Below are 144,179 nucleotides of genomic sequence, written 5' to 3'. Positions count from 1 at the left end.
AACCTGTGAAGATAGATTGTTGCCTAATTATAAACTTTTTCAACTACGGTATCTAAGATAGATATGTGTTACAGTTTCAGTGTAGCCTCCAGAATTCAATTTCATTATTTTATAGCTTGTGTACTTACTTGTGAAAAGAAATTCCTGACCCTCTAAGCCACGTGTTATTGCAGTTGTATGCTGAACAGGAAACTACCATTTTACACTATTTACAAAGCACATCACTTCATATCAACTATAATAATATTTACAAGACATAAAATTTCATATTGTTATCACAACAATTTACATCACTTTCACAGTGTTCACAAAAAACACCCGAGACAAAACACAGCACAAGCAGACCACCATTGTGTTTACCGCGGTTTTTACCAATTTAATGGCGGCGTAAACATGCGCAGACTGGTTTCAATTTTGGACAGCACACCAGCGCTCCGTGTGAGTCTAGTATACTATATAACGTCTTTGAAGGGGACCCCACTTGTGACACCAGGAAAACATAGACTACGTAAACATCCAGTGACTGATGCTGATGATTTTACGAAAGATGCAATTGCGAGATTTATTTATGACAAGTTACATAAAGGTAGGGAAGTTACAGGAATTATTGTGTTGATTTATGCAATGTAATTCTGATATTAGTCATATGTATAAAAATATGGCATAATTTTCATTTACTGTTACAGGGGAAGTACTAACAGCAGCAAAAGTTCTGGAACATATGAATGATGATTATGAAACATATTTATTTAGAGTATCCTTATCATCGGTGAAAAAAATTTTGAAAGAGATGAAATTTCTATGGAGCAAAGGGGATCCTTATACACATGTACGAGAAAGTGATGTTATTCGTTTTTAAGAGAATAAATAAGAAATGTGGAGCGCGAGAAACCTAAACCCGTAGTATTCTTGGATGAGACTTGGATTTTTATGAATGGTAAATTTCAATGTATTGTGAGACATTGAGTGATTGAATTTTTTACTAACAAATAGGTTAACACTTATGTGGAATATGAAATTGCAATTAATATAGGCTACTAGTAATGAATTCAGGTGGGAACAACATGTTTTGCAATTAATAGTTTCATATTATAACTAGAGGCTAGTTATAAAATTCTTGAACGGTTTTCCTGTCTTTAAAATTTTTGTGTCTCTTAGAGTGTCAATGTGAATTGCTTTTCTCTCTCTGTTTTTTTAAGTAGGATCACCCACTTATTCATGAAATAAACCAGGTGAAGTTTCCAGTGACATGAATGGTGTTATTCGTAGACCAACAAATGAGGGTGGAAGATTAGATGCCAGAACGAAAGGTGGATTTATACTCGGTAAGTTATATTGATTTATATTTTACATAAATTTGGCAAGAGTAATTTTTTAAATCAGGGTACAAAAATATAAAAATTGGTGACTAAATAAAAACGTGGGAAAGCCTTTCACCAAAGAGGATCTCATGTCATGTCAGGTTATGTTATGTTATGTTTTATTTTCTTTATTTAAATGCTGTGAATTCATGTGACGTAATTATATGCCCAGGTATAATTTTTATTGCAGGTGCTGATTTAATTTTTTCATGCAATTGAAAGAAAAGTCAGGACTACCATAGTGCTATGAATAGCCCTGTAGTTGAGAAGTGGGTGCAAACACAGTTGTTAACCTGAGAACATTAGGGCAATGCGTTATTGTCATGGATAGTGCTGCATATCATAGCAGACTTGTGAAAAATCAGCCAACAACAAAATGGAGGAAAGAACAGCTACTGGTGATTGCAACTGAATATAATAGATTTGTTGTACTAAATGATAAGAGTTGATGGTGTGAAATCACCTTTTGATATTACATTGCAATATTAATTTCCATACTTTACAGTCATTATTATTATTATTATTATTATTATTATTATTATTATTATTATCGTTATTATCATTAGTATCATTACTACTACTACTACTACTACTACTACTACTACTACTACTACTACTACTACTACTACTACTACTACTACTACTACTACTACTACTACTACTACTACTACTACTACTACTATTGCAACCGTTTCTCTTATTTCTCATAATTAGGCATACTTATAGATGCTACTTTTTTCTTTCAGGTGAAATTGAATCTACATAAGAATCCTAAAACAACAGAGCCTTGCCAATTACTGTTCTGAAGCGGCCTTGTCTTATGTGTTGTGTCTATATACTATTAATTCTTTCAGTTTTTTTTCCCCCTTTAATGTAATGAAGTTGTTGGTTGATTGATACCAAGTGTTCAGCAGTTGATGTCATTTGTTATCTTGCACTCCAATATTTAACCAGATGATTGAAAGCTGTGTAAAGTTAAACAGTCAAGACAGTGATCCATATCTTCATTGAGATTTCAGAAATGGCATGGGGAGATTCTGAAATATCAGTTCTTTGTAAATATTTGAGACAATCATGACCTGTGATAATATGAGTACTGCCACTGTAGATTTTCATAGAAGTTCAGTTATTAAATTAGGTGTATTATTTTTACTATGTATTGTACTATATTTTTGTTTCGCTTAATTGATGAATTATATATGCTGTAAATTGAATAGTAGACTGTAGGCCTATAGCTTAACTGATGAATTGTATGTGCTGTAAATTAAATAGTAGGCTGTATACCACAAGTGATGAATTGTTTATGCTTGTAATGTGAAGTAATTTGCATGATATTTATTATCAATTTCTGTATATTTCAACTGATTGAATTGTTTATACTTTTAAATTGAATTAACTTGTTTGCTATGTATTATATTTTATAGCTTAACTGATGAATAATTGTTTAGGTTTGTCAATTTAATAATCTGAGTGCCATGTACTTCATATTTTTAGTGGAGCCACCAATGTAGCTTAGTCGTAAACTCGTTGGCCTGCAAATTCAGAGCTGCACTCGAGGGTAGTTTGGATCCCCCATTTGGTCTGATTAGTTGGTTTCTTCTGAGGATTTTCCTCCATCGTGGAGTGGATGCCGGATGGCCTATTGCAATTTTTTCATTTGCTTTAGAATCATTCCGATTTTTGTTACCACATTGTCATGTTCTGATCTTGTTATTCTTTTAACAGTGTGGTAAGATGCAGGTATAGATAACCTTACAGTAATTTTGCTACCTTTCAGCTACCTCATTACCTCCCACTCCATAAAGTTCATGGATCCACTGAAGTACCAGTCGTCGATGTAATTCGACCATTTTGCTTAAAATATTAAAACACTGTAAAATATTGAGATTTCATGCTGTTACGTCCAATACTGCAGCAAGAATATCTGATTTTAAATCTGATAGTATGACAGCCTTCTCAGATTTATGAAGTCGATACTGGAGATTTTGTAAGCTTAAAAGTGTATCTAAATTTTCACTATCAAAATTAGTCAGTGTTTGAAGTTAGTTAGTTAGTTAGTTAGTTAGTTAGTTAGTTAGTTAGTTAGTTAGTGGCGTTTAAAAAGGGCGCGTCAGCTACTATGGCTATTTGCGCCCTTATCTAATATCTTTCACTAAACACAAACAATACAATAACCAGAATGTTTAAAAAACTAAAAAGCGTTGTCACGGTTAAAATGGGGCAAACAAGTGTTTGAATATAATTCCCTGTAAAAGGGAATATACTGGTATTGTACTACAACACCACTACATCTATGGCTTGGTAAACAGGATCCATCTATAAAAAAATACTGTATGTAGTCACTCACTGACCAGATCATTTATCGTTTCTAATGATTTTTAAAATGTCTGGAGAAGTATCACATTTCTTAACATCATCTGTTAAAGTTAACTTATATACTATTCATTTTGAAATAACTTGGGATTGTGTTTTATTAGTAAAGTTTCCCTTAATTGAGCAAGTTTGAGTTCTCCAAGTAGAGTCAAAAAGTCTGTTGGGATTTTGGCTCTGTTTATTAATATTTGTGGACTGTGATTTTTTGTTCTAGAGAACCATATTATCTGCAAATGATGAGATTATCATAAGATCTATTTCTTTAGTTAGACCATCGACATTAATATTGGAAAATGTATTCCTGAAAACAACAATGTGGGAAGCCCAGATGAATCTGTGTCTATTTACATATTTGTGACAATGAATCAAATAATCAAGTCACAGGCCCAGTGTAACACTTTATCATGGACACCCTAAGTTTGCAATTTCTTAAGTGATTTATATCTACAGAGCCATATGATCCTTGAAAATAAATTAAAATTGTTAAGGTGTTTTGTTTTCTGTTTAAAATATCTTTAATATCTTGACTAAAATTTAAAATCTGTCCATTTGTTGAATGCAATTCTCTAAAGTCAACTCAATAAGATGAAAGTTAGTTACTAGATTCCAGGAACCAATTCAATCTATGAAATCATCTCTTCCATAATTTTGGCTATCATACTAGTAAGTGGTATCTGTCGATAACTCGAAAAGATATTAGTTGAATAATTGCTTTTCAAAATTGATGTTATGATAGATTTTCTCCAGACAGATATTGTATTTCAGATGAGATTACAAGATAAAAGTAGTGAGTTTGCTTGTTTGCCAACATGTTTAAGAAAATCAGCATGTGTATTGTCTGGACTTGGAGATGTTTTGGGTCTTATGTTATTAAATTAATAGTAATATTCAGTTCTTGATTAAATATTGTTATATAAAGTAGATTGTAGATTTAATATTTCTTTCAGTTTTTCCTTAATAGTCTGACGTACACAGATAAAACTAACAACCACACCACCAACTAATCTAATAGAAATTAAAATATAATTAAATGTAGAAAAAGTAATTAAAATTATAAATACACGTAATAAACCATAACCCCCTAATTTCAACAATATACTATTTTATTCCCTTTTACAGCTTGTAGATAATTATTAATTATAGTTATTACTTATTAGCATAATATTTATTGAACTTATTGGCTATTTCACTTCGTTTGAAAGATGTTATTGTGTACAAAAAGCATTTTTTGATGATCGTTTCATGCTGTATGTTGTGTATAAATCTATGATTTCTGGCCATCTGTTCTGTGTAATCCATCTTTTGTATAGAATTAATAAAATACTCTTTTGGTAGTAATTGTTTTATTAATTGAGTATTTAATTTTCACCAGCTCACATTTCTTGAATCATTTGTTTTTTCTTATTTAAATTTAGGACACGAGAGCCAAAAAGAGACTTCACAGTTATGTATCATAAATTTTTTCAATGACAGACGTGGCGTTGCAGAAATAATAAGTGTAAGTGTAACATTATTAAGCAATTTACAAACAAATGAAATCTTTAAAAAGGTATCTAGAAGTGAAATTACTTATGGCTTTTAAGGACCAAAATTATTTTTGTAAGTTGATTTATTATTATTTCAGTTTTAGCCTAGTTGTATTATCCATTTCCTTACTAATTTCAAAAGATAATCAGAAGTTCATTCGAATTCTAACCAAAAGTCAATTGGTTATTAATTTATCTACCTTTAGGAAGTACAGTATATGTACGCTGGAATCTTTGAAGTGAAGTGAAAATAATTTAATTTGTCTTGGAACAGATTTGATTCTTGAATATTATATACTATACTTTGTTGTATATTTACGTATAGTAACCTATTAATGCTAATACTAATAATAATGTAAAGGAATAAAAGAATAGAACATAGCAATACATTTCTCATTATTATTGAAACTATTTAGAATAACCTTCCAACATTAAGGTAAAGTACGGTGAGTAAAGAAGTCATTCAGTACATAGGATCGTGATTTTACTACATGTGGTGATATCTGGTAACAGTTGGCAACACTGACAAGGCGGAAATATTTGCTGTTTGGGAACTGAACTTACGTGATCCTCACTATAATTGTCAAACATCTGTGTCACTGTATTTTATATTCACTCATGTATTTTAGTTAATATTTTATTTTCTAGTGTGTACAGTTTGGGGGGTGCAGGTATAAAATGTAACAGCTTCCGGTCTGTCACTGACGGACTCAGGGCAAGTAGAAGGGGAAAGAATGAAATGTTGTTTAGAAGAAGATGAGGAAAAGGGGAAGGAAAGAGGAACAAAAATCATACAAAGACTGCTAGGAGAACGAGGTTAACACAAGGTGGACAAGGGGAAGACAAAGATAACAAAGGGAAGACAGGGAGAATAAATGGAATAAAAGAGGAAAAAGGGATGCCAAGGAGAATATTGAGGAAACAAGGAGAAAAAAGGGGCAGACAAGGGCAACAAGTGGAAGGCAAATAGAAGAAGGGAAAGACAAAGAAAGCAAGAGGAAGGAAAGAATAAGGTGAACACAAGGAGGATGAGAGTAAAGGGATAGAGAAAAAGGTGAGGACAAGGAGATGAAAAGAATAACAAGAAGAATTAGAGGAACAGAAGGAGAAAAGGAAAATTGAAAGGTAAAAGCAGAATAAGTTGAAATACAGTGAGAAAAACGTAAACACAAAGAGAAGAAAAGGAAGGAAAGTAAAAGTTAAAGATATAGAAAATAAGTGTAATGCAAGATGAACAAGAGAAATATAAGGACAATATGGAGAAGAGAAAAGGACAAGGTTGAATACAAAGAGAACAAGAAGAATACAAATATAATAAAGGGAATACGAAGAATATAAGAAAAGGGCATAATGAAGAAAGGTAATAAAAAGAGAACACGATGAACACAAGAGGATCAAGGGCAAGACAAGGAGCAAATAAGGAGATCAAGGAGAGACAAGAAAGACAAGGAGAAAAAGGAGAATTCGTCTGGAACAGTGGGAAGAGTGTTAAATGAAACGGATGACAAAGCGAACAAGGTTAATACAAGGGGGAAGACGCGAACGCTGTAGAAGAAGGGGAATACAAGGAGAGCTATCGAAAGACAAGGAGAGTACAAGAAGAGGGAAGGGAATAGAAGGGGAACAATGGAAATGCAAGGGGAGGAATGAGATGACAAGGGGTTGCATATTTATGTGACCGTCAACTAAATAATTCCTTCCCCCATCTCTAGTGGTGACAAAGACATAGTTCTGCATCAGAGCCTTGACTTTCTGTAATATGAAGTTCGTGAGGAGACTTCTGATAATAGGTGTAGGAATTATGTTCTAAGAAACATAAAAATTACGCAAATATTTGAGGATATATAATTTATTCCATTCTGAATTAAATGCTTCCAGTTATTGGCAATAGTAATATTGTTGTAAATTATTAATTTTCTATGTCCACAAAGTGAAGACGAAACGGTATTATTATTATTATTATTATTATTATTATTATTATTATTATTATTATTATTATTATTGTATATCCAGCATGGGAAACCATATTTCACCCGAAGGTACATCAGGGTTTCAGTTTAAGACATTGTATCAATTTATATGTAGGCCCTATATACAAGCTAGTGAATTAAACTAAACCTAGCCTATGTAAGTATACGAGTTTAGAAAGAAAGAATACATAAAATAGCAAACATCATTACAGAGAATCGCTAAAATAGGAAAGCTTAAGTTCTATATACAAAGAAAGGTGACACGAAAGTTTGATATACATTGAATTAATATGCTGATTTTATATGTACACTGAACTCTTACGTTGAATTAGACCTACTGTCGGGGACTCAGGAGAAGACGAGAGCGGACTGAGGAGGAAGGGATGTGAACAGATAACGTACGACAACACGTCAATATTTGTACTGCAGTAAGCGGAAACATTAGGTCTCCTTCTGTTCAACTTAGCCTTAATTTCCATACGCATTGTTACTCATGTTTCCTGCACGAGTAATAACCTGGCTACTGGATGCTTATCTGAGAGATGTTTATAATAATCAACAGCGATAGTCAAGAAGGTCACATTTTTTCCGCTCGTTTTCTCCTGAGTAACGGACAGTACTGTATACACTAAAATTCAGTGTACACTATATCGATCCCTTTAAGTTTTATATACACAGATCTGATACACTAATATTCTATATACATGTACACTGACTTTATCTAGTAAGTTCTTTATATACACAGTTATTGTTTTTACTTGGTTACTTAACGACACTGTATCATCTACTAGGTTATTTAGCGTCGATGGAATTAGTGATAGCGAGATGATATTTGGCAAGATGAGGCCGAGGATTCGCCATAAATTACCTCACATTTGCCTTACGGTTGGGGAAAACCTAGGGTAAAACCCAACCAGGTAATCAGCTCAAGCGGGAATCGAACCCGCGGCCAAGCGTAACTGCGAATCGACAGGCAAGTGCCTTAGTCGACTGAGCTACGCCGGTGCCTACACAATTAATATACATTAGAAAATCTTTAAGTAACACTTTATATTATTATTATTATTATTATTATTATTATTATTATTATTATTATTATTATTATTATTATTATTATATTTAATGCATCGATTCCTGGAGCTTTATCGTTTTTACAAGATTTCAGTGATTCCATCAATTCTTCAAATTGCCATTTTTATTTCGTCATTGGTTTCTCCAAACCACAATTCTTTACCATTTACTTTCACGTATAGCGCTCTATGTTATCTTTTATATCTCTATTTAGCCGATTCATGATTTAAAATGCATTTATTATTATTATTATTATTATTATTATTATTATTATTATTATTATTATTATTATTATTATTATTATTATTATTTTAGAAATACAGAACTACGTCAATGATAAGTGAGAAATTCAATTGCGAATACTCGTCAGATAGAATCTATAGACTTGTTGTCAAAACGGTTCAAAAAGTTCTGTGTGCTAGCAAATTAAAATGGCAGTCGGTCAGTATGAATAAAAATACACGTCAGAGCGCTTAACACTCCGTCAATCAAACCGTGACTCCAAAACGAGCTATCAATTAGTCCACCTCTCCACCGACCCTGCTGACAAGCATTGCAAAAAACATAATACTTGACAGACACCCGTCAACGTCTTGAGCCTACATTTCATCCTGTACATATGCGCGTGTTGGTTTTGTGCAATTATTGTAATAATTATAAATACGAAGTAACTGAGAAATGACTGTATATGTAATTGTATTGAAATAAGTTTAAGTTCCAAACAAGTTCATATAGAGATTTTTATACGGAGAAAATATGAAAAGAACGGCACATAAAGTAGAAGAGAGAAGGAGAAAATAAAAGGAAAGGAACAAGAAACCAAAAGAGAGAAAAATGTGAAAGGAAGGAATAAAGTCTATATGTAACTGGTGAAGGACTACAAAGAGTTAATGAAATATCTGATAAAAACAAGTGTAATAATTATGTAGGATTACATAATGAAAAATAATGATAAGGAAATTGTCAAACAAAGAATGGTAAGAAGAAGCGGAGAAATAATAGTAAGAAAGAGGTGAGAGAAGTGAAGAAACGAAAGAAAGATATAATAATAATATATTTATTTATTCTCCTGGTGTTAAGGCCATCAGGCCTTCGCTTCCACGCCACTAGAAATATGTACAATATACGTACAAAATTTGAGGACAGTAGCGAAGGAACTAATAAATATCGTTCAATTACGCAAAAACAGAATGTTTAAAATTACAGTAACACGAAACAAAAAAGATAATGCAAAAACATTAACAATTTAACATTTGTGTACTATTACACGAAGCTGAAGATCTGTATTGATATACTAAATCTAAATAAATAAACGAGATTTACAGTGAATAGTAAAAATCAAAGAAAGGAATAAAAGGTAGAAAAGAAAGAGAAATGAAACCAACGAGAAAAATGACGATAAATGAAAATAAGAGAGGCATGGATAAGTAAAAATGGATAAGTTGACATTATTCGACACGTGTGGATTATGTTAAATATTTAAATGTAAAATTGTCAATTCGGCCTTCATCCGGCCACTGAGAGATTATCCATTTCTGTTTGGGTAATGTCAGAAAATTATAAGAATTTTTCGAATTAAATCTGTTCATTCAACATTCAACGGTCAGTCACTCTTCCTTTAGAAGTGACAACAAAATGTCGTGTGATCACAGTCATATGAAATATAAGTTTATGAAACTTTTGGTAGTCTCTTATCGAAGAAGCGAAATGATAATTCGGCCTATTTAACTGATGATAAATATTGCCAAATAATTGAGCAAGTTAAGATTGCTTAAGAAGAGATGAAGAAGTCGGCTCTCTCTTACCGACGTTGAAAGAAATATGATGTGCTTATGATTGGAGAAGGAGAGAAAAGGATTGCACCAGTAGTAGCAAGAGATAATACCATTACATCATTTAAGTACTATGTGGAAAATGAAAATCTGTTTGATGATTTACATGAAGTTCATTTAAGCATTGGCCACGGTGGAAAGCATAGAATGGTATCTGGAGTAAAAAAAAATACAGAAATATTACACAAGAATCTATTTTATTGTAGGAAACTCGGCTAATTCCGCAGTACGGGCATTCCGCAGTAGTGTATATATGATTTTACTGCGGCTTTGCAATAGCGTGAACGTAAATTTTGAGAGGCTGTCAACAGAAGGCATGTACTCTGCAGTGCTATAGAACAAAATCAAGGATATTGTTTGACACTTCTGTCGGCAATACAGTGAAACATCGAAAGTTGGCTGTTTTTCGTGTTTTGCTACACAGCTGTCAAGAAAGTATGTGTGTATTTATTCACACTGCAATGGGTATATACCCGGTAGCAGTGGTAACGAATTACACTCAATAATGGCAATAATAAACTTATTAATTAAAAATACAGTAAATAATACCAATAATTAATACAAATAATTAATACTAACAATAATAATAATAATAATAATAATAATAATAATAATAATAATAATAGGGAATATCCTAAACCTAAATTAAATGAAGCACGATCACTTAAAATAACATTTAAAATAAATCTAATTTGTATCTTAAATCTAAGTTCGAACTAAAACCCACGAGTATGATATGTTCATATCTGCATAAGTACCTTTCCACATTACACTCATTTCGCTGTCAACTCACTCACTGCACTGGAACTACGACACATTTCACTGATTCTATCCTGATTTCACTAACACTTCAAAAACATTTCATTGTTCAAATACTTTGCACTGCCACTATAAACTATAAAGCTTCCCTGAAAAGAACACGTTTCACTGACACAACACACTTCACTGACACAACACACTTCAGTGACACAATACACTTCAGTGACACAACATAATTCTTCACTGATACAACACTTCAATAACAAAATATCTTTTACATCCTTTACATACTGTGTATAATTACCGTCTATTAGTAAAGTCCTTAAGCTTATTTTTAAATACGTTTTTGGTTGTTGGTAAAGACTTTAGTAAGTCTGCAGGTAAAGCATTCCAGTCCCTGATAGTACGATTGAGAAAAGAAAACTTTCCAGTGTCCGTCCTCTGTCTTCTTTCCCTCAATTTATATGAGTGGTCGTTCCTTGAAGAGTAATTTGGCGGTTGCAACCTATTTTTTATTTCTCTCCAGGCAGGCTCACCTCTGTATGTTTTGAACAGTGCGCATAATCGAATTCGCGTTCTCCTGTCCTTGAGTATGTCCCATTTTAAGTAAGCATTGTTACATACAAATTGTTCCTTTTATGTTACTTTCATAATGTATTTCATAATAATTACGACTGCGGAATTAGCCAAGTCCTTTTGCGGATTTACCCGCACTGTTGCGGAATTACCCGAGTTGTCCTTTTTCAACTGTAATGTATGTACAACTAAGTATATTTGCATTTTAATAGGTCTCTTCATCTCATTTGGTAATGAAAGATTTCCTCCATGTCTACATACCTTGATAATATTTTTCAATAAACATTTTGATAAAAGTATGATAGATTTACTTATTAATATTGCGGGATTAGCCGAGTCTCCCCTACCTGAAGTTTTGTATATCCTGCTGAAAAAAAAGCTAGCATCTCACAGGAAAGGTTTGGTTATTAGGTCGATGGTGTTTTCTGCAATGAACAGTAGGTGTCAGGTTGATTTAATTGACATGCAATTACAGCCTGACGGAAACTTTCGTTTCATCATAAATTCGTAATATATCAAGATCACCTGGCCAAGTTCGTGCAGTTAAAGGTACTAACATCAAAGAGAGCAGAAGAAGTAGCCAAGCAGTTAATCGAAATATTTTGTATTTTTGAGGCTCCTGCCGTGCTATGATCAGACAGACAATGGCAGAGAATTTGCCAATAGAGTGATTTCCAACCTGAAATCCATGTAGAGCAATTTGGCATTTGTACATGGAAAACCTCGACATAGCCAAAGCCAGGGTAGTGTACAGACGGAAAACGAGGATATTCGGAACAATAATTATCTACATGATGCAAGCTGAAAACTGTAAATCTTGGTCAGAGGGTTTAAGATTCGTCTAGATGATGAAAAACAGGGCGTATGACGAAGGAATTCGAAGATCGCCATATGAAGCCATGTTTGGTTATAAGATAAAAGTGAGATTTTCATCTTTTGCTCTTCCTAATGAGGTCACAAAAAATTTGGAAAGGGAAGAAGAACTTGAAGATGTTTTTGGAAAGTGTGAAGACGGACGAACATATTATGCATGACTCTACTGAATCCATGTCGTGACATAATTTTGAAGCTGGATTGCCTCCTCAGGTTTCTGAAAAGAATTCACAAGAAGAAGAAACCATTCAAACGAATTGTTCATCATATAAAAGGAAGTTCCCTCGAATGGAATGCAATAACGAAGAAGATACAAACTCCATGTGCACATTGTGCATAAATAAAATAACCATACATAAAAATAGAACTTCAGCCAAAGGAAATCTAAGTATTTAAACTAAGATGATGAAGTTGAACTCAAACAAGTCTTTCCTTGCTGCAAATTTTGGTGATACTGTGCGAATCGCGATTCCAGACGTCGATCGTGGGCGCGTCGATGCTCGAAATGTTTTATTTATTGTTCTATCAATAGATGATAATAAATTCTTCAAACTTGGTAATCAATGTGGAACTCTGCCTCAGTTGTATACGAGAAGCCAATTTTCAGTTTCCCCTGAAAAACTTCTTTCACTAGATGATGTAGCTGAAGAAAAATCACTACGTGAGATAGTCGGTCTACAGTCCTTGTCTGGAGGTCAGGGTTTCAAGAAATACCACTGTAAAGATAAATGTGAATCAAAGAAATATAGATGCAAGGCGTAAGGTGTTCTGTGCAACTGCAAGTGCCACTCAAGTTTGAGCTGTAAAAATAAATAAACAAAAAGTTTGAATGAAATTTGAAACTCTTAACATTTAATTAATAATAATTGTAATTGCGTTATTTATATGACTTTTATTTAACATCAACTTTCATTATTTATGTAGGTGTAAACATTCAGGTGTAGTGTCCAACAATAAGTGTCACTGGAGTGTGAGTAGTAAAAATAAATAGATAATAATTGAAGGGTTCAGAGCCATAGCGGGCCAAGCGCCATTTATTAAAAACGGAGAAAGCAAGGGTTAAAGTTAAGTGAATACCATAATTTAATGAAAATTGACATATCATTTAGTTTTAATGTGTATACTTTATATTACTTGCTATATATTTCCATTGAATTATGATAATAACTTCATTTTAACCCTTGTTTTTTTACGATTTTTGTAATAGGCGCTTGGCCCACTAAAATTGTAAAGCAAGTTTAGAAAAACTTAATATTTCATACATTGTGTTTCTGTTGTTCACACATTTTTTCTTCATGCAAAAACTCATTATACAATTAAAATATTCAGTTCAGATTACGGAATATAGATGTAACTTCTCTAATTTAAAAATAACAAAATAAATCTTAACGTTGAGAACAACATTATCCAGTGCAAGTTGTCTAATAACAAGATTATCCGGGTAAAGTCAGCATTTAGTTTAAAAGAACATTTAATTCTGCCACTAGCCATGCTCTTTGAATAATATTAACATAATATGGATAAACTCGACATTACCCGTTTTCGGTCATTAGCTGTAACATATATATATAATTAAACTATTTCAGAAATGTATAAATTCTTTGGACAAATACAACATCATTTATTCTAGTCAATTCGGTTTTAGCAATAAACTTGGCACTGAAATTGTTATTGTAAGCGTTACAAATAAAATGTTAAAATAATGTGATAGACGAAAGAAATAAGTGGCTGGTTATAATTTCCGACTTAAAAAAAAGAGCCTTTAATACAGTTAACGATATTTTTTCAGAGAATTTAAACATATGAGGAATTAATGTTCACTTAAATTTGCATGAACCTTATCTGAATAATAATGTAACTGTGTTACTAAAATTAATGATAAATTTAATTTTATTGAGAAGATAAGAATATAGGTATCTTAGGGCAATGTTTCTGTACCCATTTTATTCCTGATTTATATAAATATTTTTTTGAACTGAGTTACAAAAATAAAATAAGGTTATAATATCCAATATTCGTAAGATATTGTAATTCTTTCCGGCGGAAAATCTTTGAAATAAGTACTGTATTAATACAAACAACGAAATACAAGCAATTGAAGTGTAGTTTGATTCAAAAGCTCTTTCTTCAAATACATAAAAAACAAGTGTCACTCTCTTATCACTTACGTCCATTGATCTTAAGGTATATGTACACCCACAAAACGCAAAAAATGATGAAAAATTAGAATGTTCAAAATATAACTATTTTCATAGAGAATTTTCTCCCCTTTAATTTGATATAAGAATTTTCTATTTATGCCTTATGGTTTTTCAGATAAGTCCCATTTTCCAAAATTCTGCGTCATTACCCACGGTCACTTCTACGAAGATCACCCCAAAAGTAATGCACAACATTTTTTTAAATTTATTTTTTATTCTAAACCTTTGCAATTTATGGAGATCATAGATACACCCTTCCCCCTTGTATCCAAATTTAATTTAAGTCGTTCCCGTGAGTGGCGCCAGAGAGAAGCTCAGACGTGTTGGTTCAGACTTTTATCGTGCAGGTATACAGGCCCTCATTCCAAGGTGACGTAAGGCAGTTGAAAGGTGCGGTTATTATGTGGAAAAGTGATGTATTGTTCCTGGAGGATGTATCTACATTCTATGAAAATAGCAAAGCTGTAGACTAAAAATGTAATTTTTAAATAAATATTGTGGATTACTTTTGGAGTGATCCTCGTAGCAGTCAATCCCCTTGTCCAGCATTGCTTATAAAATAAACTTCTTTCTACTCCAAAAATAGATGCATAGATATCAAGGCATGATCATTAGATTGAAAACACGTTTTTACATAATGAAGTAATTTATAATCTTTTACTGTTAGTCATAAAACTGTAAATTTGTGTGTCAGTGATGTACGTCATTTTAATAAGAGTCCAAAAGAAGAAATTAAAATTCTGAGGAGGATGAGCATAAACCCTGGGACAAGAACCAACGCAGGATTTGTTGCATCAATGGAAAATAAGGACAAAAATGCCAAAAAACATTCAACACCTGAAGTTAAAACAAGGAGGAGGTATTTGAGAGGCAGAAAGAAGTTGAAACAGGACCGATATGAAGCTGCTTAAGGAGTGACATATGATAATGCAGTCTTCTAGGCTCTGAAAGTTTGTGGTTCATTTCCTGTAAATAATAAATTTTAGAATATTTAATTCTTTTAAACATGATATCTCAGCCAAATATGGTGATACCAAGAAGATATTGGTGTCATTTTGAAGCTTGAAATGTCCGCTAGTGCCTGACAATGAGTAAAATAACATTAATGTATCTAATAATTATCTATGGATTTTTTACATTATATATGTAACATAAAATATTAGTATAAGTTACATATATGGTAATATTTAATTAATGTAAGTGAAAATAAAAACTAACTCTATGTCAAACACTAAAGAATAGTTTTAGCTATAAAACGGTGAACAAAATGTGGTTCTATCTTAAAAACTGCATGAGCTATCATGTTTCAAGTTGCATGTCAAAATTATAAACAAAATAATTTTTAAAAATAATTTAGACATAATTTCAAGGGATTTGTTCTCTTAATTCTCTTTATGGTACCATTCTCAAGTGTATAAAAATTTTACAGAGCAAAATTATGCAAAACAAAATTTTTTGTATGTTAAGGTGTACATATACCTTAAATCTCTTCAATCTTCCCTTAAAATTAAAATACTTAATTCTAACTCTTATTTTCAAATTTGTACATGTCCTATTTCATTTCAGTCCTTAGTAAGTTAAGTATAAAGGCCTTAAAAATCGATCAACGTTTACGGTGGACTAAACATATTATGTAGGCCCAGCTTATGAAGTGAATTACGTGAAGCAATATGTTTTGTTACACTTATGTCATATTTACCAGTTTATATTTGACGTGCAATTTTTTTAGCTTTATTTCATTCTAATTTTCACTATTGTGTATTAGGACGTGGAAGTGCTTGTAATTACGAGTATAATCTCACTCCACTAATATTTGTTCTGAAAATAATGATTAAAACTTGCCTCTGATTACACAACGCAATTTGCGTTTACTGATTTCAATGATTTTAAAATTAGACAAATTTAGTATAATGTTTTTAAACTTTATACAGGGTGATTCAATACGATTTACCGTCACTTACAGAGCATATTTCCGAAGATATTCTGAGCAAAAAAGTCATATAATCATTTGTCCTAATCCCAATATTTTCCAAAGTTACATTAATTTTAAGTTGTTAGTAAAATACCTTTTTTCTTTAGTTTTACGGGTAAACAAATATTGCAAATAGAGAGTGAACTATTCAGAAGTGTCATTTCTTTAATCTGGTAATGTTCTGAAGCTAAAAATGTGTTGTTAATTGCTATGTATAAATTTTATTTTTGAATTTTTAACTAGAAATAACATCATTCTTACGCACGTACCACAAAAATTGTTACAAATCATACGACTTTAGGAACTTGATTCCTCACAGTTTAATTATGCATCCTAATGTACAGTCTTAAATTTTAAATTTTAAAGTTGTATTACTTCTATGCGAATTCAAATTTAAATCTTACCCCCCCCCCCTGCTCTTTTCTATGTAAAATGTGTGAGGAATGCTCCTTGAGCACGAATTTTACTCTTTCATCAATTCTCTACAACCCAGGTACTTATTTATATTTGCACAAGTGTATCTGTTGGCCATAAATATATCTTTATCATTAAAATTACAATTAAAATGAGAAACAAGCAAAATCAGTTCAAACAAAATTAAATGAAGGACTGTTAAAGGAAACATAGGAAGTGATGTAAACTTAGGAAGTAATTAATTAATTAACTAACTAACATTTTTATCTCTTATTCTTCTTTATTATTCATTTTAACAGATGTGAATAAAATACAGTGACCGGAACAAAAATAGTTTTGGAAGTTTAGCTGTAAATAGGGTAAAGGTTGGTAATATTGCGATATGAGTAATATTGTGATAGTTCTTTTTCAGAATTTATTACAATTTTACTGAGCGAGAGAAGGACCGGTTTTGTCCAACAACTTGTCCACAAACATTCCCTTAATACTTTGACGCAAAAAACCGAACTCCCTCTCGCTTAGTAAAATTGTAATGAATTCTCAAAAAGAACTATCACAATATTAGCCTACTCATATCATAATATTACCAACCTTTACCCTACATACAGTTTCCATTTGTCTGTTTGCTTATGGAAACACATTCAAATGCTATATGCATTCTAATGTATTCGAATCCATACACCAGACGTAATATAAACAAAGCATAACTCTTGTACAATAAAACGTTGGTGGTGGCAATGCATCATGGGTAAGAACCCTGCAGTAATGCGACTGTTGGAATAGTACTCCAGGTAGCCATATTGTTAAAATAGATCATATTTGTATGGCAACTTTATCTCTGCACATCCAGGAGCTATGTGTTACAATATACTTGACACAAGGGCGGACAGATGGAGGTGAGAGGGAGGTCATAAAAGAGACGTATTTTCAAAGAGGTTTTCGTATAGAATGGCTCGCTGCAACTATAGATGAAGTAAACTTAACACTAAATTTAATATTTTAACTTCTTCGATGCACTCAATTTGTTAATTATTTGGAAAGAGAACCATTTGTTATCTTCGCGAGAAACTAACTATAAATTAAAAAATGAAATTATATTTATACCATAATTTATATTTAGGCCTACCTAATGTTGTTATTCTTGTTGCTTCTTGTACAGGGACATCATTTTATTTTACTTCAATTTTTATTGTGCCTGAGTTTTTTAATGTACTTCACTCCCATCTCTTCTACTAATGAAGTTCAACCGTCTTCCACACAGATCCAAGACCGCATATACAGTCATAGTAGCCTTACGGTCATAGTAAACAATACGTTCCAAAAATATGTTCGCGTTTTCCAGTTACGAAAGAGCTTTCAGTATTGAATCATTTTCGCACAGGTACTGTCATCCATTTGCCTACGTCGTATCCCGGTTTCCCCCACCAGCTTTTATTTGTCAACTAGTGGCTGGGCTGTCTTAGCTCTTTTCTGAGAACATTAATTTCTGTGAGGAATTGGACGTCTACATAATATTATACAACTGTTTAAAATAACTTAAATAACAGGACCTTGTTAAGTAATTGTCACGTGATTTCCTCCCTTTCTACGACCCTACGACATAACCACTTGGACGAACAGTAGATAGTATGTCTGAGTAATTTTATCTTTTCGGATCGGGCAGAAGTGAAGATTGAATTTATAGTACGTAAGGTACTCTTTTATAGAGTAGGTACAGAATTATTTCAACATGAGTTACTAGTACGAAGGACGAAACTGGTAATTGGGATTAGGTACAATAGTCTATAGTGCGATAATATGCACATTAGAACTAAAGCCTGTATCGAAATGAACGGCTACTATTTAAAAAAATGTGTTTAAATGTCCATATTTTGATTACTGTATTTTTCAATTTAACTTCATTCTCTATATTGTACGCTAATGTGCTGTAGACAGTATAATATACACTGCATAATGAATACGCTCATTTCGTGAGTAAAGACACTCATTGTCAATACTGTAGTGTATTTTGATTAAACAAAAACGTAATGAAGATGATCAAACTCAAAATAGCAATATTTCCTAGTTTACGTAAATGGATGAACTACATTTCTTCCCTCCTATACCTAGTAAAGTGATTTGTTTGTATAATATTACGCCAGTATCATCAAACTCCAGACGTGGAAGGGGGTAGCAAACGGCATTGATCCAGAGATATAGGCAAGTTAATATTAAAAATATCAGTAAAAATAAAATGATGTCCCTGTATATGTCACATGCGGCATGTCATAATGCAAACACAAGGGACTAATTACTGTCCAAAATAAACTTGTCAAATACAGAGTCTTTCATAAGTAACGGATCTATCGAAAAATCAACTGTTTTAGATAATTTTTTGAAATGATATTCATCCTCACGAGAAAGAAGACTTCCCGGTGCCTCCAAAGGAAGCTACTTATCCATGTGTAATGTGCAGGCTTCGGCCTAGGGACACAGAGTAACCAGTATGAGGTTTAGAGTACACGGAGTATAAATGACGTCATGACCGTGTGGAAGGATGACTGCAACAGCACAGTTTGGTCCGTAATGTGCATTACCGTTGTGTGTAAGCCTATTGCTGCTTGGCTGCGGTACGTGTAACAGGCTTCGACGTAGGGACACCTGATTGAAGGTTACAACTCACGTTAATACTTTAATGGTAGACATTTATTGTCTACACTAGGAATTTACTGTATATACTGCATCTGTACAGGGTGAAATATATTTTGTGACGGACTATTTACATGTTGAGATAAGATGTAACGGTGCGCTCTATCTCCCACTCCACTCGACAAACACAACACTAACGTCCGTGCTTTCTGAACGTCATATGTTTCTGTGCCCAGGACCGAAGCCTGGTAATGTGTATTTGATGCCAACTTAAAATGACCTGGAGCATGACCTTCAAGGATAATGGCACACGGCCATGCCTATACACATTGTTGTAATAGACTGGAATGATAAAATGCCACGCAGCCGCTTAACGTTATTCCAAAGAGAAAAATTGCTGCCTGGTTTGAATTTGGAAACACTGTCGCTCAAATTAAACGTTTATTCCGTAGACGAAGTGTCTCCAGGCAGGTCGTTCGGTTGCACTGGTCTAATCCGTTGACCTCCGCGATCACCTGATTTGACTCCCCTGGACTTCTTTTTCTGGGGATTCATCAAGGATCGTGTCTATGCGACTAATTACGCCTGACATGCTCACCAGAGTCCATGAAGAGTCGATATGTCGCTTACATTTACGTATTCAGCAAAACGGAAGATATTTTGAAAATTGTACACCATAATTTTTCAACAGTTGGAACTGTTTTTACATTTAGGCTATGAGTTTTAATGAAGATTTAAAACACTATCCATTCTTTCGTTTAATAGCTCTGATGGCGGGGGAGGGGGTATTTGTTTGTTTCTAAATCGAATGTACGGAACCGCGAAGGATTTTTTCTCGTGAAGATGAACATCATATCAAAAGATTATCCGAAATAGATAATTTTTGGATAGACTCGTTACTTATGAAAAAAGACCCTGTAGAATTATTATAGCGGACCTAGGAAAGGCTGATCATATCTGCAAATTAACATGTTAAAAGTTTGATATGAAATAAAATGAAAACAATTCGTAATTTTTACTTAATATATGTGTTCAACTGCGATTCCATTTGAACTTAATAAGATAACTGTCATTTCATTGTTTTGATATGACTTTATGACACCACAACATACACTATTGAAAAAAAAATGTTGTAATTATTATAATGTAATTTGTTATCGATTCACTTTATAACCTCAATATTTAAGAATGATAAAAGTCGTAGGGCCGTATTCATAGACATTCTTAGCGCGGGCTTTCGGTGGATGATCAGCGAACTAACGTTTTTCGTATTCATAAACCAGTGTTGGCTATATGATATGATATGAATCCTGTTCAGCACGCTCGTAGCGCGGGCTAGCGAAATGTCTATGAATAGCACCCTAAAGGTTTAAAATGTTATAAACTTCAGTGTTAAAATTAGTTAAAAATTTGAAATATGCTAACATACCTTACTATGTCATACGGGCGTTTCAGAGTCGTTTACTCTGTGTTATTGAATGAACTGTTGCATGTTATCTATGTCTTCCGGTCGGAAGTAACAGTTTATCCGCTGAAGATGGAGTAAACAACTCTGAAACACCCGTTTGGTGTAGTAATGTATTTTACCTTTTTATACTTATTTAAACCAATTTTAACGCTGCATTTTATAGAGTGTAATGATTTTAGACTTCTATTATATTTATAATTTAATACTTTATAAAATACTATAATAATTAAAGAGGATATTAGAGGACAATTACAAGTCGGAAAATTACATTTCTATATAATTCCTTATGTACCTATATTTTTATAATATACATATTCATATTTTATACATTTTCAAAGGAAACCTCTGTTATTCATAAAGAAATACGTACATGTTGAAAATGTTGTGAATTCCCTTTAACTAACACTATTACTAATGGTATTAGAAATAGCCAAATTTTCTCTGATGTCATTACATTTTCAGACATAGTACTTTGGATAGTACCATCTATTTTAAAATTTCTACGAATTATATTGCTATTTTCTCCCGATGAAAATATATTATCTTACTGTACATGAAAGGAATGCTTTAAAACAAATATTTTTATTCTCAATACACTTTGCACATTAATGAATAGACTTGTTGTGACGTAATTACACAGTACCGTGATGTCATTACGCTTCTGAACGAAACACTCAGGATTTCGTTACTATGGCACACAGCTGTTATAGCCCATATCAATTCATTATATTTTATACTGACAATGGAGGATTAATGACAATGATCGTGATGTTTATAATAATAATAATATAATAATAATAATAATAATAATAATAATAATAATAATTGTAATAATAAAGTTTTATGTTTCAATGTACATGCAGTGCGTTCAGAATTTACTCAGTTTCTGATATTGGCAGGATGCGAATTAACGGGGGGGGATGGGGGAATTTCCCCACTGTTGGAAAGTTATCCCCCTCTCATAAATTCATATTAACATCCCTGCCAGGGATAACTTCTATCCCCCCCCTCACATACGGGTGTTATGAACTTTATAAAGTACAAAGTAAGCAAAGAAAATAATATTTCTGTATTATCATCACCAGCAAGCTTGCAACAATCAATAATTTAGGAATTACACATCTTATCTTAAGTCTGTTTAGTGATATAATTATTATTATTATGATCAAGGTGCAAGACAAGCAACTCAGTGCAACCAAGCGTTGAGCCGTATCGAATGAGGATAATAATTTTATGTATGCCATTCTCTATTTATGATTCTATCCCCCCTCATTAGAAATCTTAATTCGCACCCTAGATATTGGTACACCAAACTGAAGTTAACCAGTAGTGAAAAGTAGAATTTGTAATATTTTTAATCTAATTCTAAGGCAAGATGTATTTTCTGGGGTCTCACGAAACAATTTATCTTTACTGTCACATTTTCATAATGTGGTAACATTGTTGTCACATTTTCAATCAATGATTTCTTACATATTTTCCAAGAACAAAGTCTTCATATTCCAAAGATCTTATCTTCGGTGTGTTCTGGAATGATGCAATTGAAATCGGAATCCAGAGAATGATTTGGTCGAATTCTCTGGATAGAATATTGTTTGCTTACATTATGTATCTGCGGAAGGGCTTTGAAAAATGTATGTACTTCATAGCAGCGCTATGATCTAAGTGTAATTTATGATGGACAGAGAAGATGCTTGGTGGTAGATTTTTGTGAGATGATCTCGTGTCACCTAACTGCATTCCGTCATTGCTCCGTTAATAATGATCATGCTGTGCTATAATCTTTTTGTTGTAAGAATAATCCTACAGTAAACAATAGCACGTGACTGAAGTGAGGCTTGATTGGCCGCATTTTGGCGCCAGAGATTCTCAGTAAGTGATCCCGCCCACTGTTGTACATTCTGTTTCATGTTAACATTTCCTGTTACTCGTCAAAGTAGACCTAACCTCACTACTATGCATTCATTTATTTAGGAAATTGTTACTTTATAATTAATTTATTGGATTCAACTCATTTAACTTTGTACATCTTGATTACACAATTTTTAACACTGTATCACTTTGGAAAACGTATTATATATCTTTCACGTGTTACATTTTATTTTACCTTGTTAACATGTTTCGATCTGCTATCGGCACACACATAATCACAAAAAATATAAGAATATAACACAAACACAAGAACACAAAAATACATCGCACTAACATACGAAAACAAAAACACACACAAGATTGCAACCTTATTCAATAAATTAAATTACAACATAGCATACAGAACAAATAATAATCTACAAACACATCTCAACACACATACAACACAAATAAACAAATAAAACCACACAGGCGTATACAAACTCAAATGTAACATCTGTAACAACTTCTACATAGGACAGACAGACAGATCATTTCAAACACGTTACAAAGAACACATCACTGCCATAACAAAACTACAAAACCCTTCATATATGCAGAACACATTCACAAATGCTAACTACAAATACAGAGACATCAACACAGACAAGGAAATTCTACACATCCAACCAAAAAGCCAGAAACTGAACACACTAGAACAATACCAATTATATAGACATACAAATTCTCAACATACAACTCAATTTCAGAACACACACACACTCTTTGACTCCACATTACACTACACAAACACACCTACACAGGAAACAAAACAAAAGGCGCCAAAACCAGCAACGACAAGTTCTGATGATGGCCGATAGCAGGCCGAAACCTTTTAACAAGGTAACATAAAATTTGACACGTGAAAAATATATAATACGTTTTCCAAAATTATTTAACTTATATATATTCAACAGTCTTTTCTTCTCTTCCCTTCCCTTTCGAGAGGGTTTCCACTCTTATGTTTAGTAACCACATACACTGAGAATACAGAAGCCGTACAATCATGTGCTTACAAGAACAAGCTCAAGTAGCGCCACCGTATTACAAGAACAGACAACTTTGGTATTACTCTTAAAATTCATCCGCTTACAACGTAAATAACAAAAAAAAAAAAAAGCTTTTCTTTTACAAGCGTTTTACATGAATAAAGTTGTATGTTTCGTCATATATAATAACTAGAATTCAATTTTTATTTTCAAATAATACAAGGTTATGATTTTCAAATACGGACTATATTTTCCTGCGTCGTGTGACTGTTTCGACTGGGAGCCAATTACGGGTATGACAGCCACGTGCTTGTCTTTACATTAGGTGTTGCCTAGCGGCTAAAAGTAGGCCTACTGCAGATTCGACACATTGCTCACAGATAGGGGTGCTTGGGTGAATAACGGAAGTCAAGTATCTACTCTCTGCTGAAAAAAAAAATCATTTGTGACTGGGGAGATTGAAATGATAATGACGTAGTCAGACTCTTATTGTACATTCGACATGAATCTCGTGCGATGCCTGTTAAGAAGTGATTCTTCTAATTCTCCTGTCTGAAGTTTATCTACATTAGCAGTTTTCATAACTAGGTTATTCTTCATTTGCATTCCTGTTGTACCACAGCTCTCTAAAATCTTCTATCCATTGTTCTTCTGTAATTGATGTAGGTATGTGTGCAGCTTCGTTTTCAGATTTATTTAAATGTTTAATTGTTCTACAAGCAGTCCATTGTCGTCCATGTAAATCATGTTCTAGGTTAGATACATATCGATTCCAGCTATCTTGATGGGCCTTTTTTAAACAATTTTCTTTGTTTCCTTTCTTTTATCATCATATATCATTTTTGTTTCTTCTGTTTTCTTCTATAAAACTGCAAATACTCCTTCTTCTTTTCCTCTATAACTGTTTTAATTTCGTTGTCCCTTATCCTTAGTCCTCTCTTCTCGTGGTTTTTCTTCCTGAATCGTAACATCTCATATTATGCTGTTTTCTTAAGAGTCCATTCTATTATATTCAACTCTTTTTCCATATTATTACAGTTTTCGTACGTTAACTTCTTCCTAGTAGGTGAACTTTAAATGTTTCTTCATTGTAAACATTTTTTGTTAATGATTTTATCCATCTTTCTAATAATTTTATTTTACATCTCATGAGAAAGTGGTCTGTTGCTACATCAAAACCTCTATATACCCTTGTATCTGTAACCCATGGCACTAATTTCTTACTTACCAAAAATAATCAATAATTTATGTTTGTTTTCTAGCTGCTCAGATGTACGTAGCAAATATCTTTCTTTCTAAAATAGCTATTGATAATTCTATATTAATTAAATACCGCAATTTGTCGGAGTAATATATAACACCTTGAGGCGCTACATCACCTAACCAACACAAAATCTCTCATATGACGGACCTCAAAAACCGTGTGGTCAGAAAAATCAAGTTCACCGGAACTAGTACTTGACAAGAGGAAAACATCCGGTCAAATGGAATGAAGATAAATTCCCACCAACGTCGTAAATGGAACAACGTACCTCTAGGTTAGAAAGCACCTGCTCTATTCACTGAGCCATAGCGCCGAACAAAATGTTTATCCAAATGTATAAATTCTATGGTTTAAATGGATGTAGGCTTATTAAATTGTATAATTCGTTTTTAATATAACTGGTGCTTGAAACTGATAGCATATTCAAACTTACCCTTGCTTTATAATGAAACTCCAAGAATATTACTTAGTATCCACTGGTATAGAGAAACAACCCTTCCTGACATTCTGTAGACATTCTCCCACGCGTTTAAAAGGATGCAACTTAACGGCCATCAGAATGGAGTAGCGCGTTAGAGAAAATAATCCCTTTTCAATTTTGCTGCCAATCCGGAGGTTCATAACTCCCTTTTAAATTGTGAGTGAACAGTAATGAATGTAGATATTGACAATGTTTTTCCCACTTCTTCGCCAACGCAAAATATTTTTCTTCTCTTCCATTTGTTCTCTTCTCTAATAAGAACGCGTTAATTTTGTTAATTTTATAAATAACATACAGTAGCTACAATATTTACACATTTGTTATTGCAAACACATAATAAATTTCATCCTACTGAAATAGTTGTCAGTGGTGCTAATTTAAAATTACATACTTTCTTGAGTTTTTTAAATACATATATTTTAAATTGATAGTAAAATGAAGAAAATTTCATCCAGAGAATTGGACTCCGGGAAGTTCCCAAAATTCTGGCTGCGTTTCCACGTTGGATGTCTATTCGCATTCGTTTTCGTAGATAATTGGTTCAGCGAGAGTCTCCAGTAACAGTCAGCAATGTCGGATACCAGATCTTTTGCTTCTTTACACCAGGAGCCTATTGCGTCAACAGCAAAGACGATGAAGACGTAATTCTCTAATAGATGTACGTATTTATGACGTTTACTGCTTACGGCAGATTCTACTGTAGAGCTTGCGATTTTAGAAGTTGACAGCAAGTGGGATGGAGCTAAGGTATCCATGCATGTCGTATCCCACATTAGCGATTTTTCTCTGTTCTACGGGACCAAGGTTATTCCATCAGATCGCTTTTCATCAGTGCGACTAATCCCAGTGGGTTTTAAAATTGCAGGAATACCAGAAGATGTTAATGCTCTCTTGTTTATATGGTTAATTGTTAAAAGTCTAAAAAAAAATCTCTTACTCTTGACACAACTCCGAGCGTGATGACCGTGTCGACATCTTCCCCACATAAACATTTATGTGGTTGGCAGAGTTTGCATTCAGGATGTAGAGATCTTATTTAAGTCCTAAATTTGTTATAAATCCGGAGTACGCCGGGGATCGAACCCGAGACCACAGAATTATAGGTTTAGCGCTGTAGCGATTAGACCGCCGTGGCGGATGTCATTGTAACTTTTTTTTTTAATGTATTCAATTGAAATATAATTACTTAGTAATTCTTTACTGTAAAAAAATCAAGTCTCGTTCTAACCCTTTTTGAACTGAATTTATGGGTGCACATGGTCATAGAGACACAATGGAGAAACAAAAAAAAAAAAAACAAAGAAATCCTCTTCCTAATAACAGCTGACCAAGGAACTGGCTGGTGCTGCACTCTATCGGTAAAGAACGCAACTACTTCTGAGGCTACCAAATGGAATCATTAGGCAAATCATACAAGTCAGAGATTACAGAAATGTTAATGATTCGAAATGGACTCATTCGAACGGAAAGAGTTAATAACATAGAGTGAATTAATTTTATTAAGTACACATGAATGTATTTTTGCCCTAAACTTTCATTCTGAAGAAGAAGGCCTATTTCCTTAGAGAAATAGTAGATAGTTATTAGTAATTATCTCAAAGAACCATTTTTCAAGATGCATCGACTATACCGCTTCATTTCTTGTTAAAATATATTATATACAATTGGAAGCATTCAAGTGTCCATTTTGAATAAAGAACAATTACATATTTTATGTAGTAAAATGAGGGTAATTCTTGTTGAATTCATTTTTGGATAGTGAGTATGAAAATCCGTCCATAAATTACGAGAAGTCTGTTTAACACAGAGACGCCATATTTTCATGAATTGCTTTCTCGTTCTCAGCGGGTGAAGCTAATATTATTACCTTTTTTCATTTTTTGCACAAAAAATAAAATGGATACCTATATAACTAATTCCATAATAATTAAAAACGCATGAGCATATAAGTATGTTTTATTTCCAGCAAACAAAAAATGAAATAAATGGCATTAGCTACACAAATGATAATCTGGGAAAATAAAGCTAGCTATGCATTCCATTGAAAGTATGAATGGAATAATAATGCAACATATACAATTAAAGAGAATATTATCAAGGAAATTAAAAATATCAAAAAGTAGTTCCGTGTCTTACGAATAGGGAATAGTCTGCTGAATAACATGTAATTAACTGGTCACTATTGAGAGAATTATAAATAGGGAAATATTGCAACGTGAATGCAGATTATCATTATTACTTACTTACTTACAAATGGCTTTTAAGGAACCCGAAGGTTCATTGCCGCCCTCACATAAGCCCGCCAGCGGTCCCTATCCTGTGCAAGATTAATCCAGTCTCTATCATCATACCCCACCTCCCTCAAATCCATTTTAATATTATCCTCCCATCTACGTCTCGGCCTCCCTAAAGATTATCATTATAGTTTATTAAATTAAATACATACCGTTTAATTGGTGATTTCATGAGGGTAGGAAAAAATATACAAAACAAAATAAAGAAGTTAAACAGTGACCCCCTTACTGACAGCAGTATTTAATACACCGTGTCGAGCTTAAAAGTCTAATAAAAGTAAGGGCTGTAATTAAAAATATGCACGAGAAACAAAAAAATAACTACATCGAGGTTTGATAGCTTATATTTTGAAATTTGTATAAAATGATTTCCCTGCCATGGACTCTTAACTATATTGAAAAGAAATCTTGATTCTATAATGCTACAGGTTGAGGAAAAAGGATCGCAAAGTAATGCACAAAATATTTTTGGCAATATATTTAAATATATAAACAAAACGAAATAATGCACAAGAAATCTACAGGTTTTACAGTGGAGCGTCTCCTTTAGGCACAGTGAAAACGTAGACAGAGTACAGGTAACGTGTTGTGGGAGGACAAGCCGTACCATAAACACGAGGGATGCACAAAGTTTTAATTACAATATTTATGGCGGAGCATTAATTGAAATTATATTTTCCAAAAACACACAAAACAAAAGAACACAAATTGTATAACGTTATCATATACACATTTTAACGAACAAGCAATTATTGTAACGTTGAAATAATTCAATATAACAAATCAAATTTTGCTACTTATATGATGTTGCTTTCAAGCAGCAATTTTTACGGTCATGAATTTCATTCTCTGTATGACTAACATAATATCATCGTCTTCTGTGGCCGAATTAACAGAACTACAGTATATTGGTCTGAAGTGACAACACTATTTCCTAAACATAATTATCCCTTCTCAAAGTTCAATTTATTCAGATAGAGTACCTGAAGGGATAATCCCTTCTCAAATGGAACTTCGAGAAGGGATAACTATGTACTTATCCATTGAAGCTAGTCACGTCTTCATCAGGCCGAACATCTACCCACATATTACCAGTAACATTAGCTGCTGGCAAGAAGTCAAAAGGATGATAGCAATGTCAACGGAAACTTTAAATAGAAAAAGGAGCATCTTCTGCGGAACTCTGGAAAAAGAACTAAGGAAGAGACTAGTGAAGTATTTTGTGCTGATTTTTGACGTTGTATGGGACATTACGACGAAGTAAAGAGAAACGACTAGAAGCATTAGAAATGTGAATATGGAGAAGAATGGAGCGTGTGAAATGGACATACCGAATGGGAAACGAAGCTGTGCTAGAAAGGGTAGATGAACAAAAATAATGCTGGAACTGTTAAGGAACGGAGAAAGGAATTGGTTACGTCACTAGCTAGGAAGAAACTGCTTACTGAAGGATGCGCTGGAAAGATGGTGAACGAGAGAAAAGAAGAATATATGAGATGATAGACAATATTAAGATATTGGATCTATGCGGATATAAAGGGAGAGGCGTAAAGTAGGAGACATTGGAGAGTGTTGGGTTTGCAGTGAAAGACCTTCATTGGGATAAAACATTATGAATGAATAAATTCACGTACGGAGAAATTTAAGTTTGTCAAATTTATGTAAAATTGCTATCCAATGGAAAAGACTGGAATGAAGGCAAGCTAATATCATCAAATGAATAATAGATAATGCAATACGTGAGATTTGGAATAACTTTAATTCAAGCACAAATATATATATTTTTTTACTTTATAACAATCATAAGATGTAAATGGCATTAGAAAATGAATATGGCTAATACATATATACTTGTATCTACATATTTTATACGTACAAATATGCATACATAATCGTATGTTTCTGAAGATTTGGAATAATGAGATGTGGTTGAAATTCTTTAAAGAAGATTTAAGTCCGATAGCTGAGAATAGGAAAGATTTGAGAAAGCTGGGTTTGCAGTGAAAGACCTGCCCCTGGGCAGAACACTAAATGAATGAATATATACAATGGGCAGTCAAATTGAAACGTGTACTTTGTATTTTCTATATTATTTTGTATATGTCATTACAGGGTCTGTGTATTACTATATATTAATATTATTGTGCTGAATTAACACACTTCAGTTTTATATAACTAGATGAACTGCGCCCGAGAACGAACTTCTGCTATTTCGGGCTGCAACGCCTAATGTAATATAAACCTTGTGTTAAATAAATAAATTTGAAATAAATTTTAAATATGAAATTTGAAATTTGAAATGAAAATGGGTCACCATGCGTAGGCCTATATCTCACGACGGGCAAGTTGGTACCACTGCAATTTGATTGCTGAACTGACAACTGATAGCCACTCGCAAAAGCGCAGTTACAACCTCTGCTTACACACTAGTCGTTTGTTTACTGTGCTGGAAGTGAGGTTAGAGATACGTGTGTTCGTCCAACATCTCTAATGGAGGCAAGTAAAGAAGAACAGCGAGGTGTAGTGCGATTTTTGACTGCTGAAGGAGTAGAAGCACAAGAAATCCATCGTCGTATGTCTGCTGTTTCCGGCGAAAAGAGCATGTCATGTTCGCGTGTACTGGAATGGCACAAGAGATTCAGAAAGGGACGCGTGTCACTGCAAGACAATGCTCGCCCAGGACAGGCTCATCGTGCTGTTATTGCTGAGGTTGATGGTCTTATACGAGAAAGTCGACGGATCACTGTGGAGGAACTTCGTCGTTTGGTGGGAATAAGTCACGGTTACGTACACGTCATTGCGACGAAACACCTGCATTACAAAAAAAAATCTGACCGCTATGGATTCCACATCAGTTAACGGAGGAACAAAAACAAAATGGCTGCTTCACTGAGTCACTTGCAACGATAACACGAGGAAGAGTGTGCATTTTTTTCCCCATATTGTCACTGTGGACGAATCGTGGTGTCACCATTTTGAACCGGAGAGCAAACGGCAGAACCAACAATGGAAACACATGGACTCTCTCCCACCGAAACAGTAAAAAAACAATACAAACCAGTTGCGGTATAGTCATGTTGACATTCTTCTACGATTCTAGGAGTCCTCTGCTTGTTGAAATTCTCGAGCATGGGACCACAATCAATGCACAGCGTTATGAGAAAACTTTACAGAAACTGAGTGGCGCCTTTAAGTCAAAACGCCCTGGAATGCTATCCAACGGCATAATCATTCTTCATGATAATGTACGCCCATATACTACCAACTCCGTGAGGAATAGGCCTACGATTCAGAGATTTGGTTGGGAAACGCTTCAACACCCCCCTCCCTACAGCCCAGATCTCTTCCCATGCCATTTTCACATTTTTGGGAGTTGAAGAAAGACATTCGTGGACTTCGTTTTGCATCGGACGAAGACGTGTGTGCCTGGGCAAAGAACTGGTTCGGTAGACAACCCACTAGCTTTTTTTCAAGATTGGGATTGATCGTCTTATCTCGCAGTGGGATAAATGTATAAACAATTTATTTATTTATTTATTTATTTATTTAACTACCTAGCTTGTGATTACAAATTAAAATTATAAAACAGAAATGTTTCTAGCCATTACCGTAAGAGCCAGGCTCATGTACGGTGTGGTCTTAGCCAATAATATAACATAAAATTTACAAAAACAGCTTACTAAAAACAGTAAGTAACTTAATTCAAACCGATAAATAACACACAAGAGCAAAAAAAAAAGGAGAAAGAGAAAAAGGGAGAAAAAACACATTTAATATAAATTGACAATCAGACAGAAGCCAGTGATATTCAATAAAAACATGAATATAGTCGACAGAAATAAAAGGTAAAAAATACACACATTGTTAATATTATATAAATTTCTTTTTTTAAAAGCTCCAATTTTAAAATATTTCAAATTTGGAAAAATTTAAAAGCTCCAATTTTAAAATATTTCAAATTTGGAAAATGGTTTGTAATTTTATTATAAAGTCTTGTGCCGAAACTAGCACCATGTTTAAGAGCTGCACTTGTATGACATTTAGGCTCAATTAATGGGAAAGTAGACTTTTGTGTTCGAGTACGATACTCATGTCGATTAGATTTATGTTATATTAGATTTCTGTGGTAGTAAGTTAGTAAACTATATTTATAAATTTCTTCAATAGTTAATACTTCAAAATCTGTATAAATTAAATTTGTTGGGTAATCCAAACTTTTGGTTAGACAAATTTTTATTAGTCTTGGAGATTACTTCTGAGGTAATATAAATGTTATTATACTTTTTGGCATCTGACCCGTTTCATTTGACTTCACCTCACACACACACACACACACACACACACACACACACACAGAGAGAGAGAGAGAGAGAGAGAGAGACGCACGAGGATTTATCACCACTTACGGCCCTTATTTCCGAAGGCATTCTGAGCAAAAAAAAGTCTTATGAACACGGGTCCTATTCTCAATATTTTCAGAGATAGATTAATTTGAAGGCGTTTGTAAACTACCTTTTTTATTTAGTTTTTAGGATAAAAAATACTACAAATAGAGAATGAACTATTCAGAAGTATCATTTCCTTAATTGGCTAGTGTTCTGTATATATAATAGTATTCCGGAGCCAAAAATGTGTAGTTAATTCCTTAGTTGCTTTGTACAGAATCTTTTGTCCAATTTTAAACTAAAAATTACATTATTCTTACGCACTTATCACAACAATTGCTACAAATCACATGACTTCTAGCTGCTTAAATCTTTACAGTCTAATTTTCCACCCTAATGTATAGTCGTAAAAAGTTTACAAGAATTACCTGATTTGTAACACATGCTGCGATAAGTACGAAGCAACTATAGAATTCACAACATATTTTTAGCTTCAGAATACTAACCAATTAAAGAAATGATACTTCTGAATAGTTAATTGTTTATTTGTAATATAATCCACACATGTGGAGTAACGGTTAGCGCGTCTGGCCGCGAAACCAGGTGGCCCGGGTTCGATTCCCGGTTGGGTCAAGTTACCTGGTTGAGGTTTTTTCCTCAACCCAATATAAGCAAATGCTGGGTAACTTTCGGTGTTCGATCCCGGACTCATTTCACCGGAATTATCACCTTAATCTCATTCAGACGCTAAATAACCGAAGATGTTGATAAAGCGTCGTAAAATAACCTACCGGTACTAAATTAAAAAATAAAGAAAAATTATCTGTAATATTCTTTTATCCTTGAAACTAATTAAAAAAAGGTATTTACGAACAATTTCAAATTATTGTACCTCTGAAAATATTGAAAATAGTACCCATGTTTATATAAATGTTACTTTTTGCTGAAGATATCTTCGAAAATATGCTCTCGTCGTGAACCACCTTGATGCATTTTTGTGGGAAATAGAGTATTCCGAAAAAAATTAGTACTAATACTGACGTTAATATTAGCTTAAATGTAGTATGTAGCTGATGTTTTCTGTTAATAGCATGTGACGTTTCAACAACGAATTAGAATAAGAAATGTTGTTGCAATCTAGTTCTACTAGAACACAGAGTAAATCTCTCCGATTCTTAGTTAAAGATGTGATTCGCTAAATACCACATTACCACGTGAAGACCCAGTCGTTATAGGCCGGAAGACGGAGTATCTTCCTCAGTAATTAGCCACTTGACCTTTCGGTGTGACATCACATCCCTTTAAGCGTGTCTGACATACATAGGTCACTCTAGCATTAAGGTGCGCGTGATGTGAGAGTGGCGTTGATACAAGGGGCAGCTATCCGCCACTGTGTTCGTTGCTAGGTTAGAGGGTTGAAGAGGGATGGGGATGCATGACGCCTAGCTCTGGGGACGGTAAATTATTGTACAGGGGTACACTGTGTTATTAATCATAGAACCCCCACCCCTGTACACACCACCAGCTCTCCTATCTCCTCCGGCCCATATGAAACACTCTAGTATAAAGTATTACCTGTTCTCTTCTAGAACTCCAATATTTTATGACTCGTAAACCATAAAGCATATGCCACAACAAGAGTTATTATATATGTATTAGGAATTCTAGTTTTTCTAAAAGGTAGTATAAGAAAAACACATTAATTTTTTAGATAACTCGATTACTGCGCCATGGTTGATAAATTATAGATTATAAAAGTATTGCCGAAATATCGTTACAATAAAGTTTTGATAACAATAGTAATAATGATAATAACAATAATAATAGAAGTAATAGCGATAAGAATAACAGAAGTAATAATAATAATAATAATAATAATAATAATAATAATAATAATAATTACGTGACGCTAAGAGCCCGTGGAAGTACAAGATCGACTCCAAACGGCTGCTGTCCTTGCATCCACCTACCTCAGCAGAGGAAACGATATAGAACTGAGGTATGGTGTGGTCAGCACGAAGATTCCATCAGCTTTTATAGCTGGTTTTCGAAACCCGATTTCGCTACTTATCGTAATTTCCCAAAATTCGTAACGCCACTGGTTGTGCACCGGTATCATACACTGGACGAAATTTTACGAGAAAACTCCTTCTCTTAAGGTCTCGATTATATCACGTAATAAATAAGAAAGTTAGTAATTTTTTTGTTCGTGAAACACACAATTGAACCTCCTCTGAATAAGGTTGTAACCAACAAATCTGTAATACACATTACAGGGAAAAGAAAATAATTTTAGGGGCATATTTTGTTAAGCCTATAGTTACTAGCAGAACAATTTGACTAATCAAGGATATAAGTTTATTCAGCTATTGGATTCTACGATTTACTGTTACAAATAAATGCTTAAAAAATTACTTTTTCCACTTAAGTCAAATATTTCATTAATTTGAAGTTACATCCTTTCTTCAGAGAGGTCTTCAAATATAAACACATACTAACCCTGAAGGAGTAAAACTCATGCTCAGGGAGATAATATTATCCCTTCGTTGAATTAAAAATATGTCCCCTGAATATACTTGTTATTCTTCCGTAATTGAAATAATAATATCCAAAACATAGGAATGGTTATAAAATGTACCTAATCAGTCTGAGATCAATAATTACAATTTAAAATAGTTTATTACATGCGCATGACGCATTTGAGGGCGGCAGCACTTCAGTCGCTTCTGATGCAACAAAATGGCTGGAGGTGCTAGCCTTCTGTTGCTGTGTCGCCAAGGCAAACCTTTGACTAGTGGCCAAAAAACAGTTATTTTAAATGTATTTCACAAGTTCAGTGAAAAATATCCAGAACTTCCGATAAAAGAGATAGTGAATTTAACGTCTGAGTTTACCGGTGTGTCGTGTACAAGCATTAATACTGATCGGAAAGAAAAAGCAAAATCTGGTAAGGTTGTAACGCCCGGTAAATTTTATTTATAACTCTTTAAAAGAGTACATGAACTTAAACGCACAATGAAAAAGATATGAATAACATTGGCAACAATCACTTCAAATTTAATCAACGGTCTGCCAACGGAAAAAAGGACAGTTTTTCAATAATAATATCACAATGCGATCACAGCACTTTTTTCAATATTATTCCCTCTCACCGTGTATATAATGTAGCCTACAGTATAATTGATGCTTAAGCTACTGATTGTTCTGCTAAAACTTACTAACTTATTATTAGTACTATTAATGGTAACCTATGTAGAGTATGTATTTGTACTTTAGCCTACTTCGTATATTACGCTAATATACTGCGTACCGTACTTATATCACATGCCATAATTATGTACTTCACACGTGCTCCCTGTCAATGTGACAGTAATTGTGGCGCGAATGGCGGAAGGATATAATTGGGGTTTGTTTATATTAGGATCACTTTAAGAGTGGATGGACTTTAGTGTTACTAACTTTCAGGGATGATAGGGAAGGGCACATGTATCAATTTGAGGTAAGGAACCCTGGTCCGGAAATGACTGAGTCGAAAGTTATAAGCAAAAACAGTTGTGTGGAAATGAAATAATTTTATTCCTCTGTACACCTGATTTATGTGTATTTATCTGTACATCTTACATATACTGTATTTATCTGACGTTATTTACGTTGTCTACCTACAATGTTCCGTTCAGTGCGCTGTTTGGGGTGGGAACAGGAAACTACACTAAAGCAATGCAGATAGCGTAATGTGTAACGGACATGGTCGGTCCTGATATGCACGGCTGTAGACAGCAGTTATGTGTACAAGTTGTAGTGTCCAGTCGATCAGTCCTAGTGAAATGGAGAAGTACACGAGAGCGGAATATGCTGACATGATTTTCGAATACGGATGAGCCAATGGGAACAGTAGACAAGCTCACAGATTGTATCGGGGCAAGTACCCACTTAGGAGACATCCGACCCATACCATTTTTCCACGACTGTTACAAAGGTTAAGGGAAGGAGGGCACGTGGTGCCAAATTACAATTTCATTTCCACAGAACTATTTTTGGTTATAACTTTCGACTCAGTCATTTCCGGACCAGGGTTACTTATCTCAAATTGATACATGTGCCTTTCCCCATCATCCCTGAAATTTAGTAACGCCTTCCCGGAAACACTTTGTATGTGTGTGTGTGTGTGTGTGTGTATACATAAATTGCGTGGATATTAAAGGGAGAAGCAATTAACAAAAGAGGCTGTATATATGTAATTTGCATTTATATATTACTTTGGTTTCGAAGCATTTTGGAAAGTGTGGAATTGTGTTTTGTTTTATCTTCCCAATTTACAAGTAAGTTATTACGAAATGAATAATAAACAAATGAATGAAATATAACACACATACAGAGCTTATCCTTTTTATACATTAATTTGCAGTCAGAAACTGCATTAAAATTTAATACTGATTGTTCTGTATTTTAATTACGTACTGCATCTGTAAATGTTAAACCGCAGGTAGGAGTTACAACACTGTGCTGTATTGCGCATAATCTTTGAGATGTCATTCATTTTAATACTCCAGTGAACAGAGACTAGAATGCTGAAACAATGATCGAGGAATGGTCTCTTGTATAGTATGCAGTAAAAAATTCCTCGGAACAGCTCTCCTTCACGCGACATTACACAAATAAATGGATGGCGGAGTTAGATCTGAAGAATTTATGGTCATTGTAAAGTTCTCTCATGATCCATATACTGATTAGTGAACACTTAATGTAGCTATTGCCTGATATATACTGTGTGCCATAATTTGAAAGAGCTCCATTAGATTTTAAGTTCTCCAAGTCTCTCAATAGGCTTACTTCTAGTTATATATTCGTTCCTTGGGAAGAGCTAATAACTATCTCCAACCATATTCGTGTTATGGATTCAATATATATAAGGGCCTGTTAATTTGTTTTGTAATAATTAGCATACGACAAATACTGAAATTCCTTCACGAAACTGACGTTTGCATGAAGTGTGTGGGAATTGCTAAGGTCTATTGTGAGGATTTTCTGTGTTGTTTACTCCAAACTCAGATAGAAGCCTTCGTCAGTTAACGTAATCGCTATTAATAATTCAACATGAGAGAAGATCAAATTATGGTCAAGTAGGCTATTATGATATAAAAAATCAAATTTTTGCTCTAATTTTTCAGTCAAAGCATATACAAATTTGAAAAAAAAAATTATGCTATGTGCTACGAGTACTTTAGATATGTATGAAGAATTTGGAGTTAAACTTATTTTATATTTCTAATAATGGATAAAATTAAAACAAAACCAGTGTATGATAATAGCTTTCTCTGTGGATCATTATGATCCACCTATAGGGGTATTCTGACACAGTGCTATAAATCTGGCCGTATTATACAGAGCAATGAAGTAAGGCTATTGTGATACACACAGATGCTTAATGTATCTCCTGTAAATGTTTGACTGAAAACAGCTAAAATTGACTAAGAGCTCTTTTTCCCATAAAATTTACACTATTTACTGAAACTTTAACACCATACAGCTAATTCCAGACAATTCCTGTGTATTCCAGTGTGTGTATAGAAATATATTGAGAAAATTATTATACAGTTTGTATTGCTAAAATACTCATCAAAAATTTTAAATAATAAATAATATATACAAGGTGTTTCCGAGGTGGTGTTACAAACTTTCAGGGATGATGGCGAAGGGCACATGTATCAATTTGAGATAAGGAACCATGGTCCAGAAATGACTGAGTCGAAAGTTGTAAGCAAAAATAGTTGTGTGGAAATGAAATTGTAATTTGGCACCACGTGCCCTCCTTCCCTTAACTTTTGGAACAGTCGTGGAAAAATGGTATGGACCGGATGTCTCCTACGTGGATACTTGCTCCGATACAATCTGTGAGCTTGTCTACTGTTCCCATTGGCTCATCCGTATTCGAAAATCAGGTCTGCTTATTCCGCTCTACAGACTGCTGTCTACAGACGTGCGTATCAGGACCGACCATGTCCGTTACACATTACTCTATCTGCATTGCTTTAGTGTAGTTTCCTGTTCCCATCCCTCAGACAGCGCACTGAATGGAATATTGTAAGTAGAGAACGTAAACAACGTCAGATGAATACAGTATGTGTAAGATGTACAGATAAATACACATAAATAAGATGTACAGAGGAATAAAATTATTTCATTTCAACAGAACTATTTTTGCTTGTAAGGTCCGACTCGGTCATTTCCGGACCAGGTGCCCTTCGCCATTATCCCTGAAAGTTTGTAACACCACCTCGGAAATACCCTGCATATTTCAAAGTTATGTTAAATGTAACAGCAAGAAGGATAACTGTTAAGTGAAAGAGTTAGGTAAATATGTAAGAATAAGTTTATGTGTGTAATTTTTAAACTGTTACAGTACTGTAGGTATCAACATGTCAATTCGAAAATCCTTCAAGAGCTGAGATTTTATGAAATATCTCTCAAGAGGTAATACATTTTTTAAGTTTGAATATTGATCAGTTTAGTCACCTTCTTTCAGAGTAAGCATAATAGTCCTTCTAGCATATCATAATAGCCTAAAAAATGTATTACATTAGCTCTAAAGAGAGTATCATACTCGTCTGAACCCTGAAAAGTGTATCATAACAGCTCTTTTTATTCACACACTAATTACTGCTAAATTGATCAACATTCAAAGCTTTTCTTTAGAGAAAAATGGTAGCTGACACTATTCTGAGTAAAAGAAATATTAAAAAATTTTTCTAATTTTATTCATTCAGAAGCAATGAGAACAGTAACCGATCATCACGTCAAAGTTTTTCAACATACAAAACTACCGTCTTGCAAATCAGCGGTGACGAAATTGGGTATCGTAATTACGTCGCGTAGTCAAAGACATTCATACTGGTAAGAGGAGTTTCCTGTACGTTGCTCTCTGTCTCGCTCGCGTACTGAAGGTAAGAAGTGTCGGTATCATGTCCTTCTACAAACCCTCTGTCTCTACGAGCAGGAACAGAAGGTTTCGTACAGAATGGGAATAGAAATTTATTCGCTGTTCTGTCAGAGAAAATGTAATACATTTTACTTCCTTTTTTAAATTTTTTTGATGATCATTATCAGTTATTTACTAATTATTGGTTTAATAATAATAATATTAATAATAATAATAACACTGTTAACTTTATCAGTAGCAGCAGTAGTAGTAGTAGTAGTAGTAGTAGTAGTAGTAGTAGTAGTAGTAGTAGTAGTAATAGTAATAATAATAGGCCTGATAATAATAATAATAATAATAATAATAATACTAATAATAATAATATAGAGAAACTGATTGAATATTACGTGCTAGTGTAGTAATGAAACGAGCTATTAAACTCCAAGAACTGAAATCAGCCTTCAATCATCGTCATGAAGAGAAAGATGACATAAATAAATGTAAGGAAGCCAGCTATCTAGTGGCGAAGGAAATAGCCCGTTTTCTTAAGCCTTTCAACGGAGGAGAGTTTTATAGAAGCGTAATGATCAAGGTGGCTGAAATAATTTGTCCAATGAAAGTTGTTAATTAATTTTGAAAAACTGCGCATTTCTCGACCAAATATCCAGAAGAGAATTCAGGAAATTTCTGATTGTGTTCATGAGGAATATTAAAAAAAAAAAAGCAAGAAAATTTATATATATATTTTTAATTGATTCTTGATGACAGTAATGACATTAATGATACAGCAAAGCTTGCGATTTTTATTCGCGGGGATGATGAAGAACTCAAGTTAGTGCACGAACCACCAATGGTTGAAGTTATCATGCCATGTACCTCTCCCCCGTCTCCTTACTTCTTAGACTGTCTCTCGCGTGTAATCACTGCCGTTCGAGCATTGGTGACCGCTGTTGTAAAGGCATTTATGTGGCTAATAATGATTTTGTTTAAGCTTTGCTCAATATTGCTTTTTAAAGAGCATGAAATGTACTTTTATAATCACAGTTTTAAACATTTTTAAACTTGGATTTTGGTTTATTTTAAAGTCTGTATCAGATTAGCCCGACTTTTTCTACTGTATCACATTAGCCCTGCTTGACGCTACATAAATCTCATTAGCACAATCTTTATGTTCGAGTTGTTGAATTGTATATTCATGATTCGAATACAGGTTGTCTTCACGCAAGTTTCGCCACGTCTGCGGAACAGACAGTACGAACGTTCAGCTGCGGATTTCATTGTGCAATTTTCAATACATCTTCTCACATGTTTAAAGCAATTGCTTTTTCCATTATACATAAACGAAACACTCGGCAAAGTGAAAATTTCGCATAGCAACCAATAAAATTTGGAAACATTTGACACGGTGCAATTTTTTGTTTGGTATACCGTCTTCTGTACACAATAACAGGTAAAATCTGCATTACAAAACCAGTAAACAGAAAGCATGTCTACATAATTGTTTTCCATATAAATATGAACGAAAATACGGCAATAGAATTGGACACAGCTGCACTGCACTATAAAATGAAACGTAACTTGATCTCGACTCCTGTGGATCACTGTCGGCTCAGTCAGTCATTGTGGTGCCGTAACTCACAAGTATGGCATGTGGAACCGCAAGATGGTCCATTTTGCCTCTCACTTTTGTTACAGAATTGCTGAATTATGAATACGTGGTTAATTCGAAATAGCTGGCCCAAAATTTTTTTTCTGCAGTACTATGCATACCTGTTTAGACATTATCTTTATTGTTTGTGCATGCATTCTAATGAACTGTATAACGACCATGTATCAACTACGAGTTTATTTAACATCGATATAATTGGTGATAGTGAAATGGTATTTCAGTAGCATGAGGCCGGGGAATTATGAAGGAAAAAGAACAACGAAGTAATCAGGCGAAGAGGTAATCGAACAAACACTCTTGGATCAAGAGATCAGCTTATTACCCCTGAGCAACGCCGGTTACCTATTTGCGCGTTTAGACGTGTTAGTGGGTATACGGACATGTTATAAATATTTATGTTCATTTTCTATGTAGACTATATGAGTGTTCGGTAATTTACTGTTACTGGATGTCAGATATATTGTAGTACTGTAATTATGTTCAGGAAATAGTGTTCTCACTTCAGACCAATATACTGTAGTTTTGTTAATTCGACCAAAGAAGACGCTGATATTATGTTAGTCATACAAAGACTGAAACTCACGACCGTAAAAAATGCTGCTTGAAAGCAACATCATATAACTAGCAAATTTTGATTTGTTATATAGTATTATTTCAATGTTACAGTTGCTTGTTTGTTAAAATGTGTATATGATAATGTTATGCAATTTGTGTTCTTTCGTTTTGTATGTTTTTGAAAAATATAATTTCAATTAATGCTCCGCCTTAAATGTTGTAACTAAAACCTCGTGCATCCCTCGAGTTTATCGTACGGCTCGTCCTTCCCCCACACGTCACCTGCACTTTGTTTACGTTTTCACTATGCCTAAACGAGACGCTCTATTGTAGTAATAATTATTAAATGTTATGTGTCAGAGGATGAACAATTGTTTGTATACATTTGAAGTCTGATTAGTGTAATAAGTAACTAGTCAGCGATGTATGCAGTCATTGGGGAAAGGAACTGACCACATTACCCATTATCTTCTGACTTAATTACCTCATGAGTGATGCCCTATTCGTGTCACTTATGCGGTTCAGACCTGTTTTCGGACAGGTGACTAAACAACAAACATTATTTCTTTATTTTAACATGATTGTTCTGTAAATCGACAAGTAAATATATAGGGTTGTTTCCAATCTCTGATAACGAATTTGAATGAGATCATGTGCGTCAGGAGTCACACGACAGCTGAACTGTGGCGCGAGGTGACAGACCAGTAGTGAATGATCTCATAGTCGAAATGCACGGCGACTCACAACAGAAATTCCCAAGAAAATCGAGCCTTTTTGGGGGGAGTACATAAAACCATTTCCGATGTCAAGTACAGTTAAGTTAAAAATAAAAGAATCCTGCAGTAAACGAGGTTTCGTTATTTCCAAGAAAGGCATCTTATATGTACTTAATAAGATTGGTAAAGCTCGAATGAAATTAATTTGTATGATCTCGTCGGATACGGCGACTTATGAAGGGGGTGGATTTGCTTGCTTTTTCCACTTTGGAATTAATTCCATCCGATGTTTTTGAGCATTGCTACTGTGATACACCGTGCACTTTGACTATGAAATCACTCACTACTGGTCTGTCACCTCTCGCCGCAATTCAGCTGTCGGTGTGATTCCTGATGCACATGACGTCATTCAAATTCGTTAGCAGAGATCGGAAACAACTCTGTAAAACAATGTACGTCCATTAATAACGTGCATACATAAGAGTAAGTGTAATTTATTTGTGTAAGTGTTCTATTTTCCGTGTCTAATTTCCAGATTATCCGCTCAGTGCATCCCTAATGCAATGTTTTTCATTATATCGGATCATGTTCCTTTTTCGTATTTCCTTCCTCTTTTCATAGAGGTTTCTGTTGCTGAAGATTTGGATAATGCTTTTCCTTTCATATTTTGATAAATATACAATCTAATTTATTTGTTTAATTCTATATTGCCTTTGTAATTCACATCTAATTTTGTTATATATTTCATTTCATTCCAGAATTGCATATAAGGTACATTTCTCTATAATAATGCATTTCTAAAGCCAATTTTTTTTTCGCAGACCATTCACGTTCGAGTTCCGGTGAGGCCTGGAAATTTTCTGGTGTTTTGCCATTTCCCCATGTCAGGCATGTACATAATTCCGTCAATATTAAATAATTTCTTCATTCCGTCATCATTTCACAGCATTCTCTGAACGCCGACTGGTGATGCTGTGAGGAGACAGACTAGGAATGAGTAGGGTTGCCTGCTTGAAATTTGGGTACGCAGCGAAACTTGGTGTATAGCGGGTGTGATTTGGGAATGCACCTCTTGACGGTTAGCGCCATAGATCTTGTAAGGTCGTAGTAATCCTTACCGAAATTCAGTTCAGTTCGATGCTATTGATTTGGTTTTTAAATCTCTACTTCAAAACAAAATGTTATTTCCATATTCTAAATCTGATCTGTTATAAGCGATATTTAATTCCAAGATAATGTTATTGATGCTACGTAAACAACACATATTTTCTGATTAAAACTTTAGCACAGTTGTCTAGTGAATAAAACTGTTATGCAAGGTAAAATCTTCAAATGGAAGTCCGCCGAGTTAACTCTGCAGCAGCGCGTCTGGCTCGAGACTAGCCGGCCCGGATTCGATTCCCGGCGAGGTTAGAAATTTTCAAGTAAAATTCTACTTCGGGACTAGGAGAGATGGCGGTGCACAACTTCTAATCATTAAATTGTGCACCAATATGCCTGGGCTACATCCCAAATCTCTCTGCAGTATATAAGAAGAGAAGGCATTTGTCACTGTTGATAGTGATTCGTCCTTCGGATGGGGACGTTAAGCCTGGCGGCCACCTTGGTGCTATTCGACAGGAGTAAGTTACGTTCCAGCACCCGGGGAAGCACGTTTGCGGTAATTTTCTAGAAACGGGAACTTTTTACGTCAAAATAGACCACCCGTTTGCAGCATGGATCTGCTAGTTTCAAGGGCATGTTTGCGGAAAGACTCAGCAACACGTGATGACTGAAGGGTGTGTAAAATCTTGTTACAACACATAGCCACATTTTCCTTCTCAATCACATGACGGAGACGTTCGTCGACAATAATATATCCATTACAACACTTCTTTGTACAACAAAACCTAATATTGCCATTTTTTTAAACAGTTCAGCTTGCCAAATTTATAATTTTCGGTATTAAAATTGAACATTTATTTCTTCGTTTGGTTTCAATAACTGTCAATTTTTACGTCCAAGTTGCTAGAGAAAACGTTCGTGAATAGATGTAGGTACTGAAACAGATAAATGAGCATTACGATATCAGTGGTGCCAACTTTAATTTATAAGCTTAGTTCAAAAGTATTAACATTCATTTTTATCTGTATTATAAGTGTTATTTTTTGCGTTAAGCAAACATTACGATATCGATGGTGCTTTTACTTTTTGGACATCCTTTCAGTTTATCAAGCTTAAACGATGTTTTTCGATATACCGCAATCGGGTCGTCAAAAACCAACGTAAACTGGCTGTGATTTAATCCTCCTGATTAGCCGTCCTGCCGCAAACATGCTCCTTCTCCCCTTCCTTCATCCTCACCCATTCTCTAAACTACTCTTACACATACACTCACACTAGTACACGACATAACTCTTCACAGATACACATCTTGTACAGCATTGCCCGCCGAAGTGGTGTACAAATTTAAAATTGGTTACAGTTCTGTCGTCTATCCGCAATGTGCGGAACCCGTATCATGCAAGTGAATTGAGTAGGCATTACACATACACACATTTTCAAATAGAATTTGCGCAAATATTCTCTTCGAAAACATACTAGCCTGCCATATTTTTATACAGTTGTTTTGTAATAATTACTCCAAGATAACATTTTTTATAATTCAAAGAAATAAAGAAAACTTTTAATTATCCTGATATGATATTTTCCTTTAAGAAAGAAACAGTAATTCGAACCTGACAAGAATTTACTTCGACAGTCTGCAATATTCTCTCAAGTAACTTAGAATATTTGGATAATCGTCGAGTAGTATCTTCCTCTTCAAATCCCACAATTCACATAATGTACACTCATTTACTTATACACAACTAATGCTCTCTGCATAGTCTGTATGCTTTTCATGATGTGTACACGGGAAATGTTCTTGATTATTATTCTATTTATTCTATTTAAATGAGAATAAAGGCAATGCCTCGCGTTGTAACACTGGAAAGACTGAAAAAAAACCAAGCATTGCTGTGTAAAGTTTGCATGTCTATTCAAAGCATAGATAGTAATAATAATAATAATAATAATAATAATAATAATAATAATAATAATAATAATAATAATAATAATTCTTTATTTATACTGGCAGAGTTAAGGCCATAGGTCCTTCTCTTACACTCTACCAGGTCACAAAGTATACAATCAGTGAAAAATTTAACAAAAAGTTAAAGAACAGAATACTAACATATTAAAAAAAAATAATGATAATAGATATATATAATAATGATAATAGATATGAACATAATAAAATTAATTGTTGCACTATTTTTGTAGATACAGACAAACAAACACAAGAAATTGCCACTCTTACTTCCGCAAGTGAATGTTTAATAATATCTTCGGAATATGTATGATAAGACTTTCTTGTGTTAAATGTGTTAAATGTTTAATAATATCATTGACTTTGAGCGAATATGCGACATTATAGAAGTCGGATTCAGGAACATAAAATTGTTCTTTGCTCTGTCCAGACAAAGGAAATATCGTGATTGTGATCGAGGATGACCAGAAATATCCGTATTAACGACCTTAAAATACCGCATCTATCTTTGAACACTAAAGAGAACAAATAAGGCTACCATAAGCTTTCTGTAATGGTCTGTGAATTTCCGAAAGTGAAATTCTCTCTCTTAAGAGAAATTCCATGATACTGCTTTGTTGAAAAGAGGCACAGTTGTCTGCCATTTCCCAGCTATTATTGTGGGGCTCTTATTGAGGCTAGTTCCTTTATATTAGCTTCAATAATGCTCAAATTGATGTCGTTAGGTGTCCTATTCAGCACAGTATATAATTATTTTTCATGGTTTTCGCAAATTCAATAGACGTGCATAACTTTCGACATGACCCTTGTGTCGTAACTGATTCTACAATATTAGAGTGAATATATACAAAATATTTTAGGAAACTATGTAAAATATTTTTAATATTTATCCTTGTTCTTCGATAAAATTCAAACGTCTCTATATTATATGTCTGAAAATGCAATAAACGTGTAAGGTGAGGGACATAATTTTTGAGCGGGCGGAAATGAGACCATAGTTTTAATTCCTTCTCAAAATAGATATGTAATATTTAAACAGAAAAGCGAGCTTTAACTTCGGTTTTGCTGGCTGATAATGATAAATATTTCTAGTAGAAAGTTTGGCGGTTTTTTCATTAAAACTTCTATTTGTGTTTTAAATAATCCGAGAACTCTTCGGTTTTTTGTCCAAAATTGTCTGAAACACGTTTATTGGATTTTATGTAATCAGCTCCTGAAATTGTGCGCAGAACTGTTCTCTGTGCACCACGTAGTCTTCTCAGTAGGGACCAATTGAGAGATGACCAAGTTGGATATGCATATAGGACGCTAACTCTAATTATTACTGTTACACAGAAAGTTTTCTTGAACTCCATCAGCGACTTGGTTAGAGGATACAAATGTTAAAAAAGAGCATATCCTTTGGTAGTAATTTTAGTTAAATGAAGATTAAAGGAAAGCTTGTAGTCCAAAAGTATTTCCGAATACTTTATTTTATTTATTTAGATTTACTTCTTAAATTTTCAGTGAAAGTCAATCTTGCAGTCAATTTTTAACGTAGATTGCATAGGAAAATTGAGAGGCATTAAATCTTATTTTCCAGTTTATTTAACAACTTGATAACTTGTTAAATTTATTAGCGCTCTAAGTTAGTGTATGCATTAGGTATGTCCATGTATCTAGAGAATATAACTGGTTTTTGTTGCGAGAAAAATAACAGCTTTTTATAGGAGCTCTTCTATTATTATTATTATTATTATTATTATTATTATTATTATTATTATTATTATTATTATTATTATTATTATTATTTACTTTTTAAGGATCCCGGATATTCACTGCCGCCCTCACATAAGCCCGCCATCGGTTTCTGTACTGAGCAAGATTGATCCATTCTCTACCATCACATCCCATCTCCCTCAAATCTATTTTTATATTACCTCCCCTTCTACGTCCCAACCTACCCAAAGGTCTTTGTATTATTATTATTATTATTATTATTATTATTATTATTATTATTATTATTCGCAAAACTGGACGCATTGCATTCTTCACCTAACATAATTAAGAGCATTAAATCCAGACGGTTGAGATGGGCACGGCATGTAGCACGTATGGGTGAATGCAGAAATGCATATAAAGTGTTAGTTGGTATACCTGAGGGAAAAAAATCTTTGGGGAGGCCGAGACGTACAAGTGCAGATATTAAAATGTATACGTAACATAACTGCACCTTCAGAAACACCTTATTTTTAATTAATATTTACAATTAATATTTGAGGAGAAAAATTCGCTCCGGCGCCGGGGATCGAACCCGGGTCCTTGGTTCTACGTACCAAGCGCTCTGACCACTGAGCTACGCCGAATTCAATCCACAGCACCGGATCGAACTCTCCTCCTTCGATGTTTCTCTTTGTTGCCTGACTCCAAGTTAGGCATATATGTTGACGTTTTATGTCCAAGTCAACTGTCCATATACAAGGGGCGCACTCAACCGTATACTATTATAACGTCTTTGCACTCAACTGAGTGACTGTTTTGCCGGGATTCCGCAGTTAAGTGCACAGTAATCTGTACAGAAATATGCACTGCTATCTATGGTACGTAGAACCAAGGACCCGGGTTCGATACCCGGGCCGGAGCGAATTTTTCTCCTCAAATATTAATTGTCAATATTACAGATATTATTCTGTAGGACATATTAATCAAATCTTTAATATTCCCTATTTTTTAATTTTTTGTTTTTCTAAGAAAAGAATGTGGTATTAATTTTTACTTTGAAGGTAATTTCTGTCAGAAAACAGCATATGCTAAGTAAAATAGTAGTCAATGTCACTATGTTGCTATATATAATTTTGTGTCCTTACACTGTGAAAAAATGCTGAACAGTCATCGGGGAGAATTGAATTAGTCATTTCAGAAACGGCGTGAGTTACAGAAAGTAAACATTTCAGAAACAGCAAAAAACTGTTTCTAAGATTTAATATGGATATTTGTCAAAAATAATATCAATTGATGTACTCGGTGACAATAGTTTGCGTAGAGTGGAATTTCAACTTTTACATCTTAGTTTCTTTAAAAAAAATATTTTTTTTTTTTTTACTCATGACTTTTCTGCATTAAATATTTTTTATCATACAAATAGGAAAATAGTCTAGTAAAGAGAGAAATACGTAATATTATTGTAACCTTAAGAGATTTTTGTGTGTGATAATGGCTTGTCGTTTTAGATCTGTAATTATGGTACGTAACGATAATATTGATACAATCTGGTAACCTCAGAACTAATACTAATGTTGAGATTTGAAAAGAGATTACAAATTATAACAAACAGAATTGAGGGCGGAGACATAATTTCACTTTCACCATTGATATATTTATTCACTGCAAATAGGGCATGACTTTTCTGCAAGGACTGATAATTTACAAGCCGTAAAACACTGGATACAAATTCTTGACTGAAGCCCTTCTTCTGCCGAAAGATGTATTTTCTTTAAAAACTATACGTTTCAATGAAGATATATTTCCCCACAAAAAGTTGACTCCTCCCCTTTCTGTAATGACCTCATCATTTGTAAATTATATCTTAATATTTGTTCCAGTAGAAATGGAACTGCTTGTTACTACTCGTCCAGTATAGTATTTTTCTCTACCTCACTGTCAGAATTTGTAATGGCTATTCCATTTATATGAAGTGATTCCATTTTCGACCAATGAAGTGCAATGAAATTTTGAATTCCAACCAATCATAGTCATACAACGCGATAATTTTTGAAGTTCGATTTATCACTATCAATTTATCGCAATGTCGTTCTTTTGTTTGTCAGTGTCGCCAACCATTTCCTTGTAAATCGATGAGCATGAATCCAGTGTACTAAATAATGTGCAAAATCCTGCTTCCACACCTACATCATCTTCTAAATCCATGTCCATTGCATCTAAATAAAATGAAACTCCTTCATAACGATTGTTAATTTAATTAATGTATTAATCAGGTTATTATTCTGTAATTATATTATAAAATATTTAAATTAAATTATGATTTGAGCAGATAATGAAAATATGTCCCGCGCCGTGGCGTCATGGTCTAAGGCATCCTACCTAGAACTCGCGTTACGGAATGCGCGCTGGTTCGAGTCCTCATGGGGGAAGAAATTTTCGCATGAAAATTCAGCCAGTGTCTGGGACCGGTGCCCACCCAGAATCGTGATGCACTTGGGGAGTTACGATAGGTAGCGAAATCCGGTTGCGGATGCCAGCTATAACGGCTGGGGGATCATCGTGCTAACCACACGATACCTCCATTCTGGTTGGATGATCGTCCACCTCTATTTCGCCATGTGGGCGTGAGGCCAGCAGCCGGCCGGTCGGTGTAGGCCCTCCGCGGGCTGTAGCGGCACGTTAAAAAAATGAAAATGTATTTCTGTTATAATGACAAGAGAAAAGCACAATACATGTAATTAAAATTGTTAAATCAGTATTTCGTTTTTCTCAATTGGCATTAATGAATAACATCCAATTTCTTTATTACAATACCTAATCGATGTTCATACATTTCAGCTTCACAATATCTGAATAGGTTAAGTATTCATAAATGTACAATTATCAACATTTTGTGTGCAAATTTTAGGGATATATTACTTACATTTTCATTTTATTCACGAAATAGTCCTAATAAATGTCACTCAAGGTCTGAGATTACTATAGACAAGTTTGGAAATTTGCTACTCTTCATTAGTTGCTCTGTTTGAATCACTCTTTTTGGTGAAATTTTGTGTTCTCTACGTTGATTGTCTCTCTCATGAAACGATATCTTCAATGGTCGAAATGTTATAGATACTCACAGAGTTTTATAAATCCTAGCTATGTGTGTGCTTTGGGCATATCATTTATTAATAGTGCAATCTGAGGTAAGATATTTCTGAATTACTTTTTAATGTTTCAAAGTTCTAAATTATCTATGTCAAAATATCATTCCTAAAGAAAATGCCTCTATACCGCCGAAGTAACCGCCACTGACTATAATACATAGAGAGCCAAACCAATCCAGTCCCCAACGTCATAACATGCCTGTCTGCAATCCATCCGCATATTGCTTTCCATCTACACCTCGATCCGCCCCCAGATCTTTCCCCGTAGACGTTAAAACGCACGGAACGCTCTAGAATGAATTGTTTTCTCTTCCTCGTGACACAAGTTCCTTGCAACGCGTGACTTTAACCTCAAATATAATTACAAGGATATTGCAAATTACGCTTTCAGTACTGTCTTGTTTCTTGATTCTTTCCGTTATTAATATATTTTGTTTCAATACCTACATAGAAATAGAATTGATAATATCTAGACCTTAATTTAAAATTTGAATTTTGGGCACATTATACGCATCAATATTGTGTTTTATTTACTACCGTAACAAAAAGTGAGGACTTTTATTAAACAATTTTGCATATGAAAAATAGATCTTTTCTGAACGCCGTAAAATCAGGTTACTTTATCGAATAAGTATGATACTACAGGGTGATTTGATTGGGTGTGGATGAAATAAAAATACTGTTAACAATTACTACTGAACTTTCTTTGTTGAAACTATGTATATACAGCATTTAAAAGTGGGAGATTTCTCAGAACTCTACAAGACCCCCATTGCGCGCTCTGCAGAACTCGTAACGATGATGCAATTCAGCACATGCCCGTTGTAACATCAGAGAGGTGATTTGTTGGAAAACTTGAGTAATTTTCATGCTCAGATCATCAGTGTTCTTGGTTTCTGTGAATAGACAATTTCTTTAATGAAATGCCACACGAAGAAATCAGGAGGGGTTAGATCTGGAGAGTGTGGGGGCCAAGAAATCACTACCACAACACATACGATTGAAATTACGAACCTCCCAAGCCCAGTGAAGGGGTAAACCATCTTGTTGGAATACAATGTTCATATTGTTGTCTTTCTCGAGTTTTGGCAACATAAACAACTGCAATAATATTCAAGTAAGAGCCATAGAGTTTGTCTTTTCTGCAAAGAAAAATGATCCATACACTTCATCGCGGCTTACTCCACAACATACATTAATTTTTGGACTTGACCGTTCAAGCTCGTAGGAGACATGTGGTGGATTTTCTCTTGCACAAATAATGCAATTGTGTTTGTTTCCTCCCCCGCTAATATGAAAAGTCGCTTCATCTGTAAATAACCATTTGTTCCCGCTGTTGATTTGTAGTAGCCATTTAAATCATTTACGATTTTCATTTCACATTATGCATTGTTTATTTTCATTCCTGCCATGTATTGAAACTCACATCTTTTAAGCATAATATTACCAACAAGAAATTTCTCATACTATCATAATGACTTTATAATAGTAAATTAATATTATCCATCCCCAAACGGATCAACCTGTAGTTATTTGTCCAATAACTAGCTTAAATTGTAATGAGATGTTTTTGACACGAAAGTTTAGCGTGAGTGTGATAATTTCTGATGAACACATAGTGCACTTCTAGCCACATGTAATACTGTATACGTTTTATCTCACACTATTAATAATAATCCGTAGTGCTACAGCCCATGAAGGGCCAAAGCTGACAAGACGGCTGCTGGCCTCACGGCCACATGCCGAAGCAGAGTTGGACGATCATCCAACCAGAATGGAGGTATCGTGTGGTTAGCATGATGATCCCCCAGGCTTATAGCTGGTTTGCGTAACCGGATTTCGCTACCTGTCGTAGCTCCCTAAGTGCATCACGATGCTGGGTGGGCACCGGTCCCATACACTAGCCGAAATTTCATGAGGACTCGAACCAGCGCGCATTCCTCAACGCGAGTCCTAGGAAGGATGCCTTAGACCACGAGGCGACGGCACGGGACCTTATACTATTAATGTATTGTTTTTACTTGGTTATTTAGCGTCGCTGTATCAATTACTAGGTTATTTAGTGTTGATGGGATTGGTTACAGCGATATGGTAATTGACGAGATGAGGGCGAGGATTCGTCATAGATTACCTGACATTCCTGTTACTGTTGGGGAAAATCTTTGAAAAAACCCAACCACGTAATCAGCCCAAGCGGGAATCGAACCCACGCCCGAGCGCAATTCCTGGTTGTATTAATTTAATTATTTCCCTTATTAGTTAGCAATAATCAAATTATTTAGAGCTGTAGTATGATGTAAAAATGAATTTGTTTCTAAGTTACGATTCGGTATAAATAAAATATTTGTTTCTAATCAACAGGATGAAATAATAATAATCTTTTTTGCCCGGCCAGATTCTAATTCTGATTGAATACAGTAGACTTACAGTATTTATTACATTAATATCGAGATCATAAGACAACATGAAAGTGAATAATGGAAGTAAAAGTAAATAAAGAAAGTTAGATAAGTAATTAATATTTGAGGAGAAAAATTCGCTTTGGCGCCGGGGATCGAACACGGGTCCTTGGTTCTCACATACCAAGCGCTCTGACCACTGAGCTACGCCGAATTCAGTTCACAGCACCGGATCGAATTCTCCTCCTTCAATATTTCCCTTTACTCCAAATTAGGTATATATGTTGACGTATATGTCCAATGTCAACTGCCATTATACTAGGGACGCACTCAGCTGAGTGACTTGTTTGGCCAGGATTCCGCAAATGGAAACATTCAAGGAGGAGAATTCGATCCGGTACTGTGAATTGAATTCGACATAGCTCAGTGGTCAGAGCCCTTGGTACGTAGAACCAAGGACCCGGGTTCGATCCCCGGCGCAGGAGCGAATTTTTCTTCTCAAATATTAATTGTCAAAATTACAGATACTATTCTGTAGGACAAATTAATAAATCCATAATGGATAAGTAATGTTAGTGAGACAGTAATATACATTGATAAAAATAGTAGTAATAATAATAATAATAATAATAATAATAATAATAATAATAATAATAATAATAATGGTAACAATTATGAGAATTTAAATAGTTATACTGTAATAATAACCACTGAACATTGAGAAACTTGAAACAACTATAATAATTGTTAACGAGAATTGTTTGAAAAGTATTTCCTTAGTCTATTTTTAAATAGGTTTGATGTCTGACAGTCTCTGACATTACTCGGTAGGGAATTCCAAAGTCGAGGAACTTCCACAGTGAAAGAAGATGAATATGAGGATGTTCGGTGGGAGGAAATGGATAATATTGAGGAGTGTTATGATCGTGTGTCTAGGTTATGGTGGGTGGATAAATTTTGAAGACAAGAAGCGAGAGGGACAGGAGTGGAGAAAAGCAATACATTGTACAGTTACCCTTAAAAAGAATGAGACGATTCTTGGTCGTCGGAAGTTAAAGTTCTACAGCGCGGTTCACTCGATATCACGTAACGATACGTAACATGACAAATAGTAAAGAATTGTTACAAGGACTACAACCAGAATAAGGATCACGAAGAATACTACCATTTAAGGGCAGGATTTCACAACATAGCTCGAGTCACAAAATATCATTGCTTCACTGTACCGAATGGCAAATGCCAGCTAAGGGTTCTACATTCTGGACTGCTGCTGTCACTGTCTTGTCTCGGTAGCTCATATAGTAGCGTGTCGGTTCAAATGTATAACCGAAACGTCTCGTGTTCGATCCCGGGTAAAACTTTTTATTGAGGTGTAATTAATTTTTTCAGAGATCCTCGACTGTCTAATTTGTAGAAAAATATGGAATAATTTATGCCAAATTTCTGGGTCTTACAAGTGGGCTGAACCTCGTCAAAATAAATAAATCTTACTTGGATGTTAAAAGTATTCTTCCTCAAACAAAAATCATAAGAAACAAAAAGAGACCTGTTAACATAAAATCTTGTCCACATGACATCAGCTTCTATTACAGCTCTAAGTCGATCCGGCATGGATATCACTAGATTGTGGAATAAGTTCTGATCCCCGGCGAGATCTTCCCAGGTGTCAACAACTTGATCCCACAATTCGTCTCGATTTCGAGGGCGTCGGTGGGCATAGGTGGCTATTCTTCTCTTTTTCAATTCCGCCCATAAATTTTCGATGACATTCAAATTAGATGACTTCGGAGACCAATTAATGATTTCGATCTCGGGTCTCCTTTGAAACCATCTTTGAATTCTTGCAGCATAGTGCACGAGATGATTATCCTGCTGGAACAGCAATGTTCCTTCGGGAAAACGTTCTCGGGCGGAGGGAAGGAATATATTTTCCAGAATATGCTTGTAAGTTCCCGCATTAAACCGGCCATCGATTCGTTCTATAACGCCAGGTCCATCGTAAGACATCCACCCCCAACACGATATGCTAAAGCGCCCCGATCTTTCACGTCGGTGCACGTAGCGCTGGTCATGTCGGAGACCATCCTCACGATAGACACGGACAGGACCTTCGTAATCATCGAGATGGTTGTTTCGTCGGAGAAAATTACATTTCTCCAATCGAAATCCACTCGATTGGTAGCGATTGGCAAGACGGTCGACAGCTTGTGCTTCCCCCAATATTTCCATTTGCGCAGCCCTCCGGCTCCTAATACCGCGGTTCCTCAACCTGCTGATCACAGTCTGTGAAGAGCCGGGAATGTTAGATGCTGCGCTTATTTCGTTAGCAGTCAGAAAGGGGTCCTGTCGAACTGTCTCGAATAACAGAGCATCCTCTTCCAATGAAGAAATCCGCGGACGCCCAGGAATAGGGCGATTTTTGACCTCTCCTAAATTTTGGTAACGATGAACCCACCTCGCGGCTGTACTTCCAGGAACACCGACCAAACGGCCAGCAGATCTAGCCCCATATCCAGCCTCAACTAGAACTATAACTCGCTGTCTCATGCCACGTCGGTTCGCCATTACGATGAGAAATGAGGGATGACGATAATACTTTAGTGTAGACAATGACTATTTAACGTGATATAGAATTATTGAAATAAGAGGGATCTTGCATAGTAAGAGTTAATAAATCAACCCTAAATTAAATATCTAAATAACAGGATATAACAGAAAGTCCAATTGTTGCGAAACTAATCAAATTAAATCTAATTACATTAAGTAAACAAACCCCAAGGTATGACACCACATTGATACAGCTAAATTGTAGGTTATTAACATAAGCATTGAATAGGTCCGTGGTTGTGCGTTGGACGGCAAAACCAAACATCGAAAGTTCGAATCTTGCCGAGGAATGTAACTTCTTGCTTTTTATAATGTAAATCAGACTTATAACTACAATCATTCGTATTTCTTACATTATTTATTAATATTTATAGCCAACATTGAATTTGTAAAGAAAATACTTTAGAAATCTCATATGGAATTTGTGATCTGTAGTGACATAAACATAGATTATCTCTCGGAACTTTTCCGTAAAAGTAAATTAAATTCACTCCTTGAAACTGGAAACCTTGGTCGTAGAGTCATTTTCCCACAGCATACAAACTGAAGTAGCACAGCCATTGATAAATGTTTTGTACACAGAATTAGACTGAATTCCTATTCGACAGAACATATAATCAATGGCTTGTCTGACCATGATAAACAAATCCTAAGTGTTTCCAATGTCACTGAACAATTTCAAAATATTAATTTAAAAACTAAGAAAGGATCGTAAATGCTGGATCTAGTGATTATTAACATTTATGTCTACAAAATGAATCTTGGAAAAACATATATGATGCTGGTACTATGATATTAACAGTAAATGTATTGCATTTTTCACTTAATTTCATAATCTCTTCAGTGGATGTTCTCCACTCAATGTTGTGAAAAAATTCAAAAGTTAAAACATGTAGATAACGCAGGGACTTCAAAATCTCATATATTAAAAAGAAGAATCTATATGTAATGAGTTGCAATGTAATGATCCTCTTAAATATTGCAAGAAGTACAGTATAATTTATCAAAATTTGTGAAAGAGGGAAATAGAATAGATTAGAATAGAGAAGTAAAAAATTCAGATAATGCAATTAAACCTATTCGGAATATTATTAAATTTAAACTTGTAGATATCCTAAGAAAGAAAATATTTTTTCATTAAGACCAATGATTATAAAGTAGACGCTCCCAAATCTATTGCAAATTCTCTTAACGTATTATAGTATATAGTACAGAAATATTATTGACAACTTAAACATTCAAGATTTTGCAAAAGATACTGCAATTGGTTACTTAACAGATGCATTTATTAATTAGTATTAATACATGTAATTAGTCAATAACTGCAACAGTGCTTTTTCATTCAATCATAACATGAATAAAATTGAATGCACATTAAATGAAACACTATTGCAAACACGCAGATAAAATAGTTAAAATTAGATGAAGGGGTGAGAATGAAATAATCCAAAGCCACACTTTTAACAAAAATTGTTTTGTGCGAGTGCATTTCTTACACATTACACATATGGGAAAGCTATTAATAAAATATTGTAATAATTACTCAAGAAATGACATAGCCTAAAGACTCTAAATCTTTGTAAAAGTTTGTCTATTATTATATATATTTTTTAATTTCATTTTAATTGTTAGTTTTTAATATATATGCATTTACTTGTATATGTGTGTGTATAAATGCATTCATTAGATTAAAGTTTATAATATTATAACTTGTAATTTTGTATTGTTTGCGATCATTAACACTTAATCTCAGGACTTTGTAAAACTCTATTTGAACGTTACTTAGCTATTTCAACGTTATTTAGACAAAAAAAATCGTTGTGTAGACTAAGAATCGAACTCGCACTCTTCTACACAACACGCAGAAGTCTTACCGTCTGAGCTATTGAAACGACATGAAAGCTTTCCTTTCTGTGCGAAGTGTCGATCTAGTCATGAAGGTCCATTGTCGATTTAACTACACGATTTATGTATATATTTATGTTTTATTTACGTTATATTATCATATTTTTTGCAGTTTTTGAAGTGAATTTCGGAACGACGCTAGTAACAAACCAAATAGCCTGCATTTAAGTAACTCAATATTCGTTATCTTATGTATCAGTGCTCTGGTCTCCGATCATGCGCAGTGTCTTACATCTGAGACTTAGGAATATTCAATCGTCTCATCCTTTTTCAGGGAAACTGTACGTGTATAAACAATGTATACAAACTCAAATGTAACACCTGGAACAACTTGTACATAGGACAGACAGGCAGATCATTTCAAACGCGTTACAAAGAACACATGACAGCCATAACAAAAGAACAGAACACTGCCACATATGCAGAACACATCACAAATACTAACCACACCTACAGAGACATCAGCACAGACATTGAAATTCTATACATCCAACAAAAAAGTCAGAGACTAAACACACTAGAACATTACGATATACAGATGCACAAAATCACATCCAAATGAAATTCTCAATACACAACTCAATTTCAGAACACACACATGTTAACAAGGTAATATAAAATTTAACACGTGAAAGACACATAATACGTTTTCCGAAATTATTTAAAAATACAAATTCTATTAATGGAGAGAGAGTAAATCAATAATTGAAATTATGATTAATGATTCCCATTTCCATTATAATTTAGCATTTTTACACGAAAATTAGTTTTAATATTGCAGTTCTCTATTTAAAGGACGCATGCAGAAATTTTTATCTTGTCATTTCGGCATGATGACGGATATCTATCAAATTCGCCACAAGAATACTAGTGTAACTGTTGCTTTGACTTCTAAATGAAGCCATTCGTTGTTTCTAAAGATTATACATGTTATTGCGATTACATAATAATTGTTACCCCAAGCGTGTAATGCGCGATAATTACCTACTCTAAAATCGACTGCGTTATTATGATTGCCACACTTCCAATTCAATATTACATTGGATTATTAGTTGGATAGATCTCCATACAAATAATTCTCTTCGAAATAGTTCCACTGTCGTCATCAACAAGAACAATACTAATGATGAACTTAATGCGTGTTTCCCATTGAAAACTTTTCCGTCGGAAGAGATTATTATTATTACTAAATTGTCCTTTGACAACTTGTTTACAGACTATAAAATTGAACGGTTTTACTGTAGTCTTTCTCTACATACAGTATAGGCCCTACTACTGTAATTTTAAAATGATTGTGGTTTAATTATTTGTTATTTGTGAATTAGTCATTACGTTAACTGTCAAACCAACCAACAATACGATTTTAGACTAATAAGGAATAGGCTATATTCTCTATTTCAGTGAGCATCTTCATTAACAAATTAATTAATCAAAATCGTACCTCACTCTTTTGCAGTTTAATATTCATAACTCTTCATTTCATGATTTTCTTAGTTGGTTCTATGAAATATTTTGTATGTTTTTTGTATATCTGTAACGAAATATTATACTACACCACAGAACTCTAACGTTAATTGGTACAGTGACAAGATACATGTAATGAGAATGCGACTGATGTGTTTATATGATATATGTAAAATTTCAATCACTATCAAAATTAAATTTATGTAGAGAAGGCTAGTAAAGAATATAGTCTGGCCATCAGGAAGAATAAATACAACACAAACATAAATTTTATTGAGACTTCGTCAAATAAATGTAGAGCGGTTTGGATGCTCATAAAATCCTTTCGAGTCCTAGTATTAAAGAAGATATCACTATCCCTATAGATTATTTTAATACCGTAAATATTTTTCTGAAATGCCAACTCACATAAAACATCAATTTTCTTACGCAGAAACATCACCGATTGATGATTATCTAGGAGCAGCCAGCTAAGGGTGCAATTTAATTGGAGACAGGTTTTTTGTTCAAGAAGTGATAGACTAAACACTTTTGAAAGTATCAAAAGTTTTAATATCAGGCATTATTATAATACTAGCCGTACCCGTGCGCTCCGCTGCACCCGTTAGAAATAAATATAAAGTAATTACATAATTAAAATAGGACATTTGATCCAGGGAACATTCGTGTTTGATAGAAGGATAAATCGTTTAATATGTTACTTAATTTAAATTGTGTTTAAATAATTAAAATGCGATCATTTCGGTCCAGAGAGCACTAATTTGGTACAATGACAATTCCTTTAACATGTCTCTTAATTGTTATTACATGCAACCATAGTTTAATGAACATTGACATCATTTAGATTTAATATCTATACTTTATTTTACTTGCTATATGTTTCCATTGAATTATGGTAATAACTCAATTTTAACCCTTCTTTTCTACGTATTCAGTAAATGGCGTTTGGCCCACTATGGTTCTGAATCCTTCAAATAACTTAAATTATATAATATTACATTACATTACATATATTATATTATATTATATTATATTATATTATATTATATTATATTATATCAGAAGTTACTGTAATAACATTATAGCATTATGTCCATCTAGAGAAACTACACTTTCCAATGGTGAAATAATAATTAATTATACAAATCGGTTAATTCAGCTTCCGATATTACTTCATACAAACACAGAAACAATCTCTGTAGGCTTTCATAGCTTTCGATTGTTGCTGTCCAAGGCCCCTTATATAGGAAGTCATTTGTTTTTTATTTCATTATGCGGCCTTAGATGGCAGTTATTTTAATGTTAAAACTCATTTATCTCATTAAATATCAGTCCTATCAAACTTTTTCACGAAATAAAACTTATCGAAAATTATTTTTGAAGAAACTTTTGTTATGTAACATTTTTCACAAAAATAAATAATAAGCGAGATATTTAGATTTATTTAATTCAGGCCCCCTTATAACCCCCCTTTTAAACAATGTATTGTGAATACCATATAGCCTAAAATCTAAGATACAACGAACTTAATTTATATTCCAATTTTCATCGAAATCCGTTCAGCCATTATCGCGTGAAAAGGTAACAAACATGCAGACAGACACACAGACATACAAACAAAAATTTCAAAAAAGCGATTTTCGGTTTCAGGGTGGTTAATTATATATGCTAGGACCAATTATTTTTGGAAAATCGAAAATTACCAGAAAAATTTCGGCTACAGATTTATTATTAGTATAGATGACGAACAACATAATGATAAAAATTATAGATGTGATTTGTTTTCTTCTCGCCTTATGTATTAATGATTGTTTAGTGCAGGGTAAGTTTCCAGACTTATTACACATTTCCAGAGTAATTCATATTTTTAAAAATGGAAATGGAACTTAATAACGATCGGACTATATAGGCCTATATTTCCCTGTAATATCTCAAGTTGTTGAAATTTTGTTAAAAATCAGATATTTTAATATCTTGAATTAAATAATCTCCTTCTCTTTCTCAGTATGGCTTTACAGCTAGCCTCAATACGACGTGTGCTGTAAGCAATCTTGTTAGTTACAACATTGATGGTTTTGAAGATAGTGAAACTACACATGCTCTCTTAAGTGATGTGTCGAAAGCCTTCGACTGTGTCGAACATGATAATTGGTCACGTTTATTGGGTACAAGAAAAAATTAATAACCTATTCCTAAATTTCAAATTAAACTTAAAATTCGCCCAGTTACAAAACGCGGAAATAAACAATCTACATAATAAAACAAGGAAATTAATGATTGTCCGTAATTAAGATAATATTAATATTTATCACTTATAATACAGTAGGGTCTTCATGGTATAATGACGATTTTATTTCTCTTATTGCAATGCATAACAACTCATTTTTTTCCTAATGAATTATGCACAAAGACAGACTCATTAAATTAATAGAGGTTAGTCATGGACTTAAATATTTAATTATTGAGAAACAAGGCGTCCATAGTGCTCTTGATCCTGGAAACAGGTCAGTGATGTTATAGACATCAGTTTTGACTCTACTGCCTCAAACATTGTCTTCAAGGAACGTGCGTGTGATCTGCTTGAGAAAGAGATTTGAAGAAAATTGTTATAATTCGTTGTAGACAATATATTCACGAACAACTCATTGCTTGTGTGGAGAATTCACATCATTATTCTCTCATCCAGAGATCCAAATATTATAATTTGCAGCGCTTTCACCAGTCTTGAGTCAATACTGATTTTCAGACTATAGGGGTTTACATGATTGGAAGCTGAACTCTACATACTTGCATGAGAGGAAAGCAGATGAAGGGTAAGGAAAAGAAAAAAAACAGCATCCACCGAAGATTAAAATCTGGTTATTGCTACCAATAGCTAACTAATATGTTGGTATAATTATGTAAAATATTACAGAACATAACCGATTAGCGTCCAAGAAGCACGCAGTTTAAATGTGAATATTGTATGAAAGAACGTTGAGGGTAAGACTTTCAGTTTGCTCTCCTGAAACATTTGCTTTATCCCTGGTCCTTTTCCCTTGTACCCTTGAGACGTGATATGTTTTCTGGGGAAATGTATTGAAAAATAAAGAATGTTAGGCCTATACTCCTTGCGACGATTACAGATAGTTGATATTATATCTTTGTTTTTAGTTCTGGGTGTTCCCAGAGAAGGTTATTATTTTAAGTTTCACGAAGACTATCATACAGTAAGAAGGATGGTTAACATAATTTAATGCTTCTAGAACTTTCTTTCTGTAGTTGAATTTAAGTTAAGCGGAAAGGTACTTAGGGATCTTATAGAACGTTGTAAGTTTTCTTGTCTAATTTAAATGAAATGATGATTATTCCGTCCCAAGGCAGATGGTGCCCCAGTCAATAATCATAATTTGGTTTAGAAAATCAGGACGTAAGAGGCAATCAATGCAAAAGTAGCGTCAATTGGAATGCATAAATTGCAATCCCATTCGTGGTACCTATGACCTGAACTGATTGCTTTGCCCCAGTTTTATGAAGAACTTACAGTTGAAGATAAGGTAAAGTTAATTCAAAGGAGTATTAAACGCTGCAGAGAAGGCTGAACTGAAAAAGGAATCAAATTATTAAACAGAAATTAAAGTTGGTAAATTCTCCACTCTGTGTGCCTTGCGCTCACTTCATATAGACCTGGAGTTCCTCTTTATCAGTGACTCCGAATCATTGGAGGACAGTAAGAAGTACGAGGAAGGAAGACGTACTGTAAGACATTGACAGTGGCTAATAATGCTGCTGAACGTTCTGTAGCCCTATCAATTCAATGAGTCAATCACAAAAATTAATGTGAAAAGGAGAAATCGATAAAAGTAGTAGAGAATGATAGCAAACGAGTGTCTGCCACAAGGAAATCTACTCCGAAGTCATATACATATACATACATAGTGTTCTGCAACATGACAGGTCTTTCACTGCAAATCCAGCATTCACCAATCTTTCCTATGCTTTGTCTTCTTCTTTGTCTCCGCATATGATACATGACTTATATTTTACTCTGTCACACGTTAAAAGTGTTAAAATTGTTTAAAAAGTTATTTACCTTCGACAGACGGCCCGTTTCGACGCTATTTGTCGTCGTCTTCAGTGTCTCTTGAACCACTCAAGAGTTCAAGTGGTGAGTGGTTCAAGAGACACTGAAGACGACGACAAATAGCGTCGAAACGGGCCGTCTGTCGAAGGTAAATACCTTTTTAAACAATTTTAACACTTTTAACGTGTGACAGAGTAAATTTTATGTTTTTAACAAAGTGTTAACGTGAACTTTAATCAATGACTTATATTTTCTTAATGTCGTCTATCAGCTGTTATTTTCTTCTGCCCCGGACTCTTCTCCAATTCTTTAGGCAGTTTATTCTCAGCCAATGACCTAACCAATTGCTTTTTCTCTTCCAGATCAGCTTCAGCATCACTCTTTCTGCACCCATTCTTTTCAGCACAGCTTCATTTCTTATTCTATGTGTCAAACGCTTCATTCTTCTCCATATCCACATTTCAAAACCTTCTCTTCACTTCGTCGTAATGTTCTTGTTTCTGCCCCATACAATGCCACGCTCCACATAAAGCACTTCTCTTCCTTATACATCTCGCTAAAATTTTTCTGTGAACCATAACATAATTCACTTGTCTTTTCTGTTCACTTTAACACATTATAAAAATGGATTTTAAACTTTAATTGTGTTAATATTAAAAGAGTCATATACGTTAGTGACAGACGGTACATTTCCTACATCGGTATCCTAGTATCATTATCAGTGTATCTCTCTGCATCAATGTCGAAATGGTACCGTTTGTCATTAAGTTATATTACCTTTATTTAATATACCACCCATACTCGTGCGCTTCGCTGCACTTGTTATAAATAAATATCATTGACTTCTGTTATATTTCCAAATACAGCTTTGTTATTGCTTGTGAATAATCAATTTATTAACAGTTATAAGTCGTTTCCTCCTGAATTACTTTCAAAGTTTTATTTAGAACTATGAATGTAACTGTTATTACCATGAAATAGTTTCTGGAGTTGTTCGATTAATTCTACTTTTAAACTTGGTACTATCTTAGACATAACAGCGTCTGAAATAGAATATATTTGTAAGAATTCAAGGTTGTTACTCTCATCTAGAAGAAGGCTTTGACACCAAACGATACCATTTTAAATAAAGTGTTGTACTGCCCTATATTATTTGAAATGTGGTTTGATAATGGATGTGCTACTATAAGTACCTACCTAAGTTTTAATTGGTTTTGGGAGCTCTTGAATTTCAGGAAGAAAAAATTTTCCAGCAGTGCAACGTATTCAAGACTAATTTACAAACATGGTAAAGGAATTATTCTTGCAACAAAAACAGATGGTCCCTAGACCAAATAATCGTATTTTAATTATGTAATTACTTCATAGTTTCATCTGGTATTGTATGACGTTATGATTGAGATATCCATGTTGTTAATTGTTTTTATTGTAACATTCGGCCATAACTCACCGAGTATGTAAGATCTCGCGCTCAGAGGGGTGGAGTTTGGGGTGTGAGTGATCTACAAGCCACAAGTCATGCTAAAGATATGGGTTTGTTAATTGTTCAATATGGAGTATTGTGCACTACATAGAACTGTTACTTATTAAGTATACATTACTGTAACTCATCTAAATACGTAATTAAGCAATAAAAATATGTCTTGTTATGTTACTGAATAATTAGGGGAGAGTCGGGTAGTATCGGAGATCGGGTAATATCGGACAGTGCGTTTCTTTCATCTACCACCATATGGTAGTACCTGAATGACATGGTTACGTTTCTCTATGCGACATCACAGAAACGTAACCCTGTCAATCAGGTACTATCATCGTGTGGTAGATGAAAGAAACTCACTGTCCGATATTACCCGATGTCCGATACTACCCGACTCTCCCCTAATACTTAATATGTGCTGCGTGTATAATTGTAAATTATTTCATCTCTGGCTTTCATTCTTTAATAAAAACCGCAACGCAAATCAAACATCAAATTTCAGTACGATACCTCCAAATAGCATGAAATTTTACTGCAGTACGTATTGCTTATTATTAGTTTCGACAGTATATAAAGTTCGTAAGGTTCTGTTTAGTCCTACTTTATATCGTCACGTGAATGCATGAACTAGGTAACTCGAAATTTGTGTTTTTTAGTTACCTCTTTTATAGCAAAAATCGCACAAAATGTAATGCAAGAACTAGGTAACTGATCGAACGTTATCAGCCACATCTATTTTCCAATATAACAAATAGGTAAAAGAAAACGAGACATATTCCTTAGTGCAATAAGTAAGTAAATAGGCAATGCCACAAAATATGAAAAATCAAGTTACCTAGTTCTTGCATTCAGGTGACGATATGCATTTGTGCATAGTCCTCGATTCACTCTTGAGCTTCTGTAATGATATAAAGCCTACGTCCATCTAAAGGAACTATACTTTCCAATGATGAAAGAATTATTCAAATCTAATAAATAGTTTCCTTAGATTGCCTCATCCAAAACATAAACTCTCTCTCTTTATAATAATATTTGGTATATTATAAACGCATATGAATAACATCCGTATAAAAAGGGTTGTTAAATAAATATTAATCCGATTATTGTCCAAGGCCACCTTAAATAAATGCAGAATCATCGTATATTAATCTGAGGCGGCAATGATATAAAAGCATTGTTATTTTAAAACAGATATATCTCGCTATATGATAATGCAGAATTCGTGCACGGAAATATCATTATGTACTTCGTTACATCAGTCCTATAAAAATTTTGCATGGAATAAAACTTATCGGAAATTCTATTTAAAGAAACTTTTGTTATGTAATATTTTTCATAAAATTCAATAATAAGCTAGTTATTTCGATTTATTGAATTCATGCCCCCTTCTAACCTCCCTTTTAAATAAAATATTTTGAATGACATCTACCCTAAAATCTAAGTTAGAACGAAATTAATTTACTGTTTATTCCAATTTGTTATACAAATCGGTTCAGCCATTTTCGCGTGAAAAGGTAACAAACATCCAGACAGACATACAAACAAAAATTAAAAAAAAAAAAGCTATTTTCGGTCTCAGGATGGTTAATTATATGTGTTAACAACAATTATTTTTGGAAAAGCGAAAATTACCAGAAATGTTTTTGTTACCGACTTATTACATGGGTTGGATAAAAAGTAATGGCAACAGTTCGATATTTCTGACATGGCTTTATTCACAGGAGTACGACATTTACGTACCTTCTATATAGTCGCGCCCCTTATTTATTACCTTTTGCCAAATGTTTGGAAGGCGTCGTACACCATCAGCGCGTCCATCTTTGTTGATGTTCCGTACTGACCGCCCTAAAGCACGGATAAGTTCACCTCTGGTATTGTACCGGGTCCCTCGCAGTGGTTCTTTCACTTTGGTGAAAAGATCGTAATCGCATGGATCATATCGGGTGAGTATGGTGGATGTTCCAGTAGTCCGCGTTTTCCGTCTGCCTTGGAGGTACAGCGTGGTGCAGTATTACTCCATCAATGTCATACGCCACAATGAACATCTCCTTCACAGCACTTTGTGTAGGGCGCACTTTCTTTGGACGAGGAGAACCGGGATGCTTCCATTCATTTGATTGGCGTTTCAAGTTTGGTTCATACGAGCGAGTCCAGGTTTCGTTCATAGCGACGATTCGTCCAAGAAAGTCGTCACCTTCCCTTTGGTACCGGTGCAACAAGGCCTTCCCGGAACGCTTTAACCCATCGTGCAACTGTGCGATATGGCAACGCTGCATCGCCACATGCTTCACGCAGTCCCTGAAAATATTCTTGTGTACTACGACCTCGTGCCATTTCAATTTTGATCCAGAAACGTTGCTCTAGTTTTGTAAGCATGGTCTTAGGGCGCTCGCACTATCCCTATGAAAGTTAACGTACTACACACTGCAGTAGATTGATGGAGTACTGTCGCCGCTGGGTGCACTAACTCATCTAACAGTGCTTGCTTGCTGGCAGCTCTCGAACGCACCATAGTCACGTGACAGCAGTGTTGCCATTACTTTTTATCCAACCTATGTATTAGTATAGGCTTAACACTTTTAAAGTTTTAATAAATGTAATTACATAGTGAATTAATTCTTAAATGTAATTAACCATTTGCTTTGTAGAGAACTCAACAAGGTGTGTCTGTAACAGTGTAACTTGTAACTTTAGCTGCATTGAAAGGATCAATTGCTCTCCTGAAGCATCACCTATATTCGAAATGAAACCAAGTTCATTAGCATTCTTTACTTTTTTGTAACTCTTGCCTCTCTAAAACTAGGTATTTTTTCACCAATCACAAAATGTATTTCCAGCTATATACTTGTAGGAGTTTCATTGTCAAAACAAAATTAATGGTTCACTGAACTTGTAAACATTTATATGGTTAAGTACTCTTTGTCCCTTGGAGCAGCTCACGAATAGAGAGAAGATTCTAAATTCTAATTCTTTAGGGTCTATGAATATATAATATTTTATACACGTAAATAGTATTGAAACAAAATTGGAAACAAAATTGGAAACAAAACTGTTAATGAGCAATCTCTAAATATGGTCACTTTTGATATAAATTTTTAGAATTATTAGATTCAGAAAAATCAAACAGTATCAATTATGCATTATAAAATGTATTTTAATACCCTAAAAGCACGACTTTAAAATTAATCTTAATCCCACTTAACTTTCTAAAGATTCAGAAGATTAATCATCATATCATTTTCTGAATTCCAAATTTTAATTCGTATTCTATTCTCAAAATGATAAGAAATATCGTAACATAAAATAATTAACTACGTTGGTAATGGACATTATTGTAAAATACTAAACAAAACGAGTTGAAAAGCAAACTTTCGTTTCATGCAAACAATTTAAGAAAAATGACAAGTACTGACCGGAAATCATTAAGTGATAAATGTTCAACATTCACAATATGATATATCGTTCTTGTAGTCTGCTGTAGTGACACACAACCATTCCCTCAACTCTTCCCTATACTACAAATCCAGTTGCAACCCCTTGGCCCTGCTGTCGACCTCGTCACAGACCACCATAAACCCCCCAGGACTAACCCCGTAGCACCATGAATAAACCATGGGAATGGAGAATATATCCCTCCCACGCTGCTACAATGCTTGGTTTTGTACCCTCACCCTTCCCCAAACCACCCTGCTAGCACGGTTTAACATTGTGCTATGACTTTCAACCCCCAGCGTCCCTTGCAAAATTCATCAAATGACAATCTCTGAAATCCAAAAGTGACATATAAATGAAATATACAAGTAAAGTAATGCTTTGGTTTATGTGAAGTTTCTGGGGCGAAGCTTTGATATTGACTAATGATCGAGCAAAGACTGAAGTAATTCGAAAGAAGAGTGAAAAATGCGGTTTGTTTCATACTATTGTAATACATTAAATATTTATACAAAATTAATATGTCATTATCATATTATTTCTTTGCAAACTATGTGTCATTGCACATTTATGCTCTCTTAAATTTTAGTTTCGTGCTTTTATGTCGACAAACAGTACAATCACTTCATTTGCCTCTTTTACTGTAGGTTACAGAATTAATAAAACATGTCGATTTCAGGTTCATAATGAATTTCAAATAATGTTCCTATGAACAATAAGTGAATGATTGATTAATTTCTGTACTAGATTCTTTTCCGGGAAGAACTTTTAATACAACTCACAATTGAAGCTCCGAATGCTTCCTGTATCAATGGATTGCGTTACTGTGAAATATGAAATTGATAATGTAATCACAGTCTAGTATATACAGTCGCGAAGCTTGGGGTGATTTTTTGCATTTCTCGCGATAGTTGCTAGCCGCTTGGAGCGCTGTGTGTACTAGGAACAATAGACAGTGTCACTGGCATCGTGATCTAATACAAGGCGTAAGGCAGACCATGTGACTCGCTTAAACCGATCACGAAGGGCGGCGTTTCAACCATATAAATTGATTGGAATGCATGAAAAGTAACATATATTTCTCTAAAATGTACTGTAATTGCATTAATAAAATTTAAAACAATGATTAGGAGACACTTCAGACATAATTCCTTACGAGTTAAGGCGTAATAATATTATTTTTGGTGTGAAAATTACGTTGTTCGTATGTGTAATAGACCTACCTGCCTTTATTTCGATTAAATACTGCGAAATTATTGTACATTCATTTATGCACGATTCAATAATTTTCAGTTGCACCGCACGAATATTTAGATATGTTGAAATTATAGGTTATGTTTACTGTACCAGTTGCCCCTTTCTGTCTAATTTTAGTGGTCTCCAATTCCCTGCCATTCATATGGAAATATTATAGGTTATGTTTACTATATCTTATATTCCTAAATTCGCAATTATACATTATAATTAAGCATAATGGCATATATGATACTCTGCACATTCAATTTGTCTGTATTTTAATACTACAATTGAGTATTGAATTATTGTATTTATCTGCTACATAAGAGATGAAGTAACAATCGTACGTACACTAATTTCATAAGAGTGGTATAATAAATTTTCTGTCTTTATCAAGGAAGATAGATGTGTTATATTAAAATCACAATATAAATTCTTTTTTATTAAACCTCAAAATAGCTTCCATTCTAAACTTAAAATGTTGATGCGAAAAGATCATGTTAACATGTAAAATTCTCTTCACATTAAAATAACACAGTTTTATAATTATTTCTGCAACATATAATGCAAGTAAAGGGAACTTATGGACACATTACACTAAATAAAACATAGCAATGATACGCAATAAAGTTATAATATAATAATTCACTGAGCTCCATACACTGAAATAGAAAACCCGAACATATATTACGGCCTGGTCTAGATCGAAAAGGCATTGGCTGTGCCGTATTTCGCATTGTTGTGAAAAGTTGTGTAAACTGTGAAATGTTCGTTATCGGTTGTAATAACTGTAAATGGCTAAAATACAATAATTTGAATAATAATATAGGACAAGGAGACGTTTGTTGCACTATAAATTCTGAGTAAAAGAGGTCAGAGATATCCTTCCGAAATATCCAGGAAGGTGAATTTATAAAATATAATATATACTTTATGAAAGTAATATATAAACCTTATGTATTTCGTATTACAAAAGTGGAAGGAAGGCGTTAATTTTTCAAAAGAACACGATATCAAAAGTACAATACATTTTATCGTCTGCTAGGGAAAGAGTCTGTGATGAGGCGATAGTAGCGATCCTGGTGGCTAGCAACTATCTATGGCTGCATATTTCAACTGTCTAAGTTTGCATATTTAGTAAGTATTGAGCTTCGCAACTGTATATACTAAACTGTGATGTAATCTCGTTTGTAATATAGAGCAAATTAGGTGAAAATTGTAATTTCAATTTCTTTTATAATTCCTATTTTAAATATCGAAATTATTGACAGAAATATTGAAGAATCGTTAGAACGTATAAAAATTCTCTGCGGCATCGAGACTCGAACTCGGGTTTCCAGCTTTACATGATAGCGTTTTATCCACTAAGCCACACCGGATTCAAGTTCCGATGCCGGATTGAATCCCTCTCATTTTTTTATGTTCTATCTACTGTGGTCTCCTTTACTGGCCTACTTTCATGTACCGTGTCACAGTATGTGTAACAGTAGACACAATGTTCAACCACAAGTACAAAGGTGCACTCATTATGAGCGACGAAGTGGCAGAGATCCAACGGAATATGGCGCCGTCTTGAAACACAAAGTGATTATTATTTACTCTTTATCATATTAATATGATGTACCGAAGTACATTTTTCTAGCTTCTACCGATTATTCACCATATGGAAATGCAGAATTAATGCGCTGAAACTCTATGTATTTCTGCACTTTTTAGTAATATTGACAGAAAGATATAATAATGTTTTAGTTAATCTTGTTTTCGAACATGAGTTATGTTCATCCCATACTGTTCACAGCTGTCATTTAGTTCTTGTAGCATATAAGTAAGTAAATCCGTGGCGCTACAGCCCATCAAAGGGCCGACCAGCCGCCTGCTGGTCTCACGTCCACATGTCGAAGCAGAGGTGGACGATCATCCAACCAGGATCGAGGTATTGCGTGGTTAGCACGATGATCCAACCAGCCGTTATAGCCGGTTCGCGAAACCGGATTTTCGCTATCTATCTTAGCTCCCCAAGTGCATCACGATGCTGTGTGGGCACCGGTCCTATACATTGGCCGAAATTTCATGAGAAATTTCTTCCCTCACGAGTACTCGAATCAGCGCACATTCCGTAACGCGAGTTCTAGGCAGGATGCCTTATACCACGACGCCACGCCGCGGGACTTCTAGTAGCATATGAATGACCATATTCCTATTATAATACATATTTACTTGTTAGGAATATCGGTGCCGATAGAAAAGTTCGAAATTAAATGAAATAATGCATTAACCATAAAAAGGAGCATAGCATATTAAACACCATAAACACAAAACATTTTAGACACCAATAAAATAATTACAAATGTTCTCAGATCCTCGAACTGCTGATTACTAACAATAATCGAACTTTTGTGATAACATAAGCTAAAGTTCGATGCATATTACTCGGCACCAAAAGAAGATCTCACGTTTTGATGCAATTTATTTTATTTAGTGTTACATCAGTTCGTGTGTAATAAAATATCAATTAGCATTAATTTAGAAAGGAATACACCTCTGAAATAAAGGGGATGTTTAATTAGACTCTTTCACGCATTAGACAAGTAACTCAGCGAAAGCGGAGAAGACTAACATTATTAGCGGGCAATTTTATCATAAATACAATATGTTTTGAATATTGTTTGGATATAGGGGGAAAAGTTGGATCGGTGTCGGGTAGAGTTCCCTGGTAGCTCAGTTGCTAGAGCGTTGGTACGTTTAACCAAAGGTTCCGGGTTCGATACCCGGCCCCGGAACAATTTTTCCCTCAAAATTATTCAAATCAACTTTATAGGGAGTTAAACCTGAAAGCTTGATTTGCACAATTTGTTTTTATAATCCATCTTTAATAATGCTGCACATATCACTATGCCTTGTTATGTTTTCCGTCTCATGAATTGTTTCTGCATACCAACTGGAGTTCTCCTCACATTAACTGTAGAATTTTCATGCAATACAGGGTGGACCGCTCGAATGTACCTAATTTCAATTGTATGTGACTGGTAAACGGTTGAAGTTAGAAATCTAAAGAACATTTTATATGAAAGAAAAACTCAACAAGTTTCGATATGCACATCTCCATATCTCTACGTGAGCTCCAGCTGTCGCTGTCACGATAAACGATTTCTTGCCAAGCACATTTGAGCATGTCTTCTGGAATGCTCTCAATAGCCTCTATGATGCGCTCCCGAAGATCACGAAGGACTCTGACTGGGGTGGCGTACACTTTATCTTTTATGTAGTCCCAGAGAAAGATATCGTATTGGCGAAATCCACTCGTTTGGGTTTATCATCCGGCTCCAGATGTTGCATTAACTGCACTTTGTATGCGTACAGTTTGAGACGTTTGTGGGCAATTCGTTGCAATCTTGATTTTGGTACTTGAAGTTCCCGCGAAGCTCTTCTTAATGACTTCCGCGGGCTTCGCTCATACGCGGCTTGAACATTTGCAACCATTTCGTCGGATGTTCTACGACCACCACCATGCTTCAACACCGTTCCTGTAGCTAAAAATGTATCGTGCCACTTCTTAATGCTTTTAGCAGTTGGAGAATCATGGTTAAACACTCGCCGATACTGCCTTTGAACTCTAACAATTGATTTAAACTCCGCATACCACAACACAGTTTGCGCTTTCATCTGCGGTGTCGTCATTTTGACATTCGATACAATCTACGAAAATAAACCGTGTCTGCGCACCATCTATGGACAGGATTGGAAATTTGTTGAGTTTTCCTTTCATATAAATGTTACCGTAAGATTCTATCTTCAACCGTTCACCAAACACATACAATTGAAATTAGGTACATTCGTGCGGTTCACCCTGTATTTTCTGGAAGGTTTTGTAAATCCAGTAAGTCTTAAAATAGAGGGTCCGACAGAATGATCTACTCGGTTTGATTTGGCCGCCGCAGATTTCTTCATACAGTAAAAGCTCCCTAAAACGAAACGCGATTGTTCCAGAATTTTTTTCCGTTTTCACAGGTTTTAGAAAGAGTTGAGTTTTGGCAAAACTAAGAATAAACCACTGCAATATGCTCACTGTAGGAAGAACACAATGAAGAAATAATTTTAAATAATAGTTACTACAGTACATGCAAAGTGAATTTTATTTTCATAATTATTAACTTACGTACTAATTGCATCCTCTCTCTCTGCGTCCTAGTTTCTTGGGCCCCACATTTCTTTTAAAGTGCATGCCGTGGCTTATTTTAAGGAAACGTTGTAGGATTTCCTTCGCGTCGTACATCAATTCAGAGTGTAAATTGCGCCCTGATCCATCGGTTGTGTAACTGAAGTTGTGTTTGATGGAAAATAGATTCACTTCACGTTAGACAAATCAATCCTTGGATGACAGGTAGCATTGTCTAAAAACAGTATGGCCTTACGAGCTTGACGTTTCAGTGCTCCATTAAAATTATGAGGCCACTCTTCCATGATAGAACTGGCCATCTAGGATTTTTTCATTAAATCGTACAGTTTTACTTTATTCGCACTGTTATTTAACACTGTATTGGCATATTAACACAAAATTCAGAATAAATAAACGGAAATGTGAAACTAAATTGCACAGTTTTATTCTACTCGTACTATCTTTTATCAGTGTATTGGCTTGTTACAACAAAACTGAGAATAAATGAAAGAAAATACAAGAGGGTTGGAAGAAGTAACGATGCAGGAGGTCAGTAACTTCCCCGTGTGCTTGACAATAAGCACAGAATAGTGATATGGTTAGAGAAGCTTCAGTCCCAACACCTGACAAAGAATGGCGAAAGTCTTGCCGATCATTGCATGTACAGTCACACAAAAAATTATATCATGCTTCATACGGAATTATCGCAGAATTAAAAATGGTTTTAAAGAATTAAGCAACAATTAGGATTAAAATTATCCGTCTTAGTCAGGTTTTTTACCCAAATGGTGCCCAAAAATGATTCCGTTTTCGCGTTTGCAGCTTTCTGTTTTAAAGTATTACTTTACATAGGAAACCACTCCGTTTCCAAATTTATTTTTCGTCTGTACAGGTTTCCTTTTTATAGACGGTACGTTTTAGCAAGGTTTTACTGTAGTTGCGCCTATGTTGTGTATATCTTTGAGCAGCACAAGTATTGCCATTTCAGTTACCATCATGACGTGGACGGGTGAATATCGTTAACTTTGTTGTTGGAACATATTTAAAAAATGGTGATTCTATGATTGCAAAGCGGCAGCAATTTCGTACCCATTTTAGAGTAGGTCAACACAGAAGAATTCCTGATAAGAAAACCATGCTGTTAAGGGTGAGAAATTTCAGAGGAAAGATTCAACTTTCAAACAGAAATAGTCCGGTAGATATCTCAGCGTTCGGACTCCGGAGAATATCGCAGCAGTGAGATAGCTGATACCACTTCTCCACGACGTTCAGTATTAAACATGCTCTGACTTTGGCAATATCTGATCGGAGTGTCAGACGAAACTTACACCTAGACCACAAGTTCCGTTCCTAGAAAATTATGGTGGTTCAGTAACTTCGGGAATGTGATTGACTCAACCACAAAACTGCTTGCGAGACCATTTTGGAAAATGTTTCAGGTGATGCTGTTGTGCATCTTCATTTGTCGGACTGAGTCAACAAACAAAACCTTAGGTATTGGACTCCATAAAATCCACAAGAAATGCATCAGCTATCTCTCTACAGCGAGCATGTTACTGTTTGATATGCTGTTGCAAAATGTGGAATAATACGGCCATAATTTTTGAGGAAGAAGGACGCACAGCCACTGTTGTAGGAGTGTATAGTAGGGTGTAGTGAATCTATACATGAAATTGTTTTTTTATCTGTTTGCTAAATGTAATATTCACAAAAATCTGTATTTTCACTTAACTTAGGAACTGCAAAAATATGCAGTTTCTATATGTAACATTTGGGGTATCCCAAGGGCTTTGAAGTTTCTTAAAATTATAATTTTTTGCCTCTTTGTATATTTATTTTATTACTTTGTTTTTCATTGCATAACAAATGAATTGCTGTAAAATCACACATTTAAACTTTATTTGGAAGACTCTGAATTGAGGTTGCAGTATACAATATTTTTGAGGGGAAGCAAAGGGACAATATATATAGTAGGGGAGAGTTGGGTAGTATCGGAAATCGGGTAATATCGGACAGTGAGTTTCTTTCATCTTCCACCAGATGATAGCACCTCAATGACATATCATTAAGATACTACAATCTGTTGGTAGATGAAAGAAACGCACTGTCCGATATTACCCGATGTCCGATACTACTCACCTCTCCCCTATTTTATATAAAATATGACAAAAATTCTATTCCAACCCATTTATTTTTTTCAGTTACAATTTATTCTTGTTTTCTTTTTAATTCCTTCCTGAGTGGTAACTGAAACAACAGGTCCAATTATCATCCTTCTTTCTGTTCTTTGCGCTAGTAAAACATTCTTTATTTTTTTTTTTGGAACACGGCGGTCTTTATCCATTTAGACCTACAGTATTATATTTTTTGCATTTGCAACTACATATATCAAATAGTTTGTTTGATTCTTCTTTAAGTTTTGCAATGTTGTCATTTTAGTTGTCGTCACTATGTCGTTTCTTACAAGGCTTCATTAAGTTTGCGTATTGATCATGGCAAGCACGAATCAGTTGTAATATTCTTGTATGACTGACTTTCGGAATTTATGACTTTTACCTGGATTTCCTTAGTTTTGATAGCAACTCTTTATAAAATCTCTCCAACAGTAGATTCTTTTGATTTGAAGTCGGATTTTAATTCATTTTTTACCCATAGATATTATTTCTTTACGTCATGATAGGTAGGTCATTGTGATGGGTTCAGCCCCTTTGGTATTCCGAATGCAGAGTAGAATGACAGATTTCTTGTATTAATGACAGATATTCTGATTTAAATACCCTGCAACATAATATGAATGAATTTCCATTAATTTTATTATATTAATTATATCATACCTATGAGTTTTGTGATTATTCCTAATTTTGTTATATGTTGAGATTTTTGTGACACTTCAAGATGAAACAACAGGGGACCAAAAATATGCCGAGTCTTTTAACATGTTCCTGGTATCCTTTCAGATTAAATCACTGGAGAATGTTCTCTCACTAAAAAATCTGAACCTCAATATTTTGTGAAAATTTCAAAATATAATACTCTTGGGGCACCTCTAAATATTAATCTAGACAACACATATTTAGCGTTGTTCTTTATGATATCATCGCACAACTTTTCCCTGGCATTACATTTTTATTCCATAAACTTCATATTTTTACTCCACCCTAGTTTATAGCTCGTGAGGGCAAGCTTTTGCATGATATTATCTTTAAAATAAAGTGATGTCAAGTGGCAAGGATTCTTCTGTAAGATGGTAAAATAAAATTTTGAATAGAATATACAGTATGTTGTTCTTTTTATTTATGTTTAAAGTCGGGAAGATCATTCTGCCGGACTCTGATTTGTTCACATCTGTCATTTAGATGATCGTCTCGGTTAGGCTTGACATAGTTACTTATTAATCCGTCATCAGATCTTTTATCAGTGCTTGAAGGCTACTCACTGCAAGCAGTTCATTTGTCAAATCTTGTCGAAAAATAGGTACCTTCTTTCTTGTACATTTGAAATTTGCACATTATTCGTAATTTGTTCAATGTAGCGTTTAACCGTAATTATAAAATAAAAAATGTGGACCAATTAAACTGTTTCCATGTAAAGTGCCCATACACAGAACCTTTCATCATGACGCGGATTTTAGTGGGAATTTAACGCAGACCAATATCTGGTATTGTGTGAATTAACATAATCACCCAGCGTAAACCACACATCATTCGAAAACATCACAAATGCACCGGCACAGTAGAGGAGCCTCGAACTGCGTGGGTTGCAATCCAGCTTCAGCTAATTAGGCTGCCTTGTTTGGGTTTGTCGGAGGTTTTCAGTCTGGAAGGTGAATCTGATTTAGCATTGTGGCACATATCTCATCAAATACAGTTTCACTGTAACGAGACTCACTGACGCTAGAAAACCTGCAATTGATACAGAGTCGTTAAATAACTATAAATAAATTCCAAACATCACTAGATCTATCTAAGGACCTACGTCAATATCAAGAAATTTTATTAAAACAACACAATAAAATTCTGTGGCCGGGAGGAAAAAGGTCTTAATTAAAAATTTTATACTTTTCAGGAGAACAGTAGAAATATTTAAATTGGTGTCAATAATAATAATAATAATAATAATAATAATAATAATAATAATAATAATAATAATAATAATAATAATAATAAACTTAGCTTCCCTTATGAAAAGGTTGCCAGATTTGACAAAGCGTATTACATAATTTGGAAACACACCTAAAAGGTAAAATGATATACATTTGAAACGGTTAGGGAATCGAATATACAAAATATCAGAAAAATGTATACCTAAGTAACGTTTGTGCTCATTTACAGTTAAGAAAGGGGAAAAATATATATCATCAGATAGGTTAGAATGATGTGAATATCAGATACCGCGAGAAAAATAATAGTACGGATTTGTTGGCATTGATATCTAAACTAATCAACAGCCATCGATTAAGATAACTTCAAATTTCCATTATCACTCCCATACAAGTGATTTCTCAATATCTTAACCGATCCTTAGAGGGCACTAATGGCTATTTCCTTCACAATGCTGTGTGTTAGCCCCAGGTTTTTACATTTGTTGGTAAAGAAGGAGGGTATGGTACCTCGTGGTCCCACCATCAGACCTATTACATCAATGTGGGACAGGATCTTTATAGAACAGGATTGTTGGTTCATAGATCCGTTTCTTTTCACTGTCCACCTCATGCGGTTGATCTGCATGTGTCTCAAATCTGATGGTTCTTAATGGCAATGATATCAATTCGCCAAACACTTCCTTGTGTGTCTAGTCCCTGCACCTCTTGATGGACTGTAAATCCTACTTCCTTCAGTGCCTCGGCCAGCATAGAACGGACAGCATGGTGACGGATGTTGCGAAGGGTCTCACTATCGGGACAGAAGCCAAGGATATGGGGAAGAGTTTCAATCTCGCTGAGACATCGCCTACAGTGGGTACCATCCCGACTTCTACCAGGTACAGCTCGGACCGGAGCGACATAGCATGCCATTTTAAGGGCGTCTATCCATTCCAAGAGGGTTAGACCTTTGTGATTTCTTATCCATCTGTTTGCTGGGGAGAACTCTTTGTTAAGTGTTTTTTAATTAAGAGGTTTTTCCTGGATATTATTTGTTTATATTTCTTCTAATATAGGTAATGTTGCTCATTTAACAATTTTCTTGATTATTTCCAAAAATAGCCGCACATAAGCCCTTTTAAGACTAGAACCCAAAGTGAGTAGAAGGGACTACTTAAACAAAAGCCTTTTTAATGTTAAAATAAACGATATATGTATATTATTAGGAATGCATAATAGGTCTTAAACAATTATAGGACTGTTTACTCTAGTGCTTAAAGTTTTAAAAGGAAAGGGCATCAGTATGTGATAAAATGGCTAAAATACAATTTAGACCTTTTTAATAGGGAAGGATGGAAATTAAACATGTGATGGTTTGCAAGGGATAAAGTATTAAATATTCTTAAATCCTTTATTCTGTGTGTGTTCGATTCAAAAAGTACTTAGGACATTTGGTAACGCTCTATAAATCCATAAATCCAGTCAGGAGTCTTATTTGACTTTAGCCGTTTTACCAGATTGTAGAGAATCGTTTTCGCTTTCAGAATATATAAAAATATCATTTTCACAAAAAAGTGACTTAAGACCTTTTTCCTCCAGGTCACAGAATTACTATTTTCAAGTGTCGTGCTCTTTACAATGTCCTATGCTATTGTCGTATAGCAATACAATTTTCTAACTTCTCCATTCCGAAGGATATTTTGTCACTAAGAATATTCTTGAAAGTAGAATTCACAAGACGTGAGTGAAGCATATTTAAAATAAATTAACTTATGTATCTCCATTCCCTTTTGTCCTTACACCCCTCCACGTAGTATTGCAACAGGATGAGATAATGATCTATGTCAGTATATTACTGCAAAATTTATTGGTGTTTCTACTTTAAATGATGGAAACTATGAGTGTATCCTTGGTTTTAATTCACCTTTACCATTTTTGATAAAAATAACACTAAAATTTGTAGTAATACAGTGAATTATAGATAACGGCATCAACCTTAAAGGAATTATAATATTGTTCGTTTTTCCCCTGTACCCTTACTATTTTCATCATTGTATCCCATCCAGAATTTTGCCTTAAGATCTTTTCCATAGCAACAACTCCAAACTCTAGTAACAAAATATTTCTTTAGTGCAGACTGGATAAGATTTGCATTTTTGTCCGTTTCGCAAGAAGTTCCCTCAGTGTTTTAGTTTTCAGCTTATGGAAATGAATATTTGCTGAAATTATTACAGCACAGAATTCTGAATTGAATTTTTTCTGGATGTCATCTGACGAAATTAAAAAAAGAAAAAGAGAACTGCTTTGAGTTTTGTTTCTGGCAGCGTTTCTTTGATACTTTGTTGTATTTTTATGTTGTTGCAGATAATGTTTTTCTCATTTAATCTGAACAGAAAAATAATTAATGAACTATGAATCCATGTTCTGAATAATGGAAATTACAATACCAAAATCTCACAACAGAATATTGAAACCTGACAACTTACTACCGCTTTGGAATAATGAAGGAAGATGATGTTGCAGTTCATTGTTAAATTAGAAGAATTTTTTTAGAAACACAGTCCGACCCCAATGCGTCAAACTGATGAACTTCCATGAAGATATTCCTTGCACCATAAAAGTTAAACCCCTCTGGTGCATACCCACATAATGAAACTTCTCTTAGACAATGCTTTCCAATTGCTCCGGCTTAAATTCCAGTTCAATTCTCGTTGTACCAAGGTTTATTGTAGAATCTGTACTAAACTCACTTCTTTGGTTCAAATAACACAACACTCTTATTACCAATTAAAAGTATGAAATGAAATAGAACTAAAATGAACTGCTGCTTTGATAACGTCCGCAAGAATGTTGATGGCACTTTTGTGAACTTAGATACTGAGTATGACGCAATCTGATGTTAAGTGTTAAAACAACTTGAGTTTCTTTGTTGCAATATTTACTCACAATATTCCTTCGATCATGCTCTTTCTTTTTTTCAGTTCCTTCTCTGGCAGTAGAATTAAGGGAAGGATCGATTTTAAATTTTAAAAAGACCATAATAGATATTTATAGACTTCAGTTCCAAAAATAGGCACTTGTCACCAAAATAGGCTATTTTAGGCGGTATAGAACTTCCAAATCTTAATCCTAAGGCTCTATAAAGGATATTACTTAATAAATATCCTTAACTTTGAGTAAAGGAATATAATAGGCAAAATGGGCGAAGTCACAGCTTTACTCATTACTGATTTGTGTTACATCTCAAATAATGCATATGTATAATATATAAATGGGTGTAACTGCATTCATTACATTAAAGTTTATAATATTATAATTTGTAATTTTGTATTGTCTGTGACATTTAACACTTAATCTCAGGACTCTGTAAAACTCTATTTCAACGTTAATCATCAAAGAAAAAATTGTTGATATAGACCAAGAATCGACCCCGCTCTCTTCTGTACAACAAGCAAAAGTTTTAGCGCCTGAGCTATTGAGACGACACGGAAGTTTTTCTTTCTGCGTGGAGTGTCGATTTAGTCATGAAGATTCAAATGCAGATTTAACTACACGATATATATATTTTTGTATTTATCTACTATTTACGTCATATTACCATACTTTTTTCAGTTTTTGAAGTGAATTTCGAAACGACAAACCAAACATCCTAAGTTTAAGTAACTCAATATTCTTTATCTTGTGTATCAGTGCTCTGGTCTCCGATCATGCACAGTGTCTTACATCTGAAACTTAAGAATATTCCATCGTCTCATTCTTTTTTTGAGGAACTATACCTAGTGTTATTTGTATTTTTTAATTCTGTTTATTTACACAACTGAATTATTTTTAAGCCCCTCATCATTGAAGCGACCTCCTACGCTTTCAGTGCACTGCAAGTCACTTGTGGTAATTTATCACGATACGAACACCGAACTCCTGACCGGTGTGTTCAATTTCATAAAGAATCTTTCTCTTCACCTCTTCATTGTCATGTAATCTATTGGAGAAGACATTCTGGAGTCATCTGGATGAACGTGAAGCTCATGGAATGTCACCAGATCGGGAAGAAACTCTGCAAAATCTATATACTGCATGACGATGAAATTTGTGTTGAACTTTTTCCTCTTTGCGCTAATGACTTATTTATTATCCCGAGTGAAGTAGCTGGTCGCCTGCCAACCTGGTCACCGAATTATCATCGAAAAGCACGTTGAATTATTCAATTTATTCCGTTTCTATAAAGTGCTCCACAAAGAACAAGCGTTGTGAAATCGGACAACGCTTCATTTCAAAATGAAATCGAAATTATTAACCAACTTTTCCTATCTTCTTTTTTTTCCTGTAACTTTCGTTAATTAGTAATTCTAAATTAAACATTGAACGCCGAAAGTGCACCATCTTCTTTATCTGAACTAATCACTATGGTGAGAGTAATTTATTTACAGATTTGTATCACTGTTTCAGAATTGTCATGTCAAAATATTACGAACACGTCATTTACTTCTGCCGATATTATATGTAACTACTTACTTATTTACAAATGGCTCTTAAGGAACCTGCAGGTTCATTGCCGCGCTCACATAAGCCCGCGATCGGTCCCTATCCTGTGCAAGATTAATCCACTCTATCATCATATCCCACTTCCCTCAAATCCATTTTACTATTATCCTCCCATCTATATCTCGGCCTCTCCAAAGCTCTTTTTTCCTCCGGTCTCCCAACTAACACTCTGTATGCATTTCTGGATTCGCCCATTCCTGCCCAGCCCATGTCAAACGTCTGGATTTAATGTTCCTAATTATGTCAGATGAAGAATACAATGCGTGCAGTTCTGCGTTGTGTAAATTTCTCTATTCCTCTCAGCCCCAAATATTTTCCTAAGAACCTTATTCTTAAACATTCTTAATCTCTGATCCTCTCTCAAAGTGAGAGTCCAAGTTATACTGTGCGATTGAAATAAGTTTACTTTTTTCACAAAATGTGCAGAAATTTGATCCGAACGAATGTAACATTCAAAAATTCCCTAGCAGAACGAAAAGATACACTTGCCGTATTACATTTTTGCATATTTATGGGATAAAACTAGAAATCTTTCGATTATTTATTATCATAATACACTTCTCTCTGAAATTGACTGAGCACATTGGGAGTTAAATCAATGGCTATCCCAAAAGACGCTATGAAATGTTTAAGATAAAACAACATTTATCTCGAAAAGGAAGCGAAAATGAGTGAACTTTTAGTAAAATTTTTTGTTTGAAATTTCTCAATGAAGAACTCCTTGCAATTAATGATATTACTTTAAGTCACCATATATATATATATCCTAAGCAAAAACGGAGTAACTGCAAGAAAAATGATATTGAGTTATGCGTATCGAATTTCTCGGCTCGATGAGTTCCAACTGACCTGTTTATTGAAAATGTAGTATTTTCTTAAAAAAAAAAGGAAATCACAGCTGTGTAATGCAGCATATAAAATAATGTTCTTTCTATCCTTGAAATAAATGATATTATAAATGTTTAAATTAGACAAAAAGACAAAACAGAACAGTACCTTAGTTATCAAAATGTTCTGGTTCTGTTATATGAATTACCTATGATTATGTAAATAGAAAAAGAAAAACAATTCTCAAATAAATTTGCATTTATAAGAAACATAAAACATAACGTTAATATCTTTTACTTGAGATTGCACACTTGATCTTAAACATAGGAATAGAAAATGCCTAGCCTTTTAATACGGACCTAGTAATTATATGTTTCAAATAGGCTACTTGATTGTTTATACATATATAACAGTTGCCAAAGTAGATAAAAGTTCAGTCAGGTATAAGCAACTGTGGCGATTCAAGGCTGCTTGATTTCGGAACTTCGGGAGTGATCAATCTCGAGTCTCGGAACACTCACAACCAGCCTTTACGTCACGGACGCGACGCGACGTAAAACAACATTGTCGTGCGTGTTTTCGGCTTTGCGGGCGCTGTTAGTCTCGCTCTCTCGATCGTTGTTCATCTCTAAAACGCAGTGTAAGCATAAAGCTAAGCAGAAACTTTATGGAAGATATTGCACTGTTTCTAAGCATGAAGTACATATTCTAAAGATTAGTCCTATGAAATTCTTATAAATTAGTTATTTAATGCGTTTTTGTTAAGAATCTTTGCGATATAATATATACTGCAATGCATAACAAGAACTCAATGTCTATTTTTTCATTATGAAAGTAAAAAATATACAAATTTTGAGGTATGTAGTCTTTTTCATAGCCATCCCAATATAATACTCGTATCTTAGTTAAAAGACAAGCTATGTGGTTTATTCTTGGCAATGCCTCAAACTTTGAACTCGTTTATCTGTAAATACTGTGTTCCTGTTAAGAGGAACCTATTGCGTTTGTGGGAATCCAGTAAGGCATGAAGATAGATATTAAAAATGATATAGTAGACCTACAGTACCTGAGGACAACACGATGGTGTGGAGTATGCCAAGAGACAGAGAAACTCTCCAACTTAGTACCCTACCTCACAGGTGCTTAGTATGTCCACCCCAGATGAAACGACAAGCATTAATATTTACTTTGCGGTACATTAAATCATATCTTCCTTTTCTCTCTAGATCCTCTATTTCTTCACATTTCTCTTTCATCCAGTCTTCTTTTGCTTTATCAGTTTCTCTCCATAGTTCGTTGTTAATTTCCTGTAGTTTCTTGTACCTTGTTCTGTGTTGATATTTTTCCATTTTCTCCTCTCCTCCATCTTTTCCATTTTTTTCCCTGTGACCCAAGGTTTCTTAATTCTCACACTTTCTGTATATTCTGTTGCTTCTTCTGCCGTTGTCTGTGTACAACTCTTTAAATGAGTCCAGTACTCATTACTATTCTTTTGTGTGGATTCTAATGTAGCACCTTTCTCTTGAAAATGTGCTTCAAATTTTCTTAGTTTCTCTTCGTTCTTCAGTTTTTCCATGTTCAATTTCTTCGTCAGCTGTCTCCCTTTTATCTTCTTCAGACGAATATCTACGTTGCATATCAGCAGGACATTATTTGAGTTAATTTCCACTCCTGGTAGTCTTTGCTCTTTTAAGCAATTTCTGAATCTTTCCTGTACCAGTATATAGCCTATCTGATATCTGGTTTCATCCCTTGGGCATATCCATGAGTAATTTATTCGTTTATGTTTTTCTGATAATGAATTTCCGACAAGCGAAACAAATTTCAAAATATTTATTAAAAAAGATTTAAAATACTCGTAAAATATTTCTCCTCAAGTTCTACAAAGCTATAACAATTTCTTTTGCTATATATGACGTTGAAACTTAAGAACGTTTCACAAAAGACGCATAATAGCAACCTTAGGAAGGATATCTTTAATAACATTAGCTGATTATTCTCTTCAAGACCAGAAGAGCAATGTAGTCTTTCTATTGACATAATTTCTTTGGGAAATTTAATGTTAAGGTATTTGTTATAATTTATCTGTCAGTGCAACTGTGCATGATAATGGAGAAATTAACACAGAACACTGAAGTAAAAAATAATTGCCTATAATCTATGGTAATTACAAATGAATGTACAAACAGACTTCCTGAAAAAGAATATTGGAACTGGCAGAAGCACAGCTAATTGCGGGGTGCTAAAGGAGTTTGGGATTCAAAACGAAGCAATTCATACGAAAGTTAGGATGATAAAATACTGGTTAAAAATTAGATTTGGGGACCAGTCGCTTTTACGGGCGATTTGTTCAACAAAGAGAGGGATGGGAAAAAGGGTGGGTTTATAAACTGTAGAGAGGGTTGCTTCATACAGGAATGTGATGAGTGTGGGGAAAAAGGAGATAAAAATAGCAGGAATGTATGGCGTAATGTGAAGATGCGTTTAATTGATATCGAGAGGCAAGAGATTGAGCGCCAATGTTCGGAAAAGTCCTCACTACATTTAGAATCAGATCTCATGTTTAACTGGTGGAGGTGTGACTATAAATTCCTGTAACAAAGACAGTAGAGCAGGTTTAACGTGGCTGAGATTGGGGCATGGAAGGGTAATAAAATTGTCAACGAAGAAGGAAAGCGCCTTTGTCACCTATGCGGGGAAAAGGACTCCTGAAGACATATTTTATTCCATTGTGTCAAATTGGAACATATCCGGAGATAATATCTTATCATCATCGATGATAAGTCAGAATAGGAGTTCGCTTGCATGTCTTGACCTCATGAGGAATAGAGAATGGGAACAAAAGACTGGATTGTTCCTCTTGAAGGCGAGACAGATTAGAACTTCAGCTGTTGAGGTTTGTGTTGCGAAATGACGAAGGAATAATGGTAACTACTCAATTATGCCCGACTTAGGTTAGGATATATTATATAATGTGTGTTGTTTGTGACATTTTCCTTTTAATCTGTGTGTTCTCTTGGAGAGTGGTTGGATGTAATCATAGGTGAGGGGAGTGAAACCTACAAAGTAGGACTTGTTTTATACAGCACGTACGGTCAGAAGACCCGTGTATGGGATTTAAGAGAAATTTCTGATAATATAATACATCTATATGTATAATATTGCTCAGTAAATCCATCCATTTGTCTACAACTTAATATATTGGAAGTAAGTGTAAGCTTTTCTATAGAAGTAATCACTGTCCCGTCTAATATCGATTCAAAAGCAGATATATTTCATGAAATTACCACCAGTTGGCAGATGCTAAAATGTTGATCATTTCAACTGCTTTCTCTGTCTTGTATGTGGAGAATTTATAACTTATTACAAGCAGTCATTATTAAGACATATTAATTATACCGTTCCATTTGTCTAATTGTCTTTTTATAGGTGCGAGGGAATCAAGGGGACAGCTCTTAGTAAATAGACGTTTTGAGTCCCGCATTAAAATGAAGGATATAGTCCAATTACAGTTTTAATTATTATATTTCGTGTGCAGTACGTGATTAGAAAGGAACATCACTTCAACGAGACATGCAGACAGATGAAAAAACCATTTCACAATGAAGTACCAGGAACTCTGAAAGTGTGTAATTCCATGAAAACCTCGAGATCGTTATTTGCATCATGGCGCTTGCGCTTTACGCTCTGTATAGTGATTAATAGTAATTGCATGCTGACATCATCAGGCTTGAAAGCAATTAGAGTACATTCCAGCGGTGCTTCTGAAACTTTCAGAACAGCGACCCAGTTTTTAGATCCCCAGACTCGTTCCCACCTATCCTAATTTATATGCTTTTACTAACCAATAATTTTAACTAGTTTATTGTATTATTCAATATCATTCAATTAAAACTGATGTATATCTCCCTCTTTTGTGTGGAGTGTGGAATTGTACGGGACAGAAACATGGACCTTACGACGAAGTGAAGAAAAGCGACTAGAAACATTTGAAATGTGGATATGGAGAAGAATAAAGCGTGTGAAATGGACAGACAGAATAAGAAATGAAGCTGTGTTGCAAAAAGTGGGTGAAAAAAGAATGTTGTTTCAATTGATCAGTAAGAGGAAAAGGAATAGTTTGGGTCACTGGTTGAGAAGAAACTGCCTATTGAAGGATGCACTGGAAGGAATGGTGAACGGAAGACGAGTTCGGGGCAGAAGAAAATATGAAATGACGACATAAGATATATGGATCGTATGCGAAATCAAAGAGAAAGGCAGAAAATAGGAAAGATTGGAGAAAAATGGGTTTGCAGTGAGAGACCTGGCCTTGGCAGAATATAATGAATGAATATACCTCTTATAATCATGCATATGTGAAAATGCACTTTTTCTTTCTCTTGTATTGCCGACATTCACAATGAGTTCACCTTGCTTTTAGTCTATTTTAAAATATAGGAAATTCAGATCTCTAATAGTAATTTTGTTCACTTCCCATCTTTGAAGAGCACCTTAGAAAATTATGATGATATGTCCCGCATCAATTATTATGTACATTGATATCATATTTTCGATAATTAATTTCATGAGGGATTTAAGGATTTTCAACATTTGAGCCGTTCAGAGCAAAAGTGGTGTAAGTCAAAATTGTTTAATGAGGTTTAAAGTAAAAATTCTGTAAAATACAGCACAAAATAGCATCTTCTTGCTATCCACTGACTACTAATAGTTGAAATAAATTGAATATTAATTGCTAATTTGCTCTGTATTTTACAGAATGTTTACTTTAACCCTCATTACCTATTTTTGACTTACACCACTTCTGCTCTGAACGGTTCATTTGACGTCTTCATCTTCGTTATTCTCTGTTCCCTTTACAGTTTATATTGAAAATGTTAAGGAAGAAATGCAACTTGAAGTTATTGATTTCTAGAGTGATTCAGGCATTTCCAAATGTACACTAACCAGATTATTTTTCTCAAAATAGGCTACATAGATGAAAAAATCCCACAATATAAATGAATGCCATTAAAACACTTTCAGTGTTTGGTATCACATAAATTTGCGAGTCCACGCCTGTGGAGTAACGGTTAGCACGTCTAGCACATCGATTCCCGGTCGGGACAAATTAAATGGTTCAGGTTTTTTCCGCGGTTTTCCATCAACTCATTATGAGCAAATGCTGGGTAACTTACATTGTTGGAGCCCGGATTCATTTCACCGGCATTATCACCTTCATCTCATTCAGACGCTAGATAACTAAAGCTATTGATAAAGCGTCGTAAAATAACCTAGTAAAATAAAAAATACATTTGCGAACAATTTTTCTCTCTTTTTAAAGTTCAACAAATCCAAATTACAAAGTCAGCTTACAGAGAAACATTAAAAAATAATTATGAAAGTTGTATTCAGCTAAAAGATTTCACCAGATTTAAAACATTTATTTAGCGAGAAGCGATGCCAGACTTCCAGTAAAAAGATAATTATTTTTCCGTACATTGCTGTGTACACTTCTTTAATTGTATGCTAACATAGTAGTGTATATCTGTTCATTTAGGGCCGATTGTATAAACCATTTAATCTTAGATCAGAGGTTAAATTGATCCTCGTTCTAGCTGAACTTGGAATTTTGTGTTGTATAAAGTCTAATCTGGGATTAATTTGTCTTTAACTAAAGTCAACTTTGACTGAAGAAATTTCTCCGATTAAGTTAGGTGATCCAAGTTCAGTTATTTATTTTCTGTTTGAAATATACGAGTGGCAGTTTGTGCAAAATGAATAACCATTATTATTAATATTAATAGGTATGGTAGATACATTTCTTTTTTTTCTCAATATTTTGCCTTAATACACCAACATTCTTATATTTTATAAGGCTTTATCGTGTTCAGCAGTATCAAATAACGTACCCTATAATTATATTATGTTTATAACAACCATTAATTATTAATGGATATGATAGGTACATTAATTTTCAATTAACTGTATCACTAAACGAAAATTGTTGTTTTATAAAGCTTTATTATGCTTAGCAGTATCAAACACCATAACATGATAACAATTTGGAGAACGGTCAACCTTCTTATTGTCCGCCATTATTTACATTGCACAAAACAAACCAGTGTCTCCAACAGAGTGTACGGAAAGTCGCCAAAAAGTAGTTCAAAAGTCGCTATATTTCTCATTATGAACAAAGAAAGATTAAATTTTGTCACTATGGGGTGCAAAAAGTCGCTAAATCCCTATTTAAGCCATATAAAAGTTAAAAGAAATTGTCGTTGAAAAAGGGTTAAAGTCGCTATATTGGTAACACTGAACAAATCTGTACAACATGGCCCGCGCATCACATACTTCACCTGTTTATGCGATGTTGCCAAATCCTTTTCACGTGAACTTAGATTGTATTTGAACCAAGGTAATTTGATCGCAGAAAAGTTTTATACAATAGAAGAAGTGTCTGAACTCGGTTCACTTTCCGATCTTCGATTAAAGTTGATCTTTAGTCAGGGAGTTTTATACAATTGGGCCTTAATATATTAAATTTTGTACCTCTTCCACTTATGTAAGTGTCTAATAAAGTAGGTTTTATACAACAATTTAAAAAAATGTATACATGGTGTCTAAAAAAAAAGTAGCCAATATTTTAGGAGGCGATAATATGTATCGAACCAAAAAAATAATGTCTAATAAACTTGGGTCTGGGTCCTACAACACATACTTTCTGAGACATGAACACTTGTTCATAGGAGGTGCTCAATGTGACGTCCATTCATGGCAATGCATTTCTCTGCCTTTTGGCGTAAGGAAATGTACTATAACCAAAAGTCTAGGGAAATTAGGTTTGAGGAAAGACCAGGCCAAGTTGTGGGGCCTCCCCAATCAATCCAGCGGTCCTGAAATTACAGTGTCAGTTGTCCACTCACATTGCGGAGGAAATGTGCTGGTGTTCCATGGTGCATGAACCACATGTTTAGTCTCTGCTGACATGGCACATTCTCCAGCAAGGTAGGTAATACGTTAATAAAAAGTCCTGAAACGAGCCCCAGTTAATCTCTGCGGTAGCACGTATGGCCCTTAATCTATCGCCAAGAATGCCTGCCCATACGTTGATAGAGAATCGGTGCTGATGCCTTGTTTCTTCAACTGCATGGGGATTTTCATCAGCCCACACATGCTGATTACCAAAATTGACAACACCATCTCTGCTGAACCCCGCTCATATCAGCAACCAAAGTTTTCTTTTCAGTATTCTTTGCGACGTATCATTATTCCATGCCAGGGATGGCAACTACGGTATGATTATCTGGTAGTCTGCAGTATTTTAGGGTAGATATATGCATTGTCATAAATGGACGTCACATTGAGCACCTCCTATGAACAAGTGTTCAGATCTCAGGAAGTATGTGTTGTAGGACCCATGATTGTTAGACATGATTTTCTAGTTTTAATACATACTATCGCCTTCTAAAATATTGGATACTTTTTAAACACCATGTATAAACCTATACTCCCTATTGGACTTTTCTTGAATCGATCGGCGATCCGTTGTGCTTTCTTGATTGGGTTATATGGCCCACAGACTATTTTGAGTTTGACTCCTTGTCATAGAATAATTATGCTATATGTTCGTCTAATTTCTGGTTGCCGGATAAAAGCACTCCGAGAGAACAAAATGGCCGTAATAATTTAATCGGGAAGTCATTATATAGAGAGCAACCTATAAATGATACTCTATCAGAGACATTGTCACATGTTCAAAATAGCACAAAAATAAACTACATAATACTTAGAAATGAAACATTGGAAAACAGAACTCTCAAATTTTATTTCAGTGGCATCGACATACAACAGTGACAAAAGATATAGAAAAAATGGAAGAAATGGAATCCTTTGGCAAAAGAAGTTGTTCTAATCCGAGTAATTTAGCATATCAGTCCTAAAGAAAATACAGTACAAAATAGAACTATAATTGCACACTTATTCAATAGTTCCTTAATCACTTCAACCTTCCTTAAAATGTGGAAGCAAGCTTTAGTTCGTCTTCTTCCAAAAGTTAAATTTTCTACCGTATCGAACGACTATAGACCCATAAGCATCCTGCCAGCCATGTAAAAAGCACTGAAAATAATCGTACACAAACAACTTTCTGATTACATAAACTGACAAAATCTATTCGACAAGTTTCAGTCACATTTCAGAGCTGGACACAACACAAAGACTACTCTACTTAAGGTTATAGGAGATATTGCTGAAGCATTTGACTCTAATAAAGTAACAATACTAACACTTCTTACCTTAGCAAATCTTTCAGCTCTGTAAATTTTAATCCGTTTATTCACAAAATGATCATATATCTACATTTGTCAGAGACTGCTGTGAGTTGGTTCGAATCCCACTTAGGGAAAGAAGACAATGTGTTTATCCGAGAACCGAAGTTCCTCTTGGCATAACATAACATCTGGTCTGCCGTGAACCATTCTTGTACATAATCCATGTTACTGATATTACATCTCTTGCAGGGCACTGTAATTATCACTTGTATGTCTACGACCTTTAGTGCTGTATTTTTTTCCGTTTAGACCAAGTAATCGAAGATATCGCTTCGATTGTGAAATGGACAAACAAAATCGATCTTAAAATCAATCTTGAAGGATATAATCAATTGAAAAAGTGGATTCTAAAGCATACTAAGTTCTTTTTTAACTTGCTTTTTCAAGATTTTATTTATCCTTTTCATAACTGTGTAAGTTTATTTAACAGACTCGCCTAAGTCTTGACTTAGTGTCTGCATGTGTTTCTTTTCAAACGTATCTAAGGGCGTCAAATTTATTTTGTCAGTTTTGTCATTTTTCTCATAACTTATCATTTGGACTTAGGCCACTTTGGAATCCATCTCTTAAATTATATTAGGGCACGAACGTCAAATCGCGCTGCTATAAAACAACTTGACATTTCTCCCGTTAAAGTAAGTGCAGTACATATTCTTTTCAGTTCCTCCATAAAATTCGTTGGCATCCACATGGATAATAATCTCAACTAGGATATGCAAATCATAGTAACCTGCATAAAATATACTCTGTTATCTAAATATCCATGTGCTAAAATGAATAAATATTCATCTTCCTTCTTGTTAAAAAATCTCTCGTGCAAATGCTTGTATGTTGTCTATTCCGATATTTTACTGACAACAAAATAAAACGTCAACCTGCTCATAATTTTTGCGTACGTTTTGTGTGTAATGCTCGCAGTATAATCATATTATCCCCTTCTTGGAAGCAATATGTTGGCTTAAATTATGTAAAAGTAAAAGAATACATTCACTTCTCTTTCTCTTAGAAATTTAGTACTTCACTATTCCTTTGTACCTGTCGTCAGTCTTCACTTATCTTTACTCCCATCACAATCTGAACACAAATTCTCGCCGCGAAACAATACTAATAAGTAGAACTAGGAATTTTAGATGCAAAAGTTTGCTCAAAAAGGTGCAGAAAGGGTGCCTTAATTTAGTTGAAACATGTCAGAAAAAGGTGCAAATTTAAAATGTGAATATTCGTTACAAACAATACCAAAACCAATTTCATGACACATAAGGACACATTTCTGAAATGAGCTTAGTTTCATCCTCCTTAGTGAAAATACCAGCTCACTGACCTACGGTTGGGGTTCAGCCAATACAGCAGAAGTTATTGACAAGGAGAGGAAAAGAATTCTTCTTTCGCCAATGAAGGAGCAAGCTCAAATTCTTTTTAATCCTATTCAGTGGTTTTCGCCTAACAGTGGTGCGATGATGCGAAAAAATAATTTGAAGATATTTTACGAAAAGGGAGTTCACTGAAGGTGAAACTAATTTGAAACTTTTACCAAACGGGATTACACTGAAGCGAAAGTAATGTGGTACCACACTAAAAAGGGTAAATTCTGATAAAAACATTCTACTATTCAGAAAGCCGTAGATTTTTCCATTTTTAAAAAAAATCACCAGTAGAATAGTAGATTAATGTGCCTGAATGCCATATTTAACAGTAGGTAGAAGCTTTGTCAATCCGCACACGTTGTGTCATGCTTGTTTAATTTTTATAAGAACAAAATTCAGCAAAGGAGTCAAAGAAAGGAGGTAAAAAGTGCAAAAAGGTGCTGACATTGGCAAAAAGTATTAAAGGTGCTGGTATTGGGTAAAGGTGCCAAAAGGTAGAACCAGAACACAGTTAGGAGTGTATATTTCACGTTTTCTCTTCAAAACAAGTCAATTTTGAATTCCTAAAGCAAAAAAAGAATAAATAAATAAATTAAGGTGCAGCACCTAAAATTCCTAGCCCTACTAATAATACCATCACATGTCACATCCCCGTACTCATTCTCTTTCATAATAGCCATGTCAAGACTGTGAAATTCTCTACCTGCTGGCATCTGAAACTGTCAAAATAAAACTCAATTCAAACACAAATATACTAGACACTTGATTAGTAATTGAGACTCGTTCAGACTTGTCTTGTAAGAGGTTCTCTTATTGCAGCATAAAATACTTCAACATCCAATAATTCTAATCCTATATAATAATTATTCTACATTTTATTTATTCTTCAGTAAGTAATTATTTCTTCTTAACATCTGCAATGACTGTTCTAGTACCGAGCGTTTGAAACTCGCATTCAGGAGGTCCAGAGTTGAAACCTCATGGCCGACCAATCCGACTGGGATTTTTCATAGTTTCCCTCAGTCACAAAGGCAAATGCCGGATTAGAAATTTACATGCCATGATTCCTCACCAATGAAATCACCAATATCATAAACATTAATCAAAATCTGAAATCAGTTATATCAACACAAGCCATCTACAGAACACAATAGAAACAGGAAACTCAATAATAGTAAAAAATTCTGTCTACTGATATACCCAAAGATCCTAAACACGCGATATAACAACAGATATTAAAGCATGTATAAATAAACTCAAAATAATGTTTTAGTCTTTATTAATCAGGTAATGCCTTAGTAGATTATTTTTATTTTAAATTTAATTATTGTAAATTTATTAGGTATTAAATATAGTCACAATTTTAATTTTATTCTTAACATTGTAGTTGTAATCCTATAGTAGATAGGAAGGGAACGCTTTATCTCTACAAATTGAATAAATAAGTACCGGTACTAAGTACTAAGTCAACAGCATCCTCATTTCTCTTGCTCTTCATTACAGCTTAAAACAATATCTGGAATTCGCTGTAGAAACAAAGGAGGCTCGTCTCCGGGATACCGTCAGAACAGTTCAAGAATTCAGTCATTGGAAAAAACATAGCCTGAAAATGTGTGAATTAGTCATATACACAGATTCATATGCTTGTATTTTTCCTAATTATTTCGTGTAACTTCCTGCATACATGTCCGAATAAATGTTCATCTGAGAGATTAAAAAAATAATATGATCATAGTTGTATCGATAATAATGCTGCTGCTGCTGCTGCTGATGATGATATGATAATGATGATGATGATAATAATAATATAATTATTATTACGAAATAAATAGAAAAATGACAATACCAATAAAATAATATCTGGTTTAAGACGTGGTATAAATTAATAGACTTAAGGAACCTCCTTTTCCGTATTATTTCTTACTAATATTTTCCAATTTTCTTACGGTCTTACTAATAAAAACTCTATATACAGACATTAAACTTTCTTATACTTACACATTGAGTAGATCATTTATAAGTCGTGTGTAAATTCCTTACTAATAATCACTACATACGTCATGTATAACAGTGCAACTGTTACACAGCTACGTCATAGTTTCGTCATTACTTCGTTACGAAAGGTAATAGAATATCTGAGGTTCTCTATTGCATCTGGTAGAGCGCTTTAGTGTGTCGTGTTAAGTATCGATAGTACAACTGGCTCTGATCGATTATATGAAATATGACATATGAAAATCCGGAAATCCCATAAGGGCAACGGCCTCTTACGGTGAGCTGAAATCTACTACACTTGGGAGCCAGTCCGAGAGAGCTTACACTATACTTACGAACTAAACATATACACAAAATATATAAGCTAAACACGAAAAATATCCAGACTAAACACATAAATTATACAAACTAAACAGCCACAAAAATTATTCAATCTGACACATAAATTATAGTCTGAACACACAACTATCAACACTAAGCACACAACAAATTTTACGATTATACAGTCTTAACTCACACACAAACTAAACATACAAAAACCTATACAAATTGAACACATAAATTATAGTCTTAACACAGAAGAGCTATACAAACTGCACACATAAATTATACAGTCAAAACACACAAACTATTTAATCTAACACACACAAAAGCCACACAATTAAACATAAAAATTGTACTAAATAAATAAACTATACCAACTAAACACGGACTCACAAACTATCCAAACTAACACACATAAAAACAATGCAAAACTATACACAGTTTACATAGTGTCAACATATTATATTTTGGTCAAAGAGTACAAGCTAGAGCAATTTTAACTCATTCTAATTATTCTGTTTTATTTTATTTGTTCTTCTGTGGTTAAAAGGCAAACATTATCATAAAATGACAATCGGTACGAATAGCTGTTAGAGGGGCGGCCATTTTTCTCTATATACAATGCTTAAACAAGGGGTTTAGTGTATATAACTACTGCAAAGCAAATCCTATTATATAGTTACAGGCTGTTTATACATCTAGCGCTTATGCATGGTTTATTAGTAACGTTTTCTGTTCGAACTCTGCACAAGTCTCGTATAAAAACTATACACGATTTATTAGTAAGACCGTTACAGAATTATTCAAACTGAACAAAATATAACTGTTTAAATATAAACGTAGGTATTTAAAGTTTTAAAATGTAGGTCTATTTGTATAGGTTCTTGATCATTGTTAGATTAACATTCAATGTCATTATTTTCTTTCTTCTAAATAGTTGAAGAAAATAGTAGTATTATCTGCAATGTTGCCACCACAACGTAAATACGTGATTTGTAATGAACATTTTGTACCGTACATCAGTTATTCATAGATTTCAAAAAGGCATATGACTCGGTTAAGAGGGAAGTATTATATGATATTCTTATTGAATTTGGTATTCCCAAGAAACTTGTTCGATTAATTAAAATGTGTCTCAGTGAAACATACAGCAGAGTCCGTATAGGTCAGTTTCTATCTGATGCTGTTCCAATTCACTGCGGGCTAAAGCAGGGAGATGCACTATCACCTTTACTTTTTAACTTCGCTCTAGAATATGCCATTAGGAAAGTTCAGGATAACAGGCAAGGTTTGGAATTGAACGGGTTACATCAGCTTCTTGTCTATGCGGATGACGTGAATATGTTAGGAGAAAATACACAAACGATTAGGGAAAACACGGAAAGTTTACTTGAAGCAAGTAAAGCGATTGGTTTGGAAGTAAATCCCGAAAAGACAAAGTATATGATTATGCCTCGTGATCAGAATAATGTACGAAATGGAAATATAAAAATTGGAGATTTATCCTTGGAAGAGGTGGAAAAATTCAAATATCTTGGAGCAACAGTAACAAATATAAATGACACTCGGGAGGAAATTAAACGCAGAATAAATATGGGAAATGCGTGTTATTATTCGGTTGAGAAGCTCTTATCATCCAGTTTGCTGTCCAAAAATCTGAAAGTTAGAATTTATAAAACAGTTATATTACAGGTTGTACTGTATGGTTGTGAAACTTGGACTCTCACTCTGAGAGAGGAATATGGGTTTAAGGTGTTTGAGAATAAGGTTCTTAGGAAAATATTTGGGGCTAAGCGGGATGAAGTTACAGGAGAATGGAGAAAGTTACACAACACAGAACTGCACGCATTGTATTCTTCACGTGACATAATTAGGAACATTAAATCCAGACGTTTGAGATGGGCAGGGCATGTAGCACGTATGGGGGAATCCAGAAATGCATATAGAGTGTTAGTTGGGAAACCGGAGGGAAAAAGACCTTTGGGGAGGCCGAGACGTAGATGGGAGGATAATATTAAAATGGATTTGAGGGAGGTGGGGTGTGATGATAGAGACTGGATTAATCTTGCACAGGATAGGGACCGATGGCGGGCTTATATGAGGGCGGCAATGAACCTTCGGGTTCCTTAAAAGCCATTTGTAAGTAAGTAAGCAAGCAAGCATATAATATATAGAATCATAAATTATTACGCGAAAATAACATAAACTTCAACCATCGTCAAAGCACTCGAACATGAAGTTCGTCCCAATTTTCTTCCAATTGTTCTTATTTAAAATTTTATATTCTCATTGGATTCCAGCATCAGCTTTCATTTCTTTTGTTCTATCTGGAAAATCCCGTATTTTAATGTAATATTAATTTCTGTTTCACGAAATGCGTTTTGGATTGCTAGCTGCAGAATTGCCTCTCTCTCTGTCCACATTCAAATTTTCAGTCTTGCCTAGAATTATTGTTGTAGGGTCAGTGGTATACTCGTAAATTACAACTATTACAACGTATGGAACATTTAGCCTTAACGATAAATAATTTATTCTAGGTAATCTCATATTCACATTATAGGAGTGTGATTCTCTCAAGTATGCAGTATCATCGCTTTGTAAATGGGGTAGACGGATGTGAAATTTCAATTTTCTAAACTATTCTTGATAGATCATTGAAATTTTGTACAGTTGTCATGCTGCATATAAATAGTTTTTGTACAAAGTTTCATCTCAATTGGTGCAGAAATGTATGAATTATTAATAACTTGGTAATTTTAAATTGTGTAAACCTAGCTTTTCAAAAATTGCTACTCCTAAGACAAATTCAAATACTTTGGCCCGACATTTTGTCTACATACTTGTCAGACCCTCAGAAACAAACATTACTCTACAATTTTTCTTTTTATTTTACTGAAAATAATTTAAAATATTTTATGCACCAGAGTGTAAAAACAGAAAAAAAAAATTCAACTTGAGCATAAAGTCAGTGGTTCACCCAACTCAAATCATTCTGGGAGGTGTTCGCGAGTCGAAAAAGGTTGGGAACCGTTGGTCTAGATCAGGCCTGCACAAGGTTTGCGCTCTCCGAGCCGGCTCACAGATCATGAGCGGAATACAGATATTAGCTGCGCTCTGTATAAGGGTGGACTGGAAGAAGGGGTGATCTCGTACAAAATATACACAAAAGCAAGTACTATTACGAGTGTTTATGAAATGAATTCCCGTTCAGTGTTTGCAAAACTATCTTGGACTATTATTAATAAATAAATAAATATTTATTTTACAGAAATAATGGAAATTCTATAGCTACTTAAATGTACAATATCATTTTGTTATATTTTTAATTATCAATACATCAAAACGAGGTTTTATGCTGTTGGCAGCTGAAAGGAACAGTAGCCAACTGATCGTAATGAAACATCAGTTACAGATGTTCGATGTCTGCCTTTATTAAAGTTGATTATAGAAAACAGTTGCTCGCAAATATTTAATGTTGAGCCAAACATATCAATCATTTTCACAGCCAGCCTTGTAGTCGTGGATATTATTGCTAATGTTTAGTCTTGTAAAACTCAACCAGGCTAGTAGTATTATTCAAACGATCTTTAGCCCTTAGGTCACATTGAAGAAAAATAAGTTCGAGCTGTAAATCGTTAAATTTTAAATGTTATGTTCCGTCTCTTAGATTCTCCATACTGTATTGTAGCAATAGACAAGCAACGTGAAACAGTTACTGAGAATAGGCCTACACACTGCACTCCACTAGATAGATGAGTGGTCGTTTCCCTCTCCTCTACATATAGCAAGTCTTTGTCATTCTGACGTATCTTCCTCTCCGTTTCGGCGAGCGGTAAACACTGCTCTCCCGCTCCCAAGGAGCGCGCGCGCTCTTTGAGCGCTGTTTGTGCAGGTATGGTCTAGATGAATAGCAAACGAGGTGTAGATAAAATCAGGCGAGAATGATATAAATTTCGGGTGATTACTTTGAATGACGTTTTATCTCCATTCTCGCCGTAAATGCACGAAATTGTGAAGATTTATAATCCTTAATAAATATCTATTATACTTTTTTCTTAAAACCAGGAAGAAAAGTAGAAACTTTTGTTTGCTGGATTTAGTTGAAATAAATATTTGTTGGCGTTTGTCGTTACAATAATACACACTACAATGACAGCTGCTTCAGCGACTTTATGGTGGGATAAAATGACACTAACAGCATTTACAGAATAGTTATATACTGTTTATTTTTCAATTTATCGAGGTCATATTAAACGTAGGCTTACATCAGTTTAAATATATTTGTCTAATTCAACATAAAAGTTTGTACAAATTGGGTAACGTATTTGTCCTACTACCCAAATTAAATATTGGTTTAACAACACTAGATTATCTAGTTTGTATTCCGCTTCCTGCAGTTTTCAAATATCAGCCATTTTAGTAGTCACGGATGTTACATTTTTACTATTTTCAACCTCTTCATATTGAAAATGGATAACTTTTATCACTTTTGCTGTTAGAATCAATTTTGAAGATTAGTATCATTTTACAGGAAAAAATTGTTGTTGAATAAAATGTATTATTATTGCAGAAAATAAACAAAAGCTTCCGTCACGGATGTTACAAGATTTGTGAAGTCACTTCACATCTTATTAACAAAAAGTGTAAAACTCAGGTCTCTGCCTCAAGAAAAAAGACATTCATTTCCATAGTGTCCATGTGAAAGCAAATTTCATGGCATCCAATTAGTTCACAAAAACATAATCGTTAAGTTCGCCGAGTTAGCTCTGAGAAGCGCATGTGCCTCCAGACTAGCAGCCCGGGTTCGATTCCCGGCAGGGACAGAAATTTTCATGTAAAATTTCTACCTCGGGACTAGGAGAGATGGAGGTGCACAACTTCTAATCACTACATTATACACCAATATACCTGGGTTAAATCCCAAATATCTCCGCAGTGCATATGAAGAGAAGGCATATGTCACTTTTGATAGTGATTCGCCAGTCGGATAGGGACGTTAAGCCTGGTAGCCCCCTCCTGGTGTTATTAGACAGGGGTAGGCTACGTGCCGGCACCGGGTTTCCCCTTCTCCCTTCCTCATCGTCATCAGCATCCTCACCGATTCCATACACTATACTTACACGGACACTTACAAATACATTCACTCTAGTACACGAAATAATTTTTCACAGTCTTCCCACCTATCCGCAATATGCGGAACCCAAATCATACAAGTGAAGTGGGTAGACATTAGATACATACATTATCGGCAAACATTTTACAACTACTGTTTCTTCCATGTCACGGATGATACACACATTCGTAACGGGTGTTACAGATGAGTTAGGTGTTCTTCATTTTTCCAGTTTCAAAATAACTGTGACATTTGTAATTCAAAATATTCACTTGAACTGTAAGATTAATTGTCATTAACCCAAACTAGTGAAAATAAATAACAACAAATATAGTGCAGAGTTAATAGTTTCTTGATTCTGAAGCCCTGGAATTAACAGTGCAGTTTTTCAAAATATTTCTTCAACAATAGCTCCTTGAAAGTCGTACTGTACATGAAAATCTGATCTCTCTATGAGTAAGTGCTGAAAACTTTGGGCAAACAAAACTATCTATTGCCTAGCCAAGACCACTTAGATTAAATGCTCATAAAACTTGTAAAATATTTTCCTCTTCAAAATAAATATTACAGTATTTTAAATTTTTAACCATATTTATGTCTTGCACTAATAATAAACAAACATTTCTGAACAAGACTTTTTCATTGGATTTCCCAGTTTGCCCGGAATGGGTGATATGCATTACAGAAAATGAAATTCATAGCCATACCCCTACAAACGAATTATGCTGTAGCTACTCCGATGATATTGCGATTATACTATACATAGTCGAAATACTGTGATAATTTCGATGAAGAAAGAGACTGCGTATTTATTTTTCTTTCTTTCTTCCTTCTTTCTTTCTGGTCTTTTTTTTGCTGAATACAGTTCTACTCCACTATTATATTTAAACTCTTAATTTATTTTTTGCTATTCTCATTTTCTATCTATATTCTGTCTACTCCAAAAGAGTCCTTCAGTAAGGAATTACTCTCTCACATCAATATTTATAATTTGATCGTCTTGAATAGCCTTTATAAGCTTAAAATCACACAAAATTACAAATTTGTACCATTTGTTCCTCTCCGAATTTGTCACAATATACAGTATCAGTTCTTATTATTCTATGGGCTTAAAAGATCAGTTCAAACGTTTAAAATAACACACCTGATTTTAAAATATTCTGCAGAATTTTTTATGCGAGTAGCAGATTGACGGTATGCTTATGAAACAAAAAGAGATGAATTAAATTTCAGCTTTGCTAGTTTAAATATACCGTCGTTATGCGACGTATAATGGAAGATGAAAACATTCTAACTAGATACAATAAAATTATATAATAACACTGCATCATATTATACTACATTATGTCACATCCATCATATTCTATCAGAGTGTATATATGATTATATCATATCATGTCGTATCATAATAGAACCCAGATGTTTAGGCATTTATAACAGTTCAAATAGGAAGGCAAAAAGGGCAATTAAAACGTAAAAATACACAATCATCTTTGAAAAAGGCATTACAAATTTTAAAAAATAATATATTTTAGCAATAAGTTTAAATTATGTCAACATAACTCAATATTTACTTCGTAAGTGACACATGTTGACTTATAAAATACTTTTTTTTTCGTGATTAACTGACTTTTCACAAAATTATACATAACAAAACTGTTCCATCAGTCGAATACACGTGGGCACCAAATTCACTAACGTAAGCATGAAGTTTACTTTTCAATGGTTTACTGAATTTAGGCAATCTAGCTAACCGATCTTACACCTTATATCAACCGACAATAACTGACTGATGTATGACTTGAGGCTTTCCCGGCGTTTGATATAGAATAACTCTTCTCGGGTTCTCAGCCAGGTGAGTTGGAGATTAGCTTCCAAGCTTTCGACGGCTAGCTCTGCCATGAAGAAGATGGCAGAGCTAGCCGTCGAAAGCTTGGAAGCTAATTTCCAACTCACCTGGCTGACAACCCGAAAAGAGTTATTCAATAACTGACTGTTCCTCACTCAAATTTCTTTCTTCTACAATAATAAACACGTGTAGCACAAAATTGTAACAGTAAGATTTGAAAATATGAAAGCAAACAATTAAAAATGCTACGTGACAACTTCTATGAGAACTAGTTTAATATTTAAAATTATAAAGCTGATTGTCGGTACCGTGAAGACATGACAATATTATATTTGTAACTGTGGATTGTCGATCATTATTCATATTACACCAATAGTATTGTAGCACGATTATTAGCAGATTAAGCACTGAAATAAATTACTTTTATTAACTATTCTTAATAATCTTAGTCATGTTTGAAATATTTAAATTTCATACACTTTACATTACAATTAATTAGAAAATTACAAATAAGCAAGAAATATTGCTTTAAAATGACAAGAAAAAAAAGACATCCATTAGTAAGAAACTCCTTAAAAAGGCAAAATAGGCAAAACAAAAATTCGCCCTCTCACTTTAATTTACTCCAAATCACCTTTATATGTATGCAAATATGATTTACTTCGAGTAAAATAGGCATTTTGCCAAACATCCGGGCTCTACATATATATTACGTCTTATAAAATATCGAAACTGATCAGAAAGAGAAAAAGGAATTGGTTAGGTCACTGGCTGAGGAGAAACTGCCTACTGAAAGATGCACTAGAAGGAATGGTGAACGAGGGAAGTGGTTGAGGCGGAAGAAGATATAAAATGATAGACGAACTTAAGATAAGTGGATCATATGCGGAGACTAAAATGAAGACAGAAAATATGAAAGATTGGAGAATGCTGAGTTTGCATTGAAAGACCTGCCCTTGCGCAGAACACTTATGTATATAATTATATATAACTTATGGTTTCTTATCGTATAATATCATACATCCCATCGCATCAACATATGAATGATTTATTTCAACTGTAATGAATGTAGTTCGTAGTGTACATTATAGCGTAGTTCAATCGAAAGCATTTTGGATGCGCCGTACTTAGAGGTTACTTATTTTGCGAGGATTTGATATATAATTAATGTAGGTCTACTCTACAGTCAAGGAAAAACACTTATTCACTTCTCACCGCATCAGATCGATTTTCATTACGTTCAAAAATCTTCAAAAATGTAATTTGTTGTAGCAATTATTCATATGATATGTTGGTGGCTTCTATGCGCTACACGCAGTGCTAAGACAGAGCTTCAACACAATTTGAAGCAGTGATCATTTTTTCGATCTTATGTGAAAGTGTTCTTGCCATGCGTGGAAAACATGTTAAGAAGTATCCGAGGAGAATGTAGAAAAGATTCGTTTGATTTTCGTAATAAGTCCGAGGAATCAATTCGAGCTTAGTCACTCGCTTGACCTCTACTCTTCATAGACCTTATCTCTCTATACGTTTTTCTATAGAGTTTTGTGATGGACTAAGGGTATCGGACGCCTATGGAGAAATTTGAAACTCAAAATTCATTAGAATATCAACAACTTCGCACAGAAAATGTTGCTAAATACCTAGTTGGAGATGGAGTAGAACCAAGATATCTGCCGTGCCTTTAGTGCTGTACATATTGAAGTTCTTTGAGTGTGAAAAAAAAATGCATAATTTTCTATACAAAAAGAATAAGGTTTGCCGTTAAATTTCGGTACCGCGAACTTTGAAAATGTTGAGCCCTCCACATCGCCATAGTTGTGCATTCTATTCATACACGCCACGGTGTTGCACGGATGAAAATGTTCATTGTTATAGTCCCGTCGCTCTAATTTCCGGTAGCCAATCACGTTGCAGGTCGGCTACATTTAAACGTGTGCGTCTTGTGATTCGCTGATGAAGACGTTATGAATTTCCTAAGGCTCGATTAATATAATCGCCCGCCATTTTGGCTCTTTCGTTGGCATCCGCAGAAAGCACACGAGGACGTTATTTGCCGCACAATTATTTGCTGAATTACAGTGGGTTTGATTTATTATCATAGGAGCTACGATATTATAATGTTTAACGGTGTGGGAAATAGATTCCTCGTCTGGCAGCTCGGCAACGAAAGAACAAAAATGGCGAACGATACTACCTAGCTAGACTTTATAGAGTCTTCACTTCCTAAGACGTAAGCAAAGAGGAGGAGTCACTCCGGGAATAACAGCGTCGCGACTATAGTAGAATGGCTGAGATTAAATTGGTGATAGATTGTAAATCTATTAAAGAGAAATTTTATTCTCAAAGCATACCTGCACTTAACAGTTATACTCCGTGTCTAGAATCTGTAGAGTATAGGAGACGAAAGAAGTCTTCGCCGCAATTGGTGAGTGTAGGGGGCCAGTCCAATGACCACTCTGATGAAAGACATTGCTTGAAGGGAACGAACGACTGCAAGTAAGGGATCATTTCTATCTGAACTGAACTGCAATTGAGATCCCACACTATCTGTAAAACCCGAATCGCCTTCTACCTCGCGCATCTTACCACAGCGGCCGCGAGCCGATGCTACCCGCAACACACTCCAGCATTACTAGGCTCCGCCCATTCGCTTCGCTCTATTTTCACTCAAATGCGCCTATTAATTACAGATTCCAGACACGGAGTTATTAGGTAATAAATTACTAAACACTAAGAGACCAAACCGTTCACCTCTGAGGAGTAACTATTAACATGACCGTGAAACTAGCGGGCCCGAGTTCAAATGCTGGATAGGACAAGTTACCTGATTGAGATTTTTTCCGGGGTTTATTCTCAATCAAATGAAGCAAATGCTGGGTGACTTTCAGTGCTGAACCTTGGACACATTTCGCAAGTATTATCACCGTCATCTGACTCAGATGCTAGATAACCAGAGAAGTTGATAAAGACGTCGTAAAATAACAAATAAGAAAGAGATCAAACCCAATCACTGTCATCCTAACAAAATTCTAATAAAATTAAGACTAACAATTAAAACATTATTTGAGGAGGTCCGTTCCTAACCGTATTAAGTCCACCCACGGACGGAATTGAGTTTTATATGATTTCGTATAGTTTTGAACATGCTCTATCATGCTGTGAAGTCTGTTTCGATGTAACTGTATTCAATTTCTTAGAAAAGAATATATGAATCTGTGTGTTCTTGCCAAACTGTATTATGTCCACGTCTTTTTCCACGTCAAACCGTATTCTGTCCAAAACCAATTAATATTTTTCATTTTAAAGTTGCGTGTCAAATTTTCTGCACTGAAAAAACTAGCGCCAATTTACAATTTATTGACCTATTGCCGACCTTTGTATCAGTTCAATACCGCTGCAGTCCAGTTGTGCATATGATATCCGCGAAAATGGAGAGAGAATTACCTATACTAGGTGAGAAAAGCAGAGGAAGCAGGAAAAGAGTGAAGAAGAAAACAGCACGACAGCAACAAAGTGAACTTCGGTATAATATTTTACTACTATATTGTTTTAATAATTAATAGGTGGTTAGGAGAATTATTTTCATTAAAAAACTGTTTTCTACAATAATCATGCAATATGCAATGGGGTATTCTTGATTCAATCTGCAGAAACATTGATAAGGATCCTGACTTAACACTTTTCGAACCACGATGCTAGCACAGGGAAGGTCGATTCCATTGTTGACCAATTCCCAAACATCAAGATCGTTACCATTAATGAATATTATACCTTTCTAATTCAATATTACATGTGTTACCTATTACTTACGCGGTTAATTTGGTTGAATTTTTACAAATATTGAAGAAGAATTTTTTTTTTTTCATTTTTATGTTCACGCCAAACCGTATTATGTCCATGATATTTTCTGAATTTCAGGACAGTCTGCTGTAGAAGTGATTTGAAATATAATTGATTCTGATAAATTAAGTTCTTTGAGTAATTAATAATTTTAGTATTTAAATTTACCTTCCTTAGTTGGCAAATGAACAGTTTTTCTTCTATCCTGAAAAAATTACATCAGTGGACTTAACCCATTAAAATCCAAATTATTTTTTATTAAAAAAACGAAAAGAATATGTCAATTCTATAAATTTAATCCATAAGATGCCAAGAATGTGTTTTGTTTCTTTTGCCGTGCACCAAGTAGCTGAAAATCACCCGGTCTATAAATAGACCGCTGGGCACTTATGATATCTGCGTATTCATTTGCAATAAAGTAATTATATTTTTTTGCGTATGTAATGTATTACAACCAGAAACATTTACACCCACATAAATAAATTTATTTATGACAGTTTTAGTATTTAATGCAACAATACAATGCTGCAGCAATAATGAAATACATTTATTTTAGTAATGTCTGTCTTTACCGAGTATGGTAAGGCTCAAAGCATCTTTGACAGGGTGTTTCATCACACTTCTTCCGGAATGTTATTGGTCTGCATTTACACCATTCCATCCGGTAGTGTTTCTGAGAGGTTCGTTTTGTCATGAAATGACCTCTACTATCATACCTCATATCAAATTTTACTTCTCGAGGTGATGAAATAGGGTGGCACATTTCCTTGCAGTTCAAAAACATCTTGAGATATTGACCAGCCAAACATCGTCGGAATTCAAGTAGGTCCAGGGAGTCTCGTCCAATGTATTTCTCTGTAGATAATCCAACCATTTACTATAGCCATAGCCAGCATTCTGACAAAGAGATCCTAGTACCACTTTTTTCCACGTATTGAAGTGGCATATTTCCCTGCTAACCAATCATGAAGGTCCACTCCACCCATGTACTTACTGTAGTGCTTTATGACCTTTGGTCCACACCTGTGGAGTAACGGTTATTGCGTCTGGTCGCGAAACTAGGTGGCCCGGGTTCGTTTCCTTGTCGGGACAAGTTATTTGGTTGAGGTTTTTTCCGGGGTTTTCCCTCAACCCAATATGAGAAAATGCTGGGTAATTTTCGATGCTGGACCCCGGACTCATTTCGCCGGCATTATCACCTTCATCTCATTCAGATGTTAAATAACCTGAGATATTGATAAATCGTCGTAAAATAATCTACTAAATAAAATATGACCTGTGGCTTCTGCACACTTATCTTCTATCTTACATTTCTCTTCTACCTGCCTGCAGAAACCACTACATCAAAATTTGATCCTACAGGTACACATCTGTTGTCATCCCGAACTTCACGAACAGAATTTCACCATTAGTGTCAAATGTATAATCGTAGGACTCTCGTACTGAATTCTGCAGTAATTTCGTATTCTGAAGAGGACAGGCGTCCATTCTGTTTTCTCTCACAGCTTCTGTAGCCCGAAAACCGAGATCCTGAAGGTGGAGCAAAAGGGCTTTACTTCTAAAAAAAATTATCAAATTATGTGTCGTGAGCCCGAGAATGTGCAATGCAATCGAGCACATTCAGCACAACTCTGCTTCCAAAGATTAAGTCGTGCCTATTACTGACGTCATTTCAGCTGTGTCCTTACCAGAGATTTTTTACACAGGGAATAGAAAATCTCAATGTGATGTTAGCCACAGAAGAAATTAGTCAAAGGTGATACCATCTGACATAATAATAATACGAAAGAAAGTCAAGCAATATAATTATTGTACCATTACAATATTGAATATTTTCCTCTTTACTGTTAGGCCCTATATGTTGGTGACAATAGGAGGCGTGGTTTTCATTATTGGTCGAAAAATATTATTGAAAATTTTATAGACCACTGTACTTAGAAGTAAAAAGGAATAAATCCACTGTTCAAAAATATATACTCTGCAGACGAACACCATATCACATTTATTTCCAATTTTGGGTATAAAATAACACGATCTGGGGATCGAATAGTAACGCAACTTTCAGATGATAATCTACTTGCAATGGCACAGTACTATTGCCGACAGTCACTTGCTGATAACCCTTGCGGTTCTGAGTGCAATGACACACCTCTCTCTACTGTTATTTTCACGTGATATCATAAGCGCCCAGCGTTCTACTGTATAGACCGCAGCTGTTTCAGTGCATATTGCTCCAATCATTTTACATACATCTGTGTTTTTCTTGTGCGATGCAATAGTAGTAACATTGGCACTACTAAATCACAAGCCAATAATAATATCGAGATAATATAACACCGAAAAATAATTTTATTCTTTACACAGGGCAACATCATTTTGTACCTAACTATTGTGAACTAAGATACCTTAATGTATTCTTATTTTTGAAGGAAGATAAAATTTTAGCATATTTACTTAACATCTTACATGATATATTTATGATTATCATTAATAGTGAATCAATGTGGCGCTAGTAAAAAAAAATATAATGCAGTCGAGTATGCAAGGGTCTATAAATAGACCACTGAGCGTTAATGGGATAAACGGTTTGGAACAGACCTACTCATTTGAGGATGTACTGTACTCCGTATATGTCAGTAAAGACGCTCATGTCATACTGTTCTTGTAAGCCATGACAACAAAACTATCTTTGTAGGAAAATTCAAACATATAAACACAACTGAATATTAATGGATGCTACAATAATATCTGTGACAATAGAAACTGCCAAGAACCATGAAGCGGCCCAGAGGAGCTTTATCGTCTATTAAAACAACAAGAAAACGAGAGTAAGAAAAAATGGGACAACTTCCCCATTCTCCAATTACTATTATAACATCTCTATCTTATTCCCACACTGTTAGTTTCCTCCATGAAAAGTAATCTCATCTTGAAAATATAACAGCCTGATGCAGAGATTCACTTCACGTGGCAGTTGGCCAGAATCTTAATAATAGAAACTTGTTCGTAAACAATTTAATAGTCCTCTAAAAAGGACATTACCCTGGAAGAACAGAACTACTTATTGCTATGCTGGACATGGAAGAAATCGGTATATTATTAAACCGAGTGAGACAATGGTACACAAATAATATAGTTTCTTATTACATACCACATGTTTAGGATTTTAATGACCTTAAATTTATTTATACTTATGGTAATAAATGTTAGAAACAATATCAGAAGATGTACAAAAATTTACATCACACAAACTAACAAAGTAGGTATCAAATATGCTAAGAAAATCTACATAATAATACGAGTAATATGGTACAACGAGTGAAGATTGTAGCAAGTGCAAGAAATTTTGAAGAAAATATCCCTACTTTATTTCACTAAGGGCGGTTTTCACAGTTATGAGATTTTGAGGAAATGCAAAAACGAAACTAAATTGTATGTTTTGCACTTTTTATTGACTACATTTTATGTTAAATTTGCAAAAGAATTATAACATGAATCTTTACGTTTTTATGTTTTGAATGCATACCGATAAATGAAGACTTCCCCGAAAAAAGAATGTAACATCCGATTCTTGAAATATTTGATGTAATTGAAAAAAAGTATTTTTAAAGGATTTATTTATAACAATAAACTATTATGTTCAATGACTGAATAAACTTGTTTTCTTGTTTAGTTAAATTATTGTGACAGTAAATATAGGCCTAATGAAATATATCCCTGAAATAATTTTACTTTCTCGTGAAACTTGAATTACAACTTTATTGGTTATAGTGGGTGCCAGGGATTTTGGCAGATGGATTTTGTTAATGTGAACTCGAAAGCGAGTTACTCACCGCTGCAAGATCGGTTGTTATCTCTGTCGCAGCTGGAATGGGTAGGACATAAGAGTAAACATGCAGGCCCGAGTATTCTAGTGGACAGTCACCTCCGAAAACTAAGCAATTATTACGGAAGTTATAATTATGTGTGCATGCATATGAAATGGGCCCAGTTCCCGGCACACCGTTTTCGAGATAATTTCAGTCCCCGCTGCATAATCTTTTTTTTTCGTTACTATAAAGCAAAAAAGACAATTTACGTAATAAAAACTACTACATGACAGATTAACTGACTAATCACCTTAAATCTCCTTAAACTTTGTGTGTAGGTTCCTATCAATCAATAGTCAAAAGATAAGACGGATTTTTACGAAATACGAACAATAAGTGATAGAAAATGGCAGATAGTAATGATCAAAATAATTTTAGACCTACCGATTTATTTATTTTTTGAATCAGCAGACATGCAGTCTTTAAATTTGCAACGAAAGTTACTTTATAAAATTGGGTTACTCTAATCGTTAGACTATTCATCTCATCTCTCAGAATTGTTTCTAAAACGCATAAGGAACGTAAAAAAATTTCAACTTCATGTACTCCCTTCAAATAACTTTTGAGGGTTTTTTATCCCCTAACGGAGCAGAGAGGAGAGGGAAAGGAGTTGACGGTTTTAAAAATTCACTCGAGTATTTTCAACTTGCCGACGTAAAGACTTAAAATGTAAAGTGAAGGTTACTCTCTACATGTCGCCCGATCTCGACGAAAGTCGATATCTGGGGATCTTTGGGATAACAGAATACGAATATGGTATTATTTTGTCCGAATTTATTCCCAAAGTGATGTAGTGGGACAAAAATAGGTTTTATTTATTTTTAAAATGTCATTAAATATTGTATATTAGTATTTAATACACTTTTTAAATTAAAAATAAAATACAACAATAATAACAATGATAATGGTAACAATAACTTGCATATTTTCGAAATTTTTATCTCTCCCAAATTTTAAGCTTCATGTCTGCTTTTTTACAATAATCTTTGCTATGTTCTCACTTTTTTAGTTTTACCTTGTAAACGTAAGAGAAAAAAAATAAAGTTGTTGCTATTCAAATTTTTATTTACAGAACGCAAACAAATAATTTGTTTTCATTAAAACACTATTTTCTTCTTTTTTCGAAAACAAAAATGCGAACGTAACTTTGTTGAGTATACTCTAAAGAACATGCAGTAAAAATTTCAGCGTCCTAGCATAAAATGTGTGGAATTCTTAGCAACATGAATGCAGAGAAATGGGCAAAAAAGTACGGGGAAATGCGTTTTACAGTTTGTATGCATTTTAAACTTAATGACCGCCTCTTTTTTTAAGATGTAATTAAGAACACAACCGCCGTAAGGTTCTAAAATTTCATCACAGTGTAAAGTAAGCATCATAGCTTCATTATCTATAAAAAGCTAAATATCTTATATTTTACCAAATATTATCAATTTTTCACCCGTCCCCTTCCTAGTGGTGATGAAGTTTAGACGGCTAACGCGTCTAGCCGCGAAACCAGGTGGCCCTGGTTCGATTTCCGGCCGGGACGAGTTACCTGGTTGAGGTTTTTTTCCGGGGTTTTCTCTCAACCCAATATGAGCAAATGCTGGGTAACTTTCGGTGCTGGACCCCGGACTTACTTCACCGGCATTATCAATTTAAGGGCCATTCAGACGTTAAATAACCTAAGATGTTAATAAAGCGTCGTAAAGTAACCTACTAAAAATGAAGTTTAGGAGACAAAAAAACATAAAGGGAACTTCAAATCTTGGCCTTTCGTTTCAGAAGACAGCCACAAAGAAACAGGACCTTGTTTGGAAAAGAAGCGAAATTGCTGACACAGACTGTGAAGATAGTGAAAAAGTTACACATTTTCTGCGTTCCGTAGTTGATAATGGGGGCGTCTAAATAAATAAGAATTTAAACCAGTTAACAGCAGATGCGACAGACAGGTGTAGGAATTACCACGGTAAAAAAATCATCCATCAAGCTCGACAACTATCAGACTCACACTAAGCAACACAAGCATCGAGTCGACTACTTTATTCGTGAACTATTGCTCAGAGACCGCCTCATTGTCCAAGGATTACCATTCCTTGTAAACACATGTTACGCGTGAATTAAATTAATTAATTACATTCTCATAAGTTATTCATATTATTTTCATTTATCCTTTTGGAACATGAGATTTCTGGCCTGGTGTGTCGAATAATCTTATTTCTGTGTCTCTTTCGGTTTAACATTCTTGAAATCAGACGTGTCGAAAATTCCTATTACTTCCGAAACTCGTTCTTATACTTTCTGAGTGTTTGTTACGAATGTTTGGGCATACAATTCGACACAATTCATACCTATTTTACTCCTCTCGCTCCATTAAGTCATAAATATTAGCATAATTTTTTGGTTCTGGCTATGAAATTTTCTTAATATTTTAATTTGAAAATTGTAGGAGACGTACTGTAAAATCATTGCGAACGAGAGTCGCTTGCGGCAAGCTACAAATTATCCACTCGGATTGTACTGTGGTCTATTTGTATGTTTCATAACAATGATACTAGCGGAGAAAAACGTTATCGCCAACTCATTCATGAAGGACAACAAATAGCTCGTCAACTGGCACTGTCAGCAAGGTCATTCGCCAGAATCGGTGGTTCCAACTGTACGGGCTATTCCATATGAAATGGATCAGTAAAAAACCTCGCATTTTTTATACTCTAATTTTTTCCTTATTTATACAAGGTGCTGAGCAGAGTGCATTTGTAAAAATATACTATCGAAAGTCAAACGGTTTTCGTGCTGTTGAGCCACAAATTTAGCGTATTTTAGAAAAACAAGCCTCTTTCAGCGCTCAGAACTCTGGAACCATTTACTGCAGGACGTTAAACGAGAGCTCATTTTGAAGCTGACATTTGGTAGGTTATGATAAGAGTAATCATTATTTTTATTGTATACAGAGAGACAGATAATCTGATTTTACTTACTTTTAGGCTTTTTGCCCATTTGTAAAAATGTAAAAAAATATTGAGAAAAAACCTTGCATTATTAAGAGGGATTCGGCATTGTTTGCTTAGTGTCACGGCAATAAGTTTCGGGGGTATTAAATAAATTATATTCACACGCCTAGACTTGAAAGGCGCAACACAGCAAGCACTTGCCGAGAGATGAAGATAAGCGAGCATTGGGCGTCATTTTACTCCTGTGTGTATGAAAACCTGTGATAAAGCTAGCCCAGCTATGCGCTACTAGACGAAACATCACGTGTTTATGTCTCCTGACCTTGCTTGCCTAGGCTAGCTCCCGCCTCACAGTCAGCTGGTTAGCTCACGCGCGTACTATTTATTTTCTTTATTTGATTTTTCAATACTTTCTTATTAACGTTGCACCAGTAAAAAATACGTGTTTATTTGTATTTTCATTGCGGAATCTAACCATATATTTTAAAAATATTTTTTCGTGGGCAAAGGTGTCTTAATTAAGAAAAAATAAATTTCTTCATTTCCATAAAAAGTAAGAAAAACTGTTTACATGTCAATATAAACTTTAACTTTTCAGCATCAAAATAAACCATGATTTTGATCTTTGGGTGAAAGGGTTTCGGAGCCACGACAGTTTAAAGTTGCTAATTTTATGAAAATACGATGAATTAAAATATTTTTAATTTAAACACTATGAAGTTCTGAAGCCTCAAACTTTGCACAAAGCACTGTATCATAGTTGTCTACGGACAGAAAAAGTTTCATTGTATTTAAAAATTGCAAGGTCAATTTTCTCTATATTTCGGTCGATTTGAGATGGAATAGCCCGTACATCCTTTTTGGGGGTTGGTATTCAATTATGAAATAGCTTTTTGAATTAGAATATGTGTGTATGTTCAGTATGTATGTATGTATGTATGTATGTATGTATGTATGTATGTATGTATGTATGTATGTATGTATGTATGTATGTATGTATGTATGTATGTATGTATGTATTCATATCAGACATCCGCCCTTTTTTTTCTTACTTTATTTATGGACGGTTGTCCTTTACTGTCTTTTCTTAACATAGTAGCTACTCAACATCATAATATGAAAATTGGGCAATAGACTTACACATGCGCAAAATGGAATTCGTACAAATCACACGAAGGACTAAGGTCAGGAGTCGACCAATTCCATATTTCACTGAAGTGGACTATTGGTTTGGCTTTACGAGGGCTGCACCCGGGATATGTCATTACACTTAAGCGTGGTTTGGTTCATTGTGCGCCCTATACATTCGATGTCTGTCCAAGGCCGACCTGGGTAGCATTCGTGAATCCGACGTTAACACGTGCGCCATCCTCCCTAATAGAGCCAGGTCCCTTCCGCGTACGAGTGCCACAGAGGCCCGGAGCTCCAAGCATCAGCACCAGAAACTCATTACTAACCCCACGATTTCAACCCATTCTATTTTTACAAATGCAGATCATAGATGAAGTTAAGGGAAGGTGAAGCGTGTTAGAGGAATGATTGAAGAGGTAACCTCTGCTTTGTTCACCACAAATTTCATCACGACGTAGCCGTCTATATGAACACCGCGCTAGCATTTGAGACACAGTCGCTGCAGAGTGGACTACTACAGTACATGAGACAGTCTAGTGGCTACTGCACACCGCAAACTCAGTATTAAAGTGTACTATGGACTTTGCTCACTACTGTTATGAATAATAATATTAACAATATTAACTAGCCAAGAGTACAAATAATATAAATTTTAACAATCTTGGACTTGGCCCTGAAATAAATAGACTATGGATATCTTATGTTTTATATTTATAAAATGATTTAATAAATTACATATATGAGCATTTTATATACATTACACAAATATTTATTTATTTAACTATTTATTTAATTTCATGTATTTATTTTATTTTATTTGTTTCTTTAATTTCATTTATTTCATTTATTTTATTTATATATTTAACTTATTTAGGCCTAATTATTTAATTTTATTTATTTAATTGTATTTATTTAAATTAATCTTATTTATTTATTTATTTATTTATTCATTTATTCATTAATTTATTTACTTATTAATTTACCTACTTATTAACTTACTTATTTACTTATTCATTCATTCATACATTCATTCATTCATTCATTCATTCATTCATTCATTTATTTAATGGCTGATAAGTTGACTCATTGAACAACATGAATTAATGCTACGACTTAAAACAATGTAGACATCACTTATGGTTTGGTATGGGCTGAATCCGAAAATGCATCTCTTTTCTTCGTATCACGTAAGGTTTTTAAGGTACACTGTGATTTCACTTTTCGATAAGAGCTCTCCGAGGAAATATCCGGCTTTGGTTGGACGTTGTAAACCAAAAGAAAAACTAATGCATTATGTGAATTTATAACTTATTTCCGGTTTCTTGTGGTTGTTGGCATGTTCTTTTGTACTTCTAATAAATAAACAGGTATTGGTCCCTTCTATTCAGTAAATTTCAAAACAGTTCAAAGTGAGGTCTACGCAATAAACAAACAAGGGTATCTTTTTCAGTATTTAAAAGAAACGTTTACCAATTTGAGTGAAAGAAAATTAAAAGAGGGCATTTTCATTGGTCCACAAATTCACAAAGTTATGGCTGACTCTTTTTTTGAGGAAAAACTTTCGTTACAAAAAAAATGACATGGAAAACTTTCAAAGGTGTTTGTCCAAATTTACTGGGAAATTCTAGGGCAGACAACTACATAGAACTTGTTGTCGAAACCACCTCAAGTGCATGTGAGAAAATAGGATGTAATATGTCTCTCAAAATACACTTTTTACATTCTCATTTGCATTTCTTTCCTCTTAACTTTAGAACGGTAAGCGACGAGCATGGGTAAAGATTTCATCTAGAAATATCTAAAATGGAAAGGCGATATAAAGGAGGATCATCATCCAGCATGCTTGCAGACTATTGTTGGTTCCCTGTAAAAGGCAGTCCCGTGTCTCGTTATAAACAGAAGTCACGCAGAAAATTCTTTATAATGTAAGTTCAAATTCCGAGATTTTTCTTTTTTGGGCATGAAATATGTTTATTGTTGTTGTGTTTTAAACTATGTAACGTCAGTTTTATATCCAGTACAAGTTCAAGTATTATGAGGCATTTTGAATTCCTAGTGTGTTGTCATTTTATCAGTAGCAGTGAACAATTGCAAAAACAGGAAGTTATTTCATTAAAAGATTGAATTCATTTTCTCCGGAAAATGGTACGTGATGGGGCAATTTGGATTTTAAATTCAGATGTAGGGCACACATATTAGTAAAATTCAGCTATTTTTATTTCGAAGCAAGACAAAAAGTAAAAATTTGTTGTTCAGTGAATCATTAATCTTCAAAGAAAAAAACAAGTGAACAAACAGTAAGAAACAATTTTATAGAAAAAGCAGCTTCTTTGTGGCTTCCCAATTGCATTTCACTTCTGTGAGTGACTAAGGCCAGGCTATATTTAAAGGTGATGTCGGTCCATCTCTGTATTAGAGGTACACAAACATTACAAAAGTAAGAAATGACTGAAAATATTACGAACTACTTTATTAAACAAACTCCATTACATATTTAGAATGAGATACATACCCCATTAATAAAAGCAGCACTTCTGTGTGCAAATAACATTTGGATTATATTCATACGAATTTCGCAGGATATGAAGGAAGAAAATTCTTAGGCTACCAAGACATAAATATTAGTACTGTAGATAGATAACTTTTAGATGACTTAAGTATATGTATATCATAGAACATTAACATGAGCGATCACGAAAAGACCATAGGCCTACTCTAGACTCTAGCATAAGGAGAGATAAGCTTAGATAGGTGGATGGTTGAGTAGTTTCATTGCTTTCTATTATATTCGACGTTCGTGATTTTATATCCGGTCGAGGCAATTGAACATTCAAGGGCGATAAAAATCCTTGAAATTGATCTTTTCTAAAGAGAATTCAAGTTGGAGGAGGACGTTGTAGATTTATGATACACAGGAAAATCCTGTATCTGAATCAGAAGACTCCGGGCCATTTCGGATGTAAAGGTTGCAGCCTTGTAGATGCTTACAGTTTAGAGATAGAATGGTTTATATTTTTGTAAGATTTGAGAGAGTCCACCGATGTGGAGTAACGGTTAGCACGTCTGGCCGTGAAACGAGCTTAATTTCTGCTTGGGATAAGTTACTTTGCAGGTATTTTTTCCGAGATTTCCCTTAACCCACTGAACCAGAAAATCGGGATAACTTTAGGCGTTGGACCTCGCACTCGTCTCGCCATCATTAATTCATATTTCACCGTCTACTCAGTCATGCACAGAACAGAAGTGGTAAGCAAAAAATGTCTCAGGCTACGTGTAAGCCATCCCGTTACATCTCCGTACAATAAAAATAGAAAGTAAGAGAAATCAGTTGTCTTGGAAATAAAAGAAACAATAATTTTTTGCTATATGATAACGATAGGACTCATTACAGGCAACTGAGTATTTTTACTAAACAAATACCTGGAGGGAACTATGAAATATGTACAGTAATACAATTTTGTAATTTTGCGATATGAATGTCTGTTATCAAAATAACTCAAAATATGGATATGAACATGGAGATAGAAACGTTGGTTAAGGGTGTTTGAGAATAAGGTTCTTAGGAACATATTTGGGGCTAAGAGGGATGAAGTTACAGGAGAATGGAGAAAGTTACACAACACAGAACTGCACGCATTGTATTCTTCACGTGACATAATTAGGAACATTAAATCCAGACGTTTGAAATTGGCAGGGCATGTAGCACATATGGGCGAATCCAGAAATGCATATAGAGTGTTAGTTGGGAGGCGTAGGGGAAAAGACCTTTGGGGAGGCCGAGACGTAGACGGGAAGATAATATTAAAACGGATTTGAGGGAAATGGGATATGATGGTAGAGACTGGATTAATCTTGCTCAGGATAGGGATCAATGGCGTGCTTATGTGAGGTCGGCAATGTACCTCCGGGTTCCTTAAAAGCCAGTAAGTATGGATATGAATTGAAGGTCACGAGAGGACAAAGACATTATTATTATTATTATTATTATTATTATTATTATTATTATTATTATTATTATTATTATTATTTTCATCATCATGATCAACACTATAAGCATGTTGTAACCTTCAGGCCTTCTTATCAGTAGAGATTTTCTATTTGTAGCAGTTGTAATTTGCCTCCTCCAGCTACTCACAAGCATTGTCATGGGGGCAGATGAAAAAGTTAAATTTCTTTCTCTCACCATGTTAATAATATCAAAACAAGTGCTTATAAAAATTTTGGCCACTCGACCACAATTACGAGGCCGTCCAGAAAGCGATTTTCCCTCGGGGCGTTTACAGAAAAAACCACAATTTCATGGAAAGATTTATTGGAACAGAAACAGTAATTGTTGCGCTATTTTTCAACATATTCCCCATCAGAATTAAGACATTTGTCATACCGTGGGATCAACAGAGAGGTGCACAACACGACACAAGGTCTTCCTAGAGATGGCTGCAGACAGTAAGAGCCACTAGGCCTACTGCTTGAAAGGATAATGATGACGATGATGATGATGATGATGATGATTATAGTGATGATCTTCCATATTCCATAAATGCGCTATGTTATATTCGCAATGTTTCGTATGTATGTATGCATGTATGTATGTATGTATGTATGTATGTATTCACACTGCAAATGGGTATGTACCCGGGGGCAGTGGTAACTAATTATAGTCAGTAATGACAATTAATAAACACAATTAACAAAAATACAATTAATAATAAGGTAGTATTAATATTATTAATAATAATAATAATAATAATAATAATAATAATAATAATAATAATAATAATAATAAAGGTAAAGGTATCCCCATAACATGCCATGAAGGCACTTGGGGGGCATGGAGGTAGAGCCCCATGCTTTCCATGACCTCGGCACTAGAATGAGGTGGTGTGGTCGGCACCACGCTCTGACCGCCTTTTACCCCCGGGAAAGACCCGGTACTCAATTTTATAGGAGGCTGAGTGAACCTCGGGGCCGTTCTGAAAGTTTGGCAACGAGAAAAAATCCTGTAACCACCAGGGATCGAATAATAATGATAAAAATAACAAGAAGCATCCTAAATTAAATGAAGCGTATTAAAAGTTTACAGTCCAATGCTATTAGGTAACCTATCATAATTTCTCAGTATACACTTACATTATTTGTTTAGTAAATTTTGTAATGTATATTACTAATAGCTTTCCCGTATGTGTTAGAAATAAACTCGCACAAAAAATTATTTTTGTTCAAAGTTTGTCTTTGGCCTATCTCATTCTCACCCCTTCAATTTTTTTTTATTGGAATAGGGATATTATTTTTTCAGTACCTATTATCGTCCTGAATCAATTAATGATATTTTTATTCATTATTTAATTAAAAAAAGATTGTGCAAAAGTTTGTTAGGCAGGTATTAACTCTCACTTGTATTTGTTATTATCGAAGCTGCTGAAATTTCTTATAATAATCTTGAGTAGACTCTATTTTTGTACAGTAAAATTAATTTACTACCGTTAAACTCAGACAAACTTGAAAACATATGGAGCTGTTACTTTACAGTTTGCTTATAACATCTAGTTATCGTGAAGTTATTGCCAACTTAGTGTTAACGAGCATTGAAATTGGACGTCATAGAGATATGAAATACGCATAAGTTTGGAACTTGTCATATGTGTATTTTAAAGGAACATGAAGATGGCAGGTACTAGTTGCAGCCAGCCTTATTGCGAAAACAAAGAACACCGTGGCAAGCAGTAGGTGTAATATAGTTTCTCAGAGCGTTATTCAACTTTGTCTTGTCTTGCCATTGCGATATTCAGTCTTCGGCAACAACTTCAGCAAGTCCTGTGGTTACACGCTTCCTAGAACGTTACAGCACATTTACGTTTAAAAAGCACTTCCACTTATTAACACCGCTAGTAAAATTCGTACTGAAACAGATTTCAAACGTTTTCTTACATATATTGTGTTAAAAGTTGCAGTTCTTAGAAATAAATGTAGAATATTAAATATTCTTATACAGGGACACCATTTTATTTTTACTTCAATTTTCATTGTACCTGAGTTTTTTAATGTACTTCACTCCCACCCCCTTCTACTAATGAAGTTCAACCGTCCTCCACACAGATCCAAGACCGCATATACAGTCATAGTAACTTTATGTTAAGAGTAAACAGTACGTTCCAAAAATAAGTTCGCGTTTTCCAGTGACGAAAGAGCTTTCAATATTGAATCATTTTCGCACAGGTACTGTCGTTCATTTGCCTACGTCGCATCCCGGTTTCCCCCACCTGCTTCTATTCGCCTTTCTGTAAAGTCTAGTGGCTGGGCTGTCTAGGCTCTTTTCTGAGAACATTAATTTCTGTTAGGAATTGGACGTCTACGTAATATTATACCCATAAAATTGTTTAAAATAACTTAAATAAAAGGGCCTAGTTAAGTAATTAACTGTCACGTGATTTCTTCCCTTTCTACGGCCCTGCAATATAACCACTTGGGCGGACAATAGATAGCATGTCTGAGTAATTTTATCTTTTCGGATCGGGCAGAAATGAAGATTGAATTTACAGTACGTAAGGTACTCTTTTATAGAGTAGGAATGGAATTATTTCAACATGAGTTACTGATACGAAGTACGAAACTGATAATTGGAATTACGTACAATAGTCTATAGTGCGATAATATGTACATTAGAACTGAAGCCTGTATCGAAATGAACGGCCACCATTAAAAAAAAATTGTTTAAATATCCATATTATGATTTTTTTCAATTGAACTTCATTCTCCATAGTGTATGCTAATGTGCTGTAGACCGCATAATATACATTGCATAATGAATACGTTCGCATGGACAGCTCAGTTCTTGAGTAAAAAGACTCATTGTTAATACTGTACTGTGTACTGTGTTATGATTAAACAAAAACCTAATGAAAATCATCAAAGTCAAAAGCGTGATATTTCCTAGCTTACGTAAATGGTTGAACTACTTTTCTTCCCTCCTATACCTAGTAAAGTGATATGTTTGCATTTTACGCCAGCTTCATCGAACTCCAGTCGTGGAAGGTGGTTGCAAACGATGTTTCCGATTCTCAATCTTGATCCAAAGCTATAGCCAGGTTAATATTAAAAATGTTAGTAAAAATAAAATTATGTCCCTGTATATTCTTATGGATACGTGTATGGTAATGGGCGCGAAAAAATTAAAATCGACAAGCGCACAGTAAAAAGTACCTAAGTTTTCATACATCTATAAGACAATACCAACCTAACCCAACAAGATGACGATGACGATTACGTTAATGGTGGTGATGGCAATGATGAGATGGCAACTGCAACAACAACATCAACAACATTATATCAAACTGCTTTATTTGACCGAGTTTAAAAATTTTGCATTAACAAACTGGCATATCTATGATCTTGATTAATCTTGATAGATTAAATATAAAAATGCTATTGAAATCTTGAAATATACCGCACACAGATAAGCTACAATAATGAGTTAACTTACTTACAAATGGCTTTTAAGGAACCCGAAGGTTCATTGCCGCCCTCACATAAGCCCGCCATCGGTCCCTATCCTGTGCAAGATTAATCCAGGCTCTATCATCATATCCCACCTACCTCAAATCCATTTTAATATTATCCTCCCATCTACGTCTCGGCCTCCCCAAAGGTCTTTTTCCCTCCGGTCTCCCAACTAACACTCTATATGCATTTCTGGATTCGCCCATACGTGATACATGCCCTGCCCATCTCAAACGTCTGGATTTAATGTTCCTAATTATTTTAGGTGAAAAATACAATGCGTGCAGTTCTGTGTTGTGTAACTTTCTCCATTCTCCTGTAACTTCATCTCTCTTAGCCCGCAATATTTTCCTAAGCACCTTATTCTCAAACACCCTTAACCTATGTTCCTCTCTCAGAGTGAGAGTCCAAGTTTCACAACCATACAGAACAACCGATAATATAACTGTTTTATAAATTCAAACTTTCAGATTTTTTGACAGCAGACTAGATGATAAAAGCTTCTGAACCGAATAATAACAGGCATTTCCCATATTTACTCTGCGTTTAATTTCCTCCCGAGTGCCATTCATATTTGTTACTGTTGCTCCAAGATATTTGAATTTTTCCACCCCTTCGAAGGATAAATCTCCAATTTTTATATTGCCATACTTACATTAATAATAATTTGTCTTGCGCCGATCTCCATGTCTTCCCTCTGTCGATGTCGAAAATTTTAACTCTTCAGTATACTTTGCTCGATTATCAGAGCTATGGTCCCCAGTGGCGTATACTGGTTAAAGGGTTTGGGCTACCACTGACCCTATTATTACACAAAATATATTTTAAAATCGCTATAATAAAATTCCTTACATATTTATGTGAATTCCAGACGTCTTTATTGGGACGAAAATACGTTGATGACTTCGTCCTTGAAATTACAGTTGGGCCACTTGCAAAGTTTCTGTAGAAATCACTTTTCAATTGATATTAGTGCCAAGCCGGATAAACGTTCTTGTGTATGAGTTGGTCTACTGTAGGATTTTATTCTCTTCAACGCAGAAAATGTTCTTTCTACCGATGCTGACGTAGCTGGTATTGTCACAATTAATGTTGCCAATTTAAGGACTTCTGGAATAACTAGGTTCAGCTGGTTTTCGTATATGGCAGATAATATTTCATGGCTAGGTTTGTTCGAAAAATCAAAGACTTCTGCTGAATATATTACACTTATTTCATTTTCAAACGTACTTGATCAAAGTGACTGTTATAGGACTGAAACAATTTGTTTAGTGCCTCATTCGGGAAGTTTTTCCCTATAAGCAGAAAATTTTTGAGAATCTAGAAGATGTGTGAACTGAAGCTTTCCATAATCAGAAAATCTGTCAGTAATTTCCATGTGCATAGGATCTAGTATGCTGTAGTACAGCTGCCTGTATTTCAATTCATCATCTCCTTTTCTTCGCTTTAATGGTGGTTCCATTGTATTGGCTGAAGAATTTTCATTTTCCATATTACTCCATATGGACGGAAACCCACTACGTCTGAACTCGGATATAGTATTTTTTTTAACTTTGATACCTCTTGGAAGTAGTGTGCTATGTCTAGACTTTTTGTCTGAAGAATATTGTAGAGCACATCTGTATGTGCGAACACTCTAGCATAGACTTCAAGAAGAAATATATTCTGAAACTGTGTGAAAAAATTCAAATATCCTTGAGCCTGCACATTTACAACATCATCCCAGTTTTCTTCAGAGTCATTACAAATGATATTTTCAAAGAAAGCAGTCCGTTTTTCTCTGTATTCCTTTACTGTATTTACAAGCCGATATGTAAAATTCAATCTAGTTGGTGCTACTTTTGGGAGTTTCTTGTTCATAAATTCCTTGAGTTTTCTGATCTTTTAGGAGATGATGAGAAAAATGCAGCTAAACCCGACAGTGTTCTGAAAAAAATGCGGCATTCTGGAATGGATGAAGTAGTTTGTTGCAAAACTAAATTGAGAACATGGCTGTAACAATGGACAAATAGTGCTTGAGGATACTTTTCTTGAACTTTTGTTTTTAAGCCATTAATATTTCCCGCCATAACTGAAGCACCATCGTATGTCTGTGCAATTAACTTATTGCCGACATTGTATTCTGCTATAACACCTTCCACATGCTGAAACAAAGTAGCAGCAGTTCTGTTCGAACTGACATTTGTGAATCCTATAAACCGTTCTTGAACTTGGCAGTACTGTCGACGTATCTTAAAGCAGTGGATAATTGACTCTGATTAGAGCAGTAACTTGTTTCATCAACAACAATGGTCACAAAATGTTTTATGTTCTTTATCATAACCCCACTTATAGCAAATATTAAGTCATTCTGAATTGCGAGAGAAGTACCACTAAATACTGTTGAACTCTCAAGATGATTGGCCAGTAAATGGTCAAATTCACTTAAGGAACTTAGATATTCAATATAATTTCCTATATTGTCTGATTCCACACTCTCGTTATGACCCCGAAAAGCCAATTCTTGTTTTCCTAGAAAGCAGACTGCGTTAATAAGATGCAGTAAAATCTCCCGATTTTTTTTTTTCACAAGATCATTGTGTTGGTTGATGTGTAGAGCTTTTTGCTTATCTAGCTGTAAATCAATTCTTGTCTTCCCAAAGTTTGCAAAGTTCATGCTACTACAAATATGAGCTTTTGATTTGTCGTATTCTAGGACTGCCGTTCGAAGGGAGTTCATATTAGAAAACCCCTCTTTTGACCACACATTAGTTTCGCGGCTAAATAACAAACTTGGCCAGCAAAATAGTTTAGACAGTTTAGAAGTACCACACAACCAATTCCACTTACCTTATGATGTTGAAGTGAAATGGCGTGTGTACTCTCGCTGTTTTTCTTTTACGTGCATGGACAAATTTAACTCAGGAGTTGGTCTTTCCATTTTCACAATTTCAACTTTCTCGTTGTTATGTACGACGGTTAAAAGGCACTTTTAATAAACCTTCTATTACACAGTCATTTTCAACACAAACCTCTCCAGAAACTTGTTCTGCCATATTTTTTGACAATATCACTTAATTGGGAAATTAAAAACTTAATCATTCACAATTAATATAATTCTTAGACGCTCGAACAAATCACAGATTTAAAATAATGCACTGCAAGAACACAATCACATTAATGAGGTAGCGTACTAAGCGTATTGCTGCTTCGCGCCTGCGAAGAAACCGATCACGAGAGCGGCAACTCGCCCGGCCTACATTGTACGATGGAAACAGAAGGTCAGGGGGGGGGGGACGGGCAGTTGTGCTACAGGACAGCGTGCGCGGTACGGTCACAGGCTACCTCACGTAGCAAGCGGTTTCTCCAGCGATGCCGCCTTGACAACTTGTTTCTTTTCGAGAGCAGAGAGCGCATATAAATCTAACAATTACTTTAATTTTAATTACTATGGTAAAACTAATAATACAAAATTATTACATTATGTTATATTATAAACTCTTTCTTTTGTAATTTCCTTGGGCTACCGCCGGTAGCCCCGGTAGTCCGCAAAATACGCCCCTGATGGTCCCTTCCTACAAGGGTCAATATGCACAAATGTCCCACGGTTGGTAAGGTCCATGTTAAAAAATACATTGTTCAAAAGGTCTTACAGTTATATTTCCCCGGCCTACAAGGTCTAATATAATAAAATGGCCTGGGTTTCATAAGGACCAATTTCATAAAATGTCCTTTTTTCGGAGAAATCAGTACTCTTTGTAAGTTGATGCATATGTATATATACTTTTTGCTGCTTGAGTGGAAGAGAAGGCCTTACGGCCTTAACTCTGCCAGCTAAAATAAATTATTATTATTATCATTATTATTATTAATAATAATAACGGATTTATATGGACTAAAAATATATGAAATATGTAAATATATATGTAGTTATTTTTACCAAAATATGGAATTAAATATGGATTTTTACCAAAATATGGAATTAAATATGGACTTAAAATTATAAAAAAATGACTATGTACGTTAAATATTGGTACATTTTAATCAAACTAAACAAAAAGTATAATGGACGTACCTTATCTTCCAATGTAGTTTCAACAAAACACAATTTTTATTGTCTGTTACCATAACAATAGGTTACAAACATTTCTTTCAAGTGCTGAAAAGTGAATCTTCTTCTATTGTCTCTGAGGATAGATTTATACTGACTAAAAGAGCGTTCGACGTCACAAGAAGTAACTGGTACATAATTCAATTTCACAATGTCTGCTGGGGATAAGTCCAAGTTAATCTTCACTGTTGATTCACCACTCATCACAGCAACAACCTTTTGTAGTTCTTCATATCCAGGGTTTTTTGAAAGTACAGTGTCCACCTTAGCTCTTACTGCATCTGCAACTTTACCTCTACCACGATTCAGTTGTTCCACAGTACTATTTATAATTTCAAAACTTTCAGATAGTGAAAGGTGCCTATTTTGGAGACTTTTGAGCGTTTTTATGATGCATGAAAATGTATGCTGAATGTGAGCTAAGTCATTCTTCACACTTATGTCACAGGTAACTGTTTTCGCAGTATCAATTGAGACTGCATCTTCAGAGTCCAATGCAAGGAGAACATTGTTAATAGAGTCTATATGTTCGGCATAATATTCAACTGCTTCTAGCCATGTACCCCATCTAGTTAAAATTGGCTTTGGTGGCAATGGAATTTCAGGGTACATTTCTTTCAACACGTTAACTCTACTGGGAGCTTTGAGAAATACTTTTTTCACTGATGAAATCAACAAATCTACTTTAGGGAAATTGTCTCTGACCACTTCTGCCACACGATGAAATGCATGCGCCACACAAGTAAAATGAGTCAATTTAGGATATACAACAGATAATGCTTGTCCAGCTTTGACCATATAAGGGGCAGCATCGCTAATAAAGAATAACACATTATCGTACATAATACCCTTTGGCCACAGGATACCCATAGCTTCGTTGAACAGTTTAACTATAGTTTTGTTATTGCACTTTTCTAGAACATCACAATGTAAAAGAATTCGTTCAGAATATTGTTCACTTAACAAACCGATAACTACATTACCAACAAGTCTACCTTCTTTGTCGGGAGTCTCATCAATGGAAACCCAAATTGAATTATCTTTAATTTCATCTCTTATCTTCTGTATTGTCTCATCGTAGATGGATGGAGCATACGTCTTCCTAAGTGTTGACTCATCCGGGATTGTATGTTGAGTATATTTTTCAAGGAATTCCCTGAAGACCTTATTCTTTAGTTTGTAGAGAGGAATATCAGCAGAGATGAGAGAACGGCACAGGTCGATGTTAAACTCAGATCTTACATTCGATGTTGTTGGTTGTGTTAAAAACAATTGTCTCTGCTTGGAATTTAGTTGTTTGTTGGCCTGATGTTTACTAGTTGTAATGTGTTGTTGCACCAGGAACTTTTGTGTAGATGATACTGCACACTGACACAAATTACAAAATAATATTTTATTGTCAGTTGATAAACCATCTTCTTTAAATTCTGAAATGTAACTTGTTAGTTTTGATTTTAAATTGACTGAATGACGTACTTTTGGCATATTTACCGTCTTTATAGTATGATTTACAAAACTGAACCTATGTGTACTCTGACTGGCATTTAACTGTTGAGCTGCACAACTGAAGTCTGTTAAAAATTTTAAATTAAATTAATACAGTTTTGTAACTTACTTTCCCATTGTTGATAGGACTGCTAATTTTCAAATAACTCTGATGTTAAAGGGATTACTGAACATGTGTTTAAATCTCTATTGTTGAAATGTATTTTTAAAAGTTAATGGAATTTTGTTTTGTTTTATTGTTAAACCTAATATAATATGGACTGTTTTATATGAAATATGGAAAATATATGGAAATTAACGAAAATATGTACTAAACTCTAAAATATGGAAAAATATGGAAAATAAAAGTAGGATTTTTCAACCCTACACATTGTGAAACATAAAGATAATGCAAAATATAAATTATATTAGCTTTATAAGTAAATATGTATTTACATATAAATCCTTTCCCTGATTATTATTATTATTATCATTATTATTATTATTGTTATTATTCTTATTATTATTATTATTCAATTATGTTAGGTTTTTAAATGTCCTACGTGTTAAAAAGGGACGTTTAACTTCAACAAAAATTTGAAATGAGTAAATCAGAAAAGAAATATAATTTAATAAATGAAACTAACTTTACAAGATACAAGATACATTTAGAAAAAAATGTGGGAAATATCTATTTTGCTAGTATGAAACCATTTATATTACTGCATTTTTCTGTCGAAGTGATGTCACTATTTATGTATTTTTAACATTTGCACATAGGTTACTGTCTCATAACAGCGCTTGGTGCCTCCGTTGGGTTACCTCTAGCTGTTTTGGTATGTTATTCAAAACCTCCCTAACTCGTACCTCTCTGACGTTTGGAGGATGCAAATGGTTTTCTGTACCATCTTTTATGACTCAAAGACTTCTCAAATCTGAATTTAGTCTACATCTCGCATTAGAGTTCTCCCGATCAAAACATCTCCAATATTTTCTATCACTTTTCGGTTGTCTTGATGGTATGGTACAGATTAACGTGGTGTAATAACATTGGTTTGTTTTCTTACTATAGATAATTTGGGTCATTCTGACATTCTATATCAGGCCTGCACAAGGTTTGCGCTCTCCGAGCCGGCTCAGAGCTCATGAGCGGAATGCAGATATTAGCTGCGCTCTGTTATGAGGGTGGACTGGAAGAAGGGGTGATCTCGTACAAAATGTACACAAAAGAAAGTATTATTACGAGTGCTTATGAAATGAATTCCCGTTGAGTGTTTGCAAAACTATCTTGGACTATTATTAATTAATAAAGAAATATTTATTTTACAGAAGTAATAGAAATTCTATAGCTACTTAAATGTACAACATCATTTTGTTATATTTTTATTTATCAGTACATTAAAACGAGGTTTTATACTGTTGGCAGCTGAAAGGAACAGTAGCCTACTGATCGTAATGAAACATCAGTTACAGATGTTCGATGCTGCCTTTATTAAAGTTGATAACAGAAAACAGTTGCTCACAAATATAACAATTATAACATAGCAATCATTTTCACAGCCAGCCTGTGTAGTCGTGGATATTATTGCTAATGTTTAGTATTGTAAATCTCTACCAGGCTAGTAGTATTATTCAAACGATCTTTAGCTCTTAGGTCACATTGAAGATAAATAAGTTCGAGCTGTAAATCGTTAAATGTTAAATGTTATGTTCCGTCTTTTAGATTCCTCCACACTATACTGTAGCAGTAGGTAAGCAACGTGAAACAGTTACTGAGAATAGGCCTACACACTGCACTCCACTAGATAGCTGAGCGGTCGTTTCCCTCTCCTCTACCTATAGCGAGTCTGTCATTCTGACGTATCTTCCTCCCCGTTTCGGCGAGCGGTAAAAACCGCTCTCCCGCTCCGAAAAAGCGCGCGCACTCGTTGAGCGCTGTTTGTGCAGGCCTGTTCTACATTCTTGAATTTGACATTCCACTTTTCAATGCTACGGCGATAAACGATTATTAGTATTATATTATTATTATTATTATTATTATTATTATTATTATTATTATTATTATTATTATTATTATTATTAAAAATATTGTCACATGCGAAGTAATTGAGTGTGTGGGATATTTAGTAGAGAGACAGTTTAATGGTTTTAACATTTTTTGTTGTGGTTCTTTTCATTATGTTGACCCTATTACATGTGGGACATTAAATGTGGGACTATTTGGTGTGGATCCTTCTCGGTTGGACATTATGTTAGTGAGGACTTTTGTTGTTGATCTTTTTTGTTGGAAGCTTTGCCCACGTCATGTCAGTGTCATGTCTCCGCCCGAAGTGCGAGTCACGTCCTGTCTACGTCTTCCCTGTATGGATTCCTCCCTAGATTTCACCCATTGGCTTGTCTCTGTCTCCACCCAAATGTGCTGATTAACTCTACAGATTCCAGAAACGGAATGTAGAATTTATACTTTTATCTTCAGGAGTTCGAACTCGGGTTACAAGCGTGGAATTCTTCTTCTTCTGGGTGTCTTTGTATTTCATCTCGATTCAAGAGATTTTTCACTTCTTCTGATACAGATTCTCGCTTTTTGTTGAGAAACAGAGCAATGCTAGATATTACAAAGTTCTATGTTACAAGAAACAAGTTAAGAATATTATGTTTGTTTTTTTTTCTCACACGAAAATTTTATAATTTTGTGCCACATCACTACAATAGACTTGCAATTCTGTAAGTAGTAAACACACCAGAAACATATGTGGATTATCGTAATGACTTGACTTGTCTAGTATATTGAATTTTTGTTTATAGACACATTGCCCATTACTACTATCACACCCCCACTTAAATACAATATTCATTTCATCTACTGATGTAATAACCCTTTCATGTATTTCCTGCTGCAGTAACAATATATTCATTGCATGGTCAAAAATGGCTTGGTAATTTTATTTCGACGGGAATATAAATTATTTCACTTTTTTCTTGAGGTGGATCACATGCTATCTTTGCTTCCTCTACCTTGTGGTAGGAAGGATAAATATTTTATTGCGACTGGTTTTAGCACCCATTTGTGTATTCATATATTGACGCTTAGTCAATTTATTTTCCACAAAATAAGAGAGAGCTTCCTCCGGTGTACAAGATGTAGCGGGAAAAAGTGGTGATTCATATGCATTCTTATATTTGAAAGCTGTATTAGGAGTAGTTTCGATTATATGGCCTAAAAATTAATTGGAAACCTCTTTCCTGAAGATCGAAGAGAAACCTGTGTTGCAAACGATGATTATTCTTGTGTAGAAAATTCCTCTATTAGAGAACGAACAAATTTCTTAGTTTTTCTTATTTCTAAACTCAAAGTTAGTTTTTCAATTAATTTACGAAATTTTTGGAAACTTAAGGCTTTTCTGCAACATTTTTATTTTATTTTTTCATTTCCTTGGAATTAATTTGTATCATCTCGTTGGGGCGGCGACTTGTGACGAGGGGCGCAGGGATTTGCTTGCTTTTTCCATTCTAAAATTAATCCCATCCGAGCTTTGCCTGTCTTATTAGGTACATACAAGATGCCTTTCTTGGAAATAACGAAACCACGGTTTTTGCAGGCTCCTATGAATTTCACGTAACTGTACTTGGCATCAGAAAGATTGTTAAGTACCCCTCTCAAAAGGCTCGAGTTTCTTGGGCATTGCTACTGTGAGTTATTTTTTTTATTGGGTTATTTTACGACGCTGTATCAACATCTAGGTTATTTAGCGTCTGAATGAAATGGTGATAATGCCGGTGAAATGAGTCCGGGGTCCAGCACCGAAAGCTACCCAGCATTTGCTCGTTGCTACTGTGATACACCGTGCACTCTGATTATAAAATCACTCACTACTGGTCTGTCATCTCTCGTCGCAATTCAGCTGTCGGTGTAATTCCTGACGCACATGACGTCATTAAAATTCGTTATCATAGATCGGAAACAACCCTGTAGATAGCTGTTTGTTTTTTAATTTCATTACAAAGAAACATTATTATTACTGTGTTTTATAATAATTGTTATCAATTACGTGAGTAATTCGATTTTGCAAGTTATTTAATTTTATTCGTTGAATAATGTTATTAAATTGCACTCGTGGTTTCATCTTATTAGCATAATTTCACTTGCCCTTCGATCTCATGAAATTATCAATATGATAAAACAACAGTCGTGCAATTACTAAAGATAATCACTTGCCTTGTCTATGAACAGATTTTAAAAGGTTAGGTAAATTGAAAATTAAAATGCAGATATTATTGCTTCTGTCCTTACGTAATTGGAGTGCAGCGCAAATCAGCTCTAATTCAGCTGTTCAGTGATTGAGAAGAGCACCCTGCATGACGCGCTGTGACCCGTATCAAAGATCTACCACAGTTCTTATGTATCTCCTTCAGGGGTTGTACACAGAAGTGGAAAGAGGTTGATTCTAATGGAAGGGATGAGTCTAGTGCTGGTGGAACGGGAGAAGGTCTGTTTTCTCCTGGAGCTCTTCCAAAATTCGTACTTCCCGTTCTTGGCACTGTACCGCTCCGAGGGTTTGGGGGATGGTAGGGACGCGGAAGGCTAGGGACAGACCATACGTCAAAACAGTACTTCTGACCGGCTTGCAGGATACCCCAACCCCTATAATATTTTCTTCCTCCTTCCCTTTTTACTCGGAGGGTGAACAATCCTGTCATATTATAATCTACTGTGGACTCGATTCAAGTTCCATTTCGAGGGAAAGATTCACTATGTTTCATTTTGGCTTCTTACAAAAACAAAAGCTAATAAGAGTCACCATAACAAACGCAATATTTATGTTCTTCGTTATGCTACAGTTTCTTCTTTTTAATATTAAACTTTGCCATCTTACCTTATTGCTGCGCAGTCCAATTTATTCCTCTATTTTCTTACACTTTACTGTTAAGTTGTACGAACTTTATACACACAATTGTTATACTGCAAAGCAATATATTATTTGTATATTTAAAGACAATGCATGCTTTCAGTATTTCCAATATCGAAAATCAATATTTCTATGTTTCGTTTTCCTCCGAATTCTTTTGTTCATAATAAGCGTTTGCTGAGTGAGAGAACGATTCCATGGGATCACCAACGTACATGATCTGAACGAACATGCGTAAGATCGTAGAATAAGTGTACAACATCTGTCAGCAAATTCAAGAAAGTGGGTTGGGCGGACATGTTTTGGGTGAACTTATTTTTATACCTAATTGAAAACCTTTCCTGATTCTTTCCTCCAGACTGGGATTGGAAAATGTGTAATCTTAATAATATATACAGGGCTCCTACAAAAGACCTTTCCAGTTTCGAACATATTTAATTTACGTTCTATGAATCTGAGGTGTATGAAAATAGCACAAATGCAAAGAGAAACTAAAAAAGTTTGTATGATGAAGGATAGGTGAAGCGGAGAAAAATTCTCTCCGGCACCGGGTTTCGAACCCGGGTTTTTAGGTCTAGGTGCTGACGCTCTGTCCACTAAGCCACACCGGATTCCAATTCCGATGCCGGGTTGAATCCTCTCCGCTCCACCGATCCTTCATCATATGATAACGCAGAATTCCTGCACGGAAATATCATATGTATGTTCTTAGGTACATCGCAATAATAATAATAAAAAGTTTAGTTCCTTACTTTAAAGATGCTCAATGTGTTTCCCCTTGTTAAAATGACAGACATCAAGTCTATAGTCAAGTTCCACGTAGGTACGCGGATTTTCCGACCCCAGATTCTGAGGTTATGTCTGTTTATCTTACCACAAAGATGAAAAGTGGCTTCGTCAGAAAATACCACGGAAAAACTAAATTCATCATCGATTTCAATTAAAGTCAGCATACTTATGCAGAACTTTCTTCGTAGTACTTTGTCCACTGGTTTTAGGGCTTGCAGCAACTGTAGTCGATACGGATGTAATTGCAACCGCTTGCGAAGAATCTTCCCTTAAAATCAGTTACCATTGACGGATTGTAGGCCCACTGGGTGGATCTGCACCAAAGTTTGTTCGGTAATGCCGTTGTACATTAATATCCGATTGGTCTTTATGAAAATCAAACTTTTCTGTCCTCTATAACAGCCACTTCGCCTCAACAATGAACAAATTTGTTTTACGCGCTAAATTATGAGGCATTGTTACCAACTAGGAAAGCAATGTTGCCACAACTAAACTTTTTAAATTTCTTTTTCCATTGGTGCTATTTTCATGCACCTCAGATTCATATGTACTCCAACCCGGAAAGGTCATTTGTAGGAGTCATGTATAATGAGGTGAGTCTAAATAAATCATTTATCACTTTATGCAGAAAATGACTGTTTTAGTGAAATTGATAGCCTTACGAATGAATACTAAGAGTGAGGTAATGATGATTGATCATCAAATAAATGAAACATTTAAACATCTTGTAAAAATATGTCTCTATGTACTGTACTCTCACTATCATCCAAACTTCAACTAAAATCAAATGGATGTAATTTGTTGTCATTTAGTGAAATGTTCGAAGACAGCTCTGCCCCTGATAAGTGACACCAATAAGGCATCGCTCATGAGACAACTAAGTCAGAATATATAGGCGTAGAAACTAGTGTCGTGCAATGTTCGAACACGTGAGGGTATTCCAAGATACTACAAACTTCGCCGTACTCCATACGCATCCCAATAATACGTGGAAGTGAAGCATGTAAACTAAAATAACCGAGTCCATTGAAAACCGGTAAGAGGCCTTATGTTCGGTTCATGTTTGCTTAGTATCTGTAGAACTGAAGCTCCCTTTGCGTTTGTTCAATCTTCCTCTTTCTTTACATATGTTCGGTGCCTTTCTCCTTAGTTCCTCTTCTCTCTTCGCATTTATGCTTTAGCTGCATAGGGATATCAGGTACATATCTTGCGAATTCACGCAAAGTAATGAGTAGAGAGAGGGAAAAAAGTCAAATAAAAGTCATGTTTACGGTTTACAAGTACTGTACGCATAGACTGTGGCATGAGGTGTGCACGCTTCCTAACTAGGTAGCTACAACACGGTACCGTCCGCAGAGAGCACCATGCGAACACCGAAAACAACTGCCACTCTGCGTTCTCAGTCAGTCCTCGTCCGTACGTGAACAGAGAACATTGAGATACGTAAACATATAATCTTCATTTGTGTTCAGTGAAGTGATCATAATGCCGAAGACAGATGTTAAAAAACATAGAGTGTATTCTTTAATACAAGAATATGGTGTCGACATTTTTAGTAGAGATACTTGTGAAAGAATTAAATTTCGGTTATGTATGTGTGCATTAAAAAAGATAACAAAACAATCGATCGAACATCACTGCAATACACAGAAACACGTGAAAAATGTTGCTTGTATGTTAGAAGAAAATAAGGGTTCAAGTTCAAATTCCGCCTCAAATATGAAATATTACTTTTGCCAGGATTTGTGTCGAATGATGAAAAGTTGCAATATTCCATTCAAAACGTTGAACAATCCTCATTTTAAAGAGTTTATAGAAAAGTACACAACATATGCCATTACAATAGTTATATCAACGTACAACCAATATTCAGTGATTATGCCGTGTGTCAATTTACATTTCCCCGGCCTATACCTGCACGCGCCTCTAGTATGCCTGCTGTGCTTACGTAAACAACAACCCTTTGACGAGACAAATTAGTCGCGTTGTAGGCTAGTTACCTTCACATCCGAATGACTTTTTTCCGGTGTCTAGAAATGAGTATACGTAACTTTTCTTGTTATTAATATGAATAAATATTCACAGAGAAATACGTATGTTCCTGGCTGGGCGGAAGAGTCTGGCTGGGCGAAAGAGAAGACCTACTGGCCTTAGCTCTGCCAGACTAAATAAATAAATAAATTATTATTATTATTATTATTATTATTATTATTATTATTATTATTATTATTATTATTAAAATCATTAAATAAGTTAAACAAAATATATTAAAATACGCATATGTTAAAAGTACCTACTAATATTTTGCAATGTTCAAACATAAGAGAGAAAACCAAGACATTCCAAACTTCGTCTTATTCACATGAAAAACTAATCGCAATATATGTGCTCAAATCCTTAAGCGGTTTAAAATAGTGTCCTGCAATGTTCGAACATGAGAGAGGCAATCAAGACATTACAAACTTCGTCGTACATCGTATTTAATATGAAAAACTAATAGCAAGATCTGTGCTAAAATATGAAGGGGTGGGAGTGGAGGACAGCGAATATTTTTGTAAGGTGGAACAAACATGACAGGCCTTCTTTTGCAGAGCGAAAATCGACAAGATCTTTTACATGCCAGTAAATCTACTGACATCAGCCTGTCGCATTTAAGCACACTTAGTGTGAATCGGGGGAGATGACTATCGGGGGAAGATGCTTATTTCTTTGTAGTTTCACATTTTTCCAAGGGAAAACGCAACGCGCATGTCTTCATGATCACTGAGACAGTTGAATATCTGTAGAGTGGAAGCTAACTCCTTTTGCCACGTGTTCTTGTTGCGAAAATAAGAAAATAAAGAAAACAGCTCATTTTCTGCTATAAAATAATTGCGAAGGTATGTCGAAATTTTAATACATCCTTGAATTCGTAATAACTGTCAAACCTTTGTAATGGATATAGTAGTAAAGGTTCTAAAGTTTGTATTGTTAACAACTAACGACCTTGTTCCGCCATCTTAGGTTGCATCACAGCACTAGGCATCTTACGCCGATACTTGGGGAAGATGATCACTTTTTTTTCGGGATAAGATGACAACTTGTTGCAAGAGTTTATTTTATGTTTCATTGCAGGGAATGCGTAAATATTACGTAAGAACCTCTGATAGAAGTCAGACAGTCTTCAACGTGCGATGGAACATGTTAGAACAGGAGATACGAACTGTTTTAGAGCATATCGCAAGCATACGGGATTTCTTACCGTACCCTTAAACGCCACCTAAAAAGGACTGATGACAAATAAATATACCGCATTGAATTCATTGTGTGCAAGAAATGATTTCACGAGTCTTGCACACGGCAATAAAATATATGCAATGACTGTATTGCTAAGTAGAGATAAACGAGTGAGAAAGTGTCCATGAGCTTTAGATTAAGTCAATTTTGTTATATACATGTATCAAACCAAGTTCAGGTTAAATAAATATGTATTTGTAAATGTGTTAATTGCATTTGCTATTTTATCAGACTGTCGGGGAAAGATCCCTACAGTGTAAGCAAGAAGAAAACCTTAAACTATAAACAAGGTAATTAATGTTTTCTGTTTTGTACCAAAAATATAGTTTCAAAATACCTTCCAGACTTTGATATTGCAATATGAAATACAAAACTAAATGAACAGTCTCTTAAATTTTCAATCAAAGAAAAAGTCAGGCATCTTCCCCCGATCCACTTTGGGCCATCGTCCTGGGCCGGGATTGAACCCTGAGCACAGAAGGCCAGCGCTATACCGACTACGCTACCGAGGCCGAGTCGAATTTTCTCATACTTGACTAACTTGAATCAAACATAGTGCTTGTAACGCAGCCACTAAAACATTTATTATCCGTATAGTCACACAAATATTGTGTCCGAGTAACTGTGATTAATTTGAATATTAGGTTAAATTACCTGTCTTTACATCTAAATAAAATTTCACAAGAATTATTCTAATATATTTACTCACCTAGAAGCATGATGAGATGGGAGAGTAGGAGAAGCCAGAGAACTTCAAGGGCACGAACCATACAAGGCGCAAGTCCGAGCGAGCTGGACAGATTCGCTTCGTCAAAGCAGACTTCGGTTTTTGACACGCTCGACAAACTTAAACCGAATATAGAGCTTAAAATGCATGACACTGGTAGAAAACAATTCCTTACCCTCTTGTATACATCGTTGATTAGTAGCATATTCACTAATCACACTTCAGATGTATACAAACAATTGTTCTTCCTCTGACACATATCGTTAAGTGAGATGTACTGCGTGATAATAGATGTACGAACCAGAACCTCAATTAGTGGTAGAATGTAATTTATATGCTGAAAAATTATATATCACTGAAAGAAATCTTGAAGTACTCACAAAACAAGTCTATAAAAATGTTGAAACTTTCACGGAGAAGTTTCAAAAGTTCCATCCGTAAAGAAATGCACACTTGATTCCAATAAGTCTTCGCCGCAAACATTGCTAAAAATATAGGTTTATTGATATCTTCTTCCATTGATATCATTTATTTATTTGTTTATTTGTTTGTTTATTTATTTATTTATCTATTTATTTAATTATTTATTTATTTAACCTGGTAGAGATAAGGCCATCAGGCCTTCTCTTTCCCTTTACCAGTCATTGTCGAATTTAAAAAATCTCATTCCGTCTGAGACTCTCAAACTTTTCGATGGACGAAATATCTGCTCTCGAACAAGAATTCCCAAGTGCTTTTCCTCTTTCCTCACATAGGGCCGTTTTACATTTTCATATTTAGGAAATTAGGTTACTAGTTCATATCCTGAGTTCACCAGTTCCCGAGCTCTTCTTTGTAAATCATATTTACTGGAGCTCATTTCCTGCAAATATTCTTCACTTTTCGCACTTCCATTTTCCCTTTATTTGGTACACACTGGTGTGCTGTATTTGCACAATTAGCTCTCAGTCCTATATGTTTTCAGCGCCTTTACATGTATGTCGGCTATCCTTAATACAGTCCAATGCAGACATTTCTTTGTACCGCGATGCAAGCGGTATCGGTATCCATGCAGCACTGCAGCAGGCTTCCCCTTACACGTGTTGATTGCCTCCACCACTTGACTGGACAATTTAACTCTGAAACAAATTTAAAAGTGTTAATCTCCTATTAAAATTAACTACAATCACAATGACAAGAGACACTTAATTGTACAAATTAACTCTCCAAGAACTTTGCGAACTGATATCGCTCAACTAATGAATTTTCTTTAGCATCCGCCCTCCCACGTCCGCTCTCGCCACGGCATGGAGGGGAACTGTCCTCTCCTCCTCCTCCTCCTTCTTCTTCTTGTTCTTTTTCTTCGAGATTATATGTGAAAACGTATTTCGGAATCATGAAGAATATAGTTGAAAATCGGTCAATGTTAAAGAATCGAAGTTTATATACAGTATGTCAAAATTTTAATCGGTATTACTTGTAACCATCTTATGACATTCCGTATTATGGGAAAGCAATTTATATTCTTATGTGACCTGGTTTCATTAGGTCACTTTAAAATATCATTTAGTAATTAAGGGCTGTACAGGGTGATTCACGAGGATTTACCGCCACTTATGGATCTTATTTCCGAAGATATTTTGAGCAAAACACGTCATATAAACATGTGTCCTAATCTCAATATTTTCAGAGTTACACCAATTTGAAGTTGTTTGTAAAATACCATTATTCTTTAGTAAGAGTAAAAGAATATTACAGATAAGGAATGAACTATTCAGAAATGTCATTTCTTCAATTATTTATTATTATGAAGCTAAAAATGTGTTGGAAATTCCATAGTTGCTTCGTACAGATTTTTTTTTTAAGTACAAAATTACAATTTTCTTACTCATGTACAATTGTTACAAATCACGCTACCCTTGTAAATTCTTCAAGACTTTACATTAGCATGCATAATTAAATTGTAAAGAATCAAGTTCCTACAGTGGTATGATTTGTAACAATTATTGTGATAAGTGCGTAAGAATGATGCAATTTTTAGTGAAAAGTTTAAAAACAAAATTTGTACAAAGAAATAACAACACATTTTTAGCTTCAGAACACTAGTCGTTTAAACAAATGATACTTCTGAATAGTTAATTCTCTATTTGTAATATTCTTTTACCCTTAAAATTAAAGAAAAGAGGTACTTTACTAACAATTTCAAATTAGTGTACCTCTAAAAATATTGAGATTAAGACACATGTTTATATGACAGTTTTTGTTCAGAATGTCTTCAGAAATACTTATTTACTTAAAAATGGCTTTTAATGAACCCCTAGGTTTATTGCCGCCCTCACATAAACCCGCCATCGGTCCCTATCCTGTGCAAGATTAATCCAGTGTCTATCATCATATCCTACCTCCCTTAAATCCATTTAAATATTATCCTCCCACCTATGTGTCGGCCCCCCCAAAGGTCTTTTTCCCTCCGTTCTCTCAACTAACACTCTGCATGCATTTCTGGATTCGCCCATACGTGCTACATGCCCTGCCCAACTCAAACGTCTGAATTTAATTATTTAATTATGTCAGGTGAATAATACAATGCGTGTCTTCAGAAATATGCTTCGTAAGTGACGATAAATCCTTGTGAATCAATCTGCATGTTGTAGTATTGCGCGTGCGACTTGGTAGTTATTACAAATATTTAAGAGTTTTTTAAATTGGGTTGTTTTACGACGCTGTATCAACATCTCAGGTTATTTAGCGTCTGAATGAAATGAAAGTGATGATGTCGGTGAAATGAGTCCGGGGTCCAGGACCGAAAGTTACCCAGCACTTGCTCGTATTGGGTTGAGGGAAAACCCCGGAAAAACCTCAACCAGGTAACTTGCCCCGACCAGGAATCAATCCCGGTCCACCTGGTTTCGCGGCCAGACGCGCTGACCGTTACTCCACAGGTGTGGACTTTAACGAGTTATTTACTAGAGAATTAATTGCTTAAACGATATGATTATTCTCAGTGTAAAATATAAAAAAAAAGTTTAACATAACGTAAAATAAAGATACGTACTAATAAAATCCAATACGTCTCCCCCATATATTTTTCAAAGCTTTTAGTATATCATGTATAATGTTAATATTTGATGTTTCTATATTGCCTGGTAAATGGAATAGCTAGATACTAATTAAAAAAATTAATTCTGTTAATATGACCATAAAATTGTAGTACTTCTGTTGCATGAAGAGGTATTTTCATTACATTTTTTTAAACAATTATGATAAAATATTAACAAAATTCGAGCAATCATATTAAAAGAACGAACAGATATCGTTTCACCTATCACACAATATTAACAGACTTCGAGCAACTATGTCCACATAATGAAAAACGTTCGTTTTCCATGTCTACCCCTTTCATTGCAATCAAGAGAGCACAGAGATCCGGGAAGACAGTGGGAGTGTTGGGAAGATCAGGAGCATCTTGTGGTCGAGGAACAGGCATTGAAAGTCCTAAATGTAAATTAATTTATGATAATATTGACGTAGTGTGTACAAATCGTTAATACCTCGTTGTTTTTTTCTCTCTGTAGAGTGTTTTTTTCATTTTCAGAAATTGAAACTTGGTCGTTAAAGAATATTAGGAACCAATCTCTCAAATCCAATGTGACCAAAATAATCTATTCATCGTTTTAATGCACAAAGGTCACGAAATAACAGTGCAAATGTAAGAACGTTAGGATTTACCGTTTTCAAACATTTCTTCTTCACTTAAACTTCACAGTGTCTGAAATCTTCAGAAACTTTTGTAAAATCAATAAATTTCATATCACTTATATTTTTAAATTGTCTTTTATATAAATTTTTATTATTATTCTTTCTTCACCCACTATTTCTAGCATAGTTTCATTTCTTATTTTGTCTGTCCAATTCACACGCCACATTCGTCTCCATATCCATATTTCAAAGTCGTTTCTCTTCATTTCGTCGTAATATCCATGTTTCTGCTCCACATAATGTAAGTCATTAGTATCTTCCTTAGTTCTTTTCCAGTGGTTCGCAGCAGACGCTCCTTTCTTTTTTAAAAGCGTCCTTTGACATGTAAGCATTAAAAGCTTCTTATATAAAAGTATATATCAAACGTAGAAGAAGAAAAAGTGATAAAACAATTAGGAAAAGTAATGAAATGGTAACCAAGGAAGTGTCGGGGACACAAAGAGGAAACGTAAATGCCTACGAATATAGAATTATACTCTGGAAGAAAGTATTACAATTTTAAAATATAGTTAAATAGAAAATTACAAGTAATATAAAATAAACTGGAAAGAATTAGGAAAGTAACAGTAGAGGCTAACACAGAGAGTTGAGAATATTGAATATTGTTAAAGTCTTTAACAGAGTACAAGATGGGTGTAACAATTTATTTTTCAGATATTCCGGAATTCAAGACGTGAAATCACTGATGGAGGTAGAATTGATTTAATTTCAGAAAAAAATAATTGAAAATTCACGTATGGAGAGAAAGTAACCATCATACGTTTAGAGTCCACAACTGTGGAGTAACGGTTAGCACGTCTGGCCGCGAAACCAGGTGGTCCTGATTCGATTCCCGGTCGGGGCAAGTTACCTGGTTGAGGTTTTTTCCGGGGTTTTCCCTCAACCCAATATGAGCAAATGCTGGGTAACTATCGGTGCTGGACCCCGGATTCATTTCACCGGAATTATCACCTTCATCTCATTCAGACGCTAAATAACCAGAGATATTGATAAAGCGTCGTAAAATAACCTACTAAAATAAAAAAAAATCATACGTTTAGATCAAAAGAAACCTACAAAAAGTGCTGCCTCATTAGTTGCTGACATCACAACATCTAACAAGACTATAAGTGCTCAGACAGTACTGAATATCTTGAATAGTGCTGATATTCATGGTAGATCTTTCACCAAAAATCATATTTCCTAGGTAAACAGGAAGAAACGCCTTGAGTTTACCAAAGAATAATGTGAAAACCATTTGAATTCCGAGACATTGGCATATTCTCAGACGAGTCGAAGTTCAACTTGTTCTGTTCCGAAGGACGGAAGAAAGTGTGGCGAAAACCTAACACAGAATTACAGCAACAACACATAGTTCCAATGGAGTTGGGCATGTTATGGTTTGGAGGTGCGTAGCGTACTCGAGAGTTAGAAATCTCGCTTTTATTGATTGAGAAATAGATCAGTACAAATTTATTGGTGTGTTGCATGATATTTTGTCCAACAGTGTTCACAAGATCAGCCTGGACGGGGTCTTCCGTTTCCAACAAGATAACGACCCCAAACACACCGCCATAAAACCAACAGAATGGCTGCTATATAATGCCTCCGGAAGACTTCTTACTCCACCACAGAGCACAGATTTGAATCCCATGTAGCATTTGTGACATTACCTTGGAAGAGAAAAGGCCAAACGTCCCCCAACTAATAAAGAAGAGATTAACAGGGTTCTTGGCTGTATGATATGAAATTTCCCCTGAAATGACTACAAATGTGGTTTATTCTATGCCGAGACGTTTGGAAGCTAATGCTTTGAATACAGGATACAGAAAATTCATTACAGAGACCTATTATATGTACTGTATTAGTATAATGAAATCGGAAAGTGGTTGTTCTTTTGTAAATAATTATTTTGTATTATTGTTGTAACTTCATTGAAAAATTTTTAGTTTTACATTATATAAGGAATACACATAGGCTATTATTTTCTTAAATTTGCCCTTTATACAGATCTTGAGTGTCCCAATACATTCTGGTGCCGGTTTATGAAGGATACACGGGAAAAACAATGAATGTCAAAATTCCGTAAAGATGATCTCATTATATAATTCAAAAGATTACAACAAAATTTAGTATTGTTCTCATTAAAACTGGTGAAGAGGAGAATTATCACCACGGGTACGGTTATCCTTTCCTTGATTTTCAATAGGACCAGCAAAAAAATTTGCAGTAATATAACGAATTCGATCATTATCCCACCCTTACGTAAATGTGACATTCATTGTTTTACCCTGTACCCTTCATATGATTCTGGTACTCCCTAAGTGGAAGGTAATGATTTTATTATTATTATTATTATTATTATTATTATTATTATTATTATAAGTGGTAGTGGTATTGGTGGTGGTGGTGGTTGTAGTGGTGATGATGGTAGTAGTGGTTGTAGTGGTAATGGTGGTAATGATGGCAGTGGTAATGTTCGTGATGCTGGTAGTTGTAGTGGTGGTAATGGTGGTGGTAGTGGTAGTCGTAATGATGGTTGTAATGGTAGTGGTGATAGAGGTGCTGGTGGTAGTGGTTGTGGTAATGGTGGTAGTGATGCTGATAGTGGTGGTGGTAATGGTTGTGGTGGTAGTGGTAGTGGTGGTTGTGTAGTGTTGGTGGTGGTAGTGGTAGTTGTGTAGTGGTGGTGATAGTGGTACTATTCATGGTTGGCAGCTGAATCTTTACATACTTATCTAGAAACAGAAGCTTTAGATTCGTCAAAAATATGACATAATACAATTTGAAAACTTCCAGTGCAAAAGGTAACAGCTGAATGGAGGTGAGTGGATTATTTCTCTCTGTAGTATATTCTAACCTACCTTAAAAAATTATTGCTAGGGGAAGCATTGCCTCTGCTTTCTTTTGTTAATCTAGATCTTTCATGAAACATTAATAGTTCTTCAAAATTAGTAAGTTATTGAGCAAAACATTATCGTCATTCACATGCCCTTATTGTGAATACATACATAATTTCAGCATTGAAACCTTCCACTATATTTTTTGCTTGGTGAACGTATCATTAAAAGTGTTTTAAAGGATGACACTCCTTGCTTTCAAATAACAAAAGTTTAAAGACACGTTAAGGTTAACGACGTTTCAATAAAACGCAAAAGCCGCTGAAAGTAAATCGTTAAAGAAAGGTTAATGTGATGATGAAGGTTGATGAAACCGATAATAAATGTAGATAAGAACAGCGATAAAAAAGAATACCATAACTGTAGAACCATATCCCTTTTGAGTCTACATACAAAATATTCTCATCTATAATTAGGCCAAATTGTATTAATATAGATGAGACATTTTCAACCGGCGCGGCACGCTGCTGCGTAGGGGAAGACCGTGTATATTGGACCACCTAACTTTGAATGGTCGTAACTCACTTATCATATTGAGAAAAATGTCCCTGAATTTTTTATGATGGTAGATTGCCATAATAAATCCCTAAGGAGAATAAGACTTCACTAATTTTAATTCTAATACTTCAAAAATAAAATTTAATCAAAATTTCGAAGCCGTGTAACTTGAGCCAGGGCCGTGTAATATGAACCAGAGGATCGTGTAACTTGGACCAGGCATATTAAACACATTTAACTCCTATAATGTTGTTTATTTAAACAAAAATTTGTGTCAAGCAATGATTTCACTCACATAAACAGTAATAAAATAGTTCATCTGTAATTGTTGCACATTCTTCGTGGGCCCATTTTCCACACCGATTGCACTGAATCCAGTCTTTGTTCTCACTTTAACCACAAATAACACAGCGTGTTTTGGATGTCACCTTAACTTTCGAATCAAATAATTTTCTCTTCTTTGCGGCCTTCCCATCTGATTGTTGCTGCAGAGCATTCTTGTGTGGCGTAGCGGTCAGCATCACGCCAGATGCATTGTATCTCGTTCCGGATTTTCTCTGTCCAGATTTTGAAGACGAAGGTAAAGGGCTTATTTCCTTCACTGACACATATTCTGTGAGACCAGAAAGTAGCTCCACATTGTCTCCCATCTTTTTCTCTGCTGATGCTGCTGTTGTTGCTCCTTCCACTTCTTCTGCTGCCCGAGATGCTGATGCTGATGGCTCACCATTCAAAGACCGATCGGTCACCAAAGAAGGCGCGAAATCAGCCTCTGAAAACACATTTCGGTCGAAAGGCCAAAGACCAGTGTGCCTGAAGCCATTCATTGCAATCTGCATATTTGCTGCTCTGGGGAATGCCACTCCTACCAGTGAGGCAATATGCTGGACATTCAGCCGCTGTCCTGGAAGTTCCCTCATCTTCGTTGATATGGCAGCTGACATGAATGTGTTCAGAGGTTTGAAGAACGACACATCCAGTGGTTGGAGACGGTGCGTGCAGTGCGACGGTAGAGATAGCATAATCACACCGTACTGACGGCAGATCTCAATCGCTTTCAGCGATTGCGTATGGCTACTGTGACCATCTAAAATCAACAGTACTTTCTCCTGAGGGCTGGATTTGACAGTTCTAATGAAGTGCCTAATCTATTCACAGAATGTGTCAGAACCCATCCATCCCTTATCCTGACAGCGGAAGATGGTGTTAGGAGGTGCTCCAAATGTGAGAGACTCCATCATTT

General features: G+C 34.8%; 1 long non-coding RNA gene across 3 annotated transcripts; it reads left to right on the top strand.

Annotated features, from left to right (window-relative positions):
- The first annotated feature begins 472 nt into the window (after positions 1-472).
- Positions 473-5,141, top strand: LOC138713608 (uncharacterized). 3 transcript variants are annotated; one of them, XR_011335945.1, is made up of 5 exons: positions 473-586; positions 687-937; positions 1,203-1,325; positions 1,552-1,759; positions 2,108-5,139. It is a non-coding gene; the product is annotated as an uncharacterized lncRNA (long non-coding RNA). The 3 variants fall into 3 exon arrangements; XR_011335944.1 differs by having other exon boundaries at positions 1,200-1,325; XR_011335943.1 differs by having other exon boundaries at positions 687-1,325; positions 2,108-5,141.
- Positions 5,142-144,179: the final 139,038 nt, after the last annotated feature.

This window comes from Periplaneta americana, chromosome 14, assembly GCF_040183065.1.
Source record: "Periplaneta americana isolate PAMFEO1 chromosome 14, P.americana_PAMFEO1_priV1, whole genome shotgun sequence".
NCBI lineage: Eukaryota > Metazoa > Arthropoda > Insecta > Blattodea > Blattidae > Periplaneta > Periplaneta americana.
This window is presented reverse-complemented; position numbering and strand designations above follow the sequence as displayed.